The 144,179-nt window shown below is 45.6% G+C and overlaps 1 protein-coding gene across 1 annotated transcript; it reads left to right on the plus strand.

The window, feature by feature from the left end:
- Positions 1 to 28,715: 28,715 nt before the first annotated feature.
- GPR50 (G protein-coupled receptor 50) lies at positions 28,716 to 95,026 on the plus strand. The gene is made up of 2 exons (XM_065410918.1): positions 28,716 to 28,890; positions 94,158 to 95,026. The coding sequence occupies exons 1-2, from the start codon at positions 28,716 to 28,718 to the stop codon at positions 95,024 to 95,026; spliced, it is 1,044 nt and encodes a 347-aa protein (XP_065266990.1).
- The last annotated feature ends 49,153 nt before the right edge of the window (positions 95,027 to 144,179 follow it).

Here is a 144,179-nt window from a genome sequence, read left to right on the forward strand (position 1 = left end):
CACAGTGTTCTCTTGCCATCTTCAGGTAGCTGGTGTGTACTGCAGGTCATCGCTGGTTCATTAACAACATTGGGGGCCACAGATCCGTTCTGTTACAGTGCAGCATGATGCATTAGTGTCACTTCTGTTTTAACCTCTCTCCTGGGGAATACATAAACTAAATGTTGTGGGTTTCCGTTAGTTGCTGTCAGCCTCCTTCTCTGTCTCTGCTGGCTGGCTTTCCTTTCAGGGAGTTTACAATGTAGCTCTTGCAAATGGCATTAGAGTAAATCTGGACCCCGGAACTGCACACGCTGGGTTCCCACGTTTAGATGAATGCTTGATTTAAAATCGGTTCCCACGTTTAGATGAAGGCTTGATTTAAAACCGGTACAGGAGTTCTTGGAGAGTTTCCTCCTCATCATTCCAGCTTAGGGGGGAGATTCCCCTGCGGAACAGGCAGAGGATTTTCTCCCTGAACTAGAGGCTCTTGGGACACCCCTGGAGGCCTCGTGTCTCTGGGCGGCAGTCCCCAGTGGCTAAAGTAGACTCCAACAGGAGGAGAGCTCTCCCTGCTCCAGCCAAGAAGAAGGGAGAGCTGAGGGCGAGCAGGAGGAACTCCCCCTCTTCGATGAGAAGAGGAGGCAGAGCTGTGCTCCCCACCGTTTTGCCTGACTTCAGACCCCATGTGCCATGCAGCCATTGTCTGCCTCCACCTCTGCTGTGCACAGCCGAGGGGACCAAGAGATAGTTAATGCTGCTTAGAGTCTGGAGGGGACGACGCTGTGGAAAGTGGCTGCTTGCTGCTTCCATCTGATCCTGTCTCCATGCTCTCTCCCCTTTAACCACAGAGCCCAGGCCCCGCAGAGCTCACTGAAGGGCTTCACCAAGGATCCAGGGAACAGGGAACCATGCTGTGAAGCTGACACTTCCTGGCTCAGTGCTCCTCTGGTGGGGTCTGACAGCCCCTTGTCTTCCTGTGAGCAGAGAGGGGAGTACAGCCCTATACCTAGCATGAAGGGATGGTGGGGCCTCTTTCATCATCTTGGTACGTCTCATTTAATCCTTTCCGTACCATTGCGGGGGCGTTGAGCGCTGGTGCACCTTGGTCCTTCCTTTTCTCTGCCTGTGGCCCATAATCCTCTAATCTCCTGAGGGTCTCACTGACTTCAGTCTCATTCCTGTTGTTGGGATGAGTGGGCAGGCACTGGGTGGTGGTGGTGGAATGATAGACAGGAGGGATCTTATGGTACATCCAGTGGTCCCTTCTGGCCTTAAACTCTGTGACTTTAACAGGCTGCAGCAGAGGACTCTGGGACTGAGTGTTGTTAGCCTGCTATCTTTCAGTTGTGTAGCCATTGCTTAACTGGAAGACAACTGGCCACTGCAAGAAAATGAAGAGGCTGTGGAGAACAGCGGCATAAGCTGCACTCAGTAGGAAAAAGTAGAATAAAGAGATGCTATTATTTGTTGGATAAAAATGTAGACATGAGTGTGTACCATGGGAGGTAGCAATTCGTTTTGTAAGAACCACTCTATTCATTGCTGCCATCGCATGTCCCTTCCCAGCTTAATCCTCTATAGAAGGAGCCAGTGAAGACTTCCATTTGCACTCATTGAATTTCTTAGTCTTCAAGGTTACTCCATACAATAATTTATCCTAGGCTTCTGATATGACTGGCTCTAAATAAAGCCTCTCCCAGACTAAATCATTAAGGAATGGCTGGAATTGCTGTTCTTCTGTCCAGAGTGAGGCTGATGCAATAACTTATTTTCCAAAGGATGGAATCTTTCTTATTTTATACAGCTGAGCCTCTCAATCTAGGTACTCCTGTGGGCCCATCACAGTGATATCTCTGTACCTTGGGAACACTAGTGACTTTATCCACACTACAGGCAGAGCATCAGTAGGCCCATTTTACAGACAAGGGGACTGAAGCATAGAGAGACGCTTGCCCAAGGCCACACAGAGTCTGTGGCAGAGGTGGGAAGTGAACCCCCGATCACCTGAGTCCCCGCCCAGTGCCTTAACTACAGACCATCCTTTCCTGCAAACTATTTCACGTGCCAGTAATAATCACTCGTCCTTTGTCCAATATACACTTTGCAACATCTTCATGTAACTCAAGAGGGTATAAAGATCTACAGAAGGCCACAATAATGATCTCCTTTGTAAATCGCTTTGAGATCTCTGGAAGGAAAACTCTATGTAGGAGCTAGGTATTCCTTAGGCTGGAAGGCACTACTCAATATAGGCAAGGGTGGTGAAATCAGGCTCTAAATGAAATGCTTTTGGTGTGAAACCATTCCTGATGCTTCAGCATTATGTGCCACCTACATCCCTGAATAACCCAGAGGACCAGCCATTTCTCTAAAGGACCAAACCAGTACCTCCAATCTACTTTTTCTAGGACACTTCCCTGCCATGATGCAGGGGAATACCTTATAAGACATCCTGTTACTACACCTCCATATGCTGCACATCAAAATAACCTTGATGTGAAAAAGCAGGTTGGAGGAAAGGGACCCTCCTCCAACAAAGTTAGCTGGTAGCTCAGCAAGAAGTTTCCAGTCCCCGTTAATTAATGACATGGTAGAATGGCTACTACAGCCATCTGGACATTGCCTTTGCTTTTGAATAAGTGTCATGTAGACTTTTCCGAAGGGTGAGTGCCCTTGACTTAGATCTAAAAACTTTCAGTAGTAATGAAGGTGAGGGTGCCTGACATGGTCAAATACTCATAGGAATCCATCCATCAGTCCTAGAAGCTTTGCCCATTTTAAGATTTTTTTCATCGCCTGCCTTTATAGAAAATGGGGCACTAACTGATCACATTGCCCCATAAATAAATTGGATAGCTCAAGATCACAAGGGAAAAAAATCCTCATCATTCAGAGCGGGATTTTCAGCATAAAAGGTTTTATAGGACTCGTAAAATATAACATTTATCTCTGTGTGAGAGGTAAATATTTTCCCCTCTGAATCTCTAAGCAATGCAATTTTGTTTGAAGTCTCCATTTGTTTAAGGCTGTAGAAGGCAATAACTCACCTGTTTTCTCCCATGATTCCCCAAACTATTGTGTAAGTCAAAATAGAGCAAACTCAGCTTATGCTCTATGTAATTTGTCAACTTCATATCTCAACTGAGTCATAACTTGGAGCTTTCACTTGGAGTTTACACTTGGGACAGCTGCCTAATCTCTATCCAGTTGCTTCTATCATTGGTAAACAGCCCCATGTTTGCCTTTTGAAGTCAGACATACAACACAACCCCTGACAGTCACCTCCAATACGGCCCAGGAAGGGGAAATATAATGTAATTTAGCTCCAGATGACTCATAATTTCGCCGATTAAAATTTGCACAGTGATTTGCCTGCCACAAGAGAAGCACAAAAGTGCCTTCTCCCTGGCACCGTAACCGCACTTGTCAACGAACAGCCCAAGGAGACCCGCTCCTGGTCAGAGATCATAAATGAACAAAGAGAAGCCTTGAGTAGTCAGCGCCATCAATCTGCAGAAAATCAAACAAACAAAATAAAATCGAATGTCAAGTAAGTAGTGTGAGCGGAGGAATAAAGGGATAATGTCCCTCTGTAGGGTTTATTAAATGCTCAGTAATCTCATAGACCCAACTCTTTAGACACATCTCAGCTCTATCAAGGGCTCAAAGACAGGCTAGAAATGTGCTGGCATAGGTGCAGCCCTATCTTTTGGAGGCTCTAAAAACAAAATACAGTCACACAACATCGGTGATGGAGCTCAGCGTTCTAGTAGTCTTTGTCTTGAAACAAAAATGCCCCATTCTGGGGTCTGATACACCATGGTGAGCACCCCTTAGCTCCTATCTCGCTGGTGGAGGTAATTACAGGTATATGTTATGCTGTAGTGAATGGAAGGGCTCCAGGGAGCACAATGTCTGTCTTTGCTTTCCTGGCTGTATAAGAATGGAGAGACACTTGGTCTTTAAAACGTTCCCTTTCTGGAGCTGTGTGTTCTCCTGTGCTATTGAATTCTATTAACTTAAGTACTTTTTCTGTTGGGATTTTCTATATCTTTGTGACGCCATCCACTATTGTAGGGGAAACATGGAACTCTGAACTCTGACGAGTCAGTTACAGGAAAAGGAGCTGTTTTCAGATGTCTTGTTTGAATGTGTGTTCATTGATCCTTGTTTTGAGTCTGCACATATATTCTGCTCCTCCTCTGCAGTCAGAAAGGGCTCTTTGTTTTCAGTGTTTTTGCATTCCACTTTAAAGCTTGGAGCTTTGCTATCTGGCATATTAGCCTTTGTGTGTTAATTGATGCATCACTATCTCTAAAGTGGCAAGGTCCTTGTCCTGCTGATTAAAATGCCAGGTCAGAGGTCTCCCTAAACTCTGTATTCTTTGAAAAACTCATGCTTTCAAATACAACAGTTCCCAGTTCATTCTAATAGTAATAATACTTCCCTCCAATGTAGCACTTCTTATACAGAGATCTCAGAGTGTTTCACAACAGTGGTCAGTAAAAGTCCCAGCACCCTATACAGTAGGTCACGCTATACACCTACCAGAGGGAGGATGGGTTGGTGGCTAAAACACTGGACTGGGACTTAGTCCCTCTAAAATCTCTCTGCAGAATTCCCGTGTGACCTTGGGAAAATGACATACTTTTTCTATGCCTCAGTTCCTCATCTGTAAAATGGGGATAATAATACTTCCTTCCTCTCACATCCAGTCTGTTTGGATTGTAGACTCTTTGGAGCAAGGCCTCACTGAAACACAGGCAGCAAAAGCCTCCAGAAAATGAAAATAAAGTGGCAGGCCTGATTCTCATCCAGCTGCACTCCAGTTTTACACCAGTGTAACTCCGTTGACTTCAGTGGAGTTACTCATGATTTTTACACCTGTGAAAGGTGAGATAACAATCAGGCCTGGCTCCTTTTTCTATGGCTGGTGCTCACGTCTGTTGATGTGCTGCAGAATTGTTAACCCAGCCTTACAGAAAAGGCCTCCAGCCAGAGAAAACCAGGTCCAAGGGCATGACTTCACTCCTCATTCACCCCATTTATTTCACTGCATGTGAACTCTACTATCCAGAACCTTATTCATCTCAGTGATGTGCCAATATCAAAGCCAATGTCAATGTAACCGTTTCTTTTTCTGTCTCTATTTTTTAAAAAGGAAATTGAATTCAAGGCCTACAACAATGGTGATGGTATCAGTATTAGTAGTTTTTTCTATTTCAGTAGCTCCTGGAGGCACCAACCAGCGTGTCCCTGTGCTAAGCACACCACATACATATAACAGAGACAGCCCCTACCCAAAAGAACTTACAGTCTGCTAGTTAATATATGTTAAAAATTGGATACTAAGTTAAGGTTCTCATAGTGACCTTATCTTGCCCACATCACTCATAGATTGCTAGTTGTTATATAAAATGTATACCTAGATATAGTCAGCAACTCTTTCATTCTCTTACTGCTGAATTTACATTTAAGTTAACGTTCACTGTATCTCTCTCTATGGATTAACACACGGCTCCATAATTAAGACTTGAACCTAACTTCCTATTATAAGCCTGATTTTTAACTTCCCCACTATCTTGCTCCCTCAAAAAATGATCCTCCTGAAATTTCACATCTCATGCCAGAGTAGAGTTTTTCTGAGAAACCTGGTAAAAATCACAAAAGGATTTTTAATTGCATGGTGGTTTTAAAATTTACCTGTTCACTTTTAAAAATGTTCTTAACTTGACTTGTCACATCAACTGGCCTAAAAGCTCCAAATTTGTTTTCTTTAGTTGGCTTTTAGGAAAATGGACATTGAGGGCTAGTCTATGCTACTGTGTACATTGGTGCAGCTGACATATACCTATCTCATAAAACTAGAAGGGACCCTGAAAAGTCATAGAGTCTAGCCCCTTCCTTCACTAGCAGGACCAAGTACTGATTTTGCCCCAGATCCCTAAGTGGCCCCCTCAGGGATTGAACTCACAATCCTGGGTTTAGCAGGCCAATGCTCAAATCACTGAGCTATCCCTCCCCTCTTAAGTGCTACACCATTCCCACACCGTAGCATGTCTGGTGAAGAAAGACATTCCCATCAGCATAATTACTCCACCTCAACGAGAGGCAGAAGCTAAGTCAGTGGGAGTGTGTCTCCCGCCGACTTAGCGCTGGTGTGGACAGCGCTTAGGTCAATGTAACTTGTGTCTCTCAGGAGGGTGGCTTTTTCACACCCCTGAAAGACGTAAGTTACATCAACTTAAGCAGTAGTGTAGACAAGCCCTGAGAGAACTCTTCAGATGCTCTAATTGTCCTCCCCTTCTTTAAAGTGAGAGCAATGGAGTAAAAATACTTTCTGCTTGAATGTTTCATCTAAGCACCTTTAAAACAACAAAACAATCAGCTAGAGAAAAGGGCGCTCTTGTAATGATCCCTGAGATCCATTCCTTGATTCTGGTAAAGTAGAAATGAAAATCCCCAAAGATTGCATTGTCCTCAGAAGACTGGAAAAAGTGGACATTGACTTACTGTCTCATTTGGATAATGAACTGAGATACCAGAATTGCTTCATGTGAAACACTGCTTCTGGGTGTCTGTCTCCTATAGTGAATTTCCTCTGCTGTCCAGTCTCTTCCAGACATTTCTAAACAGAGGAGAAAAGCCTTTCCTCTGGGGAATAATTACTATGGGGGGTTCTGATGAATCTGATTGAGGCCAGGGGGAGTGAGCCACTGGTTCAGTTTCTGCAAGATAGAAATTCTGGAAACATAAAATTATATTTGATAAGACCTGGGAGATAAATCCCTGGGCTGGGCACAGAGGGGATCCCAACCACACCAAATGTATCGCAAGAGCTTCTCTCTTCTCTCAACCTCATCATAGGGACTTGCTTTTATGGTGCTGTTATGAATGGTTAGCAACTTACCATTCTACTTACCAAGATCCTACTGGGAAAGTCACTAAACTCCTAGGGTTCCTCTTGCTCTTTGGACAGCTCCCAGCACAACCCCTAGTGCAGCCGTAAACCTGACAAGGAACTTCCGTAATACTAATGTTAAATACTCATATCACTACTAATAATTATCTGTATAATCTGTTTCGATTTTTATAAGGTCACCCATCACCATGGTATCGGAGCACGTTCAATAAAAACTAAACTCTCTTTTCCAGCCTTCACAGCAGGAACAAGTTTAAAATTACAGTCAAGATTATATATATATGTGTGTGTGTATATATATATATACACATATATATATATGTGTGTGTATATAGTGTGTGTTGGGAAGCTGATCTGTTTGAGAGGTTCATAGCAGGATATCTAAGTGGAAGAGGTGGGTTTTGCTGGATCAGCAAGTTATTGGAACATGTGCCTAACTTTAAGCACATTGGGGAAAATTTTCAAAAGCACCTAAGTCACAAAGGAGCCTAAATCACCTTGATTTTCAGTGGGCTTTAGGTGCTTTTGAAACTGAGACTTAGGCTCCCAAATCACTTTTGGAAAATGTTACCCATTGACCCTCCCATGCTTAAAGCTGGGCATACGCTCAAGTACCTTGCTGAATCAGAGTCTTAATTATGAATGCACTGAGGATGGAGGTCATTTTTATTTCATCTGGCCATAGGCTTGCTCTGGTGCCTATGAAAGTCCTGTCTCCTGCAGCTGTGAGTCTTCCCCTCACTCTCCACAGCTTTATTTTTCCAGCTGGGTGAAGCTGTCGTGTGAGGTCATCATGACGAAGAGAGAGGCTGGGCCCAATATAATGCAGGGCTGGGAAAATCTGTACAGCGACCTTGATTTGGACTTAGTGTATCAGAGCCAGCATAGGGAGCACCAAATTGGGGTGATGTGTTCTTGGTCAGCGAACAGACGAGCTGCTGGTTTCTAGTGGCCCTCTAGTATGTAGCTTCCAAAGGAAAGCAGCGCTAACATTACAACGCTCGTGTGAGTACTTCATGGGTTACTGCTGGTTAATAATAATATCATAGCCTTTTCAGTCCTATTGTTCAGAGGGAGGGGAGGGAGAGAGTCCCGGCTTAAGAGCAAACTTGCTGGATCCCCTTTGTTAACATTCTCACATTCCTTTAAGTGCCACACAAAGCTTTTGAATGTTGCTACAGAGAGTTGTATTTTGTTAAGGAAGGCCACCGCGGGAGGTACTCAACATCTCCTGCGTTTAGAAGGACTGTGCCATTCATGATGATCATCACCCTTGTCATCATTTATCTCTCGTGACCTATCCATTTCCATCAGTGGTTTTTAAGCAAGTCAGCCACTAGGAACATAATCGCTTCTCATGTACACCTATTATGCTTTCACTCCTACTGAGCTCAGGGTTGTAAAGCTCTCCTCTCATAATTGACAGGCAAAAGCAATACATTTCATACGATGAAACCGCTCCAATAGTCGCCAGCTGCTCTCGTGCTATTTCCAATAAGAAGAAGAAAATAAAATGTAATCTAGCTAGTGGGATTCCATTAATGCAAGTGCAGTGGCGTTGCTTGAACTGGGCTACTTAATTAAGAGATCAATGTTCTGAATAGAAGTGTGTAATCCCTCTGTCCTTTCGGTGTTGTCTGAGCCATGGGGGACTTGCAACAAGATGTTTACTGCCAAGCGCTTGTAAAGTTTGCAATAAAGAGTCACAAATCAGCCCCTGGGCTGCCAAAAAATTTCCTAGTGAGTAAGGCCTGGTCTACACTACAACTTTAATTCGGATTTAGCTGCTTTAATTCGAATTAACGCTTGACCCGTCCACACAACGAAGCCATTTAATTCGAATTAAAGAGCCCTTTAATTCGATTTCTGTACTCCTCCTCGACGAGAGGAGTAGCGTCAAAATCGGTATTGTTAATCCGAATTAAGGTTAGTGTGGCCGCAATTCGATGTTATTGGCAATTAGATGTTATTGGCTACCCACAATGCAACGCTCTGGAAATCGATGCTACTACGGTAGCTTGGACGCACACCACCGAATTAATGGTGCCTAGTGTGGCCGAATACATTCGAATTTATAAAATCGGTTTCCTAAATTCGAATGATATAAATTCGGATTAATCCTGTAGTGTAGACATACCCTTAGAGTCCACCTAAGATTCTGCAGCTATTGGGTGTCATGAGCTCATTCTAGAGTCATGGATTTTTGTTTGTTTTTGTGGTGGTTTTATTTTTGTTCTGTGAGGAAAGGAAGAGAGGGGAAAGCAGAAATAGGAGGAGGGTCCCCCTATAGAGCGCTGTCTGGAGCAGTGTTTTAACCTTCACCATCAGAAAGACCCGGGGACAGAAGGAAAAAGGGGAGGGATTAGGATCTGAGCTTTTAAAAGGTATAGGTAGAGAGTCCCGAACAGGGAGATTTAATTAGAACTGTGCAAATCTGTGTGGGTTTGAGTCATGGGGGATTCATATGAAACCCTTAATTCTGTACCTCATAAATTTACACCCTGTACATTTCACTTTGAAGAAATGCAAACTCTCAAGCTGGATGGGACAGGATCCACCAGTTTTGGCTCAGAGCTATGTGAAACCCCGGCGTTTCCACCTGAAACTCTAAATCCCTCACTGGCACACAAATGAGTGACTATATTGTGGTGGTAGTTTTTGGTTTTAAATATGGAAATTTCACTTCTGAAACAACCTGGAAATATTTGTACTTTTTCCACAAGAAATTATTGATTGTGGCCCAATCCTGCAAATAGATGTACTGATGCACTCTTCAATGAGACCAAGCATGGATGTTGTGGGCGGCACAAGCGTGTGTATGTGTGGAATTGGGTTCATTTTTGCAACAAAAAACAGCTGTCCTGTGTGACAGCTGCAAAAGGGGCTTTTTGAAAATAATTTATGGAAAAAAGGTTCCAAAATCTGAGGTGGTTTTCACAGAAAGAGCAACCAAGCAAATTTCTTTTTTGGCTGATTCCCAGCTCTGCTCCTAACTGTGAGCTGCCATGGCTGGATTTTGCATGCTCTGCGTCACTATTTCCACATGGTTCAAAGAGAAATAACTTTCCTTGGGCATAAAGGACATCCTGAATGTAAATCTTTGTCCTGCAAGTCCTGTTGGTGCTGCTGTGGCAGTCAGAGATAAAAATCTAGATGGAAAACTTCTGGGGGGTTAATTAAGCTGTTAGACGGTAGTAACGTATTCTATGAGCCCCCTCTAAATTGCTTAAAGATCCTGAGCAGAAGACAGATTTTATGGCTGCAGAAGGCGAGACTCTTGTGGAACGCAAGGGGCTTTGGGCCCGATCCTGCAGCCCTTAGGCAAGACTCCCATTGACTCCAGTAAGAGTTTTACCTGAGTTTGGACTTCAGGATCAAACCCTGTAAGAGTATTTAGGGCCAAATTATGAGAGCCAAACTCAGGCCTAGAACTTCCCACCTCATGGAAGAGGCTTGTGGAGAGACAGGGGCTCCTCTGGTGGGAGGAGTTAAGAGCCTGCACATTTTGGAGCCTGCACCCCCCCCCCCACCCAAAATCAGTGGATTTAGAGCCATTCCTCAGGCAAACCTCATCACACCCAAACCTTTTCACAAGCGTGACAATATAGTTCCTGCATTGCCATGGGCTAGGCTCGAAGGCAGTGGCTCAGCAGCAGCCACAACGGGGACCCAGAAATATGGTATACACCTCTGAGCTTTATCACTTCCTGCCCACGTTTCCATAGGCAAACCCCTCTCCACCCTGCTTCTCTCTACTGCCCTTTCTCTGCCTCCAGAAGTCCACAGAGCAGTTCTCTGTGTTGCCCAGTGGAAGGGTATCTCTCCCACCATTCCCAAGGACGGTCTCTTGGGACAATGTAGGCCCCAATCCGTACTCACACTCACTGTGTCAAGAGTCTTCCATGAGCTAGAGTTGCCAGGCGTCCGGTTTTCAACTGGAACGCCTGGTCGAAAAGGGACCCTGGCGGCTCTGGTTGGCACTGCCGACTGGGCCGTTAAAAGTCTGGTGGGTGGCACAGTGGAGCCCTGGGGCTAAGGCAGGCTCCCTACTTGCCCTGGCTCTGGGCAGCTCCTGGAAGCGACCACCAGGTCCCTGTGGCCCCAAGGCACAGGGGAGGACAGGGAAGCTCTGCGTGCTGCCCCTGCCTGAGTGCTCCGTAGCTCCCATTGGCTAGGAACTGTGACCAATAGGAGCTATGGGGGCGGCAATTGTGGGCGCGAGGGCAGCATGCGGAGCCTCCCTGACTGCCCATGCGCCTAGGGGCTACAGGAACCTGGCGGATGCTTCCTGGGAGCCGCGGTAAGCGCCGCCGGGACCCCGCACCCTGAACCCCCTCCTACACCCCGGCCCCAGCCCAGAGTCCCCTCCCACACCCAAACTCCCTCCCACAGCCTGCACCCCACCCACACCCCAATCCCCAGCCCTGAGCACCCTCCTGCACCCCAAACCCCTCATGCCAGGCTCCACCCCAGAGCCCACATCCCCAGCCAGAGCCCTTGCCCCCCCCACTCCAACCATCTGCCCCAGCCGGAGTCCCCTCCCACACCCAAACTCCCTCCTGGAGCCTGCACCCCACACCTCCCCACGCCTCAACCCCCTGCCCCAGCCCTGAGCCCCCTCCTGCACCCTAAACCCCTCATGCCGGGCTCTACCCCAGAGCCCACACCCCCAGCTGGAGCCCTCACCCCCCTCCCACAACCCAACGCCCTGCCCCAGCCCGGTGAAAGTGAGTGAGCAACAGAGGGAGGGGGGATGCAGCTAGTGGGGCCTCAGAAGGGGTGGGGCAGGGGAGGGGGTGGGGCAGGGGTGTTCGGTTTTGTGCGATTAGAAAGTTAGCAACCCTACCATGAGCACAGACAGCCAAAATAGAGTTAGGGCCTCAGCATGTCACCCTTAATTCCATCACCTCAGAAACAGTGGCTCAGATCCTACTCCAGTAGCAAAACTCCCACTGGCTTCAAGCAGGATTGGATCTGCTGTGAGTGGATGATGGGAACAAGTAAAAAGGAGGGGGAAGTTGAGTCCGTGTGAGTGATGCACCTGGAAAAATAGCACAGCCTAATTTGCACTGACTCTCTAGAAAATGAAGTTAGTGCTAACACTGGGACTAGGGTCTCTTTCAGAGACGATGTATTGAAAAGCACAAGGAACAGAGTGAACGAGTGAGGTGAACAGTAGAGTTGAAGAAAAGAAGGCGTGGAAAGCATTCTTCGGGGGCTAAGGAGCTACATTAGAAATCCCAATGGAAAAGCTATTAAGGCCTGGGCTACACTAGAAAATTAAGTCGACATAACTACAATGTAGTTAAACTGAGCTAATCCCTGGTATAAGGGGTGGTGTTGGGGAGGTGGATTAGCTACAGCAATGGGGGCGAATCCCTTCTGTTGGCATAGGTAGTGTGTACACTGAAGTGCTACAGCAGCGCACTTATGCCACTGTCGCATTTGAAGTGTAGACAAGCCCTAAAGTGCTCTTCTTTTTGTAACAGAGAAATGTCCCCTAGGAGGTTTCAGCCTTAAAGGGACAGGCATTTGACTGTACCCTCAGTCATCACACTCTTACGCTTGGTGTGTAGCCCCTTTAATTCACATTCTGCTTTTCAACACATTCTCTGGTGCTGTCTCGTGATGAAGCTGAGAAAGGTTCCTCTTTTGCTCTAATTAAAAGCAGAGCATGAAGCCAAAGAGGGCCTTCCTCCCCAAGGAGGCGGCCTGTCATGTGAGCAACTATTTTATTTAGTAGGCCTCTGAATTGTACCGTTAACATCTGCTGAACAAGCAGAGCCGTAAGTAAATCCTCTGTTGTTAGGAAATGTAAGGGGAAAGTTCCTCTTTGCTAAATAATTAAACCACTTAAAACTTTTCTAGGATTCAGACTAGTCACCAGACGTGTCAAACATTTCAAAGTGGACAGAAGACCTTCCATGCAAACACAGCTACTTTATTCTGTTGTCAGCAATCATGCTGGGTTAAGTGATTACAGAAGTTGGGTAAAATGCCTTCCGCTACCCCCTCGTCTTTTACACGTAAACAGGCTATTTCAGAGGCCTTGACACATGGCAACATTTCCTCAGCGAGCACTGGCTGTGCAGCTGGGAATTCCAAGTACTCAGCAACAAAACCCACCAGCTTGATTATTTGTGTCTTTTTCCTTCAGTGTGATCCTGGCTTGTTTATACTGATAATCTATACAAGAAATAGTCTAGTCAATTGTACAGAGATTTCAAATCTCACTCAGGGAAGGGAGGGTTTCTCGTTTGGGATTCATTGTTACTGGTTTATGTGGGTACACACACACACACACACACACACACACACACACACACACACACACACACACACACACACACACACACACACACACTTTCTCACTCCCCAAAAGGATATTTGGGCTCCAAAATGAGCACACTAAAAGCAGATCTCTAAAATCATCTACTCGACATACCCTGTCACAGGGGCAACAGAAAAAATACATATGCCCTATTCCCTGGAGTTAAGGTGCCAGCATTTTAACTTCACAGGATTCCCTTGCATGTTGATATGTATAGTAGCTTTGGTGGTCTGTGTATATAAGTTTCCATCTTCTGCTTGAATTCAGTGGGACTACTCGGAGAGCAGAATCAAGCACTAATTAAGTATGAGGACAGTGGAGCAGACCCTGGAACCACTGAAGTTGATGCATTTTTGCCTTTGACTTTTATGGGATTAGGATTTGGCCTGATGTTTAAGATTCTGTTTGAATTTTTGTTTGTTACATTGCTTCTGTGCTCATAGTGCTATTTGTATGTACAGCTCGCAGTGTGCACTCTGACTGAGTTGCAAACAATGGATCAGCCACTATGTTTAATTAATATTGCTAGGTATTCCCAGGGCTGCCCAGAGGATTCAGGGGGCCTGGGGCAAAGCAATTTCGGGGGCCCCTTCCATAAAAAAAGTTGCAATATTATAGTAACATGTATTTGGAAATGTAAAAAATAACCAGTGAAATACATTCAAAAATTATTTTTTAATAATTTGAAAATACACAAAATACATTATTTAAAAACATTAAATGCTTTAATGGTATGTATACATTTGCAATTACATAATGGGCTGTCGCTGGGTGATGGTTGGTGCCAATGGGCTGTCGCTGCCTGGGGGTGGCGCTGCTGTTGCCCAGGGCTGGGTGGGGAGCTGGGCTCTGGGTCGGGGGGTGCCCGGCTCAGAGGGGCTGGGCTTAGAGCTGGGGGTCAGGGCTGCGGGGGATGGGGTCGGGGGTGCCCGGCTCAGAGGGGCTGGGCTTAGAGCTGGGGGTCAGGGCTGCGGGGGATGGGGTCGGGGGTGCCCGGCTCAGAGGGCTGGGCTCGGAGCTAGGGGTCAGGGCTGTGGGGGGATGGGGTCAGGGGGTGTCCGGTTCAGAGGGGCTGGGCTCGGAGCTGGGGGTCAGGGCTGTGCGGGGAGTGGGGTCAGGGGGGTGTCTGGCTCAGAGGGGCTGGGCTCGGAGCTCGGGGTCAGGGCTGTGGTGGGGGTTGGGTCAGGGGGGTGCCCGGCTCAGAGGGGTTTACCATGCTGCTTACTTCCGCCTCCGGGGCTGGCGCAACCCATTAGGCAACCGCGCTAACATTTGGGGGGTGGCGACCGCGGTGGCCGGATCTTCGGCCGCCCTGGTTGGCGGCGGCATTTCAGGGGCGGGACCTTCTGCCGCCTCTGTCGGGGGCGGCATTTCGGGGGTGGGACCTTCCGCCGCCTAGGGTGGCAAAAAGGTTGGCGGCGTTCCTGCCCGCCTCCCCCCTCTCCTGGAGCCTCAGCGTGCTGCATCTAGGAGCGGCCCTGGACAGTGCTGCAGCGGCCTGGCTCCAGCGGGGCCTGAGCTCCCGCCGCTCGGCCCGGAGCTCGGAGTCTTGCCCCCTTACCACGTGGCTCTGAGCAGGAGGAGCTCAGGCCACGCAGCTGCAGCGCTGTCCAGGGCGGCTCCTGTACATGGCGCGCTGAGGCGCCAGGGGATGGTGGAAGGTGGGGGGAGCCTCCGACATTCTCGTGGGGGCCTGGGGAAAATTGCCCCACTTGCCTCCCCCGGGCAGCCCTGGCTATTCCACCGCTTATATGGTCATCAGGGAGGGGTGAATACAGTGGCTATGAAGTCAGTGGAGTTATGTCAGGAGAAAATTTGGCCCTCTCTCTCCATGTACCAAAAGAGTTGAGTCTTTTTTTGAGATGAGCCCATAGAAATAATATGCATAATTCAGTCACCATCTTACAAACCCTTCAATTAGTAAAACCTTTTTTGGAAAGAAAAATTTGATCGCAATCAACTTTGCCCTAGATGTGCCAGAGCTGAGATTCCCAAGTGTCAGTTTGTAACCTTCGGATTAGAGCTGCCGTCACTTCCTTTTTAAGATGTGAAGTAAATCTAGGTCATCCTGTGTATTTGGTTTTAAGATGGCTAATTCAGATCTCATTCATGTTGTTTGCCCAAGCTTGAGATGAAAAAATCCAAGATTGGAGGCAGTAAGTCAGCATCAAAGTCGTTCTTTTAAAATCATACACATCTCTGAGCATCTGAGCAAAGGAAGTGGTTTGATGTTTCTTCCTTAGGCAATGTTTACAGTCATTTAATATTCAAAGTATGAGAAACACAAAGTGTGTGGGTTTTTTTTTGAAGATTTCTGCATTAATATGTTGAGTTGAATGAACTGGCTGGTGTCTAGTCACCTCTGGTAATTTGTTCTCTGGACAATCACTGAATGCCCTACATGAGGCTGATGCTCTGGAAATAGAAAAAGGGAAGTGGCAAGACATGAGGACTCTGGTTGGTCTGATGGTACTGCTCTTCTGGGCATGAAAGCGTTCAGTGGGTTTTGCTTGTTTCTTGCTGATCTCTCTTCGAGGGCATCAGTGCCGGGCCATTCATCTCAATGTGCATTTTTAAAATGATTTGTCTTACAGTAGCAACTAGTGGCCCTCCCTCAGATGGGAGGCTGCATTGCACGTGGTCCTGTGAAACACCTAATGAGAGACAGTCCCGGCACCCAATCCAAATAGATGAGACACCTCCACACCCTGACCTGCCCTCTTATCCAGGGCCAGGTGAGACCTATTCTGCCCTTCACAATGTTTAATGAGGGATAGAAATCAAACAGAACAACACCCCTAATCTTCCCCTCCCTGACTGTGGGTTGGTTGGTCTTGCCAGGCAAGAGCAGACATGTTTTTAGATGAGCTCTCTGTCACTTTCTAATTCCAGACTGTGGAGATGAGTGGACCTGCCCTGACACCGGGCAAGGGAAGTCAGCAACAGGCCAGGTTAAAAATGAACAAACTAATTAACCCTTTCATTTATGTGAATGGATTGGGGTCTTGTAGAAATGGCTATTGAGATTGGAGCCAATCTGCTCTGAGTGAGGCCATTGAAAGAACGGCAAGGAACTGGGTATTCTCAGTGAAATAAACACCACCTAAACAGCTATGGAAATCTCCACAGTGTGCCTGTGATGGGCTGGATATGTCTAGATTGATTTGCAAACTCCACTCTGTTTTCTGAATGCCTTTCACAGGTGGACCAGGCCTTGAGGCCCCCTGCTGGAAGCCTCGCTGCCCTGTCACACCCTGCCCCAGAAATGGGCAGTGGAGAGGGTCCTCCAAGCTGCCTAGAGTGGCACAGCCAATCAGAAAGGGGCTGCAGGGAGCAGCCAATCAGGTCCCAGCTGGCTATTATAAGAAGAGCCGCAGGGCGAGTGTGAGATCAGTTCCTTGCAGGAATTGGAGGAGTGTGGCTGGCTAGCTGGCTGAGCTACAGGGTCTTGGACAGAGCAGTGCTGCAGAGAGCGGTGGGAATGAGAAGGAGCTCTGGGCTGGTGGCCCTCACTCAACCAGGACAAGGCCCTGAGGTAAGGATGAAGAACATGTTTGTGCTGCTGGGAATCATAGCAGCAATGCATCTTGGTTAAAGGGACATGGCAGATGGCTGCTATCTTTAGGGTCTCTGTTCTGGGACCTGGATTAGAGGGCCTGGGTTCCCTCCCCCCAGCTACTGGAAAATTGGCCTGGACTTTAATGCACCCCAGAAGGGGAACTGAACTCTTTTAGTTGCCCAGGAGAAGAGCTGGGGCCTGAAAGGTCTAGGGAGGGTGAGGACAAGGCCTCTAGGGAGGGAGCCCTGGATTATGGCTCAATACCAGGGCTGAGGCTGTTTTAAAGACTGCTGGACTAATTAAGGGGCTGATCCCAGGGAGGGCTTCAGGGAAAGAAAGGCCAACCGAGGGGTACTGAGGTAGGCTCCTGTCGGACTGTTTCCCCGGAAGGTGTTTCTGTTTCACATACAGACTGTGTGATTAGGCTGGAGGGCTGAGTCACTGAAGACCCACCACAAACAGAGAGAGTGTGCACGCACTCGGACCGGGGGTGCTTGTGAGAGGCAAGTGCAACCCCATTACAGTATCATTTTGGGTCCACTACAGCACACTGGGCTGTAACAGTGGTGCTGTGTGACAAAGAGCAGGTTTGCTTTGCTGCGGCCTCGTAAAACATTTTGTGTGCTGTTTTGTGTGGGTTACTCACTATTCCGAGGAGTTTAATTTGGGGGGGGGGCAAGGGGGTGGTGGTGAATCTCCTCTTGCAGTTTGATCAAGGCAAACACTAATAAATGTGGATAAAGCAGCAGCAAAGTCCCATGGTGATGCCTAGGAATTGCTGCATATACAGGGATGTTGGCCCAAAGAGTTTTGTACCCCCTAGGGTCGCCTTACCCCAGAACGGTGGCTAGTCAATACTACGGTGGCACCCCCATGTCTCCAACAGGGTGTTTATCTCTCAGGCACCTGGCAAAGATGGACCTTATTGCACCTCTCATGAAAGCACCCAAGGGAAGGGGTTTTTGGGGCAGGATAGCTTGTGAGCACCCCTTTCTGGAGGTCCCCCCCACTTTTCCATGGTGAGGAGAAAGGAGGAGTTGCCCACTCATGGAATGGGGTAGCTAGCAGTTCAGTCCCCAGGAGCCATGGACAGATTCCCCCTCATGTCCACAGGAAGTCCTGCACCATCCACGTGAGGCCTTTGGCCTCTGTGCTGGTTCTGGGTTCTTCGCTCCCTTGTGACATGTCATCAGTGGAGAGTCCCACCCTCCCTGTTCCACCCCTGAAGCCCAGGGGAGCTCCTATGCAAAGCTACAGGACGGAGACTACTGCAGGGCCTTGGGGAAAGGGAGACAGCGCCACAGTGGAGGAGACCATGGATCCTTGGTGGTGGGCTGGAGAGAGCGAGCCTGCCCTGCACTCAGCTGGCAGTGGAGGCTCCTGTCCCGCTAGGCTGGGGCCCACCTCCCCCAGGCAGAGTGTTGCAACCTGGCGGGAGGGCAGCTGGGCCAAATTGGAGTGAGTGGCATTGCAACATGGCTCATTGCAGGGGCACATGACCCTGTGTGCTAGGTCACCACACCCAGAGCGGGGAGCATGGGACAGGAACCGCCGTTGCGGGGTGGGCACGGGATGGCTCGCTCTCCAGCCCCATGTTGTACACCTCTTGTCAACGGCATAATCGGCTTGAAAAGGCACCACATATACCCCAAAGCTGCCTGGGTGCAGTCACCCCTTTTCTCTCCCGCCCTTTCTGCCTTGTAGCTCCGCCATAAGGAGGCCTAACTGTTCCACCTAGGGTTTGCTCAGGGGCAAGACTGTTAAGTACTCAGCGTGCCAGAACAGGGCATGAATAGCTACGGATGCAGAAGAGGGGCTTGTTGTATTGCCCTGCCTGTCCGCATTGTGACTTGGCATTCCCCAGGCTAAGAGTCAGCTGCAGTCCTACAGAGACGTGATTGCCAGCTTCATCCCCTTGTTTGGGTTGACACTCATATGCCACCCCTGAGACGCATTAGCTCGTCCTTCCATGCACAGTCGCGATTCAGTGACCAGAGAGCCGCCGAGAGAAAACCAATTCCCCTCTGATCAGGGAGCATCTCGTTTTGGAAGCAGACAATTTGCTGCGTGATGAGGCTCTTCTCGCCACCAGCCGCTTGGAAGGCGCTGACAGTGCAGAGTGCGTCCCAGCCCACTCAGCTTTTCTCAATGGCAGTGCCGTCGCGGGAGCACTGCTAACAATCCTGCCAGGAAGGGGCTGTTTATAGGCTAAGCAGAAATTCCAGTGCCAAGCAGCTCGTTAGACTAGGAGTTAGCCCCATTCAGATCCTGTGTTTGTGAACTCAACCGTGTCCCCAGTGCGTGTGCATGCATTGTTTTCAAATGCCTCCTTCCCTGGGAAATGCAGTACTAGGAGAAAGGGAATGAAGCAGCAGGCACATTCCTAACATGAGAAGCTAGCCTCAACCATAACTCTTGAGAACGAGTCCCTCCTGCAAGAATAGGGGCTTGAGTATATATGACCTTTGAGCAGCCCAGGGTGCAAAAAGACAGTACAGAGATCACTAATAGATTGGTAACGGGAATTTAGCATTTTTTGGATAAGGAATAAGAACTAACCACCTTGATCTGTGTACTCCTACCTGCTGGTTGTCCTATACAGACTTTACACCTGCTTTAGACACAGCTGCAGTGGCAGAAGCCCTAAAGCCTCAAAGCTCAGGAAAAGCGTTTTTGTACAAAGTGAGAGAGACTGTCCCTCAGAGGGTTAAAACCAGTGCAAACCCACCTAACTGAGGCATAACTGTGGGAATATATGGGTGTAACTGTGCTGTTTTGCAATCTCATTTCCCTCCCCATTCAAAATTATATGCTTCAGGTTGTGCATTTTGTAAATAAAGTAGATTACAATGATATATTAACCCTGTTTCTGTGTCCACTGATTTCTCCCTTTTAGAAGGAAATTTCTTATTGCATAAGTCCCAAAATTCCTGCCTGTCTCAAATTTGTTTCCCTACTGTGCCCACCAGAAGTGAAATTTGCCACATTGGTACCTAGCAACCCCATTGCAATGAGAGACCTGGAATTCTATTTGCTGAGCACCCACATATTGTGTCTGAATCCAAGATTTTGATTGGGTGCTTTATGGAGTGATGGCTTTGATGGGCAGTTTGGACCCAACTATGACCGTGTTTAGATCCAGGGACCTGAGCATGCAGTTGCAGGATAGGACTAACTCTTATTGCAACTTAACGTAACAGGATCCCTGCTGCAATTCAGTGGTAGTTATTAGTATCTGAGGAGCAGTCAATCCAGCTACAGGTTTCTTGCTCAGGCCCATTCTCCAGTATATGAACGACAATGCCAGAGAGATCTGGGCAGGACCTCAGCTGTAACCAAGAAGCTCATTTTAGAACAGGGGATGGAGGAGTCTCCCCGATGCTCCAGTTTATGAATCGTCTCCCGGGCTGACTGCCCTGCCTCTGAAATCAATCACCCCAATGAACGCTTTTATTAGACTCCAATTTGGACTATGATTTTCCTCCCCCTTCCCCCCCCAACACAATAATCAGGTGCTGAAATACCTGCTCCTCTCGCCTTTAAGCGAGCGTTAATTATTTTGGCAAGCACCAATAGCTCCCCAGATTAGACTAAAGGAAATAGATATGTCATTTTTACTGAACTGGCTTGGCTACAGGGAAAAGATAAATTGGCCTGAAATCTGATGAATTAAGTATGGTGGTGTTTGTGGAGAGCAATCATTATCTTCGGATATTGACAAAAATTAATTGTCTTGTCTACCTCAACTGAGTCAATGTAATCAGCCTGTCTCTGTAAAGAAAAAAAAAATCCATCATTTATAAGTGATTCATTAAGAAGTATTAAAGCTGTCTCTAAAGACAAAATCATCTATTTAAGAAGGACTCAGGGTAGTGAGACGGCTGATTAACGCTTCAGCTGTTTTTCACTTATGAGGGATTTCAGTTGTTACAATGTACCTGCTTTAACCCTCGCTGAGCTAAGTGATGTGCTGGGTATGGACGGGAAATGGGGACACTTTCAGCCTAGCCAGCCAGTGCCTGAGAAATTAGTGACACACTGTTGCTGAGATGCATGTGCACTACACAGCAGCAGGGAAAGGGTTAACTCACTTCTGACCTGCACAGTCTAACCATCAGTGCAAACTGCACAATTCCAGCAGCATCTTTCCCAGACCTTAAATCCAACACCGATAGAGCTTGACTGTCCTCGGCTTTGCTCCTGGGGGAGCACTTGTGCAAAGGGATTGGGAAAACCCCTCCAGAAGCATCTTACACCCACTCTGCTTACCTTTTCACAGGATGATGACACCAGATGGAAAGCAATGAAGGATTTGGTCCCTAGTATTCACCTCTTCCTCTGTAATGCTGGACTATAGTTCTGATAAAGTCCCTAATGTTAGATATCCAATTAACACTAGACTTGAATTTATCCACCAGGCTAAAACGAAGCAGCTCTCAGTTGTAATTTCTGAAACACATTTACTGTTCTAAGTTTTATGTCCTGTATGGATGTGATTAAACAATTCTGCACTTCCCACTCAAGAATGGACAGTCATCAGGCGTTTGAACTCCCATGTTGTTTAGACCTGCTCTTAGCCCAAGCTCTCAAAAGTGATTGTTGAGGGTCTCTGTTTTTAGGAGCGCAACTTGACACCCTATAAAGGGTTCTGATCTTTCAGAAAGTGCTGAACAACTCCCCTCTGAAAATCGGGCCCCTTTAAGGCACCTCGAGTCAAGAATCCAAAATCACTAGTCACTTTTGAAAATTGTGGCCACTATGGTTAAAACTCCACTGGCTGCATGCTACTGGCTATGCTAGAAATCTCCCATTGCTCCCCTTGTGTGGAAACAGTCTCTTCTTCACCCTTTTTTTAACCCAAGGTTTCCTAAGCAGCCTCTTCTGAAGGACTGTTCCAAGAGTTGTCTGGATGTTTAAATGAATTATATTCATTGTTTTTTCCTTTTAATATACTCTTATTTTGTTGTTGTTGTTTGTTAGTTCTTGCCAAGAATTTTAACAGTTCAGATCGGACTGATTTACCCTTCCAGGAGTCAAGTTGGCTTGTTACTTAAATTATACTTCCGAGAGGCATTGTCTCATCCTGACCTAAGTATTTTATAGGAGCTCCTGAATTCTGATCCTAGCTTAGATGCTGTCGTGGACATGTGTGTGGTCCCGGAGGCAGAGGAGACTGTGTCTTGGGGTTCCTGGTTGCTCTGGGGGGCCAAAATACCCTGTTGACTAAATTAGAGCAGTCTCAGGGAAGCTCTAATTTAGCGCATCCTCCCTAGAGCTGTCTTGGGGTGGTTTCAAACTACGGAGTCTATGCCACCCCTGCAAACATCCCCTCTCGGCATAGTGGGGCATCCCAGGGCAGGCAAGGCTGTGACTGGAGTGCATTGTATTCTGGCGATCCAGAATCAGAGTAACAACCTAGAGCAGGTTGTTCCTACAGCTGGCATTATTTAGAGCAGCCCCTGCCTTAGCCCTAGAATGATGAGTGAGGGAAATGGAAAGTTTACGTGAAGCTACCTGGGGGGATTAAGCCAGTCCATATTGAGCCACAACCCAGCTCTGCACGTTTCCCATGTTTGTTTTCCATAACCAGAAAGGCTAAATTCTGTAACATAAATTAAAATCCACGGTGACTCTCCCTCTGCACTAAAGAATATGTTAAATGGAATGATTGAAACCTCCCTCTCTAATTCTTTTTCACCTTTGTTTCCTGGTATAGTAGAGTTGTCTTAACTAGTCCAGTGAAGAAATGGAGAAAAGAGTCTGAAAATTATATGAAATACTCTACTGAAGAAAAATGCTGTTCACTGCACTTTATCAGAATTTCTTCTTTATATTTTATGTGGCAACTTCTGTACTTAGCAGACCAGAACTTCACACCTGTATAATGACAGGTTTCAGAGTAGCAGCCGTGTTAGTCTGTATCCGCAAAAATAACAGGAGTACTTGTGGCACCTTAGAGACTAACAAATTTATTAGAACACCTGTATAACACTCTTTGCTACTTGGAACTGGTGAAGATCGGTCTAGTTAAGTAGAATTCATACTAACACTCTCCTAATTAAGCAGCAATCAACTGACATTTGTTATTGTTAGGCCAAACTGGTTCCATGGGAAACATCTTAATTAAGGGTTTGTCTCCATGGGGAAATTCACCAGCATAGCTATAGTGGCATAATTATTCTGCCCTGGTTATGCTGGTGTAACTCTCCTGGGTGTCTAGTATCGGGGGGTAGCCGTGTTAGTGTGTATCCACAAAAACAACAAGGAGTCTAGTGGCACCTTAAAGACTAACAGATTTATTTGGGCATAAGCTTTCATGGGTAAAAAACATCACTTCTTCAGATGCCCTGGGTGGACTTCAGATTCTCCTGGATGGACACTCTATTCTGGAGTAAAAGTGGCTTGTGTACCCATCTCCCCAACAGCATGTAGAATAAAAGTGGCTTTATTCCAGAATAAATTATTCCTTTCTATGCTGGTCAATTTCCTTGTGTAGGCAAGCCCATCCAGATTCCTTAATTCAAAGTGTCCCAATGTAATAGACCGTACACATCAATCCAGGATCTGACCCTGTGTGGCAGAAGAAGGCAAAATGCTCAATTCAGTGCTAAGGAAAACAACTCTTTTGCAGCCCTGGTGAAGATGATTGTCCGTGCTTCATTTCATATTTGGTTCTCTGCTCGCCCTTCTTGCAATCTTATCTGATGTCTTTATTTTTCCTTAGCTTCTCTCGCCCCCAGCTCCCTAGCCAACATTCCTCTCTTTCACTCACAGAATAGAATCCTTTTTCCTTTCTCAGGCTCTGATCCGCTAGCCCACGCTCCGTGCCTGACTGCATGAACTGCCGATGATTACAGAAGCTGTCTAACATTGCTTGCATTTCCTCCCATCCCCTGATGATACTTAGACAGGCCTGACCTAAATTATGAAGCGATCTTGCTTTGTTCAGTTGTTCGTTACCTTGTGTTTAAACATGTCTTTCAAGTTAGGGTAAAGGAGATGCAGCTTCCAGACAGGGGTTTGGACCAGTTTCAAGGACCAGAAGGCCTCACTGCTATGATTTTGACACCTTGCTCGCCTTACTCAGACCGCTAGTCCCATTGACTTAAAGGGATCACTCACCTGAATAAAGACTAGGCGCTGAACCAGCCCTGGGAATGGGGGCAGCGACCTTGGGCCTGATTCTCTCCTGCCTTGCAGCTTGTGTGGTTACAAACTCATGTGCAATATGGATGTAAAACGCCACCTTTCCATTCTGGTGCTGAGTTGCATGCCCTCAGCACTCAAGGCCCAGTGTCTGAGCTGAGTCCATGCTGTGCTGGGCAAAAGTGTCTGTCTGCATTCCACCTTGGTGACTTGTGTTGGCTGGGGCCTGGGCTGCTCTAATAGAGGCCCACATGCCCACACCCCACGGGACCAATCCAGCAAGCAGGAATAGTTGGAGTGCAGAGATGCTCAGGACGCAGTGTGGGGTAGAGCCACTCTGCTGGCCTTCTGCCATCCAGGGAATCCCCCTACCCAGGCAGCCAATCCAATTTCAGCTGGGTTGAAGCTGTGGGAGCAGGGGCTTGCACAGGCATAAATGACTGTCCGAGGCAGTGGAGACTCAGAGCGCTTTCATATGCTTGGTCTGTATATAAATGAGTTTAAATAGACCTAAACATGCCTTTTCTCTGCGTCATAGCGTTTAAGTCCAGAAGGAACCCCGGATCATCTAGTCTGATCTACTGTATATTGCAGGCCACCCGCACACTAACCCAGTGGAAATCAGGATCTCAATGGAAGCTGCAGATTTGCACTCAGAGCAGATTACCCCATATTCAAGGTTTGATACTGTGCAAAAGCTGGCTGGCTTTCTGCACAGCTGTCCCTCATATCTCCCTCTCTAAGCAGTGATCCAGGCCAGCAGGGCCTGGACCTTCGGGGGGAGGTGCATTTAGTTGTACTTGTGCTGTGGAAAGAAACCCAGCATAGAAAGTAAAGTGGGACTTGTGTACACATCTCCCCAATGGCACGTAGAATAAGTTTCCCCGCCCCCTGCTCCCTTGATGATGGTGCCAGTTTTTCATATACCCGCATGTAAAATAGGTTAAACACAATAGCTATTCCCCAGGTGGTGTGGCGTAATGGATGAACCGCTAGACTGGCATTTTGAAGGGCTGGTTTCCAGCCCCAACTTCCCTAGCTGGGTGACCTTGGGCAAGTCATGGTCTCCCTCTGCTTCATTTTCCCTGTCTCTAAACTGGGGCAATCGTACTGGCCTCCTTTGTAAAGTGCTGTGAGACGTATGGATGAAAAGCGCTCTGTAAGAGTGAGGTATTATTGTCTGGAAAGACTCCAGGCTCCTTTCTCCTGTTCAGAGAGGTCTTTCCCTCCCTCCCACTGTCAATCAAACACCAACAGCATTCTTTTTAAACCACATTTCTACCGACATGTCCAAGATGCTTGATCTTACCGAGGACTCAACCCAGGGAAGGTCTGAATTCCTATAAATTCATGAGTTATTTAAGATTTAAAATAGATCCAAAAACTGTTTTAAAGGGTTTAAAAAAAGGGAGTTAGAGCAGGTCTGGATTAAGGTAATCTGGGACCTAGGCCTACCCCCAAATGAGAGCCCTTGTTGGCTCTATTCTCACATGATGGTCACTACTCCATGCCGGGGTCGTGCACTATGACTCAACGCCTCTTGGGGGATGGGAAGCAGTGGTAGAGACTGCCCAGACAGGAACTATCTGCTGGACTGGTGGGGGGCCTCATCCTCATTCCTTTTGGGGGAGAGAAAATCCAGCCCCATGCCATCATCTCCTATCTTCAGGCAGGATGGGGTCCGTCCCACAGGAGAGAAGACTCAGTCCCCACATGCCTTTTTTGGCAGGTGGGCGGCTCCTGACACCATCCCAGCAAAGCCATGAAAAGCGCTGTGTGGGGTGCACCCAAAGAAACAGGATTCAGTGTTAGCAGTCCATTGAGATGAATGGGAGAGTTAACCCTTCTCAGAACAATTGTTTCAGGCCCTCTGCAGTCTCAGACAGACGTCACTGCATCAGGTACACTCAGGTCCCCTTTTTGAGGTTATCGCCACATCCCTAAAGCCTGGAGATCTATTTTTAAAAGTGAAAACTGAGAGACTGATGGTATCAGAGGACTCCAGGAACTGGGGCCCTAGGCACAAACCTATAGATGGAGCCTATGCCTTAATCTATCCCTGGGCCTGAATCTCCTGATGCAGACAGGGCTAAAGAGAGAGGAGCTAACTGACAGCTTCCCTCCCCCAGTCCCTGGCGAGAGAACAAGCAGGTGGGTAAATTACACTGGGGCTTTGTCTGTACTGTGGATTCTGGCAGAGTGCCATGGTCCTGATTCTAGCCAGTTGGAGCACCAGTGTAAATTGGCTGCCAGCCTTCCTATCACTAAGACATCTGGATCTGCTGGGTTACCCAAGACTGCGCTAAAGATAATGGTAGCTGGTGTATGCTAAAGCTTCCTCAACATCTGGAACTAGCAGTGCTGCTGCTACAGCAGCAAGCAGGAGATTCCAATAAAGGCCTCAGTGACGCTGGGTTAGCTCCTGGGTACACGTGGGGGAATTCCTTCTACTGGCATTTCAGGTACAAATGCCGCCTGCTACAGTCTGTACAGCAAACAAAAGCACTACTCTCCATTGCCCTCTTCTGTTTTAAAATCTCACCCCCAAACCGGCTGCAGGGTTGTGTTCTCCCCCCACCCCCAGGTTAGGATGACCAGATAGCAAGTGTGAAAAATCGGGACAGGAGGTGGGGGGTAACAGGTACCTATATAAGAAAAAGCCCCAAAAGTCAGGACTGTCCCTATGAAATGGGGACATCTGGTCACCCTACCCCAGGTGGAATCAATGAGATATAATCTTTTCCATCTTGGTGAATCATCCAGGTAGTCTGGGTGGAGAAATGGGGAACCTTTGTGGAATGAGCCCATTTTACCTTCTTTTGTTAATTACATTGTTAATTTAAATAAGTCAATTCCAGTGTGTTTGGTATAAATAACATTGTAGGAACCTGAGATTCTGAAAAATCCCCCACGATTTCCTTTAAACGTGGGATAGAACTTAAACAAAAGGAAGAGTTTTCCCTTTAAATGATTGACAGGTACTTCATTAGCGGTTCTAGTGTAGTCTGTGGCCCTATACTAGAAAGACAAAGTAAACACACGTAAGAGGCCTCAGTCCTACAATGAGCTGCTGCTGACTTCAGGGGAGCTCCCTGCGAGCACAAGGGTCTGCCCACCTGCAGCTCATTGCAGGATCGGGGCCTAACAAAAGACGGCACAAGGCAGGTCTGAAACCAGGATTAAAAAGTTGAGAGCGAAAATGGAAATGCCCTTTCACAGAGTCCTCGAGAGGATGCCCTTTTGGAACTGCGCTTGCGAAAGGAGACCGCGTGGTGGCGCCATCTGACAGCTTTCCCACACCCTGCGACTGCCAAAACTTTTTTTTTCCCCAGCGGAGGTTCCCACAGAATAACGGAGTTTTCTCCGACTTCCAGCAGCGTGTCCTACACCAGAGACCTCCAACTTCCTCGCAGAGACCACGTCTCTTGGCGGCCTCCCCTCCCATTCGCACTTCCACAGGGTTATCTCCCCATCTGTTCACAAGCCCATAACGTCCCTATGGGCACTCCCCAGCAATGATAACTAATTTCAGATTAAGTTCATCTTAAATTCATGGTAAGGTCGTCCTAGAGCCAAGCCTTAGCACAACTGAGCCCGCCTCTCACCGAGTCCCTGCCTGGAAGAGAAATATTTCCCGCTGCCTTTTAATGAGAATTATCAGCTGGAAGCAAGGAGAAAAGCCAGGGGCAGGTGACCGGGAGTAGTTTGGCGGGGCACCGTTTGGGGATCTCGGTGTTTAACAGTTGTACAGTGCTTGGAAGCTGAGATGCTCTCAGCTGGGAGCTAAAGTGGCTACATTCACTTCTCAGGTTTGCCGCTAATTCATCTCCGGGGGTGACTGCTCGGTCTTTCCCCCCCCCCCCCCCCAGGCCGCTCCCTCTGTGTCCAGGCCGATCCCGAGGGTTGTCGGTGTTATAAAGTCCAGCTCTTCCCACCAAACCCCCGAACCGAGGAGTCAGCCCTGGGAGCGTCTGGCCCATGGTTGAGGTCTCTCTCGCTCTTGGTGGGCTGGCCCACGTGTGATCGGTCCCAGGCGGATGGGTGCTCTTCCGGTTTCGATTTGCTAGGACCCCCCTCAGCTGGGGTCAGTAACGGGAAGCCGGGGGGGGGGGGGGACGCGGAGAATCGGGGCGCTCTGTAGCCGCTTGAGGCCAGCCGGGTGTCACACCTGCCCAGGCAGGGTAGGGCCCCGGGGCAGGGCCGGGAGCCAGTGGCCAGCGCGCACCGCTGGGAGCGCACCATTTCCCGGGGAGGCGCACGGGGGAGTGGCCGGCGAGCGCAGGTGTCAGCCCCGGGCAGGGCCAACAAGCCCCGCCGTTGCGCACGGGGAGAGCGGCGACTCCCCAAGGGTGCGGACACCGCGCAGGAGGATCCCCGAGCGGCGGGGCAGGGCTGGAGACGGGCCGGGCTTGGCTTGACGAAGGTGGGTGTGCGGGCGCCCCGGGCGGCGTGGGACCAGCAGGGAGCGGGGTCTGGCCGCTCAGCGCTGCCCCGGAGCGGAGCAGGTGCCCGAGGCGGGGGGCGCCTTATTTGGCTGAGCGCTCTGCCGCCGGCGTCTCTGTCCGGAGTGGGGGCTGGCAGGGCAGGGTAGGGAGCGGCCCGGGGGGGGGGGGGTCGGGGAGTGATGGCCCCTGGCTGATGGGGTGGGACTGGGACTGGCAGCCAGAGAGGCTCCGGCAGCATGGAGAGCGGTGTCAGAGGCAGCGCCGCTCCCCGGAGAGGAGCCTGAATTTGGGGGCTGGGGACGGAGGGAGGCGCCCCTGGGAGCGCTGGGCATGGAGCTGCCGGACGGCAACGGGAGCTGCCCGGACTGCAGCCTGGGGGCTCGCCCGTCCGCCGGGGCCACCACCGCCTTGGCCGCGGTGATCATCTTCACCATCGTGGGGGACCTGGTGGGCAACGCGCTGGTGATCCTGTCCGTGCTGAGGAACAAGAAGCTCCGCAACGCCGGTGAGTTCCGCGTCGCCCCCTCCTCGGGGGCTGGGCTGGTCAGGGCTGGGGGCGCACGGCGCTGCGCCTTTGGGTGCAAGGCCAGCCTGGGACCGGGGCAGCTCCGACCTCCGCCCCGGGCTGCCCCTCCACTCACGGGGCCTCAGGAGAAGGTACTCGGGGCTCTCGGCTAAGTGTGGGGAGCAAACTCCCGGAGCCCCTTGGCCATCTGCCGGGGGGCTCCGAGTCGGGAGCTGCGGGGAGCCCGGGAGACGCGCCCTGCAACTTTGCAAACTCTTCAGCCGTGCGGAGCCTGCGGTGTGATCTGCGCCCCGGCCCGGACAGAGCCGGGACTCGGCCAGGGGGTCGCTTGGCCGAAGGGAGCTGCCCGTGTGGCAGATCCACCCTGCGTCCCCCAGGCAGCAGGAGACTCCCAAGGGCAAGAGAAATCGTCACACCCCAAGCCTGAGGCTGCTCCGCTTTGCAGCTGGTGGGAGTTGGGGTATTGACTCCCCCACCCGGAGGCCCCTTCGCGCTGCAGGTTAATGCCCCTTTGCCTTTACTGGGGCTATATTCGTGGGGCTGATGGCTCCCACCCGGCTCCTGCTCCAGAGCCCTCAACCAGCTCCGGGATTCCTCTCCCGGCGCTGCTGGGTTCCGCAGCCAGGGGCATTTAGGATTTAAAAATAAAATGGAAAGCAAAACAAAGCAGCAATTGTGCCCCATTGTCATCCAGCCGCAGGGTGATTATCTGCAATTAGAGGAACTGCAGAACTAAAATTTGACAATGAAGGGTATAATCAACTTCTTCCTTGGGATTATGGTTTTAATTGGGGAGCGAAACTAGTCCAAATCCCTTATTCTAATTAATACTCTGCACCTGCAATCTCTTAAAGTCACTGAGCGCCACATTATTTCACTCATACCAAACTTTCAGGGCGTTTTCCAAGTTGGCATAGCTCAGTGTGTTACTTTCCCTGACTTCCTATGTGCCAAGCTTGAAGTTTCTAGTCTTTAACATGAGGACCTGATCCTGCTTCTAGTGAAGTCAGTTGGAGGAAAAGAAGCAGGATTGGGCCCTCGGCTCTGTGTGATTAAAATATTAAATAATACTTGCCACTTGTAGCATTTTTCACCTGTACTCTGTAAAATGACTTGCAAAGAGTTTGCCTGTAACTATCCCAGGCTTCTAGCTGATGAAAAGGAGACGGGGATCAATGTAACACAGCTAGTCTGTGACAGAGGGGGAAATAAAAACCAGGAGTCCTGACTCTCTGTTCTGTGCCCTTTCCAATAAACAGTGCTTCATCTGAGTACAAACTTGCTTTTCTTTCTCATGTTGCTTTTTGTCTTCAAACGTCTCGGAACTATTTTTTCCTTCCGTTTCCCAGGGATAGCTGCAAATAAAGGACCCAGTCCTGCAGCCATAATTTTGGTAAAACACTCATTAACTTGGATGGGAGTCTTGCCTAAGAGAGAACTGCAAGATTGGTCTCCACATGAGCATGAACATATGCAATCTGGGAGGCTGGGGTGCAAAAGAATCAAGAGGGATCATGAAAAAGAAAGAGATCCCATGACAATTGTAAACAGTTGCTGGTCAGATCCTGCTTTACATGCATTTAGCATACTTGATCTTTGCTGCATTTGGTAATAACCAAATAAATGGAGAGTAAAGATTTTTCCAGTTGCTTGTCCATGTATAATTTGAAAGCTGTACTAGTGGTTTTAAAACATTACTTCCTTGACACATGTCTGTGTTCAGTCTACATGACTGAAACCATTTTTGATTTTTTTTTTAAATAAGAAAACTATCAAAATCAACACTAGTATTAGTAATTTCTAAGCGTGGTATTTATTTTTCCTTGGGTCCATTAGGTTGGTGAAAAGAGTTGGCTATACGTTGTTCTGCAGTAACTCTATGTATTCCTTGCAGTGGCTCTTAAAAATGATAAACTTTGTTGAGCTACATCTTGATATGGAGTGCACCATTGTGTCTGTTTCTGTAGAGGGAGTGAAACAACCTCTAGCTCTAAAGCTAGTAAAACATTTTAGATATCAAGTCTCCACTACTTGCAATGTATTCAACAAAGTCATTCATAACATGGGGACACTTTTTACCCTCGTGATCTCTGTGTAAATCTGTAGTAACTCAATGGAAATCTGTAGTAACTCAATGGAAATCAATGAAGTTACTCTGGAATTAAAATGGTTTAATGGCAAACAAAATCTGGCCAATGATATCCACTCTATATGAAAACATTGCACCAGGCTTATGTGAGTTTAAATATTCAGTTGACTTAAGTTTGGTTTCAAAATCTCAAAATTAGGTCTTCTGATCTGTGTTCATGGAAGGAGTAATAGAGAATGCTTTTTATAAAAACCTGATAATCAGTAACTTGTGTGTTCTGACTAGAATGATAGAGATGTGAAATTCAATCGCTTGATCGCATTTCAGATTTTAAGTGGTGCTTTTCAGGAAAATTGAGGTAAAACAGTGAAAAAACTCTATTTGTTCATATTTACATTCTAAGTGATAATGGGGAATATTTCCAAACCTTAATGATTCCCAGTAGCTCACTGTCTGCCTTAAAAATAAGACAGAGGGATCTACTGTTAATACATCCCATGAAAATGACATCTTCGTTGACCTTCTTAAGTTTTTATTAAAATGTTTTTATAAACCGAAAACAGAACATGGCTAGTATAGACTCAACAGATGTAACTTTGGAGCAACAACTGATTTGGGGGAGGAGGGATAGCTCAGTGGTTTGAGCATTGACCTGCTCAACCCAGGGTTGTGAGTTCAATTCTTAAGGGGGCCACTTAGGGATCTAGGGCAAAAATCAGTACTTGGGCCTGCTAGTGAAGGCAGGGGGCTGGACTCGATGACCTTTCAAGGTCCCTTCCAGCTCTATGAGATACGTATATCTCCATATATTATTGCAGGGGACAAGTTCCGCACTCCCTCATGGGTACTATTGCCATTGTAGTCAGTAGGCCTGATCTTCCTCCCGTTTGCAATGAATGGCATAAATCTGGAGTAACTTTGAAGTCAAACAGATATAAACACTGGGTGAGTAAGTGGAGAACCTGGCCCCTACTTCATTTGGCTATATCGAAAGAAGGACAAGTAGGGTGACCAGATGTCCCAATTTTATAGGGACAGTTCCGATTTTTGGGTCTTTTTTTTTTTTTACATAGGCTCCTATGACCCCTCACCCCCCGTCCCAATTTTTCACATTTGCTGTCTGGTCACCCTAAGGACATGAGATACTTCGTATGGGTTTAATCAGGCCTCAACTTTATTATTAGATGTCTGGGAGTACCTGACAGATAAAAGTGTACAGTGCAGGCAACTCCATGTTCATTCAGTGATTACCTGGGGGCTTCCACCAGTCCCCCTTCATTTTCCATCCAGTTCCCCCAGCCAACCCATTGCTAAGACCTTACCATCCACTCTGCCTTGTTGGAGGGTTAAGATGGGCTATAAGAAAGGGGGCTTGGCTCCCTGCTGTGCCAATCATTGGACCCCGAACCACCCCACATGGTTCCGTTTCTTTAACCAACACCTCCTTTTTAAGTCCCTTTCCAAGCCATTTATCCGGCCCCTGGATGCTTTCCCTATGGAGTACCTGCACTGGACACCCGCCCCACACTTACAAAATAAGCCTACCCTCCTTACCATAATAAGTCCTCCCGGAAAACTCATGGGGAAGGTGAAAAAACCCCACTCCACCTAGGCCAATCTGGTGGTGAGGGAAAAATTACTTCCCAGCCCACCTAGAAAGGAGCGACTAGCGCGATGCAGGTCCTAAGCAAACCTGGTAGTCGCCACCTTAAGGGGAGGGAGGGTGGGTGCTGCTTTGCCTGCTGCGTGGAGAAAGGGCTTCTAATGCCTGGGCTTGCCCCTTTTAAGGCCTTCTGCACTTACATTCCCAGGGGATGAGTCAGCATCACCATGCTGACCACCCCCCCCACACTTTTCTGCAGCAGCTTGTGACCTCCTTCCCTTCCCACCCCACTCCCCCCCAAAAACACTGCTACCTTCCTCCAGCAAATCCAGACAAAGTCAGCGTCCCTGCCCCATTAAGGTGCGGTGTGGTCATTTCCATGGTGATTGTCCCATTGTAGCTACCACAGAGACTAATCATTATGAACTGAATATTTAGAATGTGACAACTACAAAATAGTGACAAATGGTTACACCAGCCTCTGGCATGTATATGTTAAAATTTCTCTCTTGCACATTCTGTTGGCTTAATAACATTGGAGCTGAATGTGGACGAAAACTTTTGCTAAAGGAGCATGTTCTTCAGGCTGAAGCTCCAGTAATACACATCTCCAGCTTTCTTGAACATGCGAAAAAATAATAGGGCATAGGGCCTAATTCTGGGTTCCTTGAAAACCCAAACCTTCCAAGGGTATCCCTAGGAGCATTGCATGTATAAGAATGCAGGATCGGGCCCAAGACTGTAAATAGCTGAACCATTGTTTTTATTAGCAACGAGAAGCAGGAAGAAATATAATAACGCATGTCACTTTAGTACTGCGACATGGCGAGAGGGCCGAAAAGTGTGTTGTGGGGTTGAAAACACAGTTCTGGCTATCTAGTAACAAGGTATGAGTTTCTGGTAGGCACTGTAGATCTTTTATTCTTGCTTTATTTCCCAGGCGTTCTCAAAAATGTGGTTAGCCTGTTAACTGTTGCCCTGCCAGGATCTTTATACTAACGCAAGATTCACATCGTCTTAGTTTCTGAGCATATTTTCCTATTTTATTGCCAATAAGCAATTTTCTTTGTTACCAGGGGCCCAGTCCTGCAGTCTTAACTTAGTCCTTACCCTTACAACCTCCCCATCAATTTTAAATAGCCGTTGTTCCTGGCAAGGACTGAGATCCTGATCCTGCAAAGACTTGTATGAATAAGCCCTACTTATGTAGGAATTTGTAGGATCTGGCCCTAACTAGGGGCTGGAAGATCAGGTCTCTGATCCACCCCCAAATATATTCACTTATGTTCAAAGTTGGGGTTTAATTGAAAGAGTAGGTTTCAAATGAGCTAGGCTTAAGGGTAGAGGGCTAATAAATTGAATTTGGTGGATGCCAGATATATTAGAACATGAGTGGTTATAATGGGTCAGACCAATGGTCCCACTAGCCCAATATCCTGTCTTCCAACTGTGGCCAACATCAGCTGCTTCAGAGGGAGTGAATAGACCAGGGCAATTTCTCGAGTGATTCATCAGATGTCATCCAGTCTCAGCTTCTAGCAGTCAGAGATTTAGGGACACCCAGCATGGCTAACAGCCGTGGATGGACCTATCCTCCATGAACTTATCTAATTCTTTTTTGAACCCTAGTTGAACTTTTGGCCTTCACAACATCCCCTGGCAACGGAGTACCACAGTTGACTGTGTGTTGTGTCAAGAAATACTTCCTTTTGTTTGTTTTAAACCTGCTGCCCATTAATTTCATTGGGTGACCCTGGTTTGTGTGTTATGTGAAGGGGTAAATAACACTATCCTAATTCACTTTCTCCACACCATTCTTGATTTTATAGACGTCTATCATATCTCACCTTAATCATCTCTTTTCCAAGATGAACAGTCCTAGTCTTTTTAATCTCTCCTCATATGGAAGCTGTTCCCTAGCTCTAATCATTTTTGTTGCCCTTCTCTGTACTTTTGCCCTTCTCTGTACTGTTCTAATATATTTTTTTGAGATGGGGTGACCAGATCTGCATGCAGTATTCAAGGTGTGGGTGTGCTATGGATTTATATAGTGGCATTATGATATTTACTGTCTTATTATCTATCCCTTTTCTAATGGTTCCTAATATTCTGTTAGCTTTTTTGACTGCCGCTGCACATTGAGTAGATGTTGGAATTATCATGATGACTCCAAGATCTTCCTTGAGTGGTAACAGCTAATTTAGACTCCATCATTTTGTGTGCATAGTTGGGATTAGGTTTTCCAACGTGCATTACTTTGCATTTATCAACATTGAATTTCAGCTGCTATTTTGTTGCCCAGTCACCCAGTTTTATGAAATCCCTTTGTAACTGTTCGCAGTCTACTTTGGACTTAACTATCTTGAGTAGTTTTGTATTGTGTTCCAACTTTGCCCCCTCACTGATTACCCCAGAACATTGATGAATATGTTGAACAGCACTGGTAGGTGTAAGTTCAGTAGCAAGATCTCCATTGAAGTTGCTTGTATGTGGTGGTGGGAGCACTGGATCTAAGAAGTACTGCTCAAGCGAGCAGCTGCTAGGGATATCCTAGCGCATAACCCAGTGTCAGGAATGAGAACCAGCCACTGAACCTGGGACTAGCTACCTCAGTCTCCAGCCAGACCAATGAACGCAGGTGAGCTCCAGCAGAGCTGCCTGATTGGCTGAGGGGAACCAGCAGGCATGCCCGTAAGCACAGCAGCAGCAGGTTGTTGCTTGCTGATCAATGCTTATGCCTCTTGCAGCAATTGCTTCTGTGCCTGATTTACTCCCAGGCTTGTTCCCTTGCCTGACTTCTGATTCCTGCTCTGACCCTGGGCTCTGTCTCCTGATTCCTGGCCCTGGCTCTAACCACTAGGAAGGACTCTGGCTGTAACCACTAAGTCAGACTACCTATATTCAGGTTGCTGACACCCAGCCTATACTGGACCCACACACTATGGGCTAGATTATAATTTACACTCCGCTCTGAGTTTGATCTAGTGTGTAGCTGCACCACCACCCAGGAGCAGACCAGAGGCAAACTGTCACTCAGTCCGAATTCCTCCCCCTAGTAAAATATTTCATCCATTTCCTGAAGCTGCTTACTCCCTGCCTTTTCACCTGGCCAGCTCCTCTGGACAGCAAGTTAGGGGGGCAGGGCAGAGCCAGGGCTCTTCCCACTGCCTGCCCCTCTCTGCTCCAGCCCTGCCCACTAACTAGGTAAGTTCATGGAGGATAGGTCCATCAATGGCTAGTAGCCAGGACGGGCAGGGATGGTGTCCCTAGCCTCTGTTTGCCAGAAGCCAGGAATGGGCGACGGGGGATGGATCACTTGATGATTACCTGTTCTGTTCATTCCCTCTGGGGCACCTGGCATTGGCCACTCGGCAGACAGGATACTGGGCTAGATGGCCTTTTGGCCCAGTATGGCCGTTCTTATGTTCTCACCCACAGTGAGGTGCAGTGGATGAGAAGTTCCCGCTTTTGTACCAACAGCGGTTGCCCAGTCTGCGCAGTAAAGCGGGACCTGCTTCGCTATGCAGGGGAGTGAAGTCTGACAATCGAGCCCTCTGCCAGTGGTGTTTGAAAGATACATGTGTGACAACGAAAGGAGCTGACCGTACCCATTGCACCTGCTCACCATGGCCCCTGACACACTAATGACCTCAACAAAGAGCTGATCAATATAGTTTCTCCTATGACTCTCTTCTAGCAAATTCATGTTTTATTCTCCCTCCCCTCTTCTGTATTTATAGTTACAAAAAATCACTATTATACACAGCAATGAATCTGTTTTTTTGTTTTTTGTTTTTGTTTTTTTGGTAGGTGGTTTTTTTTTTTTTTTTTTTAAGTCAGCATCTTAATTTGCTTAATTTCATGGTTGCTGAGTAATTCTCACTCGCACATTTGCATCTGCTGAGGCAGCGTGCAAATTTTTAGAAGGGAGCTAAAGACTCTTGGTTGGACTGTGTGTCTAGTGCTATTGCCGTCTGCCGACTATATTCGCCTCATGATTTATATTTGCAGCTCTCACTAATGCTACAGGCCATTGCAAATGTGATTTCCCCCCCCCCCCCACATGTATCCCTCGTGCTTTACTACTTATTTATCTTCCCCTGGTGTGGTGGGAAGCTGAATGCTTTAGTTATGCAGTATCTGGCACAAAAAAACCCACCCTCCTCAAAAGTCCATGCCCTCCCACTGACATCTGAATGATGTTTGGCTAAATGTGTATTTGAACTTTCGCTTTCTAATCTGGGCACAATAATTCCTTTCTGCCCTACCAGAAAAGGGAATGGCACAAGTGTGAAAAATCTGGTTCTGCTCTGAAAATTGACCGTAACAATGGCAACGAGATTCCATTTGACTGTGTCTCAGTGACGCTAGATCGCATTCTCTTAGCTTCCTGGTAAAAAGGTGCTTGAGGGTTTATTTTTTCGAACCCCTTGTGCTCTGAGAGCGAAGCTCTTCTTTCTGGCTCACATACCATCATCAGAATGAAAAGAGGCTGCCTGTCTTAATGGCAGTGAAACCTCATTGGGTCAAATTATCATTGGTGTCGCTCCAATTAAGTGCACTAGTTCAACCAGTTTTTAATCCATTTAATATGGGCCACGGTGACTTTTGTGTAGTGCTAGTTTTTCATTATCAGAATGTCATGCAAGATTAAGTAAAATGCCTTACCGAAGTCTAAAAATATTTGTCAGTACAGTTGCCTTTTAATCAACCAAACTTGTAACCTCATTTTAAAAAAAAAAAAATCATTTGTTTGACAAGACCCATTTTCCATAAAACTATATTGATTGGCATTAATTATGCTACCACCTTTTACTTCTTTAATAATTGCATCCCATATCAGCCTTCCCATGACTTTGTGTGGGATCCATGAGCCGATAGTTTCCTGGGTTACCAGGGGCAGACGCAGAATTGGATTCTGTATCCTCTCCAGAAGTTGGTCACCATCATTCTTGTTTTGCTTTCTCCTCTTTCCTTTGCTAGAGCTAGGTCTGAACAGGAGCACTGAGGCCGTTCCCGTTGAGCTTTGTGGCTTGAGCCCAGCCCTACCAAGGCCTGGCCTACACTCAACTTTTGTATCAGTATCATTATTTTGGATGGGATTGTGTGAGTTCTATTTTTACAGATAGTTACACTGGAACAAACCTTACTGTGTATGCAGTAATACTGGTATAAGGCACCTTTATACTGGAGTAGCTTATTCCCCCTCATATATAGTAATAACTATACTGGTCTAAAGGGCTTTTTTCCCCCAATATAGCTGAGCATAACTGCCAGCATAAAGTAGTGCAACTTGTGTACGGACAGGGCCTAGTATGCTGAGCCCACCTTCTGAGAGCTCTGGTTTTCTGTCAGATGCCAAGTATTCATCCCAGGCACTCAGCAATGCCTCGCTATCTTTGGCGCTTGGACATGCCTTTCCGCAAAGCATTCTTCTCCATTTTTGAGGCTGATATTCATAATGCAAATCACAATGCACGTTTCTTTAAACAAGTAAAGCAAAACAAAATGTGTGTCTGAGAGGGTTGCCAGTCTCCCCAATGCTGCCCTGTGCCAGCTGCTAAATTGTGCTTAGTGAAACATCATGCCCTAGGGATAGGCAAACCAGCCTAGTCCTCTGTCTGTTCCCAAACTGAACTGATTTCAAATGTTGTGCTGGGTTCAGATCCTTGTGGAATAAAGGTAGTAATTGATCTATCAGGGATCGATTTATCATGTCGCGTCTAGACGCGATAAATCGATCCCCGAATCGATGCCCGTACTCCACCTTGGCAGGAGGAGTAAGCGGAGTTGACGGGGGAGCCGCGGCGGTCGACTTGCTGCCGTGAGGACAGCCAGGTAAGTCGAACTAAGATACTTCGACTTCAGCTACGTGAATAGCATAGCTGAAGTTGCGTATCTTAGATCGACCCGACCCTCCCCCAGTGTAGACCAGCCCTCTTCCTCCACATGACTTGTTCACCTTTGTCGCACTTCGTAACCTTCCAGTGTGTTGCCGGCACAGGGTGCCCGAGGCAAAGCAACAGCGGGGTTCGTGGCCCGGTGTGCTTCGCGCCAATAAACACACCAGGTGGAGAAGCAAACAAAGTTTATTTGAGATCTCAAAGCGGTGCAAGGAGACTGGCACGTCTCAAATCAAGCACACTAACAGAAACAATTTTTTTTCCTTTATACCTTTTGCAGTCAAGCCTCACCCCCCCCTTCCCCCGCTACCCCTCCCTTCCTCCCCCTTTACCCCTCCCTTCCCTGGTAACAGTTACTAAGCAAATATCAAGTACATTTAAGCAGTTAAGTCATTCTTGGCAGCTATAAGCCTAGCTTGTTAGTAACTTCTTTAAACCGTTATCTTGTCCTTTTTCCCTTCAGCCAGAAACATGCAGGCCTCATTATTACCGCTTGCTACCGGTAAGGGGGGTTACCACTGATAGCAGGCTGCTTACACATTCCACTTGCACCTGGCTTTTGAGGTTGATTAGAGTTTAAACATGGAAGGATAGAGTTTGGTTCACTTAGGCCTAGTGCAGGAAGGCTTCATTGACACTTAGTGGCCTTCCACCCTCCCAAGTTACCTAGGGTGGTGCCTAGTGACGTCAACAAGTGTATCTTGTTTCCCTCTTCCTTCTTTCCTGCAGCAATGCAACAGGGCTTCCCATCTTTCCGCCTAACCCACGTACAGCATTACTGCTCCAATCCTTCGAGCCGCAAAAGGGTTTTGAGAGTCTCAGTGTTGGCCTCTGAACAGACATCAGGTGCTGCTCAGTCTGGATATTTACTTCCAGTGTCTAGAGAGTTTCCTTTAATATATTAAAACCCAGAGTTCTTCCTGGGAATGTTCCATGTGTTGAAACAGGGCCCCTGAGCATGCAGACTTGCAGTGACACCTAAATAAAGGGGAAATTAATTGAAGGCATTTTTGTTTTGGGTCTTTCGAAATGTGTTCCCTCCTAATTGTGGGGCTGGGCCAATAAAATGGGGTGCCCGGGGGCTGTGTTAGTGGGTCCTTGATTTATAAAAGTGCCTGTTGTCTGAACTGTTCTCCCCAGGAATGGCCATACTGAGTCAGACCAGTGGTCCATCTAGCCCAGTGTCCCGTCCTCCAACAATAGCCACTGCCTCGTGTGTCAGAGGGAATGAACAGAACAAGGCAATAACTGAGTGATCCATCCCCTGTCGTCCAGTCCCAGATTCTGGCACTCAGAGGCTTAGGGATTCCCAGAGCATAGGCTTGCCTCCCTGACCATGTTGGCTAACGGCCACTGATGATGGACCTTTCCTTCCCACTTGTCATTACTTCATGCTCTTTTCACCCTAACATAATCCAGGCGCTGCTGTTGTTTCCATGACCCGGCCACTCGCACCTCTTGGGAAAGGTTTGTTCTCTGGATTCCTCCCCAGGGATTCTGATGGCCTTCCCACTTGAGCCCTTACTCTGCAAACCCTCTCTTAACAAGCCTGGTCTCTCTGTATTCTAGCAGTGATGGCTAGTCCCTTCCCAGGGCCCGTGGCAATGAAGGGCTACTAATGAAGGCTGGGCTACGCTTTAGGTTTGTTGGGGAGGGAGTGAGTACTTGGTGGCTGCCCCGGCAAAGCCGTGAACTGTTCCATTCCATTAACTGGCCTTTAGCGATGGGCATGTTTCTCTGTGCAGAGTGCAAAGTGAGTCCAATGGGCTGAACGTAAATTCGTCTTGTACAAATACAGGAGTAAAGCTCCTTAAAGCTGCTGATCTGGTTTTGAATGACTGAGGTGCTGTCTTCTGAGGGGCTTGGACTGAACATTTCAAATTGAAATCCTGTTTGTCGCATGAATGAACTTTGTGCTGAATCCCAGATCCACGCCTCCGCTGTGTCAACTTCATTTACTGTCCCCTAAGGAAGGCAGAGCCTTTTTGGCAAACGATCTCTCCTCTTAGCCTGCTGGGGTTTTATTATGAAGTTCCACATGTGAAAGGAGAGCTTGGGCTTAGGGGTGATGTGTAAGGATTAGCTTCTCTTCTTCAAAGCTTAGCCGAACAATCAGACGTAGCAGTCGTTCGCCATTTGGTTCATTCCTGTGTGGCCGCAAGGGCTTGATGGCCTGAGGGTCCAACATAGGAATAGACTTGAGAAGCCCACGTAATAGGGGGTCTGCCTCTGGGCCACCTCCACCCCTTGGTTGTTGGAATTTTATCCCAGATGTTACAAGCCACCCGGAGAACAGCGTTCGCCGGAACATCTTGTGGCATTCTCGCGACATATCCGAAAAGCGTAAGGCGCCGTCTGTGGACAATGGCCCCAGTTGTCTGTAGACCGGAGCGACCATAAACATCTGCATTCTAGATGAAGTCATTCCACTTTCTGCCCAATATATGATGTTGGCATTTTGTGTGGAAAGCCTCCAGCTTTGCCCACTCTGAGAGGTGTAGTGTCCATGTTTCGCAGACATATAACAGTACGGGGAGGATACAGTTCGAACTTGGGTTAGTTTAGTTTAACTTATTCTCCTTTAGACATGCTTACAGCCCTGCTATCAATTATAAAGGAGCCTCAGAGGGTGTAACTACCACACAGAGCGGGGCCTGGAAGAAGGGATATATCAAAGTAGGATGGGGCTCCTCCTTTTCCAGCTCATTGAATCACTTGATAAGTAGTATCGCTGACCCCAAATGCTCAAATATCAAGAGACTGTCTAAAAATCATGAAATATTGAGGTTTTTTAGGTTGCATTTTGGTTTCTGAGCCTGTAGGGTTCATGTTTTCAAGTTTTTCTTTGTAACCATGATGACTAGAAACTCTTATTATGGGAGCTGGGTGTCTTGTGAATCACATGATTCTACCAGCTGGAGCTTTAAGAAAAATGCCAGATATTGCAAGACTCACAATCCAATGGTGAAAGTTGGCAACTCTGAGTTCTAGACCTTTGTGTTAGGTGCTGTCCAACCTTAATAATCTGTGTAGGAGACTCTTGGAGTCTAATTTATATGACCTTGCTCACTGCCTCTGTATTTGTCCCTGAATGCCTCATTGAGGATTTGATTTCTGCAGATATTGTCATAGAAAGAATGACAAATTTAATCGTAATGGGGTAAGTTAATGCATTTAATGTAACTCTAGCTAAGATTTTAACAATTGGAGTACTGGTATGTATTTACACAATGGGCAGGGTACTTGATGGCTACCTAAGAAGGAAAAGCCTCTACTCCCAAGACCTTGCAGTCTATGGCCCTGATCCTACAAAGGTACCTCACAATAGGTGGTGGCTGGCTGCCCTCCGCTCCCAATGAAGTCATTGAGAGGATGTATTGAATTCCTTGCCGATTTGCGCCTTGCCCTAGACAGTGCACAGACACAAAAAGGGCCATGGGAAGGAAGATTGAGACGATTGTCACTTTAAATTCTTATTTGAGCTCTTTATTTGTTTACTAAAACAGGGCCAATACCTGCTCTTGGATACAACATAATCAGACAAATCTAGTTTCCAACAAGCTGTGTTAAATGGCTCTGAAAAAGGCCAGAAGCGTGTATAACAAGGATGCATTGGCTAGTGCCTGCTCAGTTACAGAGGCTTAACCGAATGACGTACGTTCAGATCTGTCATGCAGATGTGCTTCTCTGGGTTAGTCAGATTAAGTAATTCTGACCTCAGAGTTATCAATTATCTGGTTTGTAGTGCATTCAGTCCAATTAACTGTATCGGATCCAAGCCGAGTAATCCTTGCGTAAGGTAATTAGGAGGAAACAAACCATAAAGCGAAGCTATTTCTCCTACTATATTGACTTTCAGTTCTTTGTTACTTGAGGTTTTTTTAATGCATTTCACAGAGTGGGAGGGAAAATGGTGGGAGTAACGTTTGCTGTTGGAAATATTACTTAAGTGTAGGTCCAAGAGAGGTTACAGAACAACCTCCAAGAATGAAAGCAACTCTACTTCTGAATGTAAGGGGCTTCTGTTGCAGGGTCACCTGGATGTTGACATTATTCACCCTGCTTGGGCATGCTGCTTGAGTCCATTGCACAAATGGCATTTTGAAGAGTTTTTGTTGCTGCCTGAGGGAGATGCACTCTGGGGGAAAGCATAGGGAGCTATACAGAAAGGGGAAGAGAGAGGCAAATTGCATTACTCTAAAGCTTCTGTTTCAGGGTTTAAGCCCATCTCTAACTATTGGAGATAAAGATTAGAGTTGTGGGAGGGTGTAGGGGGGAAATCAGATCATCACACGTCTGCTTACTGTGCCGTTCTTGCACGTTCTTCTGAAGCATCTTCTATACACTGTGGTAGGCTTCAGGTCTGAGCTAGTATGGTAATTCCTATCCTCTAAAAATCTCTTCCTAGTTCTGTAGAACATACCCTTTACACTCAGGCTGTGGGGTCCAAATTGGAAATCCCCATGTTTCTATTTTGGAAAACTTTGAAATGGCCTTATTGAACCATTTTGTTTTTATGAAGCTCTAAAATATTAAATAGCTATATGGAATACGTCAGAACAAAATGAGTAAGGAGAACGAAATTCTCCATCTCAAATTGTTTTGGAACTTTTCCATTACATTTCATCAAAATTGACATGTTCCAGCAAAACACTTCAGGTTTGACTAAGCAGCATTTTCTGATGGGAAAATTGTTCCATCAGATTTTTCCACCCGCTCTGCTAGGGAGCTATTGAAAGCTTCCAGTCCCCACCTTGAGGAGCTGAGCCTTCCCCCAAGTCGCTGAACCAGTCGTGGCCTCACCTCTTCTCTGCCAGGAATTTACCCTCCCAACCTGCCCCTCAACCCTTCACTTCTGGGCTCTCTCAGGCCGAGAAGCAGCAGTGAAGCTGGTAGCATCAGTTAGCACCAGAGGCCTGGGATGGAAGGTTGCTGGCCTTGAAATGGGGGTGGTTCCATAACCAAGGCCAGGCAATGGCAGAAGGACGTGGCCACAGTGTATGAGGCTCTCTGCCCATTATGCGCTGGTAAGGAGGAACTGCCAAGGTGGCCAGTGAGTCTCTTGGGAAAAACGATGGAAGAGGTAGGAGTGGGAGGGCTCCAGATGGCAGGGCCTTGTGAGGGGGAAGGGGCACTGCAGAATGCGGAGAGCAGGAAGGCTCCCTCTCAGGGTCCCATGGGTTGAGAGAGGCTGGGATTGTGGAGCGGTGGCACTTCCCCCTGGCTGGTGAAATACTTTCCGAGTAAAGTCCGGTGTTGATCTTGGCTGGTCTAAAGGAAAATAGATTAGACAACATTCAAAATATTCACTCTTGGATTTGAATAATGTTGAAATAACGTAAATACAATTTTTTTCAGAACCCACCGGTGTTCCATGAAAATACCAGCTGGTATTGCCAAGCACGTACCCTGAAGCCAACATGCAATGGTCAGGGCTAAGTCTCCAAGCTGCACAGAGCCCTCTACTTCCACTGCCTATGTTACAAGTTGAGGGTGGGCAGGACCTTGAGGCCCGTCAGCCAATCTTCAGTTTTCCAATTGAATGTCTAAGTGGCTAATGTCTACATTTAATTGTTTTACTTCAAATTAAGTCAGTTTCCTTTTTCAAAGCCCAGTTCCTGGGATCTGCTACAATGGCTTAAGGAGAAACATGAAAACAAAATGCATTCAGTAGTCTAGGCTGGCGTGGCTGGAAAGTCTGGGCTCTGTCTCCCCCATTGCATTCCCTCCCCTTCCACATCTCCTGCTCTGCCTTTTGCTAGAGGGCAGATGATTCTCATGCTAACAGAATCCATTATTGTTGAGCTAAAAACAAATGAACACAAGCCTTTGAGAATGAATACATCTTAACTTGAATAAATGAGCAGGGTGAACATCATCAGGAAAACTCAAGAAGGGTAGATGGAGGGGAAAGCTAACAGTTCTTGGTTCATTCATTCATGGTTCAGATCTCCCTTTTCTAGAGCCTCCTGGAAATGGTAACCATTACCTCTAAGCTGCTCGGTGCTCTTTTACAATGAGCATATAAACTAATATAAAGTGTACTACCTCCATATATGTGAATATAGCTACATCTTGTAACCAGGGATTATGTTCTGGCCTAGCAAGAGAGAGACTGAATGATGAGAAACCTTCCCCTCTAACTTCTAACATGTGAGGACAGACCAGCTGCAAGTCTAGCAAATATATCTCTAGGTAGACACGTTTGTATCTTCTCAATAATTAAGTGTCTTGGCTAATCAAGGCTGAATCATCTGGGCTAAAGACATTACCATCCAAGCTCTCTCTCTCTCTCTCCTCTAATAAAACAATAAAATAGATGTAGCTGATGGTTATTGAAACTAATGAAACTGGAATCCTTTTCTGAGTACTGTTAAAATGACTAATTCCAAGCTGTTTGGATTAATGGAGTTTACATTGTGAGGGTGGAAGTAGATTATAAGGGAATTGAATAGCTGTAAAGGAGAATGCATAGACAAGTGATTCGGAGCGGAAGGACTCTCTTCATTTTGGAGAGATGGTTGTAACAGTGATCTCTGCTTGAAAATAAAGTGACCATGGTTGTCTTGAGCTATTGTCGCCTGCTTTAAAGCAGGAGGCAGTGACGTTTCTCACAACTCGATGCGTGGAGGTGCAGAACCAGATTTCTAAAATCCCATGCTAGCCAACCTGAATGCTTGCAAATTGGGGATGCAGTTACTGTGACTTGCACACTTTGCTGCTGTTACCCAGAGATGTCTTATTACTGGCCATTAGTAAGTGGTCACTTGCCCATGTGCCTGTTACAGTGATTACAGGAACATGTGCTTCATAGGCTTGGATGTCCTTGAAAGAAATTGGTTTTAGCCCCACCTGTGACTACTGGGACGTCTCCTAGCTGTTGACGTACAAGGCCAACAAACAGCTCACTTAAAAGTCAGAGCTGTAGGGAGGCTCCTGCAGTAGACCCTGGGTTGGGAAGAGGACCTGGCAGAAGTGGGGCTTGCTGCACCAACTAGGTGGAAGACCTGCCGGGGGATACCGGCTGTTCAGGATCTGGCTTACCTGCGTATTGTGTCTGAACAATAAATGCATCTGTTGGAAAAGGGAAGGAAATACTGTCACGGGTGGATGGACGCCCGTGACAGTGAGGTTGGAGGAGACCTGTTACGCTGTCCCTTAACGTCTGCACATTCCTCTGCCATGAAGGGGTCTGAGCCTGATTTCTTAGCTCCCCTCTCACTCCATTGGCTGGCAGGGGAAGTCCCCAAGAGAAAAGAGCATGCACCTAGCCCCTGGTGCAGGAGGGGGGAGAACACCATCCGCTTTTCTTCACTGAGATCCTGAAGGCAGTGTCTGAAGCAGCACAGATGGGCTGCTGAGAGAGTTGTGCTCTCCGATGGAGGGTTGCTGGGAACGACTCCCTCTGGCCTTGTCTAAACTAGGATTTATGTGGGAACACAATCACAATCTAGTCACGACAAAGCAATTGTGCTAAACTGAGTTAAAAGCCTAGAGGGGAGCCTAGATGCATCTTGGCCAGCTACATGGCGGTCAAACTACAGTTTGCCTTGTCTACACTGGGAGTTCACATGTTGTAAAATATCTTGTTTTTCCTAGTGGAGGAGATATGGGCCTTAATTAGAGGTGTGATGTTCAATGTTCCCTCTAATTTTTTCCATCCATGTACGGAATAAATTTTGTTATGTGTACCAAGGTAATGTGTGGCTGTGTGCCACCAGTAGAAACAAAAGACCTAGATAGAATATAGAGTTTTTAAAAGTTCCCATCAGGATAATTACTCCAGCCAGGACAGGTTAGGCATTTTAGAACTCACTCCTCAAAGAATTACATTTAAGTGTAAGAGAGAAATAAAAATTATGAAATGCACAGACCAGTCAACACACTAAAATAACACACTTTGAAAGAATAAAATTACAAAGAATATATGTGCATTGCCGGAAGTAACAAGAAGTAATAAAAATAACACCAATATGTGTTGGGAGGTGAGTGTGAAAGACTGTGTGTGTGTGTGTGTGAGTGTGTGTGTGTGCGCACGCGCTGGCTGCTGGGGAAGTTTCTGAGAGACCGTGTGCTGTCACTTTAAGGCACTCACTCACCTCCCGGAGGCTGGTTCAGACCTCAGCAGCTCTCTCCTGCTCTGAGCCCTGTCCCCTCTCCCCTGCTTTGTAAAGATGGGGTACAGGGGCAGGGGAAAGGGGACACCCTGACATCAGCACTTCTTCCCACCCCCTGCTCTGCACAGCCAGCACAAGGCTCCCGGGAACAGATGCAGGAGCAATATGGCTGCAAAACAGCAGTGGGGAGGGGCACCTGAACACATGCTGCCAGATGTGTGTGGGTCTGCTAATCAAGTGTGCAGCACTTGAATCACTCCTGGGTGGCCGCCTGACCACACAGTTTAGAGGGAACACAGATGATGTTATATGGGGCTACCTGACTGACTCCTAGGCTAGACAAGGCCTTTGAGAGTAGTGTGGGGGTTGTAAGTAAAGGGAGTGAAGCAGAGGAGATCCTGAAGAACATCCCTCAATACAGTCGTTTTACATAGTCTCTAAAAAGTTTGAAACTGATACATAAAACCAGCCGGAATAGGCAAGCAACGAACAAGCCCTTTACAAAGTACCGGTCCTCTCCACCCTCCCTTGTACAGATCCCCACCTCCCTAGCAGTCTCTTGTCCCTTCTCCATATCTGTGTTCCTTGATATACCAAGAGACACATTCCTCCCAAAGCACATGGAATTCTTAGGGTGGACCATTAATTTTATGAATTGTTTGTGTGTAGCCATTTCTACCTCTTCAGCCTTACCTGTCTCTTAAAACTGGGCCTTCGAAGGCTCAATCTGTTAGCATAACCAAGGGCAATTGCAGCTTTTTCTTTTTGTAAAGCGTTTGGAGTCCCAGGAACCAACAAAACTGGGCAGCAAATAGAACTGACCTCGGTGGTGGTTTGACACCTCCCCCCCATGCTATTTCAATAACTTTCATAATAATAATAATACCTAGTTCTTTAAATAGCACTTTCCATCAGTAGTTCTCCAAGCACTTTACAAAGGAGGTCAGTATCATTGTCTCAATTTTACAGATTGGGAAACTGAGGCACAGAGTTGAAGTGATTTGCAGCACTCAAGTGACTTAGTCTGTATCTTCACTAAGGATAGTAACCAGCCCACTTTGCCACTGAAGCAGAACCTGGGCTCCAACTCACTCGCCCAGCTAGCCCGGCTTGCATGCACCACAAACATTGGGTGAGACGGTTTTGTGTATGGATGGGAAGGGAAGAGTGGTTAGGGGAAACACTCGGGTTAACTCTGTGGTGAAGCGTTCCCTCCCATTTCAGAGACCATCCAGCCAATATTTCCAAACATTGCTGTACTTTGATGGTACCTGGATTGTGATGATTTGAATGTCACGATTTGCCAGAAGCTGGGAATGGGCAACAGGGGATGGATCACTTGATGATTCCCTGTTCTGTTCATTCCCTCTGGTGCACCTGGCATTGGCCACTGTCGGAAGACAGGATACTGGGCTAGTGAAACGAGGCAGAATAGGATGGCAGAAAAGTGCCATTTCCGGAGCTGCTAAATGTAGCTGAACAGCAATTGATCCAGCAGATCCAAGAAAAGGTGCCAGTGAGGGGAGACAGTTGGCAGCATCATACAGTTCTATATTTGGAAGCCCTAAGCCGCCTTTTTTGTTTTATGGGCTTCTGATCAGTCTGTTCCAACTCCTGGCCTCTTTGCTTCCCAAAGGAAGCTTTTAATCGGGTGCTGACTCCTTTTAAAGTAATTGGGTGTGATTTGAATTGGCAGGATGCTAAACGTTATGTAATTCAGTGGCAGAGCTGGATACAACCCCGCAGCAAGAACATTAATTTGCTCCCGTTTACAGCAGAGGAAAAGAAGGTTTCCTGTAGGTCACAGTGCCCTAATCAGCAAGTTCTGGAGTCGGCACCTGAAAATGGTCCAAGAGCCACCACCGAGTTCTGAATGATGTTTCTATCAAAAGGCTGGATGGTGTCCCTTTGGTTCTTAGCTTTTTGCAACCAGCATGCTGTGTCATTTAACAGGTTACCGTCTGATCTCGTGAAACCTCCCTCATCTGAATAGTACTTACTCATATACCAGTCTCCTCTGCTTCTATGGGATTACTCGGTTTACAGTAGGTGCGACTTGTGTAAGGAAAGGATTGTAGGAGTGGCTTGTTCTGTTAGATCAGTAAATAGAGGCACGTCCGCAGCAACTTCTAAATCAAGGCTTATCTACATGGGGAAAGTGACCAGCAGAACGACAGCAGTATAATTTATACTACCATAGCTGTGCCGGCATAGCTCTAACTCCCCGTTTGGGCACTTCAGTTAAGAACACAAGTGACTTTATTTCAGAGTAACCCCACTGAAATGGTCACTTTTATCTCGAATAGTGTCCACGTGGAGTAATAGCAATACCAGCCTACATTCTAGTTCCCCTGGGCAATTTCCCTCTGCAGCCAAGCTCCTACTTAAATCTTGCTGTGTTCTCTGCCTGAGACCAAACGCGCAAAGCAAGATTCTCCCCTCAGCTGTGCAATGCAGAGCTCAGCTTCACTGTTTGACGCCCTTTCTGTGCACAGCATGGATGCCAGCAATGTGGCGGGTTGGTTCATTGGCGTATTTGTGCCTTCCCCTCTATTAGGGCTTGCAGGGCAGTGCTAGGTCACTGCTCATCTTTCCTGCAGGTTCTTGTATGTGGCATCCTTCAGGTGTCCTGCTTTGTCATTCATCTCGTTCATTGGAGCTGTGATGCTCCAAGGGAAACTGAGGAGTGTGTTGGGTTGCAGTGTTGTCAATATGCTCCGCATACCTAGTGCTGCGTCTTTAATCCAGGTACGTTGGTCTCTTTGTTGCCCCTGAACCTTGTTTAGGTAAAGATCTGGATGAAAATAAATGGGCTGTGACACCACCTGGATAAGGCAGTGGGAATTACTAGAGGAGCGGGTGGAGTTAGTCTACATAAATTGACTCAACCTGCCTTTCATCAAAATGGCTTGCAGCCTTGAAGGTTCTATTGCATCCATTGCTGCTCCTGGCTTCTCAAATAAGTTTCCGTGGCCCAGGGTGCCTTCACCATCTATTGCTGGCCAGGGTGCTCCTATTTAATGTGATCCTGGAAGTGATCATCCTCACCCTTGCCATCTCCAGACTTCATGCATTCTACTTAGGGTTAGCCTGAAGTCCACCTGAAAGCTTCAGCCAGTGCAGAGTGGAGCTGTGCACCTCCTGGGCCAGTGTGATGGATACACAACAACTGTTCACTTCTGGGTGTAGTTCCAGCTGGAGGTGAGCTTTAATTCCTGAATGTTCTGTGACACTGTCACTTGCTCTATATCCTGTCATGACGCTTAAATTCCAGGATCCAAGAGCCTCCCAATTTTAACATTCCAGGATTTGTACCACGGTCTCGGATGAGCATCCCTTACAAGGGAGCATGACTTACGAGGAGAGGCTGAGGGAACTGGGGTTATTTAGTCTGCAGAAGAGAAGAGCGAGGGGGGATTTGATAGCAGCCTTCAACAACCTGAAGGGGGGGTTCCAAAGAGGATGGAGCTGGGCTGTTCTTAGTGGTGGCAGATGACAGAACAAGAAGCAATGGTCTCAAGTTGCACTGGGGAAGATCTAGGTTGGATATTAGGAAACATTATTTCACTAGGAGGGTGGTGAAGCACTGGAATGGGTTACCTAGAGAGGTGGTGGAATCTCCATCCTTAGAGGTTTTTAAGGCCCGTCTTGACAAAGCCCTGGCTGGGATGATTTAGTTGGTGTTGGTCCTGCTTTGAGCAGGGGATTGGACTAGATGACCTCCTCTGGTCTTTTCCAACCCTATGATTCTATGATCCCCATCTTTGGAAATTATTTTCTATAGCAGCCTGACACACGCAGGGTCTAGTGACCACTCAGGCACGGTGCACAGCTCCCTTATTCTGCTTAGAACTGGATTATCTCCTAGTTTCGTATTTTAATGTGCAATGAAAGTACCGAGCTGCTACACTGATTGGCAAATACCCATATGAAACAAAAGGCTGTGTAACATGTGAATGCTAGGTATCTAGCATACGTATGGGTTTGTATGTCTCACATGACAGAATCTGTACATGGGCCCATTGAGAATGATGAAAACTGAAAGGAATAGGGAAGAGAATTTAATGGAATGAGCCAGCATGACTGTCTATCTCATAGACATCCCCAAGAGCTCAAAGTACTTGAGAGCCTCATGCTATTCTTGAAAAGAGGCAGCACAAAACACGTCTGATTCAAAGCTTTTTGTCCTTCCTCGGGGTGGTAAATGACCCACTTTACAGCAGTCTAGCCGTCTACCGAGAGGTATTTAAGATGGCAAAAGAAGAACAAGAGGTTAACGATCGGAGTGCAAAGTCGATGCCAGGAAGTTGAAATCTAGGTAAATTATACACATTTAAAGTAGTTTCAGGCCCAAAACCTAGCCCTTGAAGCCCCACACAATTTTGTGCTTTTGAATGTATACGTCTGTCTGCCATAATGTTCTTCTTTGCTCTGTTGCTGCATGGAAAGACAATTTAGAAACGTACACTTTTTTTCTCCTGAAGAGCAACAAAAACTATGCATCAAACAAACACGTATATTTTTCTCTCTAAATGACGGTGTTGCAAGTAACAATAGTAGGTGAAACATTGTTGGACAGAAGTGATTCTTAAATTGCTCATGTCTTTAGTTGTCTAGGTAGTCATACTTGTGATGATAAATCAATGAAATGACTGTTGTGAAACTTCTGTGCTGGGTATCTTGGAAGGAGAGCCAAGTTGCTCTGTCTAGTTATGTGATGTCTGTATCTTCAGCGCCAATAATGTGGGAGCCTGGATAATCTTGAAATACAGGCCAGGAATACATCTTCCAACCAGAACATACCTATATTAGAAATTCAATACCTCACCTTTATGATTTGTAGAAGGCTTGTTGTGAAGGTGACTAATTTTTCTGATACGGTTCTTACAGAGTGACTGTGTTCTGTAATGGTTAATTTATAATCTTCATTGTGGTTCTGATGTGGGTAGTTGGGAGGGAGGAATACCCATCAAACGGAAAGACGAGGTACAGATTCTACAGCACCATGTTACTTATGCTCCGGTAGAACAACTTGTTTTGCTACAGTGATTCCTGAAGACCAAAGGGCAAATTCTGGGTAATGTTCTCCCCTCTGGTGGTGCAAGTGACTTTTGGCTGGGGTAAGAGAATAACCAGGGGATGGAGCTTTTCACCTCTTCGGTATGGTCCCCAGCATCCCTGGAACCCCACAGATTTGTCTCTGCCAGGGGAGGGTGAGAAGCAGGTGATCATAGAGCTTTCTCCAGCAATCCTGCAATCTGTATGGGTCTCTGGAGATCACTTGGGTTCTTTGACTGTGTGCATGCTAGGTCAACCTCTCCTTCTCCCCCTACTGCGGGACGTGCTGGGTGTCAGGCAGATAGAAAGATGAGCAGGAAGCTCTGCCGCTCAGACCTTGTGGTGTCCGTTCTGTTATGCATAGTATGGGAGAGAGGGCTAGCGCAATGCTTACACTGCGGCTTAGTCTCTACCTAAACCATGAATGTTTTAGGGGCAGCCTATATTGTGCCTTGTGTTGGCTCTCTGCACAGGGGTGATGCTGACCATGGGCTCTCAATATTAATAATAGCTGAGACCAGAACTTGTCTGGCCATTCACATACAGGCAAATAATACAGCAGGTATTACCCCTAGCCTCAATATGTGGTGTCCATGCCAAAGGAAAACACCATGACAATGGGCACTAACTGGCACTCTTGGCAGTCCCAGCAGAAGGATAAAGACTGAGTAGGCCTGGTATCCTGAACTTCTAGCGATGGTCTCTGTGGATAATACAGGCACACTGTTGCAAGGCAATGTGAAGAAATTTGCACTGCTTTTGACTATACTACCCCGGCTCTGTGGATAAACAGGACGTCCTTCTCCAGCAATGTGCAGGTGGCATCTTTCATGAGTATTACATTAATTGGCTTAAAGGAAAAATAGCCAGTTGTAAAAGAGGTCTGAGTGATCCAAATACCTCAGCCATCTAGAGAAAGGCCAGCCAAGGTATTTGTTTGCTGTTGAGTCCACATGCCACAAATGTACTATAGTGCAGAACTGTTTTAATAATGGGGGTATTAATACTCTGACATTGGTGTATTTTTGGTGGCAGGATGTATGGAGAGGATAGGTTGGCAATCCATGCTGCTGTAACTTCCATTTCAAATTGTATTAATTTCTTTACAATTGTCCTCCCTGTTAAAAATTCTGTTTATTAAATGATTCCCCAAACTTTGGAGGTCTAGCTGTATTACTGAACTCCTCTTAATTCAGCTGGAAGTAGCGGCCAGTAAGTCCCTCGGCCCACGCCACTTCCCGCAGCCTCCATTGGCCTGGAGCAGCAAACCGCAGCCAGTGGGAGCCGCGATCGGCCGGACCTGCGGACGGGGCAGGTAAACAAACCGGCCCGGCCCACCAGGGGCTTTCCCTACACAAGCGGCGACCCCAGTTTGAGAAACACTGCCCTACATTGTCTGTAACACCAAGTATTTTACAATTCATCAGGCATCATTCCAGTAACTTCCCACTTCTGAAATACCAAAGGGTCACCTAAATATGGTAGGGCAGCCTAAATGTTAACTCTCTGATTTCAGTAATGAGCACCCTCCGAGGAAGAGCCTATTTCAGTTCTTTAGGTCAAGTCTTTTAGACTCTGCATTTATTCTGTGTCTTCCTAATGCCTGTGATGTTTTAACTACTTCATTGATTTGATAATATCTCTACAAGGCTCTGTTGGCGGTATCTTGAGTAGCAAGAAGCAACCTGAAGCTCCAAGTACCTCTGAGGCATCCCTGGCAAAGAACTTAGAGGTGTTGTAAAAGATACTTAACAAAGACATAAAAGTTGTTGGTTTCAAAAGCTCTTCTGTCACCTGTTCTGTCCTTGAATAATAAATGATCTACTTTAAAGCAGCTGAGCCAGTCATTAAAATGTATCTGTATTAAATAGCAAAAAGTTATAGAAATAGAAAACAAAAATGTACCCAGCGAAAATGAATTTTAAAATAACTTTTGGCATTACGAGTGAAAATCCAGGTTCTGTCAGAGTAATTATGTAGGAAAACTGATTATTAATGTCACTTTGAGAAGAGTAATATTTTAAAAAGACAGACAACTCTTGGCATGTAATATTTATATACGGGCTTTGCTGATTAATCCAACATATTCATTGTGCATCTCTTCACGGAGGTCATCTTACAACCTGTATTGCCAGAAGTAAGTATGTGACCACATGTACTAACCAAACCCTGCAAGGCACTGATGCCAGCTACTTGATTTAAAGTGTGAAGAGTATGTAGCAGAGAGTGAAATTTTATTATGCATTTAGGGTCCCTCTGTCAATTTCAACAGGGTTAGGATTGCACCCGTATAAAGTACACCTCTACCCCGATATAACGCTGTCCTCTGGAGCCAAAAAATCTTACCGGGTTATAGGTGAAACCGCGTTATATCGAAGTTGCTTTGATTCGCCGGAGTGCTCAGCCCCTCCCCCCTAGAGTACTGCTTTACCGCGTTATATCCGAATTCGTGTTATATCGTGTCGCGTTATATCGGGGTAGAGGTGTATAATGAAACTGTGCTGGCGACCAGTTTCAGTAGTCGCTCTAACCCATATTCAGTGCTGGTGTGAGGTGGTGCAACTGAAATCATTGGACTTGCACCAGTTTAAGCTAAATCTGATTTCTCCCCCCCCATCTTAAGTGGCTATTATAAAATATCCCAGAAAAGGGCAATCTAACAACCCAGCTCATCCTTTACAGGTCCCTGGTGGACTGGATTGCGAGAGGGACTTGTGGGTGTTTTGGGATGACCTGTGGCTCTTCAGAAAGGCTGGGGAATGGAACAAGGATCCATCTCTTTAACAAGACTGTACAGTAATGATCTCTATTTTTAGTGTTCTCTAAGCATGTGGGGAGTGGATTTTGGCTTACACATCTGTTCACTGGTAAATCTTCCAGTCATAATTTAAGGGAAGGATTGGTTAATTAAATCTCTACCTAAAAAGCTTGGCTGGTTTTTAATACACCCCAAGCAGATGTCCTGCTCTTGCCTGTAAGATTGGCATCTCCTAGGCGAGGAGCTATTGGACATAATTATTTGGCAGACCATTTTGTTAAAGACCCTCTTGTGGATGGCCTCCATTGTCACCCTTCCAATCCACCGCCGGTTCTTCTGACACTCTCTGGGGCGTATGGACCAAGGTTACTCCCGTCTGGAGAGCAATGTGAAGCCAATGGTCAGGGTTAAACAGCATGTAAAATCCACTCTTCTTTTTTTTTTTTTTAATTTGTTCCTCTTCTAGTCTTCTCCTTTCTATTTCTTTTCTGTAAACTTTAGGTACCCATTTAAGTAACCCACACCATAATTGTAATAACTGAGTTAGTGGTGTGATATGTAATGGCTTTCTCTGTTACGTTCGTATCTGTTACTGGTTAATTTACATGATCTTCTTCATCCGTCAGGTATGTTAGCAGTGGCTGCACTCAAGAATTCCTTTAAAGGGTTTCAAAAAAATTGAAACTACTTTTTTTCCCCCTCTAAATCCCTCAAGCAAATGATAAAAATTGACTTCAATGTTTTATAATGTTTTCTGGAACTCCACTTCAGATAGCTTTGAAAAGAGACATGAAAACCAAATCTAACCTGGGAGTATGTCTACACTATTCTCTAAGCCTGGGTATATGGGACTTGGGCTCTTGGGCTTGGTGTTTCCAAGTGTGTGCTTGAATGTCCACACTGCATTGTAAACCTGGGCTTACAATTGCTGGACCTGGGTCTCACGCCCGTGCTAACAAGTCCATACCGCACTACGCAGAACTTCTGATTTAGGACAGTGGCTTGACCTGCCCCCACACTGCAAAATGACAGGGCTTGGACGTGAGTTACCACAGGACCAGGGCCGGTGCAAGGCGAAACTTTCACCTTGCACCCCCCTCTCCCGCCCAGCTAACCCCGCCCGCGGCAGCTAACCACGCCCACCCGCCCCTCATACCAGAGGAGCCCCCTCCCCGCCGCGGCAGCTAACCCCGCCCGCCGTGGCAGCTAACCCAGCCTGCCGCCACCTGGGAAGCCTGCCGCCTCCCCTGCCCAGAGAGGCCCCCCCCCGCAGCAGCTACCCCCCTCTCTGCGGCAGCTAACCCCGCCCGGGGAGCCCACCCCAGCTCACCTCCGCTCTGCCTCCTCCGCTGAGCACGCCGGCACCGCTCTAATTCTCCTCCCCTCCCAGGCTTGTGGCGCCGATTGGAGGAGAATTAGAGCGAGGGCTGTGTGCTCAGCAGAGTGGAGGTGATCTGGGGCGGGGAGCGGTTCCCCTGTGCGCCCCCCCCTCCCCGTTACTGTGGGCGGCCCTCCCCGCGCCCCCCCTGCCCCAGCTCACCTCCACTCCACCTCCTCGCCTGAGCGGGCTTTTAGGCGCCCTCAACCACTAGGCACCCTAGGCGTCCGCCTACTTCGCCTAGTGGTTGCACCGGCCCTGCACAGGACTTGGGCTCTGATCCTCCCTCACCCCAGCAGAGTCCTAGGACCTGGGTCCTGAGGGTTTGCTGATCCGAGTCAAACTTATTTGTGTATGGATGGAAGCAGGGTTTGGGCTCAAACCTCAGCCAGAGCCTGGGCTTAGTGAGAAGTGTAGACATGCCCATGGTGTCCAGCTAAGGGCTTAGCATTGTGTTCTACAAAACTTGAGCTGGAAAGCATCGGTGAACAGAATAGGGTTGGAAGGTGGGATACAAGCAGAATGTATGTTCTATCCCTGTCCTGTCTCTGTCTTGTCTATTTAGATTCTAAGCTCTTCAAGGCAGGGACTGTCTCATATGTTTGTACAGCACCTAGCATGAGGCGGCACCATTCTTGGCTGGCCTCCAAGCGCTATCATAATAAACATGATAGATTTAAAAAAAAAAAAAGTGAGCCAGAATCTTTAAAATCCTTCCAAAAGCTGCAACTTCATTTAAAATCATTTGATCAGTGTCTGGATGCCCAGTGAGTTGTACCAACTGTTTCTATAAAAGTTAGAGGTATCACTCAGAATGAGGCTGTTCTGGGGGAGTGGATATGTGCCAATGACCTGGATCACGAGGATGGTGTCTGTCCGTTAGGGTGCCTGATTGCAGTGTCTCTTGCACACTGTTTAATATCCAGATGCTAGTGAGTGATGTAATGTTGACAATTAGGGGGTAACACTTTGCTGCTCTCCGTAGGAGTATATCCACACCATGATTTCTTATGTAGTTATTTAATTTATTGAACCAGGTTATAATTTAGAAAGTTTCCTTGGGCAGGAAAAGTAATGAAAAACCATAAATCTCTATTTGAACGCTAGTGGCCGGATTCTCTATTGTCTTGTGCTGTTGCTTCCTCCTGTACAAAGTAAAAAGCTAACTGATCAGAAGGGTAGTATTTTGCATGCCGTTGGCTCAGAAGCAACTCTGTTGCCTTGCAGACTTGTGTGCAGAATAGGATCCTATGTGAGAGAACATCTGCTCTCACTTAGACGCATGTTAATCATCTGGTTTCAGTGGGTTGACAGGCGTGTGGTGAGGGAAGTAATGTAAACGTTATCAATATGACCTTTCTTTTAGAAATGTCTCTGTATACAAAAAGCCAAATACAGACTGTCACTGTAAAATACATTAATAAAACCAACATCATTGTGAAAACATAAGTCTCTCGGAAAGAGCATAGTAAATAGGCTTGGAAGGATTACATTTCTATTAGTAAATATAGGAAAAGTCGATTTCACCATAAACACCACAAACCCATTGAAAAAATATTTCCATCAGCTAATAACTGAAATTTACAGATAGGAAAAGTAAGAAAAATGCTGCTTGAGAACTTCTTAGAGTTTGATTTAAGGATATTTACGTTGTATAGTTCTGACATGTGACGTTGAGAATTTGTGTTTTTAATGGTTATAAATAGGGCCCTACCGAATTCATAGTTCACTTTGATCAATTTCATGGCCGCAGGGTCTTAAAATAGGTCAATTTCACAATTTCAGATGTTTACATCTGAAATTTCACAGTGTTGTAACCGTGGGGGTCCTGCTCCAAAAGGGGATCTGTGTGTGTGTGTGTCCCAAAGCTGTTGTAGGGGGGTTGCATATTCACTTCTATGCTGCCTTCAGAGCCCAGGCAGCAGCAGCAGCTGCGGAGTTTCCTGCAGCTGGAGAAGGCTCCCAGAAGTGGAGATAGATCCAATCTCCCCAGTGCTGCTGGGAGCACCCCAGCGGGGGGGGCTCTCAGCTGCTAGTCAGGGCCAGTGGTGGATTAACGCATGGGCCCATAGGGCCCGTGCCCAGGGGCCCTGGACAATTTGAAAAATGGGTGTCCCAATCCTGGCACGAGCTGCGGGGGCTGACGCCCCGAGCCCGGGCAGCCCAGGGCCCGGCCAGGAGCCGTTGGGGGCAGCAGCCCTGAGCCACGGGGGGTGGGGGTGGGGCAGAAGTCTGGAGCTCAGGCAGGAGCTGTGGGGGGGAGGGGTGTGAAAGCCCTGTCACTAGGGTGCCCCAAGCCCAGGCAGGAGCCTTGGGGGGTGGGATAGGACCCGGAGCCTGGGCACACGGAGCCTGGGCAGAAGCTGCACATGGGGGTGTGGCGGCAGCAGCAGGTGGAAGCCCTGTCACTAGGGTGCCCCAAGCCCAGGCAGGAGCCGCAGGGAGCGGCAGCCCCAAGCTCGGGCGCCCTGAGCCCCGGCAAGAGCTGCGGGGGGTGGAGGGGGGAGCAGCCTAGAATACCACCCTCCCTTCTGCGCTGCCTGTGGAGGTGGGTCTGATCTCCCCCCATAACAGCCGTGCAGGGGAAGGACAAGTCCTGTCCCTCCCCAGCCCAGCTGATTTTGGAGAGGTCAGATTTCACGGGGAAGGGCTTATTTCACGGTCTGTGACATGTTTTTCATGGCTGTGAAATTGGTAGGGCCCCAGTTATAAAGCTTAAATTTTTTTAATCTCAACATCTACTGTCATGAAATAATTGTCCTTTTTTATGGCAACTGTGTGAACATTTAAATTGATATATATTTTTAAGCATTTTTTTTTTTCAATTTTTGTCGATATCATCAACTTAATTCGGCCAAGCCTACTTATATAGGACTGCAGCAAATGCTGAGGACTGCATTCTCTGCGTGTGTGTGTGCTGGGGGAGCTCTTAGAAATGTGCAGCTCCGGTAAATCAAAAGCAGTCTGTTTCATAGCTACATACAGAACATGAATATTGTAGTGTGTTTCTCACATCCCAATCCTTCTGCCCATCTGTAAGCAAAACTTTCATTGGCTTCAATGGGGAGTCCCATGGTGAAAACTATTGGAATTGCCAGTAGTTAAACTGGATGCAGTCAGTTCTAGACGGAGATGTACCCAGGAAAATTTTCAAGACCCCTCCTCCCCCCACCTTGCATGGTTCTTTAAGACTCAATCTGCAGTAAACCTAATAAAGTGAGAGAATTTCGCTTTTCATAGTCCAAGAAAGCGTTGTCATGAAATAGGCAAAAGACAGTGGGGCAATGTGGAGGTCCTTTTTCAAGTGCCACTGTTGGGGTGGAGGAGGGGAAGGGACAATAGCCCTGATTCTGATCCTGATCCCCCTTACAAGGATCTTACACTGGAATAATTGCATTAGCTTTAGTGAAGTTTTACAGTGATGCAAGTGAGATCTGAATTGGGCCCAATGGGAGTTTTTGGCTGAGTAAAAACTGAGAGGACAGTAGGATTTGGACCAAAAATAATGTGGCTGGATACTTTATTGACAAGTTCATCTAAAGTCATGCTACTAATGCTTGGCACGCTTACTGAGTCTAAATGCAGCACCTTGTGTGTATAAAAAAAAAAAAAAAAAGACACTCTTCAGAACACCATAATGCACAAACCTCTATCTTAAGAGTTTAGAAAGAAATCAATAAGCACTGATTGATAGTTAGCATAATTCATGTGCACATTCTGCATACAAATGTTTCAAAAAGCTTCAGTCTACAATGAAACTGAGTGTTTTAGCTATCTGCCAGCAATACAATACTACATGAATGAGATGGGCATACCAAACAAGCAAGAAACCGTCAAGCCATGAAGAAATCCATCAGTTCAAATCAGCCTGCAGCCACGATCATGTCCTTTTTGTTATGGCCCTATAATTCAGTCTGTTTCAGAACTAATAATAGTAATTACTCTGTTAATCACCAGGAGGCAAATGCTGCTTCCATTTACAAGGGTGTAAATCCGTAGTCACTCAGGATTCACACCCCTGCGAATGAAAGCAGCATTTGGCCCCTCATCTCTCCATAGTCACCAAACAGGTCACACATGTCAGATCACTCTAGTACTGCCCCATCTGTAAAAGGGGGAAACTGTCTACACTGCAGTAAAGGACTCATGGGATGGCCATGGCTGGCCTGCATCAGCTGACTCAGACTCAGGGGCTATAAGATTGCAGTGTAGATGTTTGGGCTCAGGCTGGACCCTGGGGTCTGACATCGTGCAAAGGGCGTGGGGAGGTCTCAGAGCCCGGGCTCCAGCCCAAGCCCGAACATCTATATTTTAGACCATCCCACAGCTGCCCTGGGCTCTGAGACTCAGTGCTGGGAGCTTTTTATCACAGTCTAGACATAGTCTTAGGCAAAGAAACGTTAAACAGTTTGCCCTAGCTGTCAGGAGTAGAGGTGGGTGGGAACCATTCCATAGGAAATTCTAACGCTTCAGAATTAGTTTTTATTCTGAATCCGAACAAAACGCTGACATTTCCCACGAAATGAAAATTTAAAAAAGTGTGTGATTTGTAATGATCAAAAGGTTCTGTCAAATCGTTTTGCTAACGTTGAATGACTGTAGGTTAATTATTAAATGTGAAAATTAATAGTATAATACAAAGTTGAAAAAAAAATCCAAAATTTTTACCTTGTCAAAACAATTCATGTAGACCCTTCAAAAATTTTGTTGAAATCAACACGTTCCTGTGAAATGTTGCTAGTTCAACTAAGCTGTCTTTGTCGGCAGAAAACTGTTCCATCAAAATCTATTCTGTATTACGTAGGGCTGGTTGGAAAGAAGCTAGGTCTCCAGGTACTTGGCACCTTGTGTTGTGCACTAGACCACAGTTTCTCCAACCCATAGTTGGTTGTGTGTCAAATTGCTGGAAGTCCTACATGTGAGATGACTACAGGACTGGAAGTAAGTAGGCAACACTGAACAAATAGCATGTCTGTCTATAAAAGATCCAGAAAGTTTTTCTAGTAGAGACATTTGGAATGGCCTAGAAATGATTATTTCATGGAATTAGGACTAGAGCTGCATCTGGGCTGGTTAGCAGGGCTGTCCTCCAAATATGAGTTGGCTTCTTCTACCCTCTTTTACTGCTCTTAGCCATTGAGCCTTGTAGCCCATGCAGAGCTTGTCCATGAAGCGTAATTCTGGACTCTGTCGTGGGGATCTTTGAGTTAATAGTGCATTACTGTCGCACACTTATCTCTGCAGAGGGATAGGACCCTGTTTATAATTCCTGTGTACTCCAATGTTGCATTTTTCACCAACACTTTAGGGCTCATGAGTTAATGACTCTTTTCTGGTTGTCTCTGGAAACTAGGTTCTTAGAACATAGGCTCAGAATAGCTGCAGTATCTCCTCTTTATCAAATTTTGCCCATTGTGCACTCCCATAATTTGTTTTCTTGACATAGGCTATCTTTCTGGTTAGATACAAAGCCTCTGACACAGGAAGCTCACCCTTAACAGTCCTCTAACGAGATTATCTGGTTATAGACGTTCACTTTAATGGTGCTCAGAAATGACTTCACTTACTAGAGTAACTTATCTACATATTATCTATATTTTACTCATGTTACATATGTCTGCTTTATCAGCAATATGCTTTCATGCACCTTCGGATGCCATTTTAAATGTGTTTATTTTAATATAAGGGATATACTGTAAGTATAGTATATACATACTATACGTATAGTATTTTATATATGCCTTTGTTCAGGGCATAAACCAACCACTAATGTTTGGAAGAAATGTTCCCAGTATGGCAGATTATTCCATTGTTGCACATTATTGGTTCTCTTGCGTCTTCCTCTGAAGCAAGTGGTACTGACTACAGTTAGAGATGAGGTATGGGTCTAGATGACCAGTGGTCTGATCTGGTATGGCTACTCCCAGGCTGACACAATTTATATTCACCTTCTAGTCTCTTTAAGGTACTGCATTTAATGAGCCTCTTAAACTATTTCTAAACGTAGTAGATGCTGTTTACCTGCTTTTCCAAAGACCTTTGCCATGCCAGCTGGAACCTGAAATGTACAAACGGTTTCCGACAAAAATCCCACAACTACAGCAGTTAGTACAACTGCTACAGTTAGTCTCCAAGACATTACAGGTTGCAGTAATTTTGCTTTAGGGTTCTGGATCTATGCTGTGACCTAATGTAACATCTTTCAATGGAAATGTCAGTTTGAGTTCACAAATTGCGGAAGTTATACAAGTGAATTCTTATCTAAGAGCTAGTGGAAACTTCTGAAAGTTACATCACAAATGACTAGGGTTGCCAACTTTCTAATCGCACAAAACTGAACACCCTTGTCCTGCACCTTCTCCAAGGCTCTGCCCCCCACTCACTCCATCCTCCCTTCCTCCATCGATCGCTCTCCCCTACCCTCACTTTCACTGGGATGGGGCAGGTGGTTGGGGTGTGGGAGGGGGTGAGGGCTCCGGCTGGGGGTCCGGGTCCTGAGTGGGGCCACAGATGAGGGGTTCAGAGTGTGGGAGGGGACTCTGGGCTGGGCCAGGGGGTTGGGGAGGCTGGGGCAGGGGGTTGGGGTGCAGGAGACGTGCAGGGTGTGGGCTCTGGGCAGTGCTTACCTCAGGCAGCTCCCAGTCTGCGGGGCTAAGGCAGGCTCCCTGCCTGCCCTGGCTCCGGGCGACTCCCGGAAGCAGCCAGCATGTCTGGCTCCCAGGCGGAGGGGCCAGGGGTCTCTGTGCACGCCCACAGGCACTGCCCCCGCAGCTCCCATTGGCTGCAGTTCCTGGCTAATGGGTACTGCAGAGCCGGCGCTTGGGGCAGGGGTAGCGCACGGAGCCTCCATGGCCACCCTTGCACTTAGGACCTCAACATGTTGGCCACTTCCGGGAGCCACGCAGAGTCAGGACAGGCAGGGAGCCTGCCTTAGCCCTACTGCGCCACCGGCCAGACTTTTAGTGGACTTCAGCATTTCGGTCCAAAACTGGACGCTTGGCAACCCTACAAGTAACCCGATTCCAGTGTCTTAGTATCGTCTAACATTTGGGGCTCTTTATCCCTTTTCATTATAAAACTTTTTTTGCATAAGAACATTCTACTACTGAAGTACATTAAATATATACTTGGAAGCTGGTTTTCAGAGATCAAAGTAATGGGCCTGATCGTCTACCCACTGAGTCAATGGCAAAACTCACATTGACCTCAGTGGTGCAAATCAGGCCTCACGTGGATTTGTTTGCCAACAGCTTGTCCTATGATCAGCTACAGAAATAAAATGACCTTGCAAAATAAAAAAATGGGGAGAGGGAGTTTAGAATCCGCAAAATTCATAGCATTTACCAAAGAAATTTGGAGCTAAAACTCCCACCCAACCTTTTCCTCCTGGTGTTGACTCTAGAAAAAGGAGAGTGACTATAATGTATGCTACAACACTTACAATAATAATAATTAATAATAAGGTAAGCTAAGGACAGAATAGGTGTCCCAACAACATGGAGCCATTTGGTAAATATTTATGGCAATGAAACTTGGCTGCTCTCAGATTTCAATATTTTATTATACGTAGTGGTACTTGGAAAGTCTATAACAATGTATAATCTTACAGATACACTTGGACAATGTCCACTGAAGGAGAATTCACTCAATATGTGTCCACACAACAATGGATGGGAGCCAGAAAGGAACAAATTAGTTTCACTGGGGACCAAAATGTGCGGTAATTAGGTAAACTGTAGAATAATGTGAGCATCCGCTCACTGGAGCATCAGGCAGTGATTGATTGAATGAGATCTTATTGATTTGCATGAGACAAAAAACTGAGCAGAAGGTGGAAGAATAAGAGGTAAAGGGAGAAGAAGAGACCAAGGGACAAGAAGGAAAGAAGAAGAGAGGGAGGGAGGATATCAGTGAAGAGTTTCTAGATTGTGGGATGTGGACCTACAATAAAACATGCTCCTGAAGGGGCTCTTATGTTATGAGTGTTCCGCAGCATCCCCCAGAATGGAGAGAATTGGTCCAGCTTATCTCTTTTTGAGGGGATGATGGCTTACATGATAAGCATGGATGCTAGTTCCATATTTCTTGCTCTTCTGTGTCACGGTAAAACTCTGTTATAGAAGATAAGTTTCTTTTCCCTAGGCAGGATGTATCACCCCCATCAAGGCCAAGGTGGTAGAGTACCTCTCTGAGGTATGGGCATGCGTAGTTATCCAAATGGGGGTTATCAAGTGTCAATAGCAAAATATACATATTAGTGAGTATGTGACCAATGGCATGTCCAGTGAACTGCAGAATTTACACGGCTCATGGCCTGTGGTCAACTGGTGTTCAGTAGATTTGTTTTGATATTTTGTTTTAGGTTAAATGTCTGTTGGGTGATGCTGGAGTGTGGTTTGTGTTGTGCCACACTACTTTGCATCCCCCAGAGAGCTATTGAGGTCTTAGTTCTGGACCAGGGGTTGACAAATGGGTTGGATGCTTTCATGACCAATATAAATCATAACTATGTAAGAATAACTTGTTCAAAAACAAAGCCTTGACTTGATATCCTAGCATTGTTTACATGGATGCTGGAGCCGTTACAATGTTGACCTAAGCAAAAGAGCCACATCCAATGAAAATAATTTAAATAAAACAAAAAATATCTTCCACTGACACTGAATCATAGCTATGTTTCATTGGACCCGAAAGAATGGCAACAGAACCAGTGTTTTCCAAATAATTTTTCCATTTAAAATGAAGACATCAGTTCAGAATGAAGAGGCAATGCCTTCAAAGCATTCATAGCAAGATCCTTCACCATTCCAGTGTGATTCCTCTTGATCACTTACCTACTGGAAGAAGTAATACAACTGAATTAGGATAAATCTCTAGAAAAGAAAACGTACCAATTTCTGAGGCTGATGCAATTTGAAACTACTGAGTTCATAAAGGAAACCTCAACGTGACCCTTAAACTATGAGCTTGGGAATATGATGCTCTTCTATTGAAGCGGGGGCCTGTTCATCCTGACAATAACAATGATAATTTAATAACCTTTTAGCTGAAGAGACAGTCCTATAATTATAGTGAGTAATGCCATTTTATAGAGCTGCTGGCAGTAGTGCCTGAGCGTGATAAATCACAGGCTCCGTGGATTTTATTATGCCACAACACAAGTGAGACTAGACAGTCAAAGTTGGATTTTCTTTATAGGAAGATTGTTCACCCAAGACAAGGCTCCCTGATGATAAGCATTATTTAAACCATCTGAGTAGGCTCCAGTCAGGCAGGAGTTGAGTTGACTTCCTCACCGACATGCTGCAGCGGGAGCCCATTCCAAAGGGAATTTGAATGAAGTGATATGACCACATCCAGTACTAAAATGGTTCCAGGCTCGTCATTTCTGCTGTGGGAAAACTGAAATTGACTTGGCATTGAGTCAACTCCGGGCCTAGCACGCTGCTCCTGGTTGAAGAGGTAGATGGTTCATTCTGCAAGCCAGCGGAACCAGGTGTAAGGGGTGAGGATTCTGCGTTTTGCAGTGGCATTGCTGCTGGCATCGAGGGCTAGGAAAGGTGATGTGAAGGGATGCAGCTTGGCGGGGTCTCATACAACTAGTTATTGTGGGGTAAATGTTGTGCATCATGTACCCAAAGGCACAAAACCTGATGTTTTCAAGAGCCCGCAGCCTCTGTGTTAATTCTGGAAGGCCTATTCCAAAATTCGTGCTGTTCGGGTTCATGGCAGCGCTTTGTGGACAAAGCACGCTACAATGTGTGCCAACTCCCAAAGCTGCCCATTGTGGAACTAAATGTACTGCACCTTCAAGAGTGCACATTGACTAAAACTAAAACATTGGGAACAGATTTGGGCCTCCTATGACGGAGCAATTCGCACCTGAGTAGCTAATATCCATTAAGTCTGGCTCAGATCAGTAATCTGAACTACAGAGGGCCCAGTCCTGCTCCCACTGAAGTCAGTAGGACTTTTGTCACATATTTCAGTGACAGCAGGATTGGGCCTTGGTCTGATGGGGACGTGAGTCTTGCATGGTCTTGAAGGTGGCAAGGTTGGGCCTACAATGGTAGTGAATTGTACATCCAAGGCCTTCCAGCGAGTACCCTGTCTCCCTGCCCATTCAAACCTGTGTCCCACCACCAGAGCATTCCCATATAGCCCAGCTACCATGGGTACAGCGACTGTGCCTGAGATAACTAGGCCCTAACCCACTGAGGGCTTTAAAGATAAAGAGTGGGTCCATCAAATGGATTCAGAACTGGATTAGCAGCCAATGCACACAGCACTGGTGTAATGTGCTCTTGCCAGCGTGTCTTACATGGCCTCAGGTCACTGTAAATATTGGACACGCTGCAGTCTCTGGATGGGCTTGATGGTCAACCCAAGGTTGAGTGGGCTGCAAAAATCTAATCTGAAGGGGAGAAAAGTAGGGAGCTGCTACAGTTGGGTCCAACATCAGAGGTGGTAAAGGAGTCTCCTTTCAGTCAAGGATGAGGGGATGGGAGAGGGGGCAGGGGAGGGGGGGGGGGGAGGAAAGGCATATCTGCTGAGTCTAATAATAAGATTACCCACCGTCTTGACTAATGGAGACTAAGGCCATAGCATGAGCTCTACCTTCAGAACGCTTCCTTCTGCTCACTAGCACCACCTCTGGCTTACATGGATGGAGCTGGAGGTAGGTAGGTTTAATCTGGGGCGGTTTCCCTCACAGTCAGGGAAAGGGTGTTGGCGTCTTTCCCTGTTTTTGTTGCCTCTCTCTCCACCTGAAGTTTTAGAGAGATTTTTGTGAAAGATTACAATTGAGAGGCTCTCTCTTAAAGGGCAGTATTATGAATAGGGCCCTACCAAATTGATGGCCGTGAAAAAAGCATCATGGACTAGGAAATCTGGTCTCCTCCCCTCTTCTCCCCCCCCCCCCCCCGGTGAAATCTGGTCTTTTGTGTCCTTTAACCCTATGCTATACAGATTTCATGGGGGAGACCAGTGTTTCTCAAATTGGGGGTCCTGACCCAAAAGGGAGTTGCAGGGGGGCACAAGGTTATTTTAGGTGGGGTCGCAGTATTGCCATCCTTACTTCTGTGCTGCCTTCAGAGCTGGGCGGCCGGAGAGCAGCAGCTGCTGACCGAGGGCCCCGCTCTGCAGGAGAACATGGCTTCTTATTCTGGTAGGCTCATGGGCCACATGTTAGACCACGACTAGAAGAATCTCATTTGTTGCTGTGCCAGGTCAAATGACCTTGTCCAAGGCAACTGCTTTCTTGGTACATCTTTGACACTGGCCTCTGGAATGCACCAAACAGCCTCTTTTTAAAAGAGGCTATGAAAAGATGGTGATAAGACTCAAGATGCTAGACTCTGCCATTCATCCCAATATAAGTTTTAAAATCACTGGTTTTTCATGTCTTGCTTATTTGCTAGAAGATGAGCTAATAAAAATGCAAATCCAGAGAGCAATTTGCCTTGAGTGTTAGTGTCGTGCGGTCTGCGTAGGCAAGACGTGCATTGTGTGCCCCAGGATTGGCTGTGCCCACAGGACGATTCCATCTGATCCCCACATGTACATGTAAGATGTTATTTTGTAGAACGAAATGGTGCCCTCCACACACTGTGACCTCACAGGTAGGGTTACCATATTTCAGCAAGCAAAAAAGAGGATGGGAGGAGCCCCGCCCTAGCCCCGCCCCCGCCCTGCCTAGCCCCGCCCCCACCCCTTCCACTCCCTCCCACTTCCCGCCCCCCTCAGAACCCCCAACCCTCCCCCCCGCTCCTTGTCCCCTGACTGCCCCATCCTGGGACCCCTGCTCTTAACTGCCCCCCAGAACCCCACCCCCTACCTAAGCCTCCCTGTTTTGTCCCCTAACTGCCCCCTCCTGAGACTCTACCCTCTATCTGTACCCTGACTGCCCAAAACCTTATCCACACCCCCACCCCCAGAAAGCCCCCCCGAACTCCCGACACCCCCCCCCGTCTCTTGACTGCCCCCTCCAGAACCTCCCTGCCCCTTCTCTGACCCCCTGGCCCCCTTACCCTGCCGCTCAGACCAGCGTGCCGGGGAGGAGGAGCAGGGGGTGGAGCTGCGAACGGCCGGCTGGTGATCTGCGAGGGAGGGAGGGAGTGCTCTCAGCTGCAGGGGAGAGGAGGGGGAAGCGGAGGAGGGGCTCTCTCTGGCTGTCGGAGCCCCATGTAAGTGGCACCATCCGGCTGGCTGCCCTGTCAGCCGCGCGCGCTCTGCATGGGGGGGAAGTCCGGACATTTACAGATTCCCCCCGGACGCTATTTTTAACTCTAAAAGCCGGACATGTCCGGGGGAATCCGGACGAATGGTAACCCTACTCACAGGCACTGTATGTGCATGGTCATGCTTCATGTAGGGCACCATTTTGAATGTGTAGAATTGCATGGCTGACTAAAAATGTCACGGCATGCTACTGTTCATCTTCTGGAATCGGTGAATTTCATTTCTATTAGAGCAGGGGCCGGCAACCTTTCAGAAGTGGTGTGCCGATTCTTCATTTATTCACTCTAATTTAAGGTTTCGCGTGCCAGTAATACATGTTAACGTTTTTAGAAGGTCTCTTTCTATAAGTCTATAATATATAACTAAACTATTGTTGTATGTAAAGTAAATAAGGTTTTAAAAATGTTTAAGAAGCTTCATTTAAAATTAAATTAAAATGCAGAGCCCCACTGGACCGGTGGCCAGGACCCGGGCAGTGTGAGTGCCACTGAAAATCAGCTTGCGTGCCGCCTTCGCCACACGTGCCATAGGTTGCCTACCCCTGTATTAGAGAGAGGGAGTTAGAATGGGTTTGTCAGGGCACTGCCAACTCATAAAACTAAGTCAGTAACACCCATTAGCGAGCACAGTCATTTAAATCAGCCAAAGCCTTGTTCATCTTGAATGCCAGCAAGTGCCTTTGGCCTCTTTCCCCCCCCCAAAGGTAATGATTTATGTAATCCAGCCAGCTTTCTATGACACCTTTGCTCAAATAGAAAACTGTATAATGGTTGCTCCTTTTAAAACTAAATATATAGTCCTCAAACGCTCTTAAAATCCATGTTTTAATTATTGTTTTGGCAACAGTCTCCTCTTTGCAAAAGGGCCAGTATTTGAAAACACATGGGACTGTATTTCTGGGAATACAGTCATAATTGTCAATTACCACATCTCATGCCTGTAACCAAGTGCCGCTGTTACTGTGTGTGTAATTGAGAGAATCCTGTTTCTTAGCATCAGCTTGAATTCTCATTCAGGAGGAATTCTGACTCTACAGTTTGCATGGCAGGCAGGTTTGCAGTTAGCTTTCTCTCATTTTATATTAATGGTACTTACTTAGGGCTGGATCCTGCAAACACTACCAGGGATAGTACTTGCTACCCTCAGTAATCCCATTGTCTTCAACAGGACTACTGAGGGTAGTAGGCACTATGTTGGATAGATAAGTGTTTTCAGGGTCTAAGCCAGGGCAAGGGATTAGCTTCCCCACCATGTGGCTGAGCTAGTGAAGAAAAATACCTCTGACTTTGATGCCAACAGGAACCTCTCAGCAATGCCATATATTACCACTAGTTTTCCTGTTCTCTAATGCTATCTCAATAACGTTATAACAGGAGACACACAGCAGATGAGTACCAGCGATTTGTTGGGCTGGGATTCATGCTGAAATGCCCTTTTACCTCAAAATTCACCTAAATCGATATCTGCTGGGAATAGCTATAACCCAGAGTCTGCATCCCCCTGGGTATCTACCTCTCCAGAGACCTCGTAACTCCTTGTGGGGGTTCAGGGTACATCCGTATTTCACCTTTAACATTGCCAGACTTGCTCCTCTGGCAACTGGAGTAGGAATCAGTCCTGTCCAGGAAGCCAAATGTGGGCATCTGGTTGGGCTTTGGGGTCCCCAGGCCATGTGGGTCTGCGCCTCCTCCCCTTACTCCATCTTCCCTGAGGGCTTCAGCATTCTCCAGTGTAAACTGGGCACATGAGGGAACCACAATTCCAAGCAAACACAAATTACTGTCTGTCCCTGGGTGTGCTGTGTGTGATGTGGTTGGTCTGAGTCAGTGCAGAGTAGCTGGTGTGGGCAGGTCTCCTGGTAAAGACACTGCTGGGCACAGTTTCTGCTGCAAGTTTGTGGAGCAATAGTTCCCGCTTGCACCCAGGTGTGCTGCTTCGGAAATGCTTTGGCGGGCAAGTTTTCTAGGCCGTGTTCTCAGTGCATTGTTTTTTGGCAGGTGCACCTCATCTGAGCCCCAGGACTCAGTCTTTGCAATCTCAAGCGACCAGTTTTAGTGGTGCAAAATCACTGAAAATTTAGCCCAGCGACACTCCGATGCTGAAACTGGAGGCACTGCTATCCCTCTTCAAAGCTGCAGCATCGAATAAAAGTGGGGTCTGGTTCAGGAGGCTACGTTATTGGAATTGGCCTCTTGGAGACCAGCATGGTTTGAAATGATGCCAATATCCAGAAGCAGCCAATACATACTAGATCTCCGCCTTTCAGGCTGCTAGGTTGTGAAACAAGTAGGATTTACCGTAACAACATGCAAACCTTATCTCCTGTAATGACCAAACAATCTGGGAATTGTCTGGAAAGTACTGATAAAAGGCCCAATAAATGGAACAGGCAGAATCAGTATATTGCTGTCGGAGAACACTTCAAGGTCCTTGGTGTTGCTCCAGCCATAGAGCATAAAGGCTTATTCCCAGAAACTTCAGATAATGGCACAGAGAGCACACTTATAAAGTTTGCGGATGATTCCAAGATGGGAGAGGTTCCAAGTGCTTTGGAAGATAGGATTAAAATTCAAATTGATCTGGACAAACTGGAGAAACGGTCTGAAGTAAATAGGATGAAATTCAATAAGGACAAATGCAAAGTACTCCACTTAGGAAGGAATAATCATTTGCACACATACAAAATGGGAAATGACTGCCTAGGAAGGAGTACTGCAGAAAGGGATCTGGGGGTCATAGTGGATCACAAGCTAAATATGAGTCAACAGTGTGGCATTGTTGCAAAAAAAGCATACATCATTCTGGGATGTATTAGCAGGAGTATTGTAAGCAAGACACGAGAAGTAATTCTTCCGCTCTACTCCACACTGATTAGGCCTCAACTGGAGTATTGTGTCTAGTTCTGGGCGCCACATTTCAGGAAAGATGTGGACAAACTGGAGAAAGTCCAGAAAAGAGCAACAAAAATGATTAAAGGTCTAGAAAACATGAGCTCTGAGGGAAGATTGAAAAAACTGGGTTTGTTTAGTCTGGAGAAGAGAAGACAGAGGGGGGGACATAACAGTTTTCAAGTACATAAAAGGTTGGTACAAGGAGGAGGGAGGTAAATTGTTCTCATTAACCTCTGAGGATAGGAAAAGCAGCAATGGGCTTAAATTGCAGCAAAGGCGGTTTAGGTTGGATATTAGGAAAAACTTCCTAACTGTCATGGTGGTTAAGTACTGGAATAAATTGCCTAGGGAGTTTGTGGAATCTCCATTGTTGGAGATTTTAAAGAGCAGGTTAGACAAACAACTGTCAGGGATGGTCTAGATAGTACTTAGTCCTGCCATGAGTGCAGGGGACTGGACTAAATGACCTCTTGAGGTGCCTTTCAGTTCTATGAGTGTAAGACAAGCTGTGTGTGGGTGGTCTTATGTGAGAGCCACTTGGAGTTGTGTGAGCAGCAGGAGAATTTAACAGGAAACCAAGACATAGCAGAGTTGCTCCCTGGGAACTAGGCATTTATTTTTGGGCTAAGATTCCTAAAGAGGGGATCCCCTGCATGCTGCTTGTGATTGTCTCTATTCCATGATTGGCAGAAATTAAACAAGTAACACTTAGGCTATACCCAAACTCCACATCACTGATTCCTCCTCCACTGAGAAGCTGACCTACAAAGCCCTGGATATCTGCTACCGCTTCGCCGAGGGCAATAGTATGTACTTGTGTAGCTTGACTAATAATTGACCTTTAAGTGCATAGAGCATGGTTTCTTATGGCAAGATCTCTAAGCACTTTGTAAACTGTAGACAGGAATCCCTTTCTTCTAGTGCAGAAATGCAGACACTTCTGGGGTGAAATGTGGCACTACTCAACAGCATACAGCTAAACAAGAGTTTAGGACAGGAAGCGAAGAATTCTGTATCCAATTAAAACTACAGAAGCATGCCGAATGTAATTATGCAAGTTCGGACTTAGCCATGGTGCCAAGGTTAAGAACTCTACTCTTGAGGTGTGTCTGTACTGCAGTCAGGGTGCGTAATTGCAGCATGTGTAGACATACCTGAGCTAGCTAGCAGGAGTACCAACAGCAGTCAAGTTGCGGCAGCATGGGCTGTACAAGACTGTTTGGGACCCTGAGAAAATTACGTGGGTGCCTAGCATGTGCTACTGCAATTTGATTGCTATTGGCACCTGAGCTAGTTAGATCAAAGCTAGCTGAGGTATAACTAGATGTGCTGCAGCATACCTCCTCGTGGCAGTGTAGACACACTTCGCAGCACTCTAAGGGTAGCTAATGACCCCAAGTGGTCATGAGCTCAGTTTTACATCTGACACCTGGGTGGGATATTGGTTCGATCCTTAAAGGGAAGAGCACTGCCTACTGACCAGCACTAGGTCCTGCAACACCAACATCTCTGCTCTCTTTGGAGGGCTTACATCGAAACCCTGCTTAATTCAGGGGATTAGAAAGGATCCCAGCACAGGACAGTATGGTCATGCAAATTTATGTTAAATTGCTCCCCTTACTCAAATTGTATGGTGTCCTAAGGCTGGGAGTAACTCTTCCACATTGGTACTGACTCTCCAGTGTCAAGCATTCAGTTCAGTGGAACAACTTGTGTGCCTAAAGCTGAGCACATGCATAAGTATTGGCAGGTTTGGGACTGCAATGACTATTTCCTACTGTATTGTATTTCTGTGCCACCTTTCATCTAATACCAGTGATTTCAAACGTCCGTGACTGCAGGGAAGTATTATCTACACTTTCCAGAGGGGAAACAGTACCGAGAGGAAGTGACTTGGTCCAGGCCATGTAGCAAGCCAGTGTGAAAGTTCTCACTGGAAACCAGAACTCCTATTCTCTCCAGTCTCTTGCTCTAATGACATCTGTACTTCCTCCCATGCACAACAGATAGGTTGAGTGTGTGCCTTTATACCCTGTGCTCAGAGCAGAGGGTGGAACTCGCCTCCGATTAGCTGAGTGTGAAGGTGGCTTGCAGTGCATTATTTCCAAAGGGTTACAGAATTCAAAATGGCATACTGTGTGATCCTGTGCACTTCTGGAAGACACAATAGCCAGTAACTTATACTCTTACTTTACACTACACTTAAAAAAAACCCTTAAAAAAATGGAAATGGCCATTCTTCACCAGCATGGAAAAACATGGTTCTTTTCCTTTCAGGAATTACAATGTTGATAAAATGTGATTCACCTTCCAGTAATATATATTCGTCATATTCGTCTTATTAGAGTGACAATACTTACTGTACTAATTCTAAACATATAGTACCCCCCCCAAAAATGAAGGGGAAACCCAATCGGATAAGATTTCCGACTTTGATATTGGAGTGCTCTAGTTAATACCAGATGAACGTCTGTAGAGTTTTAGGAAACACTCCGGGGTATTTCTGGTTACCTTTTATATCTAAATCTTTACAAGGTTCTTGAGTTACTCTTAGGACTGCAGCACTAAAAGCTTTGTCTGTTTTTACAAGAAATTGGATTCTTTTCACAATTTGATTGCATGATATTTCGAAACTAAATATGAAAGGAGGAAAAACGGGCCCAGCATTTTAATGGGTTCCCTCTGGGTTAGCATCTTGGTTGTTTGGCTAGTGTTGCTGGTGGCCTGTTTAAATTGTCACAGTCATATGGAGCTTTAATGAAGTGCAACATTTTTTTCACCGCTGATCTTTGTCAGTAGTATAAATCTGCCTCATCACAGTTTGTTACCGAAGGCATAATAAGGACCTTAAGTATCAAAAGGCAGCGCTTGGCATGAGTTTCCACTTTATTACTAGCATTGAAGAAGTAATTGCTCTTATTGGGAAGAATGTTTTGTTGCTGGATTCAGGAAGGACTTGGAATTTCTTGATTCGGACAACAACCCTACTCCAGGTGCTTCTGTGGTGCAGTCTTAATTAGCAATTAAGTTACGTGCCCTGTTCTTGTTATACTCAGAACCCCGGGCTTCGACATCAGCTAGAGTCAAAGGCGGAGTAAATAATGCAGCCAACCAAACATGCTTCTCCTAGGTGCACATCTACAGAAGGTAGTGCCACACTGATTACACCCTGGTCTACGCTTAAAATTTAAATTGACCGAGACATTCCTCACAGTGGTGAAAAATTCACACCCCCAAGGGCTGTAGTTAAGCCAACCTAATTCCTGGTGTAGATGCAGCTAAGTCGATGGAAGGATTCTTTCCCCAACCTAGCTACCATCTCTCAGGGAGGGGGCCTACATTGATTGGGGGAAAAACCCTTCTATTGATGTAGGAAGCGTCTATGCTATGGGTGCTACCACGGCATCGGGGCACCTGGCAGTGCTGCACCTGTGCTGCTGTAGCGTCCATCGTGTAGCCATGCCTGCTGAGTTTCACATTGTATTATCTCTGGGGAGCTCTCAGAGGCAGGGTGAGAGCCGTTCTGGAACCAATTGACCTTTTTCCACCAGTCAATGACTTTTTTCCAGGTTCTTAGGTCAGTGACACTCTGTCATTGGAGAACATCACCCAGTTTTGTGTAGGTGACACTATCTGACTCAGATGCTGTTCCTTCCCACTGTACTCCATCTCGTCAGGGCTGTTTCTTGGGCAGAATAAACAGGCGCAATTGTTGGCATGTCTGTGTTCTGCAGGAAAGCAGTGCCTGCCTTGCCGCTCAGGGCGACACCCTTTAGATTAATTGCCCTTCTTTAGGGTCCCACCCAGCGTGTTTGCTGGGCTCTAGTCTGCTTTTATCAACGTTCTCACTGGCTTCTGATAATGCACCAAGTCGATTTTTTGACATTATTTCTCCAAAGCTCTTTAATGCAGGCTAAGCCTGTGTCTTAGATGTCTTGTCACTCTGATCCTAGCTGCTCACTTTGTGGGTTGCTCACGGAGCCTTTGACAAAGTGTGAGCTTTTTTTTATCTACATTGACAGCATGCAGATTTGATCTTTGCTGAGGCTGGAAATCCAATTTCTTTCTAAACCTGTAGTAACAAACCCATCTTTTGTCGCCTCTTTTCAATGGTATGTGATTTTTGTAAAGTGTCCTTAAGGATTCGGGGTGAAGTTGCTATATAGCATTTTGGTTTTGCCGTTTTCTTGGGCACCACAACAGCTTGACAGAAGATAGATTAGATTATTAAACTCATGTTATTTTAGTCCCCTGAAACAGAAATACTTCATTGACAAACTAAAATGTGGAGTTTTGATAAGCCAACAACCACTATTGCAGTGAATCTTAACCTGAGAGAAAGAATTGAGGGGCGAGTGTGGGGGGGGGTAATAAATTGGGGGGAGGCTGAAATAAGGAACTAATATTTTTATGATGCCTCTTGAGTAATATCTCTTGAAAAACTGGAAATTGCTGAACTAAAATAACTAAATTTAGTTCAGAAAGCACTAAATTTTCAGCATGGCCTAACTGAAACCTCTTTTTGTGGGTGCAGATAACTACAGATGCTGACCCCTCCATTTTTTTGGGTCCAAATCATAATTTGCATCAGAAATTCCAGACTGATTCTCTCCCTTCCTCCCCACTACAGTCACCTGATTGGAGATGGACGGCCCAGAGGCATTTGAAAACGTCGCACAAATTCCAAAGTTTTCAGAAACTTTTAAGGCTTTCCCAGAACTATTTGTGTGACTGTTTATCTTTTCTATAAATGGGGAGTAGAGGAGAGGGATGCAGGATGGAAAAGAAGGTAGCCGTTCAGCATTCCCGCAGAATGAGGTTTTTATCAAAAGCTTACTAAGCATTACTTGTCTCTTATTGTTGGAGAGAAGTGGAAATGAAGGCATGTCCCCTAAAGTTTACAGCACTAAAAATCACTGCAATATAAAAATGCAGTACTCCTTTCATCTTGTATCCCTCCCATCATTCTGTCTGGCTGGGGAGAATTCACACACTAATAACACGAGGATTCATACCTTCACCTTCTAGCTCATTCAGCTGGTCTATCAACGTGTTTAGGATTAATATGGCTTTTTAAAACTTTTTTGGGGGTGTGTGGGACAGAAGGGTTGTTAGGGTATTTAGGGTTGTAAGTAACAAGAATTCATGAACTAGAAATATTCCCTTTTATTCCTGGTCCAGCTCTAAATGGCGCTATCTGAGATGCACTGAAGGAGGAAGCAAAGTCTTCCATACCCACCACCAACTGGATTTGTGTCTTAAAATCAACAAATGGTTAGTATTCAAAGACTTGCTCTGTGCCTCCATGGTCTGTAATGAGGTACATGGCTAACGCTGCACATTACACTTCCAAGTATTTAGGTATAGAAGTTAAATAGCTTAAGTGTAAAAGAGGAGAAAAATCCCTGTGATTTTTTCCCCCCCTGGATGATGGAAGTTTAATGACAGTACAAAGGGAAATAGTGGAAAAAGTTTGAGAAAACACTTGAAAGCGCCATTGCCTGGTGGTAATTATAAAACTTTAAAAAAAAATAAAAATAGTCCTTTCCCACCCTTAAAAACCCCAGAAGCGAGAGTTGGGTAAGCTTTCCAAATATAGGCTGCCAATCCAAAGTTATTTGCATTTCTTTGGTCTGCATCAATGGGCTTTCTTTCAAGATTTTGTCCGTTTTTGGTTTTGGTTGAGATGGAATGTGTGTAGGGTTTTTTTCTATTACTATGACAATAGAGCAGTTGTTTTCAATCTGTGGTCCGTGGACCCATGGGGGGTCCGCACACTATGTCTAAGATTTCCAAAGAGGTCTGCACCTCAATTCGAAATTTTTTAGGGATCCACAAATGAGAAAAGGTTGAAAACCACTGCAATAGAGCAATGGTTCCCAAACTTTGAGTTGCCATCCCAAATGGGGTCGCACCATCAGCAGATGGGGTTGTGGTGATCCCTAGTGTGCAGAGGATGCCATTTGGCATCACACAGTGTGACCTCACATGTATGGTGCATGTGAGGTTATGATGCACAGAGATCGCCATTTTGCTTTACAAAAGGGAATCTGCCATGCAGCATGACCTCACATGTACCGTATATACAAGGTCACGCTGTGCAGAGGATACCATTCTGCTCATAGAAAAGGCATCCTCCATGCTGTCTGGGGTCCCGGGACGAAATAATTCATTAAAATGGGGTCTTGCCTGCAAAAAGTTTGGGAACCCCTGAAGTTGAGCCTTTTGTGTCAGATGCTGGGCATACTCTTAAGAGATGGTCCTTGTTCTAAGGAGCTGATCTAAATAGACAAAAGCTGGGCGGGGAACAGACACACAAACGGGGGTGACTTGTTCAAAGTCAAACAGTGGGTCAGTGGCTGAGCCAGGAATAGAAGCCAGATCTCTTGACTCTCAGTCCAGGGACGTACTCATTAGATCATGTTGCTGACCCAGTAACGAATAGTCTTCTTCAGCGTGTAGAACTGAGTGCCAGAGTAGTGCCACATGCAATGCAGTTACAGCATCAGGCCCTCTAGACTGGAGAGCTTTATTGACATGCCTTTCTAGTTACTTCTAATGGCTTCTCCCCATCATTTCAGTGTCTCTCTTCCCATGGCATCTTGCCTTCATTCCAGAGGTGAAACTAAGCCGGTCTGATCCGGTACGGCATACTGGCAAGAGCCGGTACACCGTGCCGAACTGGACCGGCTTCTCCGGTGGTGATTTAAAGGGCGAGGGCTCCAGCTGCTGCGGGGAGCCCCAGGCCCTTTAAATCGCCACCGGAGCTCTGCCGCCTCTACCCCCGGGCAGTGGTGGCAGGGCTCCAGTGGTGATTTAAAGGACCCGGGGCTCCCCGCAGTGGCAGGAGCCCTGGGCCCTTTAAATCCCCGGCCGAGCCCGGCTGCCGAGCCCCTTGTAGCTACTAGAGCTAGAACTAGCTTGGGACTGAGAAGAGCTGATAGCTTGCTGTTGTGGAAGAGAAACAGAACTCTCAAAGGACAACAAAGGCTTCTTGTTTAGAGAGAGAAATAGAATGGTTTTCTTACCTTCCTGCTGCAGTAACAACGAGGTCATCAGTCTCTTCTTGACCTATGTTAAGTTCAGTCCTTATTACCAGAACCTCTGTATTGAGTCCTGAAAAATTTAAATGGAGAAGAGTTAGGGTTGTCACCTTTACTAATTACTGTATCAGATGTGCTTCAACTCAGTCGGCTTTGGTCATGTCCTCAGAAAGTCAGGCTTACTAAGAAGAAGTTCAGATAAAGTGGATAATGTTTGAATAAATAGTTGCAGTTTCTCCAAAGATCTTGGAGTTATTGTGGGAAAAGAATCCGCTCCACGGTGTGTTTCAGTATTTTAGAGCTGTAAGTATGTATATAAGGTAACGCTGCATTGTACGGTCCTTCTTTTTTATGCCAGAAGCCTAGATTTTGCTCTGTTCTGCTGCTGTGCATCTGGACTAACACTGGTGTCAGTGGAAATAGACTAAGTCTGCAGTTTTCAAAGAACAGGAGTGAGATGTAGAGCTGTGCAAATGGATTTTTTTCAGTTAGCTGGCAATTTGGGGAAAAAACCCTTGTTTTGGGGGGTGAAGAAAACACTTCCTTTTGACAAAATCTACACATTTGTAGTTTTTGATCTGGGCCATTTTTAAATAAACTAAAGGAAATTTTGAAACAAGTTTGTTTTTCAAACTGAAAAATCAAAATATGTTTAGATAAGGTTGAAATGAAACTTAATTTTTGGGGGGAATTGTTTTGTTTGAAATGAACAATACAGTGAAATCAACACTAATTTGCAAAACATTTTCTTGCCGATTTAGCATTTTTCACTAAATTTAGTTTGCTCTGCAGAGCTAACAGGAACAGTTAAGCATTATCTTTGTCCCTAAAGTTGGCTACAAATTCAGCGCTGTTTCTGAATTCACACTGGTTAAAAAGACCTGTTCAGTAGGAAGCTGATACCAGCACGTGGTCACTTTTCAGACTAGAAACGCACTTTAACCAGCAGCAATAGCAGAAGAGCACTATTACATCTCTTAAATTGAGTTCAGACATTACTTCAGAATACTAACAGGCGGCAAATAGTGGCAGCGGGCTGGAGCAATGAATGCCGACAAATAGCAGTGTAAGTTATTATATACACACTTTTTCACTGAGAAGGCTTTCAAAGCATTTTACAAACCAAACTGTAATCAGTGAGCCTGGAGTTGCATGGGAGCATATGAAAGTAGGATTTGACTGTGTGTCTCTCTCTCTCTCTCTCTCTCTCTAGCTATATAAGCACGATCGCTTCACTCTCCCATCCCTAAAAGGTCTAGGGTGGAACGTGACATCTGTTTAAAAAGTACTCAGGAACACTCTACAATGGTTTCCCGCACTCTATTCAGCTAAAACCAGAGGGAAGTAGAGGTGGGTCACGTAACTATCTGAGTTGGCCAGGGCACCTAGGTTAACTTCCCTGCTTCTATGAAGATCTCCCATGATAAATTCCCGTAGAACATAGCTAGCAATCTCAGGCACGGTATCTGTGTTGAATCTTTTCAGCTTTCAAACACTACAAATTCTGTCATAGTGCTGCAGTTGGGATCAGCAAAGGTGCTCCGGCTGGAGCTCCAGAGGTATAAATTAGAGGGCTGCCGTGAGGGCTTCTTGGCTTAGAAATTTGCTTTTTCCCATCCTTGTTCTGAAATGCCCTGAAGGTCATCAGATTCCGGATATGTTGCTAAGCTCATCTTTTTCCCGCAGGTATTTGAAAATGGCAATGTAGGGGGAATGGAGTTAAATTGACTGGCTTAGTAGTAATGGCTTATCTTAAACTGTACTGGTGTACTTGATGTATTTTGAAATTAAATCAAGGTGTCTAGGGTATGTGGCTAGAGCTGCCTCTTCACACTTCTTTACATATAGAAAACAGCCAGATCGGGACAATATGCTTATAGCCAGATTAGAATCTCCTCTTCTTCCTCCTCAGTCATTAGCAGATCTAACTTCAATAAATGCATCAGGGAAAAACTTCACAGCAACAAGGGATAAGCTTAGAAATCCAGAGAAATAGCAATATTAGGAACTTCTCGGTACAGGGAATGGCAAACGCTAAGGCCCAGAAATTCTAAAACAAGCGAAAGGAAAATGCACTGGTCAGAGTCTTGTCTGAGAATGGAGGGTAAAACAAAATTGGCCAACTGAAAGGAAAACTAGCAAATTTTAAATAAAAAAAAAAATCTAAACCTTAAATGCAAAAAGGATAATTATTAGTGATGGGTGAACATAAAAATGTGAACTTTCTTACCAAAAGTGGTGGATTTTTCATCTTTTGAGATTTCAGATCCAGACTGGATGCCTTTCTGCAAAATACGCTTTACCCCAGCACAAGTCATTGGGCTCAATACAGGAGTAACTGGGTGAAATTCTGTGTACATATAGGAGGTCAATCTGCATGATCTAATGGTCCCTTCTGGCCTTAACATGAAAATAAGAAACCCAGACTGTTGCTTAGTACTTGAATCCTTACCATTAAATAACAGGCTGGTAACCAGTCCGTGTCTGATATATTGGAGAGAACAGTTAATGATGACAACAGTCACCATGAAAAAGTGACACCATGTATGGCCATCCCAAAAGCCCAGGTAGAAATTCAGACTTAGCATGGCAGGCTTTCTGATGGTATACTGTAGTACGACTTCATTCCAGAAGCGGCATGCTCAGTTAGAGAGGGACCAAACCTGCATTCATTTGGTGCAGGAAGCAGCATTGATAGTTCTATCTTTAAGGAATGGTCATTAAAGTGAGGAAAAAGCTCTGAAGCAGTAGGTATCTCAAAGCATACCCATAGAAGAACACCTATTGACCCCAGCCATTCAATGACTTTTGAATTATTCCAACATATCTCAAAGGCCCTTCACTGCAGGAAAGGAAAAAGTTGAATTAATCTGGAGTATCAGCATTAAGCTTTCATATTTGGAAGGACCTTCACTGTGTCCTTGAATTCAGATAGTTCCATTTTCTTTAACCTTACCTCCCACAGATGCATAGACCATTATGAGATCTCCCCTTTACTGTCCATTCATTACCTCTGTATCATTTTACGCTGCACAGCCAGAATTCTGGAACATTTGACAGGTCATTTACATTGCCTACATGAAACTACACTTTATCCTAACCTATATCCTGATGTAGAAATAACCTCAGAGAATTGATTTTTTTTTTATTGACTTCTTAAATGCGCAGCTAGAGTACTGAACGAGCGTTTGTGGAATATGGAATTAACCTGCCTTACATAGGCTTTTCACTTACTTCTATTTAATTTGCTCAGTGTCATCCACCCGCACCATGTATGTTATAACAGTGTCCTGTAAGAGGGCCGGACTCACCCCCGCGGCGCCTCCTACTGGTCGTCCAGGGAATTAGCTCACCAGCCTTTGGAGCGCCCTCTGCAGGCCGGTGATCCGACTCGTTCTCTCCTTCTCAGCTCCCGTGTCCCTCCCAGGACCCCGGTCTCCTTTGCTCTGGGTGCTGCCCCCTGGCAGTACCCACACGCTAGGTCTCCCCTCCCTGGGGAACCCCCACCCACTATCCCCACCTTGCCTCAGCACTAGGCCACAGCCAGTCACCAACTAGCCCCCGCTCCCTGGGGCAGACTGCAGTATAGGCCACTCATCACTGGCAAGGAGGGTTTGTACCTGCTGCCTTGGCCTAGCCCTGGGCTGCTCTCTGCAACCCCCAGTACCCCTTGGCCTTCCGCTAGGCCACAGCCTGGGGCTCTCCAGGCTGGAGCTCCCCAGCTCCTCCTTTCCCCAGCCCTGCTCCACTCAGGTACGCTATCTCTAGCCCCTGCAGCCCGGCCTGCCTGCCTGCCTGCCTGCCTGCCTCTCCTCTCCTCTCTCTCTCTCTGAGTGCAGAGAGAGACTGCTGAGTGCCTGGCTCCCAGCCTTTTTATACAGGCCAGCTGTGGCCTGATTGGGGCATCCCAGCTGTGGCTACTTCCCCAATCAGCCCAGTAGCTTTTCCCTTTGCCCCAGCCCTCTGCCAGGGCAGTTTTAAACCCCTCAGTCAGGAGCGGGCTAAGTACCCCGCTACAGTCCTTAAAACGCTATATTTGTATGTGATAATGGAATTGATCCTAGTCCCTTTATGGAAGGACTGTTCCTAAAAACCCCTTACTCAAGCATGTGATCGTTGTTCAAATGAATCGTTAGCCCCACTGAGGCTATAGCTACACTGTGGAGCCTATGTCGACATAGCTATGTGGCAGAGCCCCCTATGGTAGATGCAGTGTATACTGATAGAGTTTTTCTGACAGTGTAGGAACACAACCTCCCTGAATGACGTTGTGCCCATAGAAGCACTCTTCTGGGGGTTTTGTGGTTATAGCTCTGTCACTGAGGGACTGTGTGGTTTTTTTTTCCCCCCCCCACACCCTGACCAACATAGCTATGACAGTAGAAGTTTTCAGTGTTGACCAGGCCTGAGGCAATAATGCAAGCCCTACATACTACAGTTAGGGTTGCCAACTTTCTAATGGCACAAAACTGAACACCCCTGCCCTGCCCCACCCCTTCTCCGAGGCTCTGCCCTGCTCACTCCATCCCCCCCTCCCTCCGTCGCTCGCTCTCCCCCACCCTCACTTACTTTATCCAGGCTGGGGCAGGGGGTTAGGGTTCGGGGGGGAAAGGGGGATGAGGACTCCGGCTTGGGGTGCAGGCTCTGGGGTGGGGCCGTGGATGAGGGGTTTGGGGTGCGGAAGAGGGCTCTGGGCTGGGGCAGGGGGTTGGGGTGCAGGGGAGGAGGTGAGGACTCTGGGAGTGCAGGATCTGTGGTGGGGGCGGAAGGGGTCACGGGTGCGGGGTCCCGGCGGTGCTTACCGCGGCTCCCAGGAAGCGGCCACCAGGTCCCTGCAGTGCAACCCCTAGGTGCATGGGTGGCCAAGGAGGCTCCGTGTGCTGCCTCGCACCTGCAGGTGCTGCCTCCGCAGCTCCCATTGGCTGCGGTTCCTGGCCAATGGGACCTGCAGAGTCGGCCCTGGGGCCCTGGCTGCCCATGTACCTAAGGGCCGCAAGGCCCTGGCGGCCGCTTCCAGGAGCCGGGTGAACTAGGGCAGGCAGGGAGCCTGGCTTAGCCCCGGGCCCCCGCTGCGCCGCTGATCGGACTTTTAGCGGCCCAGTCGGTGATGCCGACCGGAGCTGCCAGGATCCCTTTTCGACCAGGTGTTCCAGTTGAAAACCAGTCGCCTGGCAACCCTAATTACAGTAAGGGCTTGCAGGGTGAGGCCCAAATAATACTACAGTATTACTTTTACTAGCCCAACACATCATAGCTGACAGTTACTACCACAGAGTATTAGTGCTCTGTGGTGTCTGTAGAATGTGAAAGAGGAGAGCTAATGTAGCTTTCTGGAAGCTATTTGTATGAATTTTCCTTTACTTTAGAGAACTGATCTGTTATGTCAGTAGAATGGAGGTCAGTGACATACAAGTGAACATGCATCAAATGGCAGTCAAAAACATTGGGGGAGGGGGAATATCAAAGCTAATGAAGAGATTGTTGTCATGTGCTGAACAAAACTTTTATGACCTTATAGTTTGCTTGGGGAAAACATTTAATTTGTTTCCTTTTTGCAGCTTACACAAGCTTTGGTAGGCTAAAAACCTTGCATTAGGTTATAATAAGCCTCCTTCACAGTGATGGCCGGTGAAATTGTTTGCTGAGCCTTAGATTCGCCTCTTTCTGTTTGGTCTTTTAGCCTTAACTCTAATTTATATTTCTTTCAAACATGTTTCTATTTTTCTGTAAAATCTGAGAGTGGAAGCTTATTGTTTAAAATGCTTTTGATTATGTGACATTAGTAGGAGCTTTGTCAAATCAATCACCCCCAGAAACCTTTAGCTTTGTCATTGTGTGTCTTGGTGTGTTTTTACTATCATAGACTTTTGTGCCTGCTGGGGGATATCTTTAGTTGTTCTGGTTATGATAAAAAATGAAATAAACAAATGAATTTGATCTCAATCTAACAAGTTGCCAGTAGTTTATCAGTGTTTCTTTTTTTATTTCCATGATAAAAAGGACGTTTCAAGGTTTGCTGCCAGGTTTGTGTGAGGAAAGAATAGAATTGTTGGTATTTCTTTCAAGCTGCAAATAATATGCATTTTAATATGGCTAAATGTATACATTTAAGTACAAAGAATGTAAGTCATACTTACAGGATAGGGGACTCTATCTTGGGAAGCAGTGACTCTGCAAAAGATTTGGGGGTTGCAGTGGATAATCAGCTAAACATGAGCTCCCACTGTGATGCTTTGGCCAAAAGAGCTAATGTGATCCCGCATAAACGGGAATCTGGACAAGGGCTAGAGAGGCTATTTTACCCCTGTAGTTAGTACCAGTGCAACTGCTGTCAGAATACTGTGTCCAGTTCTGGTGCCTGGAATTCAAGAAAGATGTTGATAAATTGGAGGGAGCTCAAAGAAGAGCCACAAAAAATTAGATTAGAAAACATGCCTTATATCTATAGACCCAAGGAGCTCAGTCTATTTAGCTTAACAAAGAGAAGGTTAAAGGATGACTTGATTAGTCTGTACCTACATAGGGAACAAATATCTAACAATGGGCCTTCAATCTAGCAGGAAAAGATATAACACGATCCAATAGCTGGAAGTTGTAGCTAGATAAATTTGGATTTGAAATAAGGCGCAAATTTAACAGTGAGAGTTATTAACCATTGGAACAATTTACCAAGGGTCGTGGTGGATTCTCCATCAGTTACAATTTTAAATCAGGATTGGATGTTTTTCTAAAAGGTCTGCTCTAGGAATTATTGTGGGGAAGTTCTATGGCCTGTCAGGTCAGACTGATCATAATGGTCCCTTCTGCCTTTCGAATCTATGCAACATCTGTATCTTTTTTTTTTTTTTTTATATTCTCAGTCTAACATAATTTTATAATATTTCAGTTTCCTTGATGAAGGAATGTGGAGGCGGGGTGTCTGTGTGTGGAAGCAGAGCTTTGTATGGACAAAAAAGGACAAGGTAATTACTTGCCTTTCATCTGACTTGTTCAGGTGTATCCAACAGTGCCAGTTTAGAGAATGGCAGTTCCTCCCAAGTGGGTGGGTCTGAGGTTTTTTTCCCATCCAGTATTTGAATCAGGGATTGCTAAAATGCAGCCAGAGGGCCAAATATGGACTCATGGCCCATGACTACTGCCTGTGTAATTGCAAGGAAAAGAGAGAGCTCCTCAATTAGAACTCAAACATCAAGTATTTTCTATTAATCCATCAAGGCGAACCGTGAAAATACAGTGCTCATTTGTATTTTGATGGTTATTTATTCTCTGATGAAAATGATGCACATTTGTATGGAAGTTGGGTGCAGCCTTAAGAATGCTGACAGATTGCCAAAGAAGAATTTCACATATTGGGCCCCTGGATCCAAACTGCAATGTGCAGAACATGCAACTTTAAAAGAACTGAAGTGTGGCTTGTATTATACCATTCCCATATTAACCCTAATTTTAATAGCTGTTTGGATTTCTGGCATAAAGAGATGCAATAACTTCTGTTTATATTAGACGACAGTCAAAACCAATATATAGCTATGTATTACTGGTATACCGCGCATATCCTAAAACTTGCATTTCCATTCCCATTCCCATTGTGTTTGCTTGTGCACGTGCATATATGTGCTTTCTCTTACATGAGATCAAAATACATCTGAGGCTAATTTGAGGGAAACAGCTGGTAATGGTGATTTACGAGAATTTCCTGCTAGGAAGGTATAAATGTATTATTTGCAAGCAGGATTCTAAAGTGCTTAAGGGGGGGGGAAATGTAAAAGGATTCTATACTGACAACTGAGTGATAGTTAGCTCTAGGCTACCTTTAATATTAAATGGAGCTTTATAAATTAGAAGTCGGTACAGACTGGCAGCCCCATCCTACACACCTGTACTTTCCTGAGCAGCCTCATAGAGCTAGATTCTGATCTCATTTACTATAAGGTAAGGAAGAAATCAGCATCCTGCCAATTGACTTCAGTGAGTGCCTGACCACACGAGGCCTCATCCTGCTAAGGCCCCTTCTTCTTGCATGAGAAGTTCTTATTCATGTGAGCAATCCTGTTGGACTCAGTAGGGCTGCTTGCATAAGTGTTGTAGGGCTCTTGTGACAAACATTTGAAGGCCCAGATCCTCAGCTGGTATAAACTGGTGTAGCGGTGTTGGTGCAAATGGAGCAACGGCCATTTCCACCAGCTGAGGTTCTACCTTTTGCTTCCGCAAAATTACACTCACATCATGAATGCTCCTTTAGAAATTAGGGTGGAAGGCTTAACGTCACTGGGGCTACTTGGTTGAGTAAGAGTTGCAGGACTGGGTCCTTAACAAAATCCAGCTGTGAGAAGCCTTTTGGAAAATAGGGAATTTAATCATCAAGGATGCGTGGGGAGTGGGGGTGAGGAGGTGCTGTGTGTACAGACATGTTCAGTATAATCAAACAGGCACTGAAATAACTACATCGAGTTTAATTCACACTTTTGTTATTTTATTGCAAATCTGTGTCAGCACTTAGTTCAGATTAAGAGCATCTGTGAGTACAAATCAATTAGGAATCCTAGTTAGACTAAATCAAAATAAGGGCTTGTCTATATGGTGAGGTAATGCACTCTCTGGGGGTGGGATTTCTCAAGTGCGCTAACGTGTAGCACATGAATTGGTCTGTGTAGACCCTGCTGGTGCGCACTAGTGCATTTTAACATAGTACTGTTTCAAACAGCACTGTTAAAATGCACTGTTAAAATGCACCAAGAGGATTTGCATGGACCAATTAATGTGCAACACGTTGGTGCGCTTTAGAAATCTCACCCCCATAGAGTGCCTAAGAATCTTAAGATACCCTTAACTTGAAATAAGGGTCCACATGCAGCCTTACACCAAAATAACAACCTGTTTAGTTGGTTTTGGTACCAGTTTGTGTGTAGAAAAGCCCCAAGCTGTCAGTGCATTGGGAGGTACAAGGTACATTCCTCTTGATGGAAGAGCTATTAATGACTTAAAATATGACCAAAACTTTCAAAGCCTATGGCCTAAAGCTAGATTTTTAAATGCATGTTTTAAGCCTAATTGTCCTCATTTTTTTTTTGCTCCCCCCCCCCCCATCTACCCTTCCCCGGAAGGTGCTCAGTGCATGCAGCTCTGACTGACTTCAATTTCTGGGTGCTTACCACTTCTGAAAATCAAGCCACTTTTATATAAAAAGCATAAATGTAGGCCCCGGGTTTAAAACCTTTGCTTATATTTATTAAGAAAACACCATCCTACAATATCAGTCTGATTCTAAAGTCTGTGTAATGCTACTGGAGTTTCTAGGACTCTGCCTTTGATAATTAGTAAATTTCAAGACCTTTTTGCTACTGGAAACGGACTTCCAGTCCACACCCTCCATAAAGTCAGTGAGAACTATTTAAGCGAGTCAACGTCCCATCAAAAATAAATCCAGGGTTAGTTTTTCTGAAATGGCGCTTGGTTTAAAATTCCTGACCTTGTTTCCAGGATTCTGACGTCCATCCTCTTGGCACTGGGCTTTCCGGCAGGCATGAGAGCAGAGATTTCGGAGAGCAAGAGCAAACAGGAGAGAGGCTGGTTTTAGCTCAGTACAAATGGGATATCTTTATTATTTTAAACCTTATTTCTAATAAAGCCATCTCTCCTTCTCCTCACCCAGGTGCTCATAGTGATGCACAAAGAAAACAGTATCTGAATAACAAACATTCTTGTATATTCCAATATATAACACAATCAAATAACTCACCCCTCCCCCTTTCCGGGAACTTCATATTTTCATCTAATTTTCTCTCTGATTTGATTCCCCTTTTACTCAACCACCCCAATTTTGTGAGCAGATATGAGCAAAATTCAGAGCCTGGTACCACTACTTCTCCGGGGGCTGCAAAATGATTTGGTGCCTGATTCGAAGCCCATTGATGTCAATGGAAGTCTTTCTCTTGACTTTTGGTGGGTTTGCGGTTAAGCCTGCTGACGTGCCATCTCAGGGAGGGGATATCTAGACTGAGGGTTATCCCAACTGCCGTGGCAGCCTGTCTGTACTAGCGCAGCCATGAATTCTTTGCCAGGATCACTGGTAGTGTGGCTTGTCTCTCCCTGGCTTGTAATATCTCTGTTACTTCTATGTATACTTAAGTGATGCTAAAGGTATGAAACAGGATGTGAAATACCCATTGTGCAGTGAAGCTGATGCTTTGGAATGCACAGCAATTACATGATTTTATTATGATCTCATTTCCCCCTCCTCTTGTCAGTTACCTCTTGTGTGTTTATATGTAAATATTTTAAGTTCTTCAGGGCAGGGGCCATGTCTCTTATGTCTGTACATTTCACACACTTAAGTGTACATATCTGGTGTACAATGTACTGCCTGGGTAATGAGCAATAGGTACTAATTGGTGGTGGTGATTTGGTGTGCTATGTGAAACGAGTTGATGACCTACTCCAATACCTAGTGTGGAGGTGCAGAGGCAGCCAAAGCAGGCACTTCTGTACTGGGGGGAGGAGGTAAGATGGGGCCTGGCTGGGGCCATCCTTCTGCCAGCACCCTCCTGAACAATGCAGAAGAACCCCCGCAGTTCTGGTGGCTCCACGTGGTGCCTTGTGTTTTCCATCTGTCTGCAGACTCGGTAAAACACCACTACATCAGTGCACAATGGAAGGCAATATTTACAGCCATCCAGGCCAGAAAAGCGATTGAAAATGAAAGCTTGATTTTCATGGTAAACTGATCAGAGAAATTCTTCAATGCAGGGAGAGCATAGAAGAGGCAATATTGTGGCGCAGAGCAAGACTGAGTAGAACTGTCCTGGGAAGGGCTACCATCCACTTCCATGTGATGGAGAGTTAGCCAGAGCATGAACGTTTCTGCGCATGACAGAATTAAGTCTATCAGAGAGTCAGGATCGGTGACTTCATTTTAGAAGGCTCTGAATGAAGTGTGAAATCAGCAGAAAAACTGCACTGAAGCTCAACAGAAGCAGAAGTAAATAATGTCCTTAGATGAACCTAAAATACGCACATGGTTTTAAAAGGATATTGTAGTAGAGGGTCATAAGTTATGTTAGGAAAACTGACCAAGCGAGAGGGAATGTAGATGGCATTGAAGCACTTGGCATTGCACTGAGGTGCTGTGATTAGAGAGCATAAAGATAAGGATTCTGGGCAACAACCTGGTTTGGGTGTTTTTGGGTTAGAGAAATAATATTGTCACTTTAGATCACAAGGAACTCCGCAGCATCTTGGAGTCAAGAAGTGATTGTTAGCAGGAATTGGAAAAGGTTTATCGGGAACATTCATTTTGATGCAGGCCCTGTGCATAATGGGTCAAAGATGTTAGCACTTTACATGGGCTTTAATAACTTTTCTTTAAAAATTACTCGTATTGTCAGCCGAGCTCCAGACTCAAAGGCTTGGTCTACACTTACCCCCCAAGTCGAAGTAAGGTACGCAAATTCAGCTACGTGAATAACGTAGCTGAATTCGACATACCTTACTTCGAACTTACCGCGGTTCAGACGCGGTCCACACGCGGCAGGCAGGCTCCCCCGTCGACTTCGCGGTACTCCTCTCGTCTAGCTGGAGTACCGCAGTCGACGGGGATCACTTCCTGGTTCGATTTATCGCGTCCACACCAGACGCGATAAATCGAACTCGGAACTTCGATCCGCAGCCGTCGAACTACCCGGTAAGTGTAGACTAGCCCTAAGTCACCATGAACCATTCTTGAGTCTGGATTCTTGTTTTCAGATTGGGGGAGGGGGGGATCGAGCTGCCCTTTCATCCTGACATGAACTGTTGGCCAGTCCTGGTGACTTTGTTTGGACTAAAAATAGAAATGATCCAAGCCAACCATCTAACTGCAGCTTGATTTTGGATTAGCCTATAGCATTTGCAGCAACACCGTAGCCAATGATTGTAGCTGAACATAGATCTCTGGAAGCCTGGTTATGGATGTCACATCACTACACAGAGAGATCTTTGTAGAGTTTGCTCAATTATCTTGAAACCTTTTGAGAGACTCTGGTAGTCGCACTGACACTGGGATTTGAATTTATGAAACTGATCAATGGGTTGAGATGCTGCCTGTAGCAAGTACAGACCATAATAGTTAAGCATGCCCTCTGCTGGCGTTCCACTGGTTCTTCCCTGTATTTTAGAGGTAGAGGCATGGAGGTAGCTTTTTTCAAGTGCACTGTCCCTAGCTGACTCCACAGTCTGGCTATCTGAGTAGCTATTTGATTGGTAGCTAGGATTAAACAACATTATCAACTCCTCTTCATGGCTCTTCCCGTGGGCACCTCTGCGGTTGCTCCTCTGTAGAACTCTACCAGTGACACTGGCTGCTGAATGAGCATATCCCTGCTGCCAAAAGCAGGAGAACCAGCATCGAAGACTCATTGTTGATTCCAAAGATCTGCCAGGTTGGGAGGCTACAACTTTTGGTAGCTCACCCCTCTGAACCAAAGGGATGTTCACTTGGAAAATAATGGAGTTTCCTAGCCCCTCTGCCCCACTTTTTCCTGCAAGTCTGTCCAAGACGCCAAGTCCAGTCTATTTTGGGAAATAAATCAAACACCAGCCTACCCTATGGAATATACAGCAAACTTGCTTATCTGAGATGTAATATCCACAGATGCCACGAGCTCAGTCTCTTGCTAGTTATGCGAAGTAGCAATACACTGCTTTAGTTTGAGTGACAAGCTGGGTAGCAGAGGTTTCCCCATCACAAAATGTACCAGATTTGGAAAAATGAGCAATATGTGCTGCTGCCTGAGCCGCAGTGTGGACTGAGATGGGATCTCGACGATGGGATCTTATTCTGTGTTTTCATTTTCCTCCTCTTCCTCATGCTAAGTGTACACAGTGCTTTACATCTTTAGCGAAAAAGGAGGGTTTGCCCCAAAGAGTTTACAGTCCAACGTATACACCACATGGGAAACTGTTCAGATCCAAGAACACATGGGGTCCTTGTCAGCGAGGAGAGATCCATACAGGGAGACTTGGTAGGAGAAGTGGGTTTTAAGGAGGAATTTAAAAGGGGGGGATGGGAGGGACAAGAGAACCCCTGTAATTTTCCAGTTATTTTTGGTTTAATGCGTTTTCACTGTTTCTATTCTCATAACTTTTAAAATGAAAAATGGCTTTTCAATTATTACAAATATTTTGTTTCCTTGGAATTTTTTTTTTTTACTAACTAGCAAAAGTAGAATTTCTCAGAGGCTTTTTATAACAAATTTTAGTGGGAAACTTTATTTCCTGGGAAACTTCAGAAATAATTTTGAAAAGTTTCTTGCAAAAAGTTTGGCATTTTTGACTCTCTGCTCATTTTCTATCTTCACTGGATTATTTCTTTCCTTTGTTGCTTCTACACCTTGCAATTTTCCCCTAAACTTGTAGCACATGATAAAGTGTGAATCCCACCTCTTCCTCCTGCTCCTCCCCTAATGTGACATTTCATCCTCTTGTCCCCTTGCTGAACTCAGCCTGTACCTGGTCATGTTCTTGTCTAAGCACTGCTTTGCGCTCTGCCCAGTCTGGCACTGGAGGTGCTTCTGTTTTGAAAGGAAGAAGATGACTGGTGTTGGAGTCTAAGGAATTGTCTACACCTGAAAGGTAATTCAGATTTAAAGTGCAATAACTATTCCAGAAAAATCCCATGTGTAGACAAACCTATATCGAACCCAAAGGGGTTAGGCTCCAAAAGCAGCTCCTTTTTTTGGAGCTCTTGTTCCTAACTTCAGGCCTTCCAACCTCTTCTCTGCTCCTTTTTCTTTTCAAACCTTTTCCAGAAACCAGTATATTTACTTCATGGTTAATGCTTCCATTGTCAAGGCAGTAGGCAGACCTTTCTCACATTGGACAGGTGCTATCAATTGCTGAGAGTCACTTCCTCTCTCTGCTGCATTCTAGTGGCTGCTCTGCAGAATAGGTTATACAGCTCTCACAGAATGCATAGATAGCAATGTCGGCAAGACAAAGAATTAATTGGAACCATAGTATTTTCAGAAGAAAGAGGGGATAACGTTTCAGTCAGGAGGAAACCGTGGCAGAGAGAAGCTTTAGTAAAAAAGTCCAGTTGAACCTCAAGAACTCTGAGCTGGCAAGCAAACTATGTGGAGATGGCACGAAGGGTTCATCTCAAGTCACTTGTATCTTACCGTATGTAATACTGTGCAACAGGCCTCTAGAATGTAGGTCACATCCCCCTCTAGTTTCTAGTTCACATAGCTGGTGGCCTACTATGGCTGCTAGCTCAAGCAGTAGAGGTCTGTTCTGAAGGTCCTGGCTTCAAACACTGCTGATGTCCCATAGTGGAGGTTATTGCAATGGCAATCCAGGTTCATAAGAAAATATTGTATCTAAGCAATTGTGGGATTCCACCCCAGAGTAAGCATAAAAAAGGGAAAGATTCTTAACCAAGCAAGATCCCTTCTTAAGAGGAAAATTCAATCCATAAGCAGGTGTAGGTTTCACCTTGCCACTTAAAACCAACAGGCAGGCAAACCAACAGGCATTCACTTTTTTTTTTATTTCTAAGATCAGATTCTTGTGAGTTTTCACATTTCCCATTACAGCTGCAAGAGATTCACAGAAGACAGAGGATGGGGATTGGCACAGAATTAACCTTAGCATTTAATATCTTCCCAAGTTCTCTGCTGTCAGGGCTGTGTGTTACATCTTTGAGGTTAGAATCGGAGAGCCCTTGTGTGAGCTTAGAAACCTTTCTCTGGGGAGGAAAATAGAGGGAGCTTGAAGATTTTCCTGTAACTCAGAAAAGTGAGCTCTTGTGATGAACCCATTATCATACCGAGGGTTCAGAATGAATGGCAAATAACAATGTTTTGTGAGGCTAATTACGGCAATTCTCCTTTCAGTGGAAATCCAGTGTAGCTCCACTAACTTCAGTGGAGTTACTCTAAATTTACACTGGGGTAGCTGAGAGATTGGCCTGTCCGTTTTCATTATTCTTTGTATAACAGTAGCTCTGAGGCCCTGTTGAGGGACATGGCCCCGCTGTGTTAGGTGCTGTGCAAACAAAATATTAACGTTCTTATGAGAATATCGATGGGAAAAGTCTCAGGATCCGAAGTGTGTCTTTCTCACTATTGAATGTAAAGGGAGGAGTTTAGTGATCTATGATTATTACTTTTTTTTTATTCACAGCTGCTCTGTTGAAGACAATGCTAACTCCGTTGTCTCTGTTACGATCCTAAAGAATTCTCCCTGGTGAACTTTCTCCAAGCTAGTGTACTGGCCCCAAACCTTGGGTCCCACGTGCTCTTGGTTTGCTAGGGCTGGGCAGATTTTAGTTTCTGGCTCTGGGCCAGCAGGCACACTCCAGGTGCAGACCGCATGTCTGATACCCCTCTTGGTAGTGGGGACCCCACAGTACAAGCACCAGCTCCGGGAGTGAAACAAACACCAGCTCTCCCAAGCCTCCCCAACAGCTATTGAACTCTCCCAGAGTTCCACTGAAACTGTGGACCCTCTGGTGTAGTTTCTCCCTTTGCGGACTCTGTGGCAGTGAAAGCAAGGGACACACAGACTCTGCCTAGGAATTTGTAAACACACGCTCACTTTACTCGTAGACAGCACAAGGGCTATACAAAGCCACAAAACCCAACAAAACCTGCCCACAAATCCCTGTCTGTTTCATCACTAATCCACGAGCCCTTTGGCCAATGTCTTTTCCAAGTGGTCCAGTATTCCTCCTTGTCTGCCTCTGGTCCTGGTGTGCTCCCCACCCTTTATACTGGAGTGACTCCTTTTTGTAATGTTGCAATCCCCTTTGTCAGGTGATCACCCCTATCTGCATCAAGACTCTCATCAAGTGATCTGTTGCTTGGTTAAAAGCCCACCTGGGAAAAGTAGTTTTTTTGTGAAGTGGCTAGCTTATGTGCTTAAGGGGCTTCTATTTGAATGGGAGAACATCCAGGTTAATGACCCTTGATCTCTTTCCTTTGTTAGCCCTTGCTGACTGCAGAAACTTCTCCGGACACCACCTGAGGTTTTCAGCTCAAGATGGGGAGGGTACAGGGCCAAGGTGAAGGCCCAGAACCATTTTACAATCAAACTGGCATTCACAAAACAAACTGGAGTTTGTAGTTTTGCTATAGATATATACAAACCTACACTAACCTGTCACAATCTCTCTTCTCCCTTTTTTGTAGGTAACATCTTTGTGGTCAGTCTGTCTGTAGCGGACCTAGTAGTAGCGGTGTACCCTTATCCTCTCATCTTGAGTGCCATTTTCCATAATGGATGGACACTGGGAAACATTCACTGCCAAATCAGTGGGTTCCTCATGGGCTTAAGTGTCATTGGGTCCATTTTTAACATCACAGTCATAGCAATCAACAGATACTGCTACATCTGCCACAGCCTCTGGTACGATAAACTCTTCAACCTGAAGAACACCTGCTGCTATCTTTGCCTGACCTGGATACTGACAGTGGTGGCAATTGTGCCAAACTTTTTTGTTGGATCCCTGCGATATGATCCCCGGATTTATTCCTGCACCTTTGCCCAGACTGTAAGTACATCGTACACCATAACAGTGGTAGTTGTTCATTTTATAGTCCCCCTGTCCATAGTGTCATTCTGTTACCTACGGATTTGGATTTTGGTGATTCAAGTCAAGCACCGGGTAAGACAAGACTCCAGGCAGAAGCTAAGAGCAGCTGATGTTCGGAATTTTTTGACCATGTTTGTGGTTTTTGTCCTCTTTGCAGTGTGTTGGGGGCCGTTAAACTTTATTGGTCTTGCTGTCTCTATTAATCCTTCAGAAGTAGTGCCAAAAATTCCAGAATGGCTCTTTGTCCTGAGTTACTTCATGGCCTATTTTAACAGCTGTCTCAATGCTATGATATACGGGCTTCTCAATCAGAATTTCCGAAAGGAGTACAAAAGAATCCTACTGACTCTATGGACTCCGAGGTTGCTGTTCATCGACGTGTCGAAAGGTGTGACGGAGGGACTGAAAAGCAAGCCCTCCCCAGCTGTAACAAACAACAACAACCAAGCTGAAATACACTTATGAATCAGAGCAATGCTATGTATTCTGGGGTACAGTTGTGTATATACTATAGTATGCAAAAGCTTTTCTACCTGCACATTTAAAACCTGATATCACGGGGCCCAATACCGCCAGCACTTACTCATCCAAGAACTGGGTCTGTTTCTACAGATGGCGTCTGAGTCCCTTACTCACAGAAGTAAGGCTTTGAGTAAGGATTTGCAGGATGGAACCCACTGACTTTATTTTTCCTATGCCATTTTTCACCAGGTGCCTAGGTGACTTCGATGCACTTGCCACACAGGTACTAATGATCTGTTGGAAGCAAAGCATTCAAAGCGCCTGTAGATGCAGTTGTAGTTGAAACTATAAGACCAGGCAAAAAGCCCTCTTTTTTGAATTTTTTTTTCTAATTCCATCCTTTTAGCATTTAAGTAACGCTGAACCAAATGTACAAGATCTGAGCTATAAATTGCATGACTAACTTTGTACCTTTTTAGGTTAGTAGGATTAGTCAGTGGTCACATAATATGGGCATGATGGCTTCCACTGTCTCTTTAGGGTTTAGTAACTAGCCAGTACGAGATGCAAGGGAGGCAAAAGCACTGTTTTTGATTGCCTCTATACAGATGTTGAGTACACTTGCACTTTCTTTTCCAGGCTGTGAATAAAATACAACAAATGACCTAATCTAATTGCAGAAAGAGGTTCTGAGCCTAATTCAAATGTTAGACAATATTCAGTAATGGCCTGCATTCATTCCAAACATCTCTCAGAAGTCCTGTCATGTGAATGTAACGAAGTGTAGCAGAATCCCATCCTTTTCATTCAGATGCCGACTTTTAAGAAATAAATAGAAAGGAGAGCTCAGTGAAAATAATATTTGCACTTGCAGACAAAGGCAGAAAGAAAAGGGAATGTTCATCCCAAACGTGTCTCATCGCGTATGCACCGTTACATGAATGCAATGAAAAAGGCAAGTGGAGAGTTTTTCTTCTTTTTACTCTTGCACAGAGTTACAATACGTAAATGGGGAACCTATGTAAAAATATTTACACGCCCCGAAAAAGAGTGTGAACATTCTCAGTTAAAGCCTGAGCTCTGCCCCTTTGTGGTTGCTGTCAATGCACTACAGTATTGTGTAGGTCCGTGTTACAGGCGACATATATGCACAGTGGGCAGAGTTAAGGCTTCTTTAATTGTTGGAGGGCTTTGTCTGTAAATGTGAATTATTATTATTATTTTTTTACCCTTAGACCAAATTGAGTTCCTTCTTGAGAGGGCTTTTAAAAAACTGGTAGAAGAACAAAAAGTGAACTACTCCTGCTCTCAAGCGGTCCCATTAAATCAATGGGCAAAACTCTGCTGTCAGTTATAGGGTGAGCTTCAGTTCAAGCCAGTAGAATTAGGCTGACTTTACATGGGTGTAATAGGGACACCGAGCCTGCTCCTGTTGAAGTCAATGGGAGCTACGCTGTTGATATTGATGGGGGCAGGATCTGTCCCTTGCGGCAGAGTTTAGCCCAATGGGACTAATCACATAAATAAAGACAGAAGGATGTGACCCTGTCTCTTGTCAAAGAAAGGACCCAATTCTGCATTAGTGAAATCTATATTTTTTGCCATTGATGTCAGTGGGAGCAGGATTTGGCCCACAGGGCTGATCCTCTGAGGCACAAAGGCTGAGACTTTTCAAAGGTATTTAGGCACCTAATGGAGACGGGTGCCTAGTGGGATTTTCAAAAGCACTTAAGCAGGTTAAGCACCTAATTCTCATTGATATTAATGGGAGTATGGCACTTAACCTGCTTACGCCCTTCTGAAAATCCCACTAGATGCCCATCTGCGACTGTAGATGCTTAACTCCCTCTGTATATCCGGCCCTGAATGCTTTCTGAGAGTTGCTGAACGTCGCTCCCACTGAATTCTGTGGCGGGGAGGAGCTGGGAGAAGTTGTCCGTTGAAAGACTAAGCCCAAAAAATGTACATGGTACATCTCCTAAATAAGCAATACAATGTAAAAAGCTGTCACGTGGCATGACTTATTGCAATACAAATTGTATTTACAGGGGGCTATGACAATTTGTTACTGCACGTTTTCAGACTCAAACATCTCAGCCGCTTCACATGATCATTGTGTTTTAAATGCTTGATACAATTATCTCATAATAGGAGCTAAATTGAGTCATGTTTTTAAAAATTGGCCTTTGGTTCTGCAGAGTATGGCCAAATAAGGGTATCTGATATGGGAATTGGTCCTTTTTTGTTCAAACAATACCCATCCGAATGGATTGATATTGTTCTGTGCAAACAAAAAACATTGAGTCAACTTGGATGCAAAAAGCACCAAGGAATTTGTAACTGCAGGGTATATCGTTCAAGTTGTACTCATACAGCAAGTTCTGCTGTGCTGTGATTCTAGTTTCAACTGGTTTGCAATTGTTTGTTTAGAATCACATTTGCAAATAATATCCTTAAAAAGGAGCACACGTGGTTTACTAAGACAATCGTATGGAATCCTTTAAAATTTGCCAAATGCCTCAAATTCTCCCTGCCCCACTACTGAGACTTGATATCCTGGATTCTTTATCTTTTTAATGGACTGTTCAGTGGAGGTCATGTGTTTTTCTTTTTTCTGAAGCTTGCATTTTGCACTAGGTCTTGTTCGAAACCCATCAGAAGTAACAGCCAGTCAAAGTCAGAATAGAACTTTGTAACACCAAAGACATCCCAAGCAGCCAAATCTTGGGGGTATCTGATCTAGTCCTGTAGCAACAGGACTGCGTTATGGAGCCCGAACTGCCTCTGTGGAACAGCACTTCAGGCCCGTGCTGCAGGAATTAGAGGTGACATACTCCTATGCATCGAGAACAGTCGCTGCTGACGTGAACTAGACAATGTGACAGTGCAATATTCTTGCAGCAGCCCTTGAGTAGCCTCAGCTCTCAGAGAGGTCAGTGAGAGCTGCAAGTACTCAGGGCCATATGGGGACGTGGTAGGTATCTACTGCACTTCAACAGCAGGTCCTTTAATCGCCTGGGCAGCACCTTACGAACACAGGGCCTGATCCTGCCCCGTAAGAGTGGGATTGGGTCCCTTAAAGGAGCATAGTGCATCCTACAAAATGTGAACGTTGCTGTAGTACAATCATTTCAGAAGCACTTTGTGTGTCTCTGTAAGTCAAGGCTGCCTGGTAATGAACATGGTGAGGTAGCAGCCATGGTTGGGACCTTGAGCCAAGCTGCACTGGAGTTGATGACTGCAACATAAAGCAGATTAAAAATGGAGAGTTCAGCTCCGAGGAGAGAACCTGGTGCCATGATGCCGAGGGTGCTTGGAAGTATAGATTGACTCTTATATTAAATTCTTTTAAGAGTACCCCAAGAAGGAGTTCCTTGTTTGAGTTTCTGGTTGTGGCAGCCTAGAAGAGATTGCTAACTGGGTACCAGGAGCTTATTTGTTAACATTTGTTTACAGGAAAAAAGGGAAATGGGTCTTAAATTGGGGATCCTGAGGAAAAGTCTGTGTTTCCCTATTGGAATAAAAAGTGGGGTTTTGAAAGTGATCCCACAGCTTAAAAGAAGCTATGCCAGCTGTGGATTTGGCCTTGACCCTTGGAATTTGAAGGTCATATTGGGATCTCCCTTACACCAGTAATAAACCATTTACTCTGGATTAACCCTGGTGTCACTGAATACTGAATTTGGGCCATAATTTTAAAATTGCCATAGTAGCCATGAGTGAGAGAATTTATTGCTGTGAAGGGAGATGAATCTCTTGCCATTTGATGATGCCAATGAATGTTATTTAATCTATTTAAGAAGAATGTAGTTGAGGTATTTGTATACAAATCTATACTGTTTCCATTTAACCATTTGGCTAAGCATTCTTCACTTTGCTGATCTCTTGCACTTCATTAAGAAAACTATTTATTCCCTTTATCTATCAAAACTGTAATGTAGCATTGGATTGTTTATTGTTTTTCTCTTTTAGCAAATACGTTTTTTGAAATAAATATCTGAAATGACTCCTTGGCTTTTGGTTATGACTAGAAAGCAGATTGGTATGAGCAGGTACAACTGGTTAAAAGTGGGAACTGAGTTCTTCCAGGACATACATGAGCCTTGGATGTGAAATTCCAATCTGGAATTGGAGCACTCAAAAATCTGGGGAGTGTCTTCAGATCCCTGGTGATGGTCCAAGTCCACCTTCAATACAGGAGGATGTTGGGGAACAGGAGTCATTATACAATGATGCTTCATTCATAAGTGGGGGGGGGGGGAAGAACACCCTTGCTCAGAACTACCATTGACTGGGATGGCTCCAGGGCCCTTTGCCATGTGTGTTTGTCCCTTAGCCATCCAATTGTGGGATGCTGTCTACATCTCTTTATTACCCATTTCTTGTCCTCTCCTGAGAGATGCTCCATAACATTATCAATATGGCTGCAATGGTGCAGAGGAACCCTTTTTTAAAATAGCAAAAGCAGACTATAAATTGTGCTACTTACAGATTTTTTTCAGAGTTGGGATTTAGACCAGTGTGTTCTCCAGGCAGGGCCGGCTCTAGGCACCAGCAAAACAAGCTGGTGCTTGGGGCGGCACATTTTTAGGGGCGGCACGGCCGGCGCCAGAATGCCGCCCCTAAAAATGTGCCCCGGTCGCCCTAGCTCACCTCCGCTGCTGCTGCCGCTCGCGCGCCGCTACTCGCCCTCCCTCCCAGGCTCTCAAGCCTGGGAGGGAGGGGGAGCAGTGGCGCGCGAAACAGCTGTTTCGCGCGCCGCGGCTGCTCGGGGTCTCCCCCTCCCTCCCAGGCTCTCAAACCTGGGAGGGAGGGGGAGACTCCAAGTGGCCGCGGCGCGGGCGCCGCTTCTCCCCCTCCCTCCGAGGCTTGAGAGCCTGGGGGGAGGAGGCAGGGCTGGGGATTTGGGGAAGGGGAGGAGTTTAGGTGGGGCCAGGGGTGGGGTAATTAAAAAACGGGGGGGGGGGGGCGGCCAAAATTGTGTTTGCTTGGGGCGGCAAAAATCCTAGAGCCGGCCCTGTCTCCAGGCAGTAAATGAATATTCACGATACTTCTGGATGTGAAAACAGGCATTCATACACTAGGTTATTAAATCACCAGTAAGGTCTTACACAGGAGTCCTGTATAGTTAGGGACTTCAGGATTATTAAATTATCAGTGTAAACTGATCTTTCTGTCTGTAAGCATGCTGACTTCTGTTAAAATCTCTAAAAATAATGCTGTTTCTTTTATTGGATTACAATTATGTTATGGTTTCTGTATGCATCACTCTGGGATGTGTGTGTAGGCAAGACACGAGAAGTAATTCTTCCACTCTACTCAGCACAGTTGGTTTCAACTAGAGTACTGTGGCCAGTTCTGTGCACCATGCTTTGGGGAAAGATGTGGACAAATTGGAGAAAGTCCAGAGGAGAGCAACACAAATGATTAAAGGTCTAGAAAACATGACCTGCAAGGAAAGATTGGGGGGAGGAAGGGGGGGGGTTGTTTAGTCTGGAGAAGAGAAGACTGAGGGGAGGACATAACAGTCTTCAAGTACATAAAAGATGGGGTGATAAATTGTTCTCATTATCCACTGAGGACAGGACAAGAAATAATGGGCTTAAATTGCAGCAAGGGAGATTTAGGTTAGACATTTGGAAAAACTTCCTAACTGTAAGGGTAGATAAACATTGGAACAAATTACCTAGGAAGGTTGTGGAATCTACCTCATGGGGGGGTTTTAAGAACAGGTTAGACAAACTCCTGTCAGGGATGGTTTAGATAATACTTAGTGCTGCTTCAGTTCAGGGGAGTGGACTGGATGAGCTATCGAGGTCCCTTCCAGTCCTGCATTTTTATGATTCTGTGTTCATTCAATTGAAATGTACGGACTATTCAGATTTTATGAATGGGAGTATCAGTGTTTGTGCTGTCATGCTCTGGGCGTACATGGATTCCCAATGGTTAATCTAAAATGTGAATGACATTATTCTGAACTTCAGGAAATAGAACTTTAAGAATAACTAAGTTTTCCTCTTCTGTAAAATAAAAACTGAAGGACAGTCTTTCAGTGCATCCTAAAAATATATGCACGAAATGCGTCACCTGTAAACCTAAATGAAATCAAGGACTACTTGCATCTTATTGAAGTACCACTCAGTTAACCTACTTTCAGGTATGGATTATGGTCTAAATAATTAGCTATATCTCCTCAAGCGAAATGAAGCAATATGAACTAGTAAAATGAAACCTGCTTAAAAACGAGCACAGAAGAATGGCAAGCGGCAAGTTACCATGTTTGATTGTATTTGTATGTGAGGACTTATCATTCCTACCTGCACCTGTCATAGGTTAGGTTTTGAAAAACATGTTAAAGAAGAACAGGAGTACTTGTGGCACCTTAGAGACTAACAAATTTATTAGAGCATAAGCTTTCGTGGGCTACAACCCACTTCTTCGGATGCATCCGAAGAAGTGGGTTGTAGCCCACGAAAGCTTATGCTCTAATAAATTTGTTAGTCTCTAAGGTGCCACAAGTACTCCTGTTCTTTTTGCGGATACAGACTAACACGGCTGCTACTCTGAAACATGTTAAAGAAGGTATTTGAGGGACACAAAGGGATGAACTTTCAAATGTGAGGATAGTAGTTTATATAGAAAAATGCATGCTCACCCCTTGCACATACAGCTTGGCTAAGTGTGGGTTAGATTCACAAAGAAACTAAGGCATGGCGATGCTCAGCGTCACCACACCTAACTTTTAGGCACCTAGAAAATCACCGGGCTTCTTAAAGCCTTAATTTGGCTTCTAGGCTCCCCATACAATGAATGGGAGGAGAGAGGATTCTCAAAACCCAGCGTGCTAGATGGCTCCTTGCCTAAGCTAGCCAAGGGGAGATGCCAAACCAAGGGGGTGGAGGTGTGCTAAGCCCCACCCCTCCTTCAGAGATAGGCACCTAAGTCCAGACGGCAGGGAGGTGCATCCCTCTGCTTGGGAGTCTCAACTGCAAACCCTCTCTTGGTGTTAGATGTCTAGGCTGTTTTTGCAAGAACCTGGGGGGGAGGGGGAAAGAAAGGAGCAGGAGGATGACTTCCCTCATAACTTTTAGCACAGTGGCTGGGGTACTCACCTGGGCTATGGAAGACCCCGAGTCCAAGTCCCCCCTCTGCCTGAGAGGGAGAAGGAATTTGAACTGGGGTCTGCCACCTCTCAGGTGCATGCTCTAACCACTGAGTTATGGGACACGCTCACGTAGGGTGCCCTGTCTTTCTGTGCTCTGTCTCTTCTGTTGGAGCCATTCCACTGCGGATAAATAATTGGGCCAGAGAGCGAGCGAGCAGGAGAATGACTCTGTAGCCTGGTGGTTAGAGCACCATGGTGGGGGACCCAGGATCCAGTCCCCCTGTCCTGCTCATATGATTTTTTAATGGAAGCTGTTCTGCTCTGGCTCTATAACAGGAGAGACAGAGGGTGCCCTACCTTGGAATATCCCATAGCTCAGCAGTATAGGTGCTCTCTTGAGAGGTATATCCCTGTTCAGATCCCTTCTCCTCTTCTAGTGGAGGGGGGACTGGAGCTGGGGGAGTCTCCCAGATCCCAGGTGAGTACTGGGCTAAGAGTCTTCCTGCACTGCCATCATTTTGTGTAAGCTGTTCTATAGTGGCCTGACCTGCTAGGTGAGGTCTGAGCATGGCTACCGGATCAGGCACTATAGGTGAGTTAGGTGGAGGAATGCCTATCTTCCCCCGGTTCATGCATCGCTCTGGGGGTAGGTGTCCGGATGCCTGGTGTGGAGCTTCAGTGTATATGCTCAGAGGCATAGGCTGCCTAGGGATCTTCTACTGTAAGTATTTAGGTGCACAGAGTGATTTTAGGTGCCTACAGTGTTCAGGAGCAGCTGAGGGGGGCTTTTGTGACCCCCCCGTAGGTCCTGATTCTGGGATTTAGCCACCTAGAATCTTTTGTGACTCTAGCCCTTTGTGTCTAAGAGAAGACTTTGCAGGTGAAATTGGAGGAAAGGGGGTGGTAGTCGGGCACAATGTTTGTGTAGATCAGTGGTTCCCAAACTCTAACAGCCCGCAAACCCCTTTCACTAAATTGTGAAATCTCGTGAACCCCCTCCTAAAAATGAATATTTCCAGGGATTTAAGTTTAAATTTCCTCAGTGTGATGGATGCACTTGCTTTGCTCTGCATAGATCTTGGAAGTCTGGAACCACTGGAGAAAGATAAAATCTCAGGTCTGGTTCAGCATCCGGACCTGCTCTCCCTGGGGTTCAGGCTGCTGTCTCCCGCGCTGATGGGGGCAGGGCTCGGGCTGCCGGCCCCAACTGCCCTGCCCCGCTCTCCCTGGGGCTCGGGCTTCCAGCCCCGCACGGAGCGCTGGGGGTCCGGCTGCCAGCTCCCCCGCAGACGGGGTCAGGGCTCGGGCTGCCAGTCCACACCGCCCTGCCCCGCTCTCCCTGGGGCTCGGGCTTCCAGCCCCGCACGGAGCGCTGGGGGTCCGGCTGCCAGCTCCCCCGCAGACGGGGTCAGGGCTCGGGCTGCCAGTCCACACCGCCCTGCCCCGCTCTCCCTGGGGCTCGGGCTGTCTGCCCTGCAATTGGGTCCCACCTGCTGCCTCCAATGCCCAGGGTCCTCTGGCTGCCTTTAGTGAAATTTTTATGGCCACCCCCCTGTAATGTTCTGCGAACCCCCAGGGGTTTGTGAACCCCACTTTGGGAGCCACTGGTATAGATGCACCCACTCCATTTCCCTTTGGAAATTTGGCCCCAAATGTCTAACTGTTGTAATTATATAGCAGTATGGGAACTCCCAAGTGGGCCGTTGGGGAAATTAACTTCCGTGCACACTCTCCGATTAAATTGAGTCTTTGATTCATAGAAAGCACTGCTATTAGGAAATAGTTTCCGGTGAGCATTTTAAATAAATGAACATTGGCAGTTCACAGCTGAGTCACTAGGTGGCATGTGAGTTATAAGGGAAGTTAAGCTAGGGAGGCTCTGGTTAGAGTAAGTGGAGTCGGGAAGTCGCTAACAGGTGAAATGTGATAGGCAAGATAAGCTGCACTTTATGAGGACTGCACTCTCGGTTGACCTGAGCAAATAATTCACAATGAATAATTTATTCAACAAACTGCACTCTTTTCTGTCTGCAAATTGTTCCTGAAAGTCTCGAATTTCTTCATACATTTCTTCAGTGGTTCTTGGTTTGCAGATCACTTGCAAGCAGATAACTCGGTATATTTACAGTGGCAGTCTGTGCTGGGCTGGTAACGTCACTCGGTATTGTTTCTGTTCCCTAACTGGGTGGATGACTTGAGTAAGTGAAATGAGACTGCTACGATTGAATACACAATTTGAAATGTGCACCATGTTTGTTACGTGGATCAGGTGCCTTGTTTTTATTCCCTGACCAGACAACCTGCGTAATGAACAAACGAATAGTTGTGGACAATTATTTGCTGTGCTGTGGGTCTGGGAATCCATGTTTACTGGGTGTCAGTGACTGTAGATTAAATGTATGGGAGTTTTGTTGTTTAACTACCAGCCCTACAAATTCAACATGGGCTCTGAGAGTCCAGCTTAGACTCTTTCTGGTAAATGCATGACTGCCAGTAATGAAGATTGTGCAGACTAACCTCTGCCAACTCTTTATGCCTGTGCAGCGCAACTGAGAATAAATTAATCTCTGGTGTAATTCCATTGACTTCAGTGGAGTTACACCCTGATTGAGTTTTTCCATTGTATTAAAATGTTGACCTCAGTTACACACAGGCCAAATTTGGTCCTGCAATTGGAACTTAGTTAACAATGTTGTTAACATGGGAGCCAGCGTAGACTCAAAGTCTCTCTCCCATAGACATGGTAGTGCTGCTGTGCTAAGAGGAGTAAAAATGTAGCAAAAACTAACATTTGTTGTTTAAAATAAGAAATATAGTAGAACCTCAGAGTTACGAACACTAGAGTTACGAACTGATCAGTCAACCACACACCTCATTTTGAACCGGATTTATGCAATCAGGCAGCAGCAGAGGAAAAAAAAGAAAAGCACATACAGTAGTGCTGTTTTAAATGTAAACTACTAAAAAAATAAAGGGAAAGTTAAAAAAAAAAAAAAAAAGATTTGACAAGGTCAGGAAACTGTCCTGTGCTTGTTTCATTTAAATTAAGATGGTTAAAAGTAGCATTTTTCTTCTGCATAGTAAAGTGTCAAACCTGTATTAAGTCACTGTTCAGTTGTAAACTTCTGAAAGAACCACCCTAACGTTTTGTTTAGAGTTGCAGCACCTCCATTCCTGAGGTGCTGCAATACAAAGCAATGCACACCAGTTTTTTTTAGGAAAGGGATCAGAAAGAGTCCTCTCCAGCTGAAATGAGAGGGGCAAATTTAGCGAGAATAGAACTACCCACGCTGGGATCTGGCCAGCACATGGAGGTTAGTGAGCCTACTCTTGTGAAAAACCATGTGGAGAATTTGTAATGACACCGGGCAAATCCTCATTCCAGGAGATAGCCTGAGTAAACGGGGAGACTCCTTCCTCCCAGACCACACTTTTGTGCTGCTGCATCGCAGGGCGATAGAACCCCCTGTGGCTCACTGGCTCAATGTCGGGGTGGAACCACATTGGCCTGTAGCCAATGTCTTTGCCTCATGAGTAGGTGCAAGGAGCTAGTGGAAAGCTATTCTATACAGTGTTCAGGAAGTGCACAAGTCCTTTGAGGTTCCTGGAATCCTGTGTTTGTGCAGCAGAACTGCACTCGTCTCGCTACAACCAAGGCTCTCAATAATCCGTGGCATTACTTGCTACAAAGAGTGGTCAGTGTTCGTGTTTTGCTATATATCGTTATCCCTTCTTGTTGTCTGTCAGGCCTCCGGTGTCTACAGAGACAGGCAGCCCTTTTGTTTCTAGCTAAATGCAGTCTGTTACAGAGAGATATACACAAGGTGCAGCCTCCTAGAGGCTTAATTTTTATTCTCACTTGTTTTGTGGTTTTCTTCATGTATTTAAAAATTGGAGGGGGAAAAAAGTTTCTTTTTGAATATGGAAAAGCAATCATTAGGGTTCTACACCTGACATTGCCACTCTTGTAGTTTTATCACTAGTTTGACAGTATTTGTTTTTCTTAAAGCCCTAACTCCTGGAGTCATGTTATTATATGAACATATCAGCTTTTCTTTAAAATAAAATGTAAGCTTCTAGGCCTCATGGTTGTAGAGGGTCACATTTTCACTTTCTTCTAAGCGCTTGAGAATGAAGGCAAATAAAATCACAATGTATTTTTTTTTAATAACTCATGACTTTATGCCAGCCTCATGATTGGGGGGTAGGGTGGGAAACAGCTGACTAGTGTGTGTTTTTTGGCTTTTGTTTGGAATCCTTGTGGCTGGAAATACTGCATCTCTTAAAGATGGCGCCCTCTGTGTCTCTGTTAGCAAAAAGTCACCTACCCCTAAATGGGATCATTCATTCAGTAGTGATTCAAAGGAAAGAGTGCCTTCTACTACCAACACCACTCCCGTGGGGAGCTCCCATCTGAATACTGACTGAATATTTCCTGTGAAATGAAATGCTCAACATTCCAACTGTTGGTGGTCTATCAAAGGCTACTTTTTGCACCGCCCCTTTCACATTCCAACCTATACGGCTTACTGATTATTTTGGGAAATTGAGGTATTTTTAAAACTCTTATGAAATGTAAATAATGAAACAAAATACAGCAAAAAATGTAATCCTGATGAATTCTGAAGAGCAGTAATACTACAGATACAATTACAGAAAACTAACAATGATTAGATCCACAAAGCTGCTGGTGGTGAAATAAATGTTTAGTAAGATCTTTTCCTTAAATGAGTTTGTGAGAAGTTTTTCTACTATCTGTATAAATCTTTTGGAATGGTGGAAAACCACAATGTCAAGCCATTCTGAAGACTAGAAAATGGTTTTCATTGTACTTTTGCTGTACTTCTAGGTATTAATAGAGTAATATTTTAATGGCATCTGTTGTGGCATTGTTTTTTTCAGTCTAAAGATGCATGCCCTATTAAACTGACTAACCTGTCCTCCTGCCTTGTCTCTAACCCCTTTCCCACCCAAGCCTTAGGAGGGAGGCGGCACCAGCCATGGCCTTCACCTTCATTTTCCCAGGCCCAGTATTGCAGAATTAGGGGAGCTGGAGGAGGAAGGAGTAGACCCGGGGTTTGCAGGAGGGGAGCAGAGACGAGCAGCTGAGCTCCTTCTGTTTCCCTCTTGTGAAAATGGCATCGGCTGTGGCTGCTTCTTTTCATCTCTCCTCCACTGCCCCCAAACATCTCTGGTCTCTGCCCCAATGGCAGGGAAGTGAGGGAAAGGCAGCCAATCAAAACTTCTTGCCAGGGTCACACATCGCTTGAAGGCTGGAGTTTCTCTCCTCATGGTGAGAGTGGCTCCAGCAAGGGTTTAAATAACATTACATCAGAGTTGGGTACATTGCATGGAAGCCCTCTGAGATGTCATGTAACTGGGCTCTCTGGCTACCCTGCGGAGTCTCCTCCCCCCTGGGGCAGAGCCTGCCTTTTCAGGGGATGCTGGGGTGTGTGTACCCCACATGGCCAGTGGGAGTGGCAATGGTTACTAGATTCATGAGCCCCATGGATGGTTGCTCCCGTACTCCAAGGAGCAGAGGGGACTCAAGGTCCACTTTCGCCCTGTGCTCCTTAGCTCTCCTGATGCATCTTTGTTCAGGGCCAGCCTTATGATAAACAGGGTTCAAAACAAGAGCAGAGTCTGATGGCCTGGGGGTGGAATCAGCCTAGAGTTGCTGCCATTCCAACAGCCCTGCTGCCGAGGAGATGTGCTGTCAGCCGGTGAGTACTTTCCTTTCTGCTTCTCTAGCCAGAGGGAGTGATGGGACTGAGAAGGAAGTCTCAGAAGCTCCCAATGAGGTGAGGCCCCAAGTTAGTTATAAAGCTAGACCTGCACTGGAGTAAATGCTCACACGCTTGTGTTTGCACTGATCCCTGAGGTAAAACATTCTCAATTGATTTCTGAGGCAAATTACTTTATACTGGAGTTGTGCGTCTTAGGTTACTGAGACGTATTTACACAGCTTAACAGAACTTCAGGAGAAGAGTAAAAACTACTTCAAAGAAAAGTTGTAGGTTGGTAGCTAGAGCTGGTCAGAAAATACTTGGGTTTCTTTCCCCCATGCAGAAAATTTAGACAAAAATGGAACTAAAATTTGTATGTATTGTTTTTTGCTAAAAAAAAAAGCCCAAAACTTTTTGGGAAGAAACCTTTTGGTTTAAAACTGAAAATTTTGATTTGGAAATGTTGCTGCAGTGCCTCATGCCTTCATTCTCCTCTATGGGCCAGGCTCCCTGGTTGGGTTTCATCTCCCATGCTGCCTCAGGGCTTGTCTACACTTCAAACACTACAGCAGCACAGTTGCACTGCTGTACTACTTCAGTGTAGACCAGTGGTTCCCAAACTTTAACAACCTGTGAACCCCTTTCACTAAAATGTCAAGTCTCGCAAAACCCCTTCTAAAAATGAATATTTCCAGGGATGTCCTCCTTTACCTGAGTATACGTTATAAAAGCAGTGATCTTGGAAATATAATTTTTTTTTATGACATGCTTATTACACACTATTTATTATTATGGTATTTTTATTACATTATGAAAATGGCAACACTCTTCCAAGATCTCACTTTCGTAGCTTTGAATAAGCCTGTTATAAGACAAGGCTCCTATGTTTCATCAAGGAGTATCAGATGTGAAACAGCATGTAGGTATTTAAGAAGCCAACTCAAAGAGTTCCTCCTACACAAGCATTCAGGTCTTGAGCAGTCCAGGCAAACAACGCACGTTACAACAAAGCTTAAACTTGTTCTTCGTAATAATTTTAAAAACAATACTAACTGCCATTTAATTTTTAAAAACAGCAAAAAATATCCACCTCCCTTTCCATTTCTTATAAGGAGTCTTGAAGTTTAAATCTCCTCAGTGTGATAGATGTGCTTGCTTTGATCTGCTTAGCTCTTGGAAGTCCAGGTTTGGGAACCACTGGTGTAGACACTACCTATGCTGATGGGAGGCATTCTCTCGTCAGTGTAGATAATCTACCTCCCTGAGAGGTGGTAGCTAGCTAGGTTGATGGAAGAATTCCTCTGCCGACCCAATGCTGTCTACATGGCGACTTAGGTCAGCTTAACTACGCTGCTCAGGGGTGTGGGTTTCACTCCTGAGTGAGGTAGTTAAGCCAACTGAATTTTCTAGTGTAGACCAGGCCTTAGTTTCCCCAGTTCCATGATTACCAGGGTTGCTTAGGGAGTTTCTGGTTGTGGTGCATCATGGGAGATGTACACTAGATAGGGAACCTGGCTCATAGAGGAGAACAGGGACATGAGCACCCAAACTACAGTTCCCTGAGGTGCTCCAGCAGGGTTTCAGAACAGATATTTTGCTTTTTGGATGAAACTCAAAAACGCTTCAGTTTTCACGTGTTGCATTTTTTTTATTTAGGTCAACATTTTCCTCCAAAAGCTGACACTTCTCAGGAAAAACTTTTGTTTAGTCCGAAGCCCGAGTTAACTATCACGAAATGGTTTTGATGGTAAATTCCCCCACGCCGCTCTATTGGTGGTGATAGTTACAGTGAGGCTTTATTCTTTAGTGAGAGTTAAAACCCTCTGTTCACACAGCTAAATATCCCATTTCAGCACCACCATTGTCAAACTTAACTCCACCATCCCATTTTAAATTCCCAAGGAAGCTTTCACCCTAAGTCAGTCTATTGTTCCAATTTGAAATACTTAGATCCTTCATTCCTTACATTTGGCCTTGCTTACCCTCCCTTCCCCGCCCCCCCCATAAGAGCCCTGACAAAGGATACTTCTCAGTTCACTCAGGGATGGGTCATAAGAATTACATGCCTGGCCTGCAAAAGGTATTTAACAATATACTTGTAGCAGGGCAGTCACCCCGCTCCGGCTCAGAAAGCTTTAAAAGCCAGTCCTTGGGCTGCGGCTGACAGCCAATCAGGAAAAGGTGGGAGGTAGCCAATCAGAGCTGGCCAAGCCAGTATAAAAAAGGGCAGACAAAAAGGGGTAATCAGTCTTTCTCCAGTCTTGGAGAGAGATGGACCTGGATGCCTGAAAGAGAAAAGAGTACCTTGGACAGCGCAGTGCTGGGGAAGGGCTGGAGGAGCTCCAGCCTGGCAACCCCCCAGGCAGAGGCCTTGCTTTCAGGGCCGGAAGAGGTATTAGGACTGTGGGGAGGCAGCCAGGGAAGGAAGAGGCAACCCCCGGCCGATGATGGCCACTTCAGACAGCAGTTTGCCCCGAGGGAAGGGGCTAGATGAAGACTGGCAGTGGGTCACTGAGGCAAGGTGGGCTTAGGGAATTGGGGTTCCCTGGGAAGGGGAGGACCCTGAGTGTGGGGGCACTGCTGCGGGGCAGTACCCAGGAGAAGGGGCACCGCGGGCCGGTGAGGGACACGGGGCCTGAAGTACAGTGGTGGAGATTGACCAGAGGGGCAGGTAATAGAGGGTGCTCCAAGGCTGAGAGAGCTAATTCCTGGACAACCAGCAGGAGGCGCTGCGATGGTGAGTGTGACCACTGTGCTACAATACCTCTTTATAAAACAATGTTTCCCCTTATTTTTTTTCATTTATGGCAAGATAAGCCAGAAGATGTACTAGTAGCTGCCATCTAATTAAATTCTGACACTGCATCTCAGGCTCTGCTTCACCCATGATTACATATAGGGCCCCCATCCCGCAGTATTTGAGCACCTCTGTCATTAATAGATATTTATCTTCACGCACCCATCTGAGGTAAGGGGAAGTCTTATCTCAATTTCTGGGCACAAGATAGAACAAGTGACTTGCCCAAGATCACAAAGGAAACTTTTGGCTGAGCTGGGAATTGAGCTGTGATCTTTTAAGTCCCAGGTTAATTCACTGTGCACTAGACCATCCTTTCACACATCCTAGATGGTTAGCCAGCCCTTCCCCTATGCCTCCCACACCAGCCTTCTTATGGGACTGATAAGGCCTGGACTCAGTGGGAGTCCTTTTGCAATGGTCCTTGTTTTCAAGTAAGTAGTAATAAAACATTGAAGGAAAAAGTAAAAACGATGGGTCTGATCTAAAGTCCATTGACTCTAATGGGCTTTGGATCAGCTGCTGTCAATATAATTCTTTTTCTTCATTTTATATAGATACATATACATTTTTCCCACAGGCATCAGTATGAATCAATACCTTTGTATCACAAGCTCTGACTTTGTGCAGAGTGCTTCAGAACAAAAGGCAAACGCAGAAACTGTTAGCAAACTAAATGTAACAGGTTTCCTTTGGGGGTGAGGGAGAGTGCTATCTTGTTTGTTCTGATACTTTGCTGACTTAAATTGCGCTGTAACCTAAAAAGCACACATGGAGCAATTAAGGGTGATATCTTATAGATTTACTTATACTTCAGAGACTGAAAATCAATATGTTGCACACAAAGGAAAATGTGTGTGTCCATCCAGAAGTGTTGATCTGTTTGTGATTGTTGAGAGGCCATTGAGTAACAAAATTGGGACGTGATGGGAACGGCATTTCAAGAATTAGTGAATGCAGAGTGTAAAATGGTCTTTGCTTCAGCTGCAGTAGAATTACTTTATTTTCCTTAACATTTTCAATCAGAGATAGGAAGCCCATAATCTTTTTGTCATGTTCACAGAACTGCATAAACAAAGAGCATTTAGGAGGATGGCCTTACCTAAGTGAAATATTTCCTGTTCTTTGATCTTCTCAACACTTTTGTGTGTGGGGGGGTAGAGCTTGTTTTAGCTCCGCAAGGAGGTTCAATTACTGCAGTCTCGTCACAATTCTCTTAAATAGTGATGGGGCCACCTTGGGGGTTTTGTAGGCTGTTTGGATAAGAGTCGGAAAGTGCAGATGCTTCTCCCAGAGGATCAAGATCTTTAATTAAGAGAGCGAGCTAGAAATCTCATGAGTAGTTCTTTTCCATGATGCCTAGAACTTCTTTGTTCTCTCTGGTTTGAAAGTAACACAATAATAGCCTTTTTCATGGTCGCTTTTTGCTCTTGGTTCCTTCAATAGCCAGGAAGTTTAGAAGCAAAAGTGGGGATCTGTGCAGGCGATACCCGAAGAAGAAAGAGAATTTACTTGTAACTGGATCTTCAGGATGGTGGCATGTACAGATCCAAACTCCCCATCTTTCTTCTCTTTTCTTCTGACTGTCTTCGACGTTTAAGGATACAGAAAGAAACTTGAGTAGTTTATTGTTAGTTATAATACTTTATATACACACTCTCTCAAATGCTTACTTTCTGAGGAAGCATGTGTGGTATCTAATGGCCACTGCTCACCTAAGGGCATGCTCATCCCAAAAGTATTTGGTTCATCATTTTGAACAGTTACAAGCAAGTAACTTTTTTTTTTTTTTTTTTTTTTTTAAAGACAGCTGGACAAGAATAGCACGTTCAGATACCCTAATGTGGACAATAATCACAAGATCTTCAGCCTTCAGGGGAAGTGGTAATCAGTCTCTTGAGTTGAAAAGAAATTTCCCCCCTACGGAACAGCATTCTAATATTGTCCAGGGCTGCATACCTGGTACAGGCTTGGTTGGAGATAGGCTATTCTTTTCCTGTATGGCAATCCCTATAGCTCTATTAAAGTAGAGCATCTGCCCAGGTTTTCAGCCATAACTCTGAATTCCTTTGCTTCTATGCATTTGAATTCCAGGTTTAACGTTGTTTTGGGTCAAATTAATCCATAGTGTAATTCCATAGACTTCATTGGAGTTACATCAGGCAGATTTGGCCCTATGTTTTGCAGTGAAATTAATATCAGCTGTTAAACCTTTTCGCTGCTAATTAAATGGACTGTTTCTATGTAACCTACAAATCAGTCCATATTCTCATATCACTGCCAGATGTAATTTCATTAAGTTGCTTAAGTAATTATACAGAGATGGCAGCAATTAGCATTTCTGAATATTTTAGTTTTAGTGCATCTATAACTATCTTAGTCTGACCATTAATAAATATTTTAATGAGGTCTAGTAGAATTTACATTTGGCTTCACAGGGACGTTAAGTTGATAAATAGCTCAGTGAAGAAGAGTAAATTAAAGCTGAGCTCAGACACTATTTGAAAATTAAAGCCCAGAGTTACTCTAACCATTTCAAAGTTATCCTCTAGCTCCTTTGAAATATACCAAGTCCCTTTATCAAGCAAACTTAATTCGTATCAAAGGCACTGGTTTAAATTCCAATTTGTTGGGATGACTGATGGTGACGCCCTCGCTTTCCTAGCCTTAATTTGTATTGCTTTTTACTCAGTACTTGGAATTGATTTTGACTTTGTGTGCCTTACAGCAACTTGGAAAGGAGGGGAATGTGGTCTGGGGGTTAGAACACAGGGCTGAGTTAGGAGACTTGGGTTCTATTTCTGGCTCTGCAACTGATCTGATGTGTGGCTTTGAACAAGCCAGTTAATGCCCGTGCCTCAGTTTCCCCATCTGTAAAATGGAGACGATGATTCCTTACATTACATGGCACTGAGGATGGAGCAATTAAATGGAATTACACTTATGGCTGTGCCTTTCTAGGCTACGTGAATCCTACTCTCTTACATCCTACCTGAGCCAGACCTTTGAACTAGAATCCACAACAAACCCAGCCATTACCCCAGGAGTTCTGACACTGGACTAAGCCAGGTGACATAAGTCTGTTAGACAATTGTAGATTCAGTATCTGGAACAAAACGCAGAACAGAAGTGCAACCACTGCAAAATGAAACTTGCCACAACACCCCAGTTTAAGAATTTCAAGGCCAAAGTGCTTTGGTGTAAAAACACAGGAATACACCTGGAGGTATGTAAACCAGTGAACAAAGGACATGTCAGTTGAGTTTGGGGCCTAATCTTTCTAGCACATGGAACATCCACTGAATCCGACCCCTTTGTGCACAAATACTCCCCATTACTTGGTGTATGGAAGTGTGCCCTACCTGAAGTACAGTATCAATATTTCATGTCGAGCTTTGATATAGTTTCATTATCTGGAGTAACATAAGGGACAATTTGCTCTTTGATGACGATAGAGAATGGGGAGAGGGTATTTTAATAGGACAATTTAATGTTAAACACTAAGACCAGAAATTTCAGTTCCCTTAAGCAGAGGCCTGTGTTCTGCTAGATGCCTAGGACTGGGCATGATATTTTGCCTATGGAGGTTAAAAGTATTGTTTAGGCGCCTAGTTTAAAAAAGGGGGTATTGAAAGAGACAGCTTGAGTCTAGCAGACTGAGTTCCACATTTCATTTCGTTATGTGTGTAATCATCAGTAACACGTTAAGGTGTCCAATCAGACCAGTTCATAAAGTCCCTCAATTACACCTGCTGGAATTAGTTGTTCCAGAGAACTCATTGGGCCTTGTTCTGATCTGGCTTAAATCTAGTTTTATACTAGTCTATGCAGCGGCACTTGGTGATTTACACCTGATTTAGAATCAAGCCTATTTTATTTTATGTTGGTGAATATTAGTAGTAGTGATTAACAGGAATCCTATAACTCCACATTTATCAGACACATCTAGTAATTGTGCATAACAAGCTGTGAGCATGCATATGTATTTATAGATTAAAATCCTACTATGAGCATAAAAAAAGAGGTAGACAGAGGGCCTACTTCTCTTTTCACAGCAGTGTAAAAGATAACTCCATTGGCATCAATAGTTACACAAATATAAATTTGGTGTTAGTAAGAAGAGAATTGGGCCCAATACAGATATAGTTCTAGCGGCTAGAAATTGACTATTACAGAGTTCCAAGTTGTATTAATGGCAACAGAAAATAGAAGGGAGAAGTGATTTAATGATACAAAGATAATTACATAAAAACAACACCTCTTAAATTGATTGCCATGGTAGTTGCTGCACAGATACTATTAATCAGATCAGCAATAATAAATTTGTCTGAATAAAAATAACTAATTCAGCTGACACACAGTTACGAATTTAGATGGGGACAGCATGTAGAAACAGCAACCTGCTTATGAAGGCGATGGAGGAATTACTGAGGTCTGTGTTATGCGGAAGGTCAGACTATGTGATCAGACCAGTCCCTTCTGATCTTAAAATCTATGAATATTCCTTTAACTATCCTGTATGTGAGGTGGTGAGGTGGATACTTTCTGAACTGGTGGGTTTTGTGCTTACCAAAAAATAAAAATAAAAAATAGAATTCAGAAGAAGAGTTGCTTAAATTTATACTGTTTTATGTAAAGCCTCCGCTCAATCCAGTAGAATGCGATTGTAAGATTTTTGTAACTTTTCAGTCACTGCTAGTATGAATCTGATCATTAAGTTCTGTAACCTTTTTGCAAACTTTGTAACTTTAGTTATTGTTAGCATAGCCCTTTAAGTTTTGTAACTTTTGCAAGCTTTGTAAACTTTTCAGTTACCACTTGTATAAATCTCCAAGCTTTGCAATATTCCATCACGCAATCAGAGAGAGTGTGAACAAGGGAGTGTGTGTGGGACTGGGTGGAGAGGAACTGCAAGGAGAAAAGAGCTTGGAGCCAGGTGTGTCTGATGTAATCTGCCCTGAGAAGGCAATCATGGGGTGCTGTAAAGAAAAGAAGAACCTGGTACGCATGAAAGGAACGAGGCCTGGAAATGCTTCTCGTGATGGACACAGAAAGGAAATTCAGCGTACGTGACAGGAGCCGCCCAGTTCCAATAAAAGGAAGAAGGCATGCACACAAGCCCCCTGCTTCTTGACCTGCTCGCTGGCCTGGATCCGTGACCGCAGGTGGACACACCAGATCTACTATGCTTCGGCTTCTTGGCTTCCTCTGCTGTCTCCGGTAACTCTCCGTCTGTGTGGGTGCATGAGGGTATGAATGCAATGAATGTGTGCGTGCATGAATAAGCCCCATCCCTTTTCTGTTTGATCCAATAGTGGCATTTAATAAAACCAATATAAGTGTAACCCTGGGTTGGTTTCTAGGGAAACTGAGGTAACATATACAATTCCAGACTTTTTAGGGAGTGGTTCAGTTCCAGCTATCTAAGATTATGCCTACACTACAAGCTCAAGGAGAGGTTCCCCTGCTTGTGTATATGTACTTGTGCTAGTTCTTATTGAGCACTACTGTAATACAAATAATACATTTCTGTATTTATTGTTGTTCATTTTTTCCCCCTGGAAGCTAAAATGTCAATTTTTTCTCATCAAGCTGATTTCTGAGAGCATGGGGAATAAATCCAGCTGTTAAACAAGTTTAGACCAAAAACTGAAATAATCTTATGTTCTACATCAGAGGTTGGCAACCTTTCAGAAGTGGTGTGCCGAGTCTTCATTTATTCACTGTAATTTAAGGCGTGCCAGTAATACATTTTAACGTTTTTAGAAGGTCTCTTTCTATAAGTTTATAATATATAACTAAACTATTGTATGTAAAGTAAATAAGATTTTTTTTTAAATGTTTAAGAAGCTTCATTTTAAATTAAAATGCAGAGCCCCCCGGACTGGTGGCCAGGACCTGGGCAGTGTGAGTGCCACTGAAAATCAGCTCGCTTGCTGCCTTCGGCACGCGTGCCATAGGTTACCTACCCCTGTTCTACATTTTACTGTACAGTTGAGGGAACACCCTCAGTAAATAGGCAAAAAGGCGTACAATGTCTACAAAGCTTGCTCTGAAAGCTCTCTGGTCATGTTATGTACATGGTCAGTCAAACAATACAGGGGCTACACAATTACAATAGCCCCATTGAATTCATTTTGGACTCAGGATTTAGCCCATAGTCTCCCTGCAACTGGGTGACATACAGCATGCTGCTTGGGAAATATCTTTGGAAGAACTTCTGCAATACCTACAGACCTCAGTGGCAGTTGCAGCTGTGCCTCTCAGGGTCTGGTCTAGAGAATTTAAAATAATAAATAGCATGAAGTAAATATCCTAAGTTTGCTGCAAGATGGGTGTGAAGCTGATCTGCTCCCTGAAGGAATAATTATCCCCCTCCAAGCACAGTTTTCCCCGCCCTTGTATTGAAAATGACTTTCATTCTCCCACAACTCATTCCCGCTCTGTTACTGTCTTGACTGGAGGCTGCTAAGCTCTCTGTGGTACTGACTGTCTCCTAATGATAAACATGGCCTACCACAAAGGAGGCAGAAGCCTGGATCCTGGTTCAGGCTCATGGGTTGGAAATGTTACAACAAAACTTAGTTTAGTTGAAAAATGGCGATTCGCTGAAGCGAAATGTTTTTGCCACATCGGTTACGGAGTTGACGAAACTGGTTGAAACGCCATGTCCAAGGGGCCACAGGTCTGCAGCATAGCGCCTGTGAGCCCAGGTTCTTGGGGCTGCTACGCCGGCTGCTTTGCAGCATTGATCCCGCTAGCCCCAGTGAAACCCAGGTGGAGCGTGGTCCCTCGGAGCGGCAAGGCTCCTTGCTCCAGGGAAGAGTCTAGGCCCATGGGGAAGACAGAGCAAACAGATAGAAATCCTTGGGTTGTGCTCAGGCACCCTGGTGATGAGTTTCATATAAGAACCTAGAGAGAAACACAAAGTACGTACTGTGTCTCACTAAAAACAGAGGGTGAAATCCTGGCCCAGTTGAAGTCAATGGCAAAACTCCCATTGACTTCAAGAGGGCCAAGGTTTCATCAAGAGTAGTGAAAGAGCCTCTTCTGGCCTTGTTTTCCCTGCTCTGCCATTCAGCCTCACTCCTGGGCTTTTCTTCAGCATAGTCTGGCGCTGGTGCCAAACCGTGTGTTGATTTTTGTGGGGTCAAATATCTACAGCAGACTAGAATAAGAGGTGATGAATTAAATCCGCAGCGGGTCAAATGGAAAAAAGAGTTAAACTTTGTTAACATGGCTGAAAGGATAATGCAGCAACACGGCTTTAGCACCCACATGGTCTTATTGCACATTCCGTATTTTTATGTTCTGTAACACTGTCTTTCTCGCTTTCTTTTACTTAATGTTCTCTTTTATTTAATGGACCATTAACAAATTCTTTCTATTTTATCATCATCTGAGCTGGCCACAGCTAATCTTTCAAAAATAAAACAACCCCCCAACCCTTCCCAAACCTTATTCATGGCACAGCTTCAGCTCTGATTTCAGTGATTTATTATAGCTGTGTTGCTCACACCCCTGTAATCAAGGCTTGTCAGCATTTCCATTATAAGCTTCTCTTCCCAGGAGTGTATTAACTAGTCTGTAAAAAATTTGCCTGGGGTGGAAACTGGGCTGTTATGAAGAACCTTTGTCATTTGTTGTAAGAGTGGAACACAGTAAGAGTACGTAGTTTCTTGATGCTTATGAAGTATGCTCTTAAGGCCTGATACAAAGCCCACTGAAATCAATGAAAAGACGCTCATTGACTGCAATGGGCTTTGAATCAGGCCTTCCTCTATTTAGTTAGCATAAGGTTTTGGGCTGCTACCCATCACCATAAAACATTGGCAACAACAATCCAGTGCATTTTACAGAGACTCCAGCTCTTCTTCCTTTCAGAGTTGCAGAAAAAAACTCTGCTTGGCGTTGAGTATCTCTTTCCATATTTGGTATGGGGGATTGGAGGAAAAGAGGAATGGAGGGTAGTGAGAATGTTGCCTTAGTGCTAAAATGAATGTTTTATATTCTGTGCCAAAATATCCCGTGCATCTTCAGTTGAAAATGACAGCACAGAATAAGTCATAGGCACCTAAATAAGTAATTATTAGTAGAGATGAACCCAAACCTAAGCCCTGAGCCTGAATACCCTTAACTTTGCTATCTAGCCTTAGATCTGGATTCAAATAACCCCTTCCTTTGGGCCTGCTGTTGGTAGGTGCTCAGTACCCTCAACGCTCAGTGATTTGGAGCTGAGGGCGACAAACGTCTTATGATAGGTGCACAGCACCTTCCAGGATTTGGCCTTTTATAACTGACCCAGCCAAAATCTCAGAATTAAGTGCTCCTGAACACTGGAGGATTTGAAAAGTCTGGTGGGTATCCTAGGGTGTCCCCTTAAGCAATGCGTCTTGAATTGTGCAAATATTTTTTTAAAAAGACATTCTCTTGTATTCGAGAAGTTTTGGGTGCTGAGGAATACAGGATTGGGTCTGTGAGGTCAAGAGGAGCTAATGTCCAATTGAGAGGATATTTGTGCACTTTAAATACTGAACTGACGCTAAGGAGAGCTGGAGTCACCTCTGCTACAGACTTTCTGTGTGGCCTTGGGCAAATCACTGAGGGACAGATTTTTAAGTCTTTTGATGCCTATTGCCCATTTAAATCAATTGAGTTAGGCACCTAAATACATCTAAAAATTTGGCCCTTCATATCTCTGTGTCTCAACTCCCCATCTGTAAAATGGGAGTAATAGTACTCTCTCTATCTGTCTTCTCTCTTAAATTTTAAGTTTGTTTGGGCAGGAAGGATTCTCATTATGTGTCTATGCTGCTTAGCATAATGGGGCCCTGATCTGGGTGGCACTTGGATGTGCAAGGAGGCTACGTCCGTTTCAGATTTGCCAAGATTTGCTGGGGCCCTTAAGTGCTATTCTAATGCTAATAATAATAATAATTGTCAGTTTTCATTTTATAAGCGTCCTCTAATTTGTTTGGAGGTGTTTAGAAAAAAGCTTTGAATGCCTGTCTAAAATATCATGTCCTCAATGTCTGTCTGAAGCTTCATGATCTCCTGTGAAGCTACTTAGATTAACTTTGCATTTGGTGATGACAACCCTCAAATGTAGCATGAGTTAGGAATTAACTTTTTTTTTTCCTGTCAAAAAAGAACAACCTCTTCAGAGCAGAAAGTAATGTGAAGATTAATCAAAGCTTACAAGTCAAACTGATGCCATCAGTTTCAATAAGAGGAAAGAAAAACCAGAAAACATGAAAAGCCAGATCCTGTCCTGTGATGGGGTGTACCAGGCTCAGAGGCCCCCTGCTGGAAGCCTCAGGGTCCTACCACACCCTGTCCCAGAAAGGAGCAGTGGCCTAGAGAGACTGTTCAGGAGGCAGCCAATCAGGGAAAGGCTGCAGGGAGCAGCCAATCAGAAGATTGCAGACCATATAAAAGTAGCTGCAGTGCCAGAGTCAGGCAGTTGCTGTCTGGAGTTGGAGGCGCATTGATGATGTTCCTGGCTGGCTGGAGGACAGAGTTACAGGACCGCAGACAGAGCAGTTGCTGATAGGGACAGGTGGAGCTCTTGGCTGGCTGCAGGGACTGAGTACAAGACTTTAGCCCTACGGTAAAGGTGAAGTATTTATGTAAGTGCGGGGGCTGCAGAGAAATGGCCCGGGGAACTGTAACAGCATAATGAAGAGTTAAAGGAGTACAGCAGTATGTGGCTGCTATTCATAGGGTCCCTGGGCTGGTGCCCGGAGTAGTGGGTGGACCCAGGTCCCCCGCATTAGTCACTGGGGAAGTGGCCTGATTATTGGACTTTGATACACCCCCGGAAGAGGAACTGAACTACTCAATGGCCCATCTGGAGAGCTGGGGCCAGAAGGGCCCAGTGAGGGCAAAACCATTGCTTCCGGGGAGGAAGCCCTGGGGGTATGGCTTAATACCCGGGCTGGGACTCTTTAAAGACTGCAGACTGAGACTTTACCATTGAACTGTTTATCCTGGAAGGGGTTTCGTTTTGTTGAAAGCCCACAGACTGTGTGTGAGACTTGGCTGGAGGGCTGAGTCACCAAAACTGCCTGAGAAACCACCGACAGGAGTCGCCACACCTGGCCAGGGGGTGCTCACAGGTGAGTGCCACCCATTACATGCCCACATTAGAGTCAATTTAGGTAATCAATTCCATGGGAGCACGACTGGGCTCTGTGTGTGTCTCCCACTGAAGCCAAAGGCAACAATCCTATTGACTTCAATGAGAGCAGAAGTTGGCCCTTGCTGTGGATCAACAATAACATTGAGGTCTCGGAGCAGTGTTTATTCAGTCAAAACTCCCCTGACATCATTTACCTGAGTAAAAACTGAGTGAGGACTCCCGGGTTTGGCTCGCTGCCAAACTCTTTGTCACTAGGGATTACTAACATTCATCATCACTAGCAATATGTCGCTAACCACAAAGAGATAGTTTGATCATCGGTGTCTGATCTTTCCACATTGGTATTTTCCTGAAGTATTCAGGCCATGCAGTGAAGGTTTCAGAAAGCAGAGCATACCTCTCCCGCTGACTATTTTAAACAGTACATTTGTAAAATGAAGTCTCAAGATTGAGGAATTCCTGTTTAGCTCAGAGCCATTTGTCTGTGTCCTGAGTCTGTTGCTATGAGAGTAGGCAGTGGCAGATAGCAAGCCATTTTATGAAAACGGTGTGCTTCCTACAGCACGCTATTGCCTTCCAGGTGTTGCAGAGGCTCTGCAGTGTAGCTCAAGGAGGAGTATTACCTAAAGAAGTTACAAAACAGCATTTCAGCACTGGATGGTGAGGGGCTTACCAAAGAAGAAACCATGCAATCTTTCATGCATTTATTTGCTGCAGTTTCCATTTGTAAAGCAAATGCGGTAACAAATATTGCTTGCTGAACAGTAACCTGCATCTCTGCTTCATAGAGAAAAGTTTAACGGAATCAGTGCAGACCTTTGGTCTCTAGTGATTTCTGGTTAGAGCAGAGGTTTCAGCTGTATAATTTTTTTTTTAAGATAGAGAGGCAGAAGATGATGCAGATGCTTATTTTTGTCAGTTCATTTCCAGTGTTAAGTTACCAGCAAATTTGAGGTGTCTCTCTTCAGTTTGGCACTGATTTTAGCTTCACCAAAGGAATAATTCCATCATTTCCAATGCATTCAGCTACCATACTAATGGTGTACTTTTTGGTGGGGATATACAGTAGTGGAGGCAATAAGTGCTCTAGGCTTATTGCCTAGATTTGCATCACTGTACAATTTCCTGAATACACTTTCTTGGGAATGAGGGATCTAAAGATTCAGAAGAACAAAGTGATTTCCTTTACAAGTTTGGAAGTAGGCGAAGAATATGCTTTGAGCATGCATCCAGACTGGCAAACTTGTAGGCACACTAGATACACATGTAAGACATGCTATGGGGTGAATACAGTACAGTTATCTTCACCATCTATTTGACTGGAGCGTTGAGGCACTACTAAAATCTGTGCTATTTTTATATTCCTCCTTTTCTAAGCCCTATCAAAGGCTCTTCTTCCATTTCCCCCTCAAACTCTCTCTCTCTCCCATGGCCATCACTCTTCTAGCCACCATTCTTCCTTTTGGGACCCATCAATATGTCCTCTTCAATGTTTGCCAGAATCTCTTTGGGGGATGGAACACACATTCTCCCCCAGGAGAAATACATAATGTATTTCTTCTTGCTGGGCTCCCAGCCCCTGATAGCCTGGGAAGAGAGGGACTGGGACTGGAGTCTGCTACAGCAAAAGCCCTTGACTTGACTTGACCATAGCTGTGTTAACACACAACCCCAAATGTCTAGTTGGCATTATAGAATCCGCTGGCCAAAGTTCGCCATTGTTTTAAAGTCTTTATTTTTAGTTTGGTATGGAAAAATAATGCAAAGTTGGCTAAAACAGGGATTGTCTTCGAAGCTTAAAAGCAAATCCAAACTCTCTCTCTCTATATATATATATAATTTATTTTTTAATATTTGGCTAAAAACGAAGCGCTTATCTTCCACATAAAAATATTGATGAATGATGCTCCACAATGCTCCTGGGAGGAAGATTGGTATTAGCCCCATATGGCAGATGGGGAAGAGATACAGAGGCTGTTGCTAGGGCTACCCCTAAGGCAATTATACGGCCTCCCATTTCTGTACTGCATGAGCACCTCATAAATTTAAATTAATGGAGATATCCTATCTCCTAGAACTGGAAGGGATCTTGAAAGGTCATGGAGTCCAGCCCCCTGCCTTCACTAGCAGGACCAAGTACAGATTTTGCCCCAGATCCTTAAGTGGCCCCCTCAAGGATTGAATTTACAACCCTGGGTTTAGCAGGCCAATGCTCAAACCACTGAGCTATCCCTCCCCCCGTGAGCTGTAATGTTTTATTCTCACAATGCCCCTGTCCAATGGGGTGTGCTATTATCCCCACTGTACATGTGGGACCTCAGGCACACAGAAACTAAGTGACTTTGTTGCAGAGCAAGGAACAGAGCCCAAGCCTCTCAAATCCCCGGCTAGCACCCTAACCACTGGACCTTCCTCACAGGAACTGTACTATATCTTTTCCTCTTAATTTCATACTGTTGCCAGTGGTAGCAAGGGTAGGGCATTAGTGTAATCTGGCTGCAGCTGTTTTAGCTGCTATGTTCAGAGCAGATCTAAACAACATGCTGGAGGCTGCTAGTGGCTTCTCTATACGAACTCTCCTATCACTGCTACCATCAATGAAGATGTACAAGTAGTAGCAAGAGGGGGGACATTTCAGGGGAAAACTGTATCGCCATAGGCAAGGCCAGAGAGGTTAAGTGACAAGTGAAAGTTTCACAGCTAGTGAGTGAATTTAGCTGGCTCCCAGTCCTGGACTCAGGACCCTAGACTATGCTGCCTTTCTAAGCGGAGACACACCATGGTTTAAAAAGAAATGTTAGTGAAGTTGGCCAAGACCTCGAGGTGTAGCTGTGGCTATTTACAGAAAAGGATGGGTGCTTAGTAAAAGTCCTATAGAGCATAACTAATGCTACAACTGAGCCCCCTTGAGATAAGAGATTTCAGTGAGAGTCATTAGGGAAACAGGAAGAGAAAGGAAATGACTCTGAGTTCTAGAACACATATTAGCATATCAATGGCTTTGTAAGCACCTTCCACGTGGTCTCTTGCTCATGCCAGAAAATTTGCTACAGCAGCAATCGGAGATTAGACAGCGGAATTGAAAAACCGAGGAGGAACAGTTGGAAAATAACAGCTGAAAATGTAGATCTCGTTAACCCTTAGGAAGCTGGCTTAGTCCCAGGTGAATGCCACCTGTGCCGGGACTAATTTCCAAGGGATTAGGGTAGCTCTTGGGGGATGCTGTGCTAAAAAGGAGAGAGCATCTTGGCTGCTGGGAGATTCTGGACCTGGTTGAATTGGGATTCACGCCACTCATCTTGCTTCATGCCTGCCAATGCCACTTACTCATCCTCTTACCGTGCTCTGTTGCCACCAGATTCTGATGCCTCCCTCAGGCCAGGATCCAAGAAGGTCAGAGGTGAAGCGGGGAGGTGGAATCTCTTAGAGCCCACAATAGCTTCCTGTAGGGAAGTTTGGGTGCATGAAGCTATTGACCTACTGGAAAGTCCAAGGTGTTTGCCAGCATTTGGATGGCTCTTTAGAGGCAAGGAGTGGTCTCATTTTGTTCAGGAAGGGAAACAAATGGGAATAAAGAGATGGAGAGTCCCTAGCCTCTGTTTGCCAGAAGCTGGGATTGGGTGACAGGGCATGGATCGCTTGATGATAACCTGTTCTGTTCATTCTCTCTGGGGCACCTGCCATTGGCCACGGTCAGAGGACAGGATACTGGGCTTGATGGACCTTTGGTCTGACCCAGTATGACTGTTCTTATGAGTGTGAGAGGAGAGCACTGACAATTAGAGTGTTATCTTAAATATAGTTAATGACTGCAGAACCCAGAGGATAAATAAACTTGTCTGTCATCAGTTCTGTCTTTTTAGTTAGAGAGTTCTGTCACAACTGAGCCCCCATCTGCTAGGGCGAGCGAAATCCCCCATAAGTGACTCCTGACTGTATTCCCACATTTATCAATTGCTGCCTGGAATGTCGCATTCAAGTGAGAAGACTAAAAACATCGTCAAGCGGTGGGTCCATTGTAAGGAATGAGCTGGATCCTGAACAATGGGACTCTTGGGACTCTGGCTGCTCCGTTACTGAGCTCCGTTAACGGTGTTATTGCCCCAAAACAGTGAAAGGTGGGGTTTTTTGGTGGAAGAGACAGGCTTTCAAACTTCACAGAGCTCTTCTTCAGGTCCCCCAGTTGGTCCAATAAAAGATATTACCTCACCTACCTTGTCTCTCTAATTCTGGGACCAACACGGCTACAAAGACACTGCAGACAGTTGAAGTCTCTTGTCAGATGATTTGTTGTTTAGTTACAGTCCACCTTGAAGAATGGGTTCCTCTGGCCTGCAGCTAGCTCATGTCCTAGAGTGCTTCCATTTGAATGGAAGACCATCCATGTTAATGACTCCCCATTTTTTGCCCTTTGCTAGGATCACACAGAATCTCTGCTAACGTCTCCTGGGATCCCAGTTCAATAAAGAGATTAAAGGGCAACAGTGAAGGTACAGAGCAGTTTGCAATCAAAACAGCATTCACAAAATGGGGCCTGAAGTTTGATATAGGCATGTACAGCCATACACTAAATCATCACAGCCCCTTATAGGCCTGAGCGGTGATGTTTAGTTCTGAATATGTCCATTGCTTAGAAGTGGTGCTTGGAACTGCGGTTCCATTTTGGGCCCATCTCTGTTGTTTAGACTCCTTGCTTACTGACACTTGGGTTGCAACTATGTTAACTAGTGACACGTCTCCAAATCAGGGTCACTTTCATCTGAACCTGATGAGGGGGAATCCGTATGATTCCCAGATTCTTAGAGTTCAGTTGATACATTCTGTCATCATGGAGCACAGGCTTGTTTTTAAATAGTTCTAGTTTGACATGAGTCATTTAAGATTCCACTCCACAAGTGTCCTCAGGCAAAATTAGGCGTTTATATTGTATCTGCATTATTATGATCAAATATCATTAAATGAAACACAAATTCATCAGTTGTGGATAATATATTGTTTGGTGTCAGACAAAACAGGCTAGAAAATGGGGATCAGAAATTTAATTTATGAAAATCTCAAAACATTTGTGTTGCGGTTGAAGTTCAGTTATCTTTTGTTTCTGCAGCAGCTGTATCTCTTTGGGATTAAAAGGGATAAAATATTTCATTTCTTTTTGAAACGGTTCAGGGGTTTTTTTGTTTTTTGTTTTTTTAATTGAAGAAACTAGGTTATTGTAAGCTTATGTTTAGGACTTAGGTTTTATGTTAGCGATTCAGGAAAGCTTCACCCTTCTCTATTACTGTGGGCAGCAGATATGTTACTTGCTACATAAAGAAATAGAGAGCACAGGCTTTACTTTGTAAAGACACTAAATATTTCCTCTCTGTACCCACCTAAACTATTTCCCACTGAGTAACAGGGAATAGCATAGATATTAGATGAGATGGTAAAGGAAGGGAAGGACTGAAAGCAGAGGGCACAGTATTTTACTGGAGGCAGAGAATGCATTGAAGCTTTGCAGAGGACAAGCAAAAGAGGGAAGCAATGAAAGATTCAAGGTTGCTCACTATTCTGTGGGAAGCTGAAGGGAAATAAATAAGTTTCCCTAAGTGAAGGGCAAATGAGTTAACAAAGAGCAGCTGAAATTTTGCTGCCCCTCTCAAACCAGTGCCACCAGGACAGGAAAAGTGTGTTTTGAGAGAGAGAGAGAGAGAAGTATGGGGTTGGGATGGGGCGGGGGGTGGCTGAGGGGTGGAACAAAATGGTGGAGGAGTCTAGGGTTACCATATTTAAAAAATAAAAAAAGAGGACACTCCACGGGCCCTGGCCCCACCCCTTTCCCGCCCCAACTCTGCCCCTTCCCCGCCCCGTCTCCAAAGTCCCCACCCTAACTCCCCCTTCTCCCTCCCAGCCACGCGAAAAGGGCTGCCCGAGCGCTACCGGCTTCACGGTTTGCCGGGCAGCCTCCAGACCCTGCGCCCCCGGCCGGCGCTTCCCCAGCGCAGCTGGAGCCCGGGAGGGGAAGCGCCCAGCCGGGGGCGCAGGGTCTGGAGGCTGCCCGGCAAACCGTGAAGCCGGTAGCGCTCGGGCTTCGGGCAGCCCCCATGCCTCCGGACCCTGCGCCGCCGGAGCCCGGGAGGGGAAGTGCCCGGCCGGCAGTATTTTTCCCGGACATGTTCAGCTTTTTGGCAATTCCCCCCGGACGGGGGTTTGGTTACCAAAAAGCCAGACATGTCCGGGAAAAACCGGACGTATGGTAACCCTAGAGGAGTCTAGAACCAATCCTGGCCTTTCACCTTTCCCAGTTTCTCTTTGATCCAGCAGAGGGAGCAGTAAAAGGGGTGACACAGAAGCTGCCTGGTTGCTGGCAAAGCAGTCTGTAGTGTCCTCTGTCTGCAGTTGCAGCCTATTCCAGCCGCCTGTCTTGATGGCTGACACCTCAGTGAGGATTCAGGAGTGTGTGACAAGGCTGCTAAATGCACAAGTGTTATGCTAGATAGGACACTTGGCAGCTCCGGTAATAAGAGTGCACTACAGCACGTAGTGCTATTGAATCTTGGCTGAGAAGCAGGTTGAAACTGCCATGTTCTGGGAGGGTGCAAGTCATCAGGTTTATGGAGTAGCAAAGTGAGTAGGATCAAGAGTACCAGCCCATCTCCCAGTTGGGTTTTTATTTTCATGCTTGGTGCCTTCGCTCTAGCGCTAGTTTTCTGCTCAGTTGCAAGTTGGCAGCTGAACCATAGCTGACTTTCTCAGAGTCTCATCACATGGAGGGAACGTGTATCCAATTGTAAGCGGGGGAATGGTCCCGCTATTGTGGGGAAGTTTCCTGGCTTCTGCACTACCCCGGTGAAGTGGGCTAACGAAAGGATCCGAGTCCTCGCTCCCACTTCCTTTACCCAGAGGCCTCCCTGCCCTTGAGGACTCCCCTTCCACTCTCCTGTCTGGCAGAGTCCTCGTAAACCCCGACAAGGCTGGGCCCAGGATTCCTGGAGGGCTTGACCCCCAACCCTGCTGTGGTCACCTAGGACAGGGGCTAGGGTGTCCCCACTCCGGGGTACTCTCTTTGCACTGGGCACCTCCCTGACCCACTGATCATCTTATACAATTTAAAGCAAATACAAGTTATTTAATTAACAATTACTTTTTAAAAAAGAATAAGGAAAAATGGAAAAGGTTAAAGGAAACACATCACCCTGCTCTGAGGCAGGGAATATCACAAGCAGTGTCTCTGGAACGTCAGGGCAGTTCACAGTCTATTCCTTGTAGGTCCCGGGCCTCCTTCTCAGGCCCTGGCTGTGCTGCAGAGACGCTGTGGGTTGGACACTTGCTCTGGCGGTGGCCACACGCTCTCAGGCTCTAGGTGGCAGGACCCTTCTTCCCAGCGTCGCCCCCGCCCTGTCAGGGTTACGATCCCCCTCCAAGTCTGGCCTGCAAGGCCTCTTGGCTGAGGTATCTCCCTGCGCTGGGCCCACTGCCAGGGTCCCCCTCACTCTCCCCAGCTGCTCACCGCACCCAGCTCCGGACTGCTCCAGCCCCAGCTCCACTCTGCCTCAGCACGGCTGCTGCTGCTGCTCTGCCTCCAGCTCCCTGGGCTGCTTCTCTGGCCCCTCTGGCTCTGGTTGCTGCAGCTCTGCCCCCAGGACAGGTCTGCTCTGCAGGCTGCTTCTGTAACTCTGCTTTGGGGCTGCAGCTCTGCTCCCAGCAACTTAGCTCAGGCCCCTGCTCTCTCCTGGCTGTGCTCTGGCTTTGGGGCTGCAGCTCTGCTCCCAGCTCAGGATCTGCTCTCCCTGGGCTTTGTCTCTGGCTCTGTGGCTGCGCCTCTGGCCCCTCTGGATCTGGCACGGTTCTGCTCTCCAGCTCAGCTTGGGCCCCTGCTTTCTCCTTAGCTCGGCCCCACTCAGTCTGACCCAGGCAATTCCAGCTCACACGGAGGACGGGACCTCCCTGGCCTCCTGACCCTCTGATTAGCCTGCCCGCCCTGTCAATCAGGCTGATCTGGAGCATTGGCCTCTCCCCATTGTTCCTGGGGACTGTCAGTCTCAGGCTCCTGATTTGCCATCGACCCTTCCCCTTTTAGTACTGGGAGCTAGCCAATCAAAACACCCCCACTTAATGTTAGTAAGGGGGCAACAGTCCCCTTACACAATGAATCCAATCCTGTTCTAGCCTACTTCCCTCCCTCCGTTTCCCCACCCCCACCCAGGGCCTAGTCCTTGAAGTGCTTTCTTCAGACAAAACTCTCATTAAAGTCAATGGGGAATTTTGCCTGAGAAATGAGTAAGATCTTCAGCACTGGAGTCCGAGCATCTTCAATGAGACGGCATAATGTTGTAGAGAACAGGAGCAAAAATGAAGCTATTTGTAATGCATAATAACTTTATGGGGAGAGGGATAGCTCAGTGGGTTGAGCATTGGCCTACTAAACCCAGGGTTGTGAGTTCAGTCCTTGAGGGGGCCATTTAGGGATCTGGGGCAAAAAATTGGTCCTACTAGTGAAGGCAGGGGACTGGACTCGATGACCTTTCAAGGTCCCTTTCAGCTCTATGAGATAAGTATATCTCCATATATTATTATTTATTGAACCTACTAATTTATGAAAAATACTACAGCTTCTCATTCTTCTATAGATGGTGCTCTACACATTAACTGTCTACATATCAAAAAAATCTTTTTTTATCCTTGTGACAACTACTATGGTTACAGCTGCGCAAGCATTTCCAGTCTATCCCTCTGATTTCAGCTGCTCATTATTTTTGTTTAACATTTGCTATTTGGCCTAAAATTTTCCAAGCTTGGTGTCCTCTCCAAAGTTGTTATTTTTTTTTGTTTTGACTATTGATGCAAAACCAATTCAGCGATATTTAAGTATGAGGAGTGGGTGATGGTAGAGGTTTTTGTTTTTAAAGTTCAGGGCTAGCACCAAAAACAGCTGAGGGCAGAAAGTTTAAATTTGGCATGGAAATAGCCCCATAAATATAAAATGTACCTTTGAATGCCACAGTAAAACTATATTGATTTGCCCTATTCACATATATTTTTCCACTGAATTTTCTTCCTAAGCTTGTGAAGTCAGCAGTTGTACATTTGTGCATGGCTAACGTTGTTACATCAGTGAAGATACACAGCAAATGAGGCAGGACACCGTGAACGGGGGTGCAAACTAATCCTTTGCAAACAGGATTCAATTAATGTGAACTAGGAACCTTCTAGTTCATGCCTGCAGTGTCCACCCAGGGGATTTCCAGTGCAGCACGTGGGTGCGCACTGCTATTCACACCCCCATAGTCTGAACTGCAGGAAAATGTTAACATACCACCTCACACATCTCTAGCTGTGTTAGGCTACCTTAATGGGGATTTTCAAGATAACATGATTGAACAGCACCCCCTCTTTACCCATCAGGACATACCCAATGGGACTTTCATTATCACTTCAAATGAGCTTTGAGATCAGGCCCTTATTCTCTTTTGTGGCTATTTCCTGATCTGTAAAACTGCATTTAGCTTTTGGGGTTGACGATAACTCCCTGTCTCACAGGAACATTTGTGAAGTGCTTGGATGGAAGGTTCAATAGAAGTCCAAAGTATCTATTACCACTATTTTGTTAAGGTCTGCAAAGAGACGCTTCCAGTTGAGAAATGCTTAGCACAGCTGCTATCATCCGCCTTTTGGCTCAACAAGTTCAGTTGCTGCCGATGGACTGTGAGGGTCTTGCGTTGAGCCTTAGCTACAGTCATGTGTAGGCAGCAAAGTGAATCCACCTACCAGATGTGGGCAGGGGGTCTGTTTCCTGTGTCTGGGCAAAATGAAGATCTATATGCTGGCAACACTGAATGGGTGGAAAGAATAATAGATTCTTGAAATCTTGTGTTTATGTGTGGGTCCACTGAGACAAAATTGAGTTGTCCAAACAAATGCTCAGCTCCTGCACTACATGCAAAGTTCAATTTTAGCATTTCTTTATGGAAGAGCAATTGACAGTACATCTCTTAATAATTAAGAGTAGTGAAGCAAAAATGATGTGCTTAGTCTTGTATTAAGAAGTAAAATGTTGTTGCAGGTTTCTCTGAATTGAAATCAGTTCTGGAGACCAGAAGGACTATTGAAATACTAGCATTATAATGTTGGGGATCACATGTAGCCCTGTCATAACCAGTTATGAAAGATTAAAAAGAAGTTAACTGGGAAAAGTGATGTACTCCTGAGATGGATGGGGGCGTGCATATGACATAAGACAGGTCCCTACTCTTCCAAATGTTGTTCAACTCATCGTAAAACTCATACTAGCTTCTCTCCTGTTCCTCCTTCTCTTTGATTTTCCTTCAGATAGATGTTTTATGCTTTCATTCTATAAGAGCAGGGACAACTTTCTACTCGATGAGTGAAAATGACCAAATTTCCAGTAGTCTTGCCTTTCTGAGGTAGTAATAAACATTGTTCAAAATTAGAAGAGCCAGTACTTGAACCTGTGTCTAGATTTAGAATGGGGCTCGGAGGGGCTGAAACTTCTTTCAAATCTTGCAAGATTGGGCGAGTCCATGAGATGATTTTTAATCTATTTTTGTAAGAGGTTTTCATCATACCCAACATGGAAACAGAACATAAGCTCTTTTTAAATGGGCTCAATCCCAGAACCAAAATAGGTTCATCTTGAAATTTTGAAGTGGTTTATATGAATTCTAGGTTTTCCTCTTCTCTGAAGATGTTATATCAAAACATTCCCAATTCATTATTTTAAACTGACAAACTCTTTTTTGCAATTATTTTTGGCTGCTACTGAAAACATTGGCAGTGTCTAGTACCATAACAGATCTTTTGTGTGCAAAGTCAAGAAATAGAGTATTTTTCACCCCTAATTTATTCAGCACACCATGAATTCTCCTGGTTGCACAGTTCTCCTCTTCCTTCTCATCAAGCATTCAAAAAAAACTGACCTCGGCTTTAGTTCAGGTTTAAAGGGTTCTGGATCAGGACCAAGGTTTTGTTTGATTTCCTCTGAGTGCCCTTAATTACTCCAAACTCTTTGTGGGTTTAGTTGCAACCCTTAGGAAGAAAATGGGGGCAGTGACAAAGGGATAAGGCCGTAGAAAAATAAAGGCCTAGGGCAGGGAGAAGTGAAAATAGTCTCCATGGTATCTTTGATGGTTATTAGTAGTAGTATAAACCAGAAAGTTGTGCCTAAATGAAGGATACACTGATCTGTTCTACTTAACCCATCATTCACTCAATAATACAGAATGTACTTCCTCTCTACTCACATTCTGCACAGTTAGTTCACGGACACATCCTGACGACAAACAATGTCCAAAGGTTGAACTTGCTCCCGTTGAAGTCTGCAGCAAGTCTGTTGATTTAATGGGGAAGCACCAGACCCTAAATGATTAGAAAATGGGTAAGTGGAAACAAGTGGTTGGGTGGGTGTGTGTGTAATACACATACTTATGCCAAAACCACACAAACCAAAACACTTTTTGTTTTTCTGATTTTTAGTTTTTTTTCTATGCAAAGTTGAAACTTTTTGACATTTTTTGCAAAACTTTTTGTTTAGTCAAAATTGCTGAATGTTTGCAATCAACATTACATTATAAATATTTAATAAATTATCTTTAAAGTGTTTTTGTTTCAGTGGGAACTGAAATACTATGTTCCATTCCAGTTCCACCTTAAAACAGTCAGTCCATGTACAAACTAAACAATACAGGGAAGTTCAAATGACACTGAAATACAACAGTTATGTGATAATGCATTTAAAGAGGTAAATAGTAAGAGTCGAGATAGCAATGTTTCAGCTTGAAGGTGCCCTTTGAATACCTTAGCCAAGAATCTCACGGGAACACAAACTCTAATTAACTTTAGCTGCAGAACACACCCATGCAATGGGTATTGTAAGTATTATTATCCCTATTTTATACCTGGGGCAATGGAAACTGAGTGGGAGACATGGAGGAGACTGGACTGGGATCCATGGGGAGAGGAGAGACTGGAAGGTGGTAAAGAAAAGGGTGGGAGGGGACACTGAGATCAGAGGAGGAGCTTGTGGGAAGGGAGATCGGGACTGGGTGGACAAAGACTAGGGACCAGTGTAGGGCAGGGGTGGGGGGGGGGAATTGGGGAGGGAGGGAGGCGGGGATTTGGATTCTGATAGCAAGCTCAGAGAGTGAGGCTAGTCTGGGCCTGAGATGAGAAGCTTGGGGAGTGGATCATAGGACTTGGGTAGGCAAGGAGAATGGGACGGGGAGAGGAAGAGGTTGGAAGGGGCGTTACAGAAGGGATACAGCTTGGGAATGGACTGTGCCCACTCAGACACGTTCCCCTCCAGAGCCGGGGATGGAACCCAGGATTCCTGAGTCTCACCATTCCTCTGCTGTCATGTCAGACATGTCTGCGAAACACACTCTAAGTGATGATTTACATTGATGCCGCTTACCCCAGTTTCAAGCAGGGGTGCACTGCACTGGTACAGCTAGTGGTTTTGCCTGTCTATACAAGGGGTTTGCACTGGGGAAGCTACCTCTGTGGTTGGCGACCAATGTCTGTGACAAGGACAAATCCTCATATAGATCCCTAGACCGTGGTCTCAGGTAAGCACTGTAGGATCGTGGTGATTGTCTTGAGAGCTGGAATCACAATCCTACCTTCCTAAGAGATGTCGGCTTGACAGCGGTGATGGTACAAAGCATTTAGACAGAAGGCTGTAAAGAAAATTCTCTTCGTCTGGGGGGGGGGAGGGGTGTCTCAGTAACACACAAGGGTTGTTTTCTGAAATGTTTAGATTTTTTTTGTTTTTAAATTATTGATTCAGAGCCCTTTGTTCCCTAGAAACTAAATAACAGACGTGACTCAGCAAGAATGTCCCCTGGGCTGGTTAATGAGCATATCGGTGTCTTGTTTTTGCCATTGTTCAAGACTCTGGCCAGACGTTTTGACAAATTGGTTTTCTGCAGCTTCTCATCATGAGGGGCTGGATGCTCAGAGGGTGTCTGAGTCCCACAGTCAGTCGCTTTACCGGTTAGTTACAAAATACAATCCAAGCGCTTACTGACTGTGAAAGTTGTCAGCCTTTGGCTCTAAATGGGCTTTCCCAGGGCTCAGCAGAGGGAAGCGTGGATGGAGTCAGATGATTTTGTGCATATCAATGTAAGTTGGTGGCCCTGTATGCCTACAGTGAAGTCAAGTATATTGTCATTAATCTAGTTTGAAGTTTTCAGTTGTTTGTATTGCAAGTGAGTTTTGTAGCCCCCCTGGCAGGAGGTCTTGCAGCTAAAGCATCGGAGTGGGAGTCAGGAGATCTAGGGTTGATTCCCAGCTCTGCCTCAGACACGCTGTGTGAGCTTGAGTGAGCTCCTAATTTGTGTCTTTAAGTCTCAGCTGTTTGCACCAACCCTGTGGGAGCTCTGGGATGCATTGTGCTTTGAGCTGGGTGATGCTGATCCCAGTTTCAAGCAGGGGTATTGTACTCCAAGCACAAAGCATCCCAGAGCTCTGTGGGTATGCAGGGCGAGTGAGGCTGTTTGCCCCACCCTCGCCAAAGTCACAGCATCCACTCTCTTCTCTGGAGGCGGGGGAGGGCAAACCACACTGATACTGGAGAGGCCAGTAGTGCTAGCCTCACCCTGTTGAACTCAGGAGCACACGAGGACCGTGCTGTGTCCGGCTTCCATACAGGGATACAGGAAAGAGCAGTTCCTTGTGCCCTCGTCCCCGCTTTCTACACAGCTTTCCACAATCTTCTCTTTAATAGCTCTGTGCCTTAGTTACTCCACTGCAGATATTACCGTGCTCAAAGGGCTGTGGTGAAGCTTAATTCCTTAATGTTTGCCAAGGTCCGTGAGGTGTTGGGCTAGAAGGGCAAAGCCTTGTTAATATTATTCATTCTTGCCTGTCTTTGTGTGTCTGAGATGTTCCTAAGTGAGAGAACTGACTCTGTACTGCTATTAATTTGTATTACAGTAGCGCACAGAGGCCCTAAATCCAGTCAGGTGCTGTATGAATTTTCCCTTTCTGTGTTTGCTCCTCTTGGATAGCTGCTGTTAACTCATGCAAGATAGTGAGTTACCCACCCAAAGCAAACTGCAGAATTGATGCAATACAAACATAAAGCAAAGTGTCCACAAAATAACTAAATCACCAGGGAGGACTGGCTTGCTTGTACATGCTGTGCTAGGCCGCAGGCCGGTGCAAGGAGCATGCGCACACACAGAGACACATGTTACTTCTGCACGGGTAAGTGCTTTAGTAATGATAGCACAGAAGTAAGGCTGACTCTCTTCTAGGTATACTGAAGCTATCAACACGTAACCCTTTAAGATCCTACTACTGCAGTATGCAGACTGCAGGATCGAGGAACCATGATCTTAAGCAGTGTAAAATACTGATGTGGTTACACTAGGGAAAACTGTTTTGGAAACACAGAGATGCACTGAACAAGTTGCCAGTATTGGAGAACTAGAATATCTTCCTATTATCCCACAAGCTGTCACTATTTGTAGCTCTTTATAGAGGAGACACATTTGGGAATAGAGCACATATGATTGCAGCTAGTTTTTGTGCATTTTGTGCTGCTAGTTTTTGTGCATCAGTTTAAAGCAGGGGTCTCAAACACGTGGGCCGCATGTGGCCCACAGTTATTAGCTGCGGCCGCCAAGCTCCCCTCCCCCCAGCATGCTGCGTCCTTGCTCCTCTGCCTACCTCCAGGTGCTTCCCGCCACCAAACAGCTGTTTCGCAGCGCTTGGCACTCTCCAGGAGGGAGGGGCAGGAGCGGGGAGACGGGCGCTCAGGGGAGGGGGCAGAGAAGAGGCGGGGCAGGGGCAGGGATTTGGGGAAGAGGTTGGAATGGGGGCGGGGCCTCATGGAAGGGGTGGAGTGGGGGGGGAATGTCAGTGATGCGGCCCTTGGGCCAATGTACTAGTCCTCATGTGGCTCTCATGGTCATTTCAGTTTGAGATCCCTGGTTTAAAGGCACCTTTGACAATGGAATCATACATCTATTTAACTTTATATTAATTATTGTATGTGTATCTGCTGACAGACCAACTGATAATGCTTCCACTACTTTCTTCTGCTTCTACAAACTGAAAATTATGCTGGTGCCCAATATTTAAATCCATCAAATGGAAAATATGAAAGATTAGATAGGGGGGATAATACCTTTTATTGGACCAACTTCTGTTGATCGAAGGTACAAGCTTTTGAGTTATACACAGCTGCTCTTCAGGTCTCCTGCGGGACCAACCTGGCTACAACTACACTGCCAACAGCAAAGGAAAATGTGTAATTCTTGAAAGTTTAGCTGTTTGGCTTGTCCAGCATCTTGTGCCAGCACATCGAACAGGATATTATGCTGGTTTACTATTATGCTTTGCATTTGATTAATTTTAGTGCTCACAAAAGTGAAAGATTATCAGCCTTGGATAAAGCCAGGCATAATATAGAAAGGTACTATGCATGTTTCTCCATTCTGCATCTCAGTTCTAACCTACTGCACTCCTGTGTATGTCCTGGATATTTTCCCCCATAGCAAAACCAAATTAAAAGGGTACATGCAGAACTTTGGCACCACTCCTTAAAAAGAGAATTTTCAAAAAATGAGACATCTGAGACTGAGCCTATGCTTGGGCCAACAGAACCTACTTGTCAGCCTCCACTGAAGATGCCAAATCTCTCCGCAAGGAGCTATCCAAGTTGGGGAAACCATTTAATTAATCCTGAGTGTCTACAACCTGCATCAGAATTTAGCTCTAAGTTCTGCAAAGAATGATCGTCCTACTTTACTGAAAAGATCAGTCTCTGCATGTCAGCTACTGGATGCCGCTCAGAACAACCATGTGAACTGAAAGATTCTTCTTTTGAACAGGATGCATTGTGGTCCCGGGCAGTTTAACTTGCATCTTTACTGTTGGGACTTCTTGAGCTTCCTGTCCTTCCTCGTTGGAGCTCAAGAACAGACAGTGAGCCATCTGCTTTTTGCCACCTTGATGGTAGATGGACGTGCTTGAAGCTGCTGCTGTGATAGTGGCTACATCCCTTACCCAACATCTAATTGAGAAACAGAAACTGACTTGCCTGAGGCTACACAGCAGGTCAATGGCAGAACCAGTATCCGAACCGAGGAACTTGTGGCACAGGGACAGAAGCCACGTCTTCTAAACCTCACTGCTCATTTAAGTAACAACTTAGTAACTCGTTTTGCCTGGACACTTTTCCACACAGATGTGAGGAAACGGATGCTTTATTTTCAAATATTAGAATTCTGCTTGCTGAAGGACAGCATATGTCCAAGTTGTATGAATATATAATATATATAAAATGTACATCTATTGCACAGTAATTGTGTATTCTGATTCCTTTTTTAAAAAAAACACCTTCTTTCTAAAATGAAAGATGTGGGTCTGAAAGCTTTGGGGTGGAAGTCTGCTATTCATCTACGTACAATGGCAATGCAAGCCATTCCTCAACCTGGTTCTGGAGGGACCTACTTCTCAAGGCGAGAGATTTTCAGTTTCCATGGCCCACTGGGTCTTGGAGGGAGGGATAGCTCAGTGATTTGAGCATTGGCCTGCTAAACCCAGGGTTATGAGTTCAATCCTTGAGAGGGCCACTTAGGGATCTGGGGCAAAATCAGTACTTGGTCCTGCTAGTGAAGGCAGGGGGCTGGAGTCAATGAAGGTCCCTTCCATAAGAACATAAGAAAGGCCATACCGGGTCAGACCAAAGGTCCATCTAGCCCAGTATCCGGTCTACCGACAGTGGCTAATGCCAGGTGCCCCAGAGGGAGTGAACCTAACAGGCAATGATCAAGTGATCTCTCTCCTGCCATCCTCTGACAGACAGAGGCTAGGGACACCATTCCTTACCCGTCCTGGCTAATAGCCATTAATGGACTTAACCATCATGAATTTATCCAGTTTTCTTTTAAACTCTGTTATAGTCCTAGCCTTCACAACCTTCTCAGGTAAGGAGTTCCACAAGTTGACTGTGCGCTGCGTGAAGAAGAACTTCCTTTTATTTGTTTTAAACCTGCTGCCTATTAATTTCATTTGATGACCCCTAGTTCTTGTATTATGGGAATAAGTAAATAACTTTTCCTTATCCACTTTCTCCACATCACTCATGATTTTATATACCTCTATCATATCCCCCCTTAGTCTCCTCTTTTCCAAGCTGAAGAGTCCTAGCCTCTTTAATCTCTCCTCATATGGGACCCGTTCCAAACCCTTAATCATTTTAGTTGCCCTTTTTTGAACCTTTTCTAGTGCCAGTATATCTTTTTTGAGGTGAGGAGACCACATCTGTACGCAGTATTCGAGATGAGGGCGTACCATCGATTTATATAAGGGCAATAATATATTCTCAGTCTTATTCTCTATCCCCTTTTTAATGATTCCTAACATCCTGTTTGCTTTTTTGAACGCCTCTGAACACTGCGTGGACATTTTCAGAGAACTATCCACGATGACTCCAAGATCTTTTTCCTGACTTGTTGTAGCTAAATTAGCCCCCATCATATTGTATGTATAGTTGGGGTTATTTTTTCCAATGTGCATTACTTTACATTTATCCACATTAAATTTCATTTGCCATTTTGTTGCCCAATCACTTAGTTTTGTGAGATCTTTTTGAAGTTCTTCACAGTCTGCTTTGGACTTAACTATCTTTAGCAGTTTAGTATCATCTGCAAACTTTGCCACCTCACTGTTTACCCCTTTCTCCAGATCATTTATGAATAAGTTGAATAGGATCGGTCCGAGGACTGACCCTTGGGGAACACCACTAGTTACCCCTCTCCATTCTGAGAATTTACCATTTATTCCTACTCTTTGTTCCCTCTCTTTTAACCAGTTCTCAATCCATGAAAGGACCTTCCCTTTTAACCCATGGCAGCTTAATTTACATAAGAGCCTTTGGTGAGGGGAGGGACCTTGTCAAAGGCTTTCTGGAAATCTAAGTACACTATGTCCACTGGATCCCCCTTGTCCACATGTTTGTTGACCCCTTCAAAGAATTCTAATAGATTATTAAGACACGATTTCCCTTTACAGAAACCATGTTGACTATTGCTCAACAGTTTGTTTTTCTATGTGTCGGACAATTTTATTCTTAACTATTGTTTCGACTAATTTGCCCGGTACAGACGTTAGACTTACCGGTCTGTAATTGCCGGGATCACCTCTAGAGCCCTTTTTAAATATTGGCGTTACATTAGCTAACTTCCAGTCATTGGGTACAGAAGCCGATTTAAAGGACAGGTTACAAACCTTAGTTAACAGTTCCGCAACTTCACATTTGAGTTCTTTCAGAACTCTTGGGTGAATGCCATCTGGTCCCGGTGACTTGTTAATGTTAAGTTTATCAATTAATTCCAAAACCTCCTCTCGTGACACTTCAATCCGTGACAGTTCCTCAGATTTGTCACCTACAAAAGCCAGCTCAGGTTTGGGAATCTCCCTAACATCCTCAGCCGTGAAGACTGAAGCAAAGAATCCATTTAGTTTCTCCGCAATGACTTTATCGTCTTTAAGTGCTCATTTTGTATCTCGATCATCAAGGGGCCCCACTGGTTGTTTAGCAGGCTTCCTGCTTCTGATGTACTTAAAAAACATTTTGTTATTACCTTTGGAGTTTTTGGCTAGCCGTTCTTCAAACTCCTCTTTGGCTTTTCTTATTACATTCTTGCACTTAATTTGGCAGCGTTTATGCTCCTTTCTATTTGTGTCACTAGGATTTGACTTCCACTTTTTAAAGGAAGTCTTTTTATCTCTCACTGCTTCTTTTACATGGTTGTTAAGCCACGGTGGCTCTCTTTTAGTTCTTTTACTGTGTTTCTTAATTTGGGGTATACATTGAAGTTGGGCCTCTATTATGGTGTCTTTAAAAAGCGCCCATGCAGCTTGCAGGGATTTCACTTTAGTCACTGTACCTTTTAACTTCTGTTTAACCCCCTCATTTTTGCATAGTTCCCCCTTTTGAATTTAAATGCCACAGTGTTGGGCTGTTGAGATGGTCTTCCCACCACAGGGATGTTGAACGCTATTGTATTATGGTCACTATTTCCAAGCGGTCCTGCTATAGTTACCTCTTGGACCAGCTCCTGCGCTCCACTCAGGACTAAATCTAGAGTTGCCTCTCCCCTTGTGGGTTCCCGTACCAGCTGCTCCATGAAGCAGTCGTTTAAAGTATCGAGAAATTTTATCTCTGCATTTCGTCCTGAAGTGAAATGTTCCCAGTCAATATGGGGATAATTGAAATCCCCCACTATTATTGAGTTCTTAATTTTGATAGCCTCTATAATTTCCCTTAGCATTTCATCATCACTATCACCGTCCTGGTCAGGTGGTCGATAATAGATCCCTAATGTTATATTCTTATTAGAGCATGAAATTTCTATCCATAGAGATTCTATGGAACATGCGAATTTGCTTAAGATTTTTACTTCATTTGATTGTACATTTTCTTTCACATTTAGTGCCACTCCCCCCCCTGCACGACCTGTTCTGTCCTTCCGATATATTTTGTACCCCGGAATGATTGTGTCCCATTGATTGTTCCAGTTCTAGGAGATAGGATATCTCCATTATTTTTTTTTTTTTTAAACTTTCAGCTGAGAATCCCAACCAGGGTTACGCTGTCCTTTCTGATGGCAATTTTTAGTGATAAAGACACTTAGCATCAAATTCTGGCCCCATTCATGTGAATGGGAGTTTTCCCATTTACTTTAATGGGGACGGGATTTCACCCTGAGTCACTAGCTACTGGATTAAGAGCTACAACTTGCTTCGTTTACCATTGAACAGCTGTTGGATGATAACTCCAACCAGTTGAACAGAAGTTAACCCAGTGATCTGGTCATGAAGGCCCCACGTCCTATTACCTATCTTGTATTATGAATGCTAAGGGTTAAAGATGAGCACACCCTTTCAGATGTGCACTTTTCTCAGTCCCACCCTGAGTCAGAAATAATAAATCAGTGGCCACTTAGAAATGTCCTGGGGGTCACTATTCTGTATAGTCCAGTTGGAACTTTATGGCAAGAGCTGGGATCAAACTCTGATCTTCCTGTTCCAGAAGCCCTGACTCTTCTGACTTCAGGTAAAAGAGAAGCTGCTAAAACTCTAGTAGTACCCAGAACCTCTGAACTATAGTTGAATATACATGCCAGCCAATAGGCTAATCGCTTTACAGTATGCTGCACTATACTGTGAATATAACCATTTAATTAATGTAGTGGTACTTTTAGACTTGCATTATTTTCCAGAGAATATAAATCATTATATACGTACTGCTCCTCTTAAAATGAAACTGTCCTCTCAACCATAGCGCTTATTAATTACCTTATAATGACTCTTCTCCAGACAGCATCTGATTACTTCTTACAACACACTCAGATTCATAGCACTGGGAATAGATGCGTGTACAATGGATGAGTCCCATTATAATTAATTGCTTGGCACAGCTTAATACCATTAGTAGGCAAAATTAATTTTTTTTTTGCCAGTGAGTATGTCCATCAAAGAGATGAACAGTAGTTTAATTCACAGTATGGTAGCAATGAGGATAAAAAGGCACCCAGGACATGTATTGGGGAAACAGAGAAAGTTACTGGTGCCCCTCTTTTATGGTTCTGTAAATGGCTAATACCAATGGCCTGTCCTTGGAATGGAGAACATGTAGAATGACTAAACCCTTTCCATTCTATAGTTAAAACTATGCTCTCAACAAATCTGGTGACTATCATGTTAAACATAGTTGCTGCAATCAGTGAGGACAGAGATCTTTTCCCTTAAAAACCATGTTATTACCTAATATACAACTTGCTATAGGGTAATCGATAGCACCATTTGGCGACCATGGTTCTCAGAGGTTTTCTGCCATCACCCAAACAGGACCTTACAAACACTGTCTGTTTTCTGTATACAGAACAATTATGTATTTGTTCCTCTTTCTTTTTGTCTGAGCCCCGAGCACCATTCGGTTCCACAAGACATGAAAAGTGTTCACAGAAAAGTCCTTTTAATAAAATGAGTGAAATGTTATTACTCAAATATTTTTCCAAGGGACGCTTCAGACTGCAGGAGACATGTTTTTCCAACTAGCTAGATTAGTCCAAAATCCTGTGAAATGAAAAATAGAAATTAATACAAATATCTTGGATTTACAGCCACCTGGGCTTGGATTTTTTGGAAATTCCCTTTGTTCCTAATTTTTCTCCTCTTCAGACACCCGTTTACTTTCTCGGTTTCCATCTGCATCCAGAGGACACACTGCTCCTTCTTTTTAGACTGTGAAATTCCATTTCTGCTGCTTCCAAGGCCTGTGCTGCGCCATCTGCACGCAATGTACTTCAAGGTCTCCTCATCTGCCTCTGCTTCCAGAGCAATCTGGCTAACTCTAGTAACAAAATAGCCACCCTTCCCCCCAGGAAGGAGAGAGCAGGTTCCCTAAGAAACTTAGCAGTGATAGATACCAGGCCTGTGCAAAGCCCATTGGATTCAATGGAATCTATCTAAGGTACTTTTATACCTGTCTAAGGTACCCCCATAATCATGAGCACTTCACAATGTTTAATGTTTTTATCCTCCCAACACCTCTGTGAAGTAGGTGAGTACTACAGTATTCTCCTAAGGAACTGAGGCACGGAGACAAAATTACTTGCCCAAGGTCACACACAAAATCTGTGGCAGAGCAGGGAACTGACTCTGGCTAGCGCCCTAACCAGTGGATCAGCATTCCTTTCAGTCGAAAGATTTCCCCTTGACTTCCGTGGGCTTTGGTTTGGGATCATATTTTACAGCGAGGCATAGGTGGGTGTCAACTTCTATTGACTCCAGCAGTGGAGGAGCCTAGATGACTGAATGGGAGGGGAAGTACTGGAAGCTTTAGTAACTGAAGGCCAATGCCAGTTGTATGTGGGGGTAGCAGAGTCCGAAAGAGTCTGGCTGAGCGTTTTGAACAGAGCTGTGTCCTGGGGTTCTGTCCTCCACCTGCACTTCACTTTGGAGTGTGCCGTATCTGTTCAGGAGTGCAGCGCTCAATAGGCTGCCTTCGGTGTGTGTGGAATTTATTTCTCTTCCCAAAAAGAAATATTTCTCTGCAAGGGCTGGATTCCTCTCTTGGCTATTTGAGTGTAAATGCAGATCAACCCCCTTGACTTCAATGGGACTGTTCATGCGAGTAAGGGCCATCCAGAGTGTAAGAGTTGCTGAGTCTGTCTGCAATGAGCTGAAGCATTTCCTGAGACAATCCTCGGCTTTACCTTCAGTCATCGGAATCCATCCGCGTGTTAAGCCAAAGCAGAGAAGCTGTGTGAAAATGTTGCTTAGCTCTTCAGATCAACTCTAAGGGCAGCTTCAAAGCAGGGAGGAAGATTGGATCTCTGAGAGCTAGATTCTGATCTCGGCTACACTGGTGTAAATGCAGCTTGCTTACAAAGTACTACTCAGTGTGAGTCAGGGCAGCAGAATCAGGGGGCCAAATGCTGCAGTCCTCTTTCAGCCCCCCATCTTGCAAACATGCACGCTATTAATTTTGGTGTTTACAAGCTTGGGGCCTCCAAACCACGATTAACTTCCATGGGAGTTCTGACTGGGGAAGGGCTGCGAGATTTGACCCTGGGACTGGCTCTGGAGACCTAGAGAAGCTGTTAGTTCGGCTAAATCACTTTGTGGGGTGAGCTAAGCAGCACAGTGGGTTAATACAATGGCCTTTATTCTCTGGACATCTGTGTTCAAATACTGATGAGATCACAATTGAAAATGTGTGTGCTGGTTCCTCCTACAGCAGCTCCTAGTGCTTAACATCCCAAAGCCGTCCAATAATTCAGCCAAATTGCCATTCTGTGCTCATAGACCCAGGACTTGGGTAGCAGAGAACATTTCAGGTCAGGCTTAAGCGCTAGGGGAGACATTTGATGAGCTAGGGGAGTGAGATGTGCTCAGTGCCTAACTGCCCTATGTCTGGCTGTCAGCCAATTTTATTAGTCTCTTAATCTCACGAGCAACCAGTTCACACATCGGCCGAGAGTCCACACAAACTCCGTGTGAGGAAAAGGAAGAAAACAGAAGCATCTCCAGGGATGGTTAGTGAGAGCTCCCCAGCCTAGCAGAGGTGCAAAGAAGAACCGCTACCCTGTCTGTAGGGAGACTGCTGTATAGGGTGACCAGACATCCCGTTTTTAAAGGGACAGTCCCATATTTAAGCCCTCTTGGAGGTGTCCCGACTTTTTCTTAAAACTCGGCAAATTGTCCTGTATTTTCTGTCTCCTCCCGTCAGTACTGGTGGGTCCTGCTGCTGGCTGGATCTCTGCTCGCCCACTAGTGGTGAGTAGGGGGTGTTTATCCAGTGGCCGACAATGGGGGTGGGTGTGCAAGGCTGGTGGCAGGGCGAAGATGCAGCATGTGGGGCCAGCCGC

This window comes from Emys orbicularis, chromosome 9 (genome assembly GCF_028017835.1).
Source record: "Emys orbicularis isolate rEmyOrb1 chromosome 9, rEmyOrb1.hap1, whole genome shotgun sequence".
Lineage (NCBI taxonomy): Eukaryota > Metazoa > Chordata > Testudines > Emydidae > Emys > Emys orbicularis.

Bases quoted from the DNA above. Each gene is read 5' to 3' on its own strand.
- GPR50 (XM_065410918.1), top strand. From the start codon at position 28,716: ATGGAGCTGCCGGACGGCAACGGGAGCTGCCCGGACTGCAGCCTGGGG. The intron at 28,891-94,157 runs GTGAGTTCCGCG...CCTTTTTTGTAG, and splicing joins CAAGAAGCTCCGCAACGCCG to GTAACATCTTTGTGGTCAGT.